Source organism: Homo sapiens, chromosome X (assembly GCF_000001405.40).
Source record: "Homo sapiens chromosome X, GRCh38.p14 Primary Assembly".
Classification (NCBI taxonomy): Eukaryota; Metazoa; Chordata; class Mammalia; order Primates; family Hominidae; genus Homo; species Homo sapiens.
In genome coordinates, this window is record NC_000023.11 from 3789541 (window position 1) to 3931438 (window position 141898).

At 47.4% G+C, this 141898-nt stretch overlaps 2 long non-coding RNA genes, 3 other non-coding genes and 3 pseudogenes across 11 annotated transcripts in view, besides 9 other annotated features; all 8 read right to left on the reverse strand.

Moving 5' to 3' along the window:
- Positions 22164-22233: a silencer, noted in NCBI's record as "silent region_20643". NCBI's record gives its function as "represses an Ori minimal core promoter by ATAC-STARR-seq in GM12878 lymphoblastoid cells {active_cell/tissue: GM12878}" and the evidence as "EXISTENCE:reporter gene assay evidence [ECO:0000049][PMID:35858748]".
- Positions 25019-25188: a silencer, noted in NCBI's record as "silent region_20644". NCBI's record gives its function as "represses an Ori minimal core promoter by ATAC-STARR-seq in GM12878 lymphoblastoid cells {active_cell/tissue: GM12878}" and the evidence as "EXISTENCE:reporter gene assay evidence [ECO:0000049][PMID:35858748]".
- Positions 25369-25418: an enhancer, noted in NCBI's record as "active region_29377". NCBI's record gives its function as "activates an Ori minimal core promoter by ATAC-STARR-seq in GM12878 lymphoblastoid cells {active_cell/tissue: GM12878}" and the evidence as "EXISTENCE:reporter gene assay evidence [ECO:0000049][PMID:35858748]".
- Positions 25619-25698: a silencer, noted in NCBI's record as "silent region_20645". NCBI's record gives its function as "represses an Ori minimal core promoter by ATAC-STARR-seq in GM12878 lymphoblastoid cells {active_cell/tissue: GM12878}" and the evidence as "EXISTENCE:reporter gene assay evidence [ECO:0000049][PMID:35858748]".
- Positions 26059-26538: a silencer, noted in NCBI's record as "silent region_20646". NCBI's record gives its function as "represses an Ori minimal core promoter by ATAC-STARR-seq in GM12878 lymphoblastoid cells {active_cell/tissue: GM12878}" and the evidence as "EXISTENCE:reporter gene assay evidence [ECO:0000049][PMID:35858748]".
- Positions 26829-26968: a silencer, noted in NCBI's record as "silent region_20647". NCBI's record gives its function as "represses an Ori minimal core promoter by ATAC-STARR-seq in GM12878 lymphoblastoid cells {active_cell/tissue: GM12878}" and the evidence as "EXISTENCE:reporter gene assay evidence [ECO:0000049][PMID:35858748]".
- LOC389906 (zinc finger protein 839 pseudogene) lies at positions 27995-54354 on the reverse strand (annotated as a pseudogene). The gene is made up of 5 exons (NR_034031.1): positions 53801-54354; positions 38966-39852; positions 29117-29163; positions 28902-28960; positions 27995-28238 (listed from the first exon to the last, which is right to left on the reverse strand). The product of NR_034031.1 is annotated as a zinc finger protein 839 pseudogene (transcript).
- LOC124900487 (uncharacterized) lies at positions 31132-37131 on the reverse strand. Of its 2 annotated transcripts, XR_007068383.1 has the most exons (3): positions 35548-36936; positions 32834-33040; positions 31132-32745 (listed from the first exon to the last, which is right to left on the reverse strand). It is a non-coding gene; the product is annotated as an uncharacterized LOC124900487 (long non-coding RNA). The 2 variants fall into 2 exon arrangements; XR_007068384.1 differs by having other exon boundaries at positions 31132-33040; positions 35548-37131.
- Positions 40018-40857: an enhancer, noted in NCBI's record as "H3K4me1 hESC enhancer chrX:3747599-3748438 (GRCh37/hg19 assembly coordinates)". NCBI's record gives its function as "activates a minimal SCP1, AML or CMV promoter by ChIP-STARR-seq in primed H9 embryonic stem cells {active_cell/tissue: H9 hESC(primed)}" and the evidence as "EXISTENCE:reporter gene assay evidence [ECO:0000049][PMID:30033119]".
- On the reverse strand, positions 48837-48910 carry TRI-GAT1-1 (tRNA-Ile (anticodon GAT) 1-1). Its single transcript has one exon. It is a non-coding gene; the product is annotated as a tRNA-Ile (tRNA).
- Positions 53712-53951: a silencer, noted in NCBI's record as "silent region_20648". NCBI's record gives its function as "represses an Ori minimal core promoter by ATAC-STARR-seq in GM12878 lymphoblastoid cells {active_cell/tissue: GM12878}" and the evidence as "EXISTENCE:reporter gene assay evidence [ECO:0000049][PMID:35858748]".
- Positions 53914-54414: an enhancer, noted in NCBI's record as "H3K27ac hESC enhancer chrX:3761495-3761995 (GRCh37/hg19 assembly coordinates)". NCBI's record gives its function as "activates a minimal SCP1, AML or CMV promoter by ChIP-STARR-seq in primed H9 embryonic stem cells {active_cell/tissue: H9 hESC(primed)}" and the evidence as "EXISTENCE:reporter gene assay evidence [ECO:0000049][PMID:30033119]".
- On the reverse strand, positions 61452-92811 carry FAM239A (family with sequence similarity 239 member A; annotated as a pseudogene). 2 transcript variants are annotated; one of them, NR_146580.1, is made up of 7 exons: positions 92225-92811; positions 77382-78266; positions 75474-75602; positions 73962-74105; positions 71250-71456; positions 65152-65387; positions 61452-64249 (listed from the first exon to the last, which is right to left on the reverse strand). The product of NR_146580.1 is annotated as a family with sequence similarity 239 member A, transcript variant 1 (transcript). The 2 variants fall into 2 exon arrangements; NR_146581.1 differs by lacking the exons at positions 71250-71456; positions 73962-74105; positions 75474-75602 and having other exon boundaries at positions 77410-78266.
- Positions 87261-87334, reverse strand: TRI-GAT1-2 (tRNA-Ile (anticodon GAT) 1-2). The gene has a single exon. It is a non-coding gene; the product is annotated as a tRNA-Ile (tRNA).
- A 2923-nt stretch (positions 92812-95734) lies between the features above and the next one.
- On the reverse strand, positions 95735-131202 carry FAM239B (family with sequence similarity 239 member B; annotated as a pseudogene). 2 transcript variants are annotated; one of them, NR_146578.1, is made up of 6 exons: positions 130654-131202; positions 115808-116692; positions 113901-114029; positions 112388-112531; positions 109676-109882; positions 99877-103811 (listed from the first exon to the last, which is right to left on the reverse strand). The product of NR_146578.1 is annotated as a family with sequence similarity 239 member B, transcript variant 1 (transcript). The 2 variants fall into 2 exon arrangements; NR_146579.1 differs by lacking the exons at positions 109676-109882; positions 112388-112531; positions 113901-114029 and adding an exon at positions 95735-97375 and having other exon boundaries at positions 103576-103811.
- TRI-GAT1-3 (tRNA-Ile (anticodon GAT) 1-3) lies at positions 125690-125763 on the reverse strand. Its single transcript has one exon. It is a non-coding gene; the product is annotated as a tRNA-Ile (tRNA).
- Positions 131203-139831: 8629 nt separating the features above from the next.
- Positions 139832-141898, reverse strand: part of FAM239C (family with sequence similarity 239 member C) — an 8501-nt gene continuing 6434 nt past the window's right edge. The window contains exon 2 of the long non-coding RNA XR_001755780.2: positions 139832-141898. This exon is cut by the window's right edge and continues 344 nt beyond it. This is a non-coding gene — a long non-coding RNA (family with sequence similarity 239 member C).

Consider the following 141898-nt stretch of genomic DNA (forward strand, 5'->3'; position numbering starts at 1 on the left):
CCCAGTAAATAGAAAACACCTAAAACTGGTGGTCAGCAGCTTCCCAATATGATCTCAGGAGGTGAGTGAGTGGGCTCAAGCACGCACACTAAGAGGCAAAATGGCGGAGTTTAACTGGTCTACAACCTTCTAGGAACACTTCACTTGTAAGGGAAGAACACCTCAAGTGAGCATGCGTACAACACCAGTAAACACACTGCGCATGCTGCCCTCCCGAGTGCTGGCAGGCCACTGTGCATGCAGACAGCCCACCCCAAAGGAAGACTCAGCGGAGAAGGGACACAAGACTCCAGTCTAAAAGTCAACGCATAAAACCCCAAGTCTAAAGGTCAAACCATGCACTTGACTCTGAAGTTGCCCACTTGACCCTCTTCCAAGTATACTTTCCTTTCTTTCGATCGTGTTATAAAGCTTTCTGATAAACTTTCACTCCTGCTCTCAAACTTGCCTCAATCTCTCCTTCTGCCTTATGCCCTTCAGTCAAATTCTTTCTCCTGAGGAGGCAGGAATTGAGGTTGCTGCAGCCCGGTATGGCTTCACCCGCGGTAACACCACCACTCCAGTGCTTCCCAGGTGCCTGCTCTCCGCAACTCTCTGGATGGCTGGGAAGCGGGGCACCCAGGAAAGCAAGCAGTTCCAAGAGGAGGAAGGGTCCCTGCTGGGCGGGTGTACACAGGTGGGCTCCTGGCGCCCACCTGCTGCCTGAGTCTCAGCCTCAGAGGAGCTCAGAGGATAGATGAGATGCACCCACTGCTGGGAACTGGGAGAAACGCAATCCCAAAGACAGGAGCAGTAGACGGGATCCCATTTCCTTCAGGGTTTGACCTGGATACCACAAAGCGCTCCAAAAAATGTCACGGCGAATAAAGGGTGTCCATAGTAAACTGCTGATGAAGCCACAAGGAAACCACTGCCCATCCTGGGCCTTCTTCCTGGCTCCAGGTCCCAGCAGGATGTCAGCCACCAGCCATGGAGGGATGGGTGTAGTATCTCTGAGACTGTGTGGTTTTAGTTTTCTGTTTCAATTGTTGCAAGATGCATGTAACCTACAATTTACCATTTTAGCCACTTTGTGCAATTTGATGGCATTTAGTGCATTCGCAACAGTGAATTCGTGTTTGGTGCACAACAGTGTTGTGCCATGATCATGCCAATCAACGATCAAACACTTTTTTTTTTTTTTTTTTTTTTGAGACAGGGTCTCACTCTGTCACCCAGGCTGGAGTGCAGTGGCACCATCTCGGCTCACTGCAACCTCCGCCTCCCAGGTTCAAGTGATTCTTGTGCCTCAGCCTCCCAAGTAGCTGGGATTACAGGTGCCCGCCACCACATTCGGCTAATTTTTGTATTTTTAGTAGAGATGGGGTTTCACCATGTTGACCAGGCTGGTTTTGAACTCCTGGCCTCAAGTGATCCGCCCACCTCAGCCTCCCAAAGTGCTGGGATTAAAGGCGTGAGTCACCATGCCTAATCAAACACTTTTATTACTTACAAAGAAATTTCACCCAATAGTTATCAGCCCCTCACCCTGCAATCCTCTCCCCACCTGAAGCTTCCAGCAAATACCACTCTGCTATCTGTCTCTCTGCCTATTCTGGGCCTTTCATATAAATAGAATCATACAATATGAGACCTTTGTGTCTGTCTTTTTAAACTTAGCATCATGTTTCCAAGTTCATTCATGTTGCAGCATGTGTGAGAGCTCCAGTCTTTTTTATTGTTCAATCATAGTCTGTCGTATGTGTGAGCTACATTTATGTAACTGCATTCGTGCTCCAGTGAATGTTTAAGTTGTTTCTACTTTTTGGCTCTTGTGCACGAAGCTGCTCTTCATTTATTTATTTGTTCATTTGTTTTGAGACAGGGTCTTGCTCTGTCACCCAGGCTGGAGTGTAGTGGCATGATCTCGGCTCACTGCAATCGCTGCCTCCCTGGCTCAAGCAATTCTTTCATCTCAGCCTCCCGAGTAGCTGTGACTACAGGCGTGCACCAGCCTCGGCTAATTTTTGTATATTTTGTACAGACTGGGTTTCACCATGTTGACCAGGCTAGTCTCAAATTCCTAGGCTCAAGTGATCCGCTCACCTTGGCCTCCCAAATTGCTGGGATTACAGGCGTGAGTCACACTGCCCGACCCATGGTGCTGCTATGAATATGGTGTGTACATATCTGTTGGAGTCTCAATTATTTTTTAAATTCTTTTCATTTTTAGCGATGGGGGTCTCGGTGTGTTGATCGGCAGGCTGGTCTCGAGCTCCTGGTCTGAAGTGACCCTCCCATCTTGGCCTCCCAAAGTGTTAGGATTACAGGCGTGAGCCATTATGCCCAGCCCCCCGCCCCCTTTTTTTTTTTTTTTTTTTTTTTGAGATGGAATCTCACTCTGTCGCCCAGGCTGGAGTGCAGTGGCACGGTCTCACCTCACTATAACCTTTGCCTCCCAGATTCAAGCGATTCTCATGCCTCAGCCTCCTGAGTAACTGGGATTACAGGTTTAGATTTAGTAGAGACAGGATTTCACCATGTTGGCCAGGCTGGTCTTGAACACTCTTGACCTCAGGTGATCTGCACGTCTCTGCCTCCCAAAGTGCTGGGATTACAGATGTGAGCCACTGTGTCTGGCCTCCGATTCTTTTCTGTATTTACCCAGGAGTGGAATTGCTGGTCATGCGGTTGAGACTGTTTCATGTTGGCTGTGCATCAGCTTTCAACCTCCATCCCATCCTGGAATAGAGGTACTGGTGGTTTCATAATTATATCTGACCTGTATCAGACCCACTTTTGTTTTTTTGGCTGATTGGTACTCTTTTTTATATGTCTTTCGTCACATTTTCTTGACACATATCTGGGAATGCTTGACTGTGTGGGGTTGGTTGTGTGGAGTGCTCAAAGTGAGAAGAAAGAAGGAAGGAAGGAACGGAAGATGGGAGGGAGGAAAGATAAAAGGAAGCAAGAGAAAGGAAGAGGGGAAGGAGAAGGAGGAGAAGAGGAAGAGGAAGATGAGGGAGAAGGAGATGAAGGAGGAGGAGGAAAAGGAGGAGGAGGAGGAGAAAAAGAAAAAATTGGAGGGAGAAGGAGGAGAAAGAGAAGGAACAATAGGAGGAGAAGGAGGAGGAGGAATAGAAAGAGGAGGAGAAAAAGAAAGAAAAGTTGGAGGGAGGAGGTGAAAGAGGAGAGAGGAAGAAGGAGCTGGAGGAGGAGGGGAGGAGGAGGAAGGAAGGGTATTCCCACCCTGAGAACTCTTTTACATTATCCACACAGATTTCTGTGCAGTTATATGATTAATTCAAGGCTCTAATATAATGTAGCAAAAAAAAATCAACAAAATAGAAGGTACTCCTGGACACACTTAAGTTTCACAGGTTGGTGTGGGTTCGTGTCTTCTCAGCAGCATGTGAAGGTGTTAGATGGTTTTTTAAAAAGGAGGAAGAGGAGGAGAATGAGGACGAGGAGGAAGAGAGTGGGGAGGTCTTGCAGCCCAAGAGATGTCTGACATGACCTGGAAGTTACCGCTGCGCCTGCACCATGGGAAGACTGTTCTGGGTCATCGTTTACCCATTGTTTAGACTTTGATGGCTGTCTATGGAGGTGTCTCCAAGTTCGGGTAGGGGGGCCTGGCTCTCAGGTCAGGAGGACTCTGGACTAAGTCTTGAATGTTTCCAGGTGCACCCCATACAAAGGGTCTGTCTCAGGACTCCTACAGCTGAGGGAATTTACAAATTCTTCTTCCCATCTTGGTCTGCTCTGTCTATCCCCCTCACCTGGATGTGTTCCTATACCCATACCCGGTGGCTGTGGTCCAATTTTATTCTAAAAGTTTTCACTAGGAACACATGCTCCAACCCTCATCCAAGGCTAGAATCTTCCCAGCAGTTTCCCAGGGCACCTGCTCTGAGATTTTACCTCTTGGGGAGAGAAAGGATGAGATTCTAGAGTGTGTGTTTTATTTATTTAATTTTTTTTCTAAAGTGAATTGGAAAACAAAAGAATGAACCTCCTCAAACTTCAGTATGGCATGGAGTTGGACTATGACAAGAGAAGCCAGTGGAAGTATAGAGACATCTTGGACTTAAGAAATGCTGTGTACCTATGGTTTGACAGAGAGTAGTGGATTCCCTGACATTAGCCTGTGTGACCTGAAATAAAGCTGCAGGTGTCCCATGGCTGAGTAGGATGCGGGACGTCTTAGTGGGGGCCACTGAAGGAAATTCTTAGGTGACAGAGAGTCAGATAGTGGCAGATCAGAAGATTTGGATAGAACCAGGAAACAGACACGTTAAAAAAAATTGCAGTAAGAATATCTAACATGAGATTTATCCTCTCAAGTTTTTAAGTATGCAATACAGTATTATTATTACTTGTTAACTCTTTAAAACATTTGAATAGTTTTTGGGGAACAGGTGGTGTTTGGTTACACGTATAAGTTCTTTAGTGGTGATTTCTGAGATTTTGGTGCACCGTCATCTGAGCAGTATACACTGTACCCAGTGTGTCCCCTTTGATCCCCCACCCCCCTCCCACCCTTCCCCCTGAGTCCCAGAGTCCATTATGCCATTCCTATGCCTTTGCATCCTCATAGCTTAGCTTCTGCTTATAAGTGAGAGCATACGATGTTTGGTTTTCCATCCCTGAATGACTTCACTTAGAATAATGGTCTCCAATTCCATCCAGCTTGCTGCAATTGCCATTATTTCATTCCTTTTTATGGCTGAGTAGTACAGAATACAGTATTATTAACTACAGGCGCAGTGTTGTAGACAGCAGATCAGAACTTATTCGTCTTGTATAACTGAAGCTTTATACCCACAGAACAACTCCCTACTGCCCCTCCTCGGAGCACCTGGCAACCACCATTCATCCTCTGCTTCTATGAGTTTCATGAGTTTATACTCTGCATATAAGTGAGACATGGCAGTATTTGTCTTTCTGTGCCTGGCAGATTCTGCTTAGCATAATGTCCTCCAGGTTCATCTGTGTTGTTGCCAATGATTGGTTGCCTTTCTTTCTTAAAGCTGAATAGGATTCCACTGTATATATGCATGACATTTTCTTTACGCATTCATCCATCCACGGACACTTAGATGGTTTCCATGCCCAGGCTATAGTGAATGATGCTGCAGTGAACATGGGGGTGCAGATGTCTATTTGAGATCTTGATTTTATTTCATTTGGACAAATACGAGTAGGCTTGCTGGGTCACAGTAGATTTATTTTTAATTTTTTGAGGAACAGAAAATGGGCATTTTTTAAAACCACATCTGGAAGAGGGGAGGAGCCACAGAGTTCATTTCCAACACCTTCCTGTATGTTCTTTTCCGGTAGTTGTGCATAGTGTATCATACATAAGTTAGCTGCTTTGCAAACAGTGTGTAGTTCAATCTTCCCTTACCTTTGGAAACAACCTGGTCTCAAAAAGCTTATCTGTGTTGTCTCTGAAATAACCTTTGGGTGCAGTCTGTACAGTTAAACCATGTGAATTCAGTAACTTGCAGCTAATGCTTTTGCTATCCTTATAAAATGAGGAGACAGACGCTTGATCCTGACCTAGCTCTTGATATGGTTTGGCTCTGTGTTCTCACCCAAATCTCCTGTTGAATTGTAATTCCGAATGGTGGGAGGTGATTGGATCATGGGGGCGGATTTCCTCCTTGATGTTCTTGTAGTGAGTGAGTTCTCACAAGATCTGGTTGTTTAAAAATGTGTGACACTTCCCCCTTTGTGCACTCTCGCTCTCTCCTGCTGGGCATGTGAAGATTGTGCCTGCTTCCCCTTCGCCTTCCACCATGATTGTAAGTTTTCTGAGGCCTCCCCACCCATGCCTCCTGTACAGCCTGTGAAGCTGTGAGCCAATTAAACCTCTTTTCTCCATAAATTACTCAGTTTCACGTATGTCTTCATAGCAGTGTGAGAATGGACGTATACAGCTCTATTGAGTCCAAGAGTCCCAACTTCAGGCATTCCTGTCTGGGGACAAACACTCACCATATTAGTCTGCTAGGTCCCACAGTCCTCAGAAATTTATTTTCTCACAGTTCTGCAGGCCGGAAGTCCAAGAACAGGATGCTGTTAAGATTGGGGTCTAGTGAGGACTCTTTTCCTGGCTGGCAGATGGCCACCTTCTCACTGTATCCTCACATGGCCTTTCCTTTGTCCTAAAGCAGAAAGGCGGTGGTGGAGATGGAAAGAGAGAGAAAGAGAGAGAATGAGGGAACTGTGGTTGTCCAGGGTTGGCAGAAGAAGGAATGGGGAATTGTTTAGTGGGTACAGAGTTTCAGTTATGCAAGACATATAAGCTCTGATCTACTGTACAGAATCATGCCTATAGTTAACAATACTCTATTATGTACTTAAGTATTTAAGAGGGTAAATCTCATATTAAGGGTTCTTATCACAATGAGAGAGAGAGAGAGAGATCTGTCTTCATCTTCTTATGAGGACACAAGTCCTATAGGATGAGGGCCCCACTCTTATGAGCTCATTGAGTCTTTATTATCTGCTGATAGACTCTATCTCCAAATACAGCCACATTAGGGTTAGGGTTTCCCCATATGAATTTTGAAGGGACATGGTTCAGTCTGTAACACCTACTCCAGCCTGGAGCAATGTGCTCTCTTTCCTTTGGCTGATGGTCTTGATGGAGTAGGAAGAACTTCATCGTCATCCTATACAGCACCTGCAGATGCTGGGACTTCTCTAGTGGGATGCAGCTTGTTTCCAAAGTAAGTAAGTGGAAGTCGGGGCACAGTGGCTCATGCCCATAACCTTAGCTCTCTGGGAGGCTGAGGGCAGAGGATTCCTTGAGCCCAGGAGTTTGAGACCAGTTTGGACAACATAGTGAGACCCTGTCTTTACCAAAAATTTGAAATTAGCCAGGTATGGTGGTGCATGCCTGTGGTCCCAGCTACTTGGGAGGCTGGGAGGTGGGAGGATTACTTGTGACTGGGTGTTTGAGGCTGCAGTGAGTTATGATCATGCCACTGCACTCCAGCCTGGGCAACAGACGGAGACCCTGCCCCCAATCCCGCCCCCACCAAAAAAAAGTAAGTGAAAACTGGCTGGGCACGGTGGCTCATGCCTGTAATCCCAGCACTTTGGGAGGCCGAGGCGGGCGGATCACGAGGTCAGGAGATCGAGACCATCCTGGCTAACACGGTGAAACCCCGTCTCTACTAAAAATCCAAAAAAATTAGCCGGGCGTGGTGATGGGCGCCTGTAGTCCCAGCTACTCGGGAAGCTGAGGCAGGTGAATGGCCTGAACCCGGGAGGCGGAGCTTGCAGTGAGCTGAGATAGCACCACTGCACTCCAGCCTGGGCAACAGAGCTAGACTTCGTCTTAAAAAAAAAAAAAAAAAAAAAGTAAGTGAAAACTTCAGGAATGTGCTGGGACAGGTTTGAAAACTCATGGTTTTCTCCCCTGGTCACCCAGCACTGGAAGCTCTATATGCTTGAGGTACTTTCAGGTGTTTCTGACCACATGATAAGTAGAATTATCTTTTCACACCATTGATTGTTACTTCTAGCTGGGATATAATTGGTGTGCCACTTACCTGCACTTTTTTCATGATGAGGCCAATGTTATTATCTTATAAATAAGTATGGATCTTAATTGACAAACTTTCTGCTAATTCTATATTACCCTTCCCTTCTACGTCCATCAGGTTTCTATGTTGTCTTCTAGGAAACCCACGAAAGATTGTAAAGTCAATAAGATTTAAACATCTTTCAAATTCCCAATGGCCAGACAGAAATATTTGTTTGCAAAAATTTCCCCAAAGAGGTGCACAGATAAATCTTTTAAGATGAAGCCATGCGAAAATATAAAGGAAGGGCTGGGCGCGGTGGCTCAGGCCTGTCATCCCAGCACTTTGAGAGGCCAAGGTGGGCGCATCACTTGAGGTCAGGAGCTTGAGACCAGCCTGGCCAACATGGTGAAACCCCATCTCTACTAAAAATACAAAAATTAGCCGGGTGTGGTGGCACATGCCTGTAATCCCATCTACTTGGGAGGCTGAAGCAGGAGAATTGCTTGAACCCAGGAGGCGGCGGTTGCAGTGAGCTGAGATTGCACCACTGCACTCCAGACTGGGAAACAGAGTGAGACTCTGTCTCAAAAAAGAAAAAAATATAAAGGAAGACTGGTATCTGTTTGTCTGTTGAGTGTTGGACAATGTGGGGATGGGGAGGACAGGATTGTCTCTGCTCTTAACTTTCTTTTTAAATTAAACTTTTTTTGGAGATGAGGTCTTGCTCTGTTGCCCAGGCTGGAGTGCAGTTGTGCAATCGTGGTTCACTGCAGCCTTGGCTGCCTGGGCTGAAGCGATCCTCCCAGCTTAGCCTCCTGAGTTCCTGGGACCACAGGTGTGCTCCACCATACCCACTTAGTTTTTTATTTTTTGTAAGGTTGGGGTCGTGCTGTGTTGCCCCACTTGTCTTGAGCCCCTGGGCTCTAGTGATCCTTTTACCTTGGCCTCCCAAAATGCTGGGATTACATGCATGAGCCACTGTGCCTGGCCCTGGCTCTTAACTTTTGGGGTAACTGAAGTGATGCCCACCGTAGGTTTTGAGACTTAGGAGAAGACTAATTTTTTCTCTATGGAGAGGAAATTTATAGAACATAAAACTCAACATTTTGTTATTTTTATTATTTATTTATTTTTGAGACAGAGTCTCACTCTGTTGCCCAGACTGGAGTGCAGTGGTGCAATCTCAGCTCACTGCAACCTCTGCCTCCTGGGTTCAAGCAATTCTCCTGCCTCAGCTTCCCAAGTACCTGGAATTACAGGCGCCCACCACCATGTCCGGCTAGTTTTTGTATTTTCAGTAGAGACGGGGTTTCACCACGTTGGTCAAGCTGGTCTCGAACTCCTGACCTCAGGTGATCCACCCACCTTGGACTCCCAAGGTGCTGGGATTACAGGCGAGAGCCGCTGCACCTGGCAAAATTCACCATTTTAAAGTGTACAGCTCAGTGAGATTTAGTATGTTCACAACCACGTCTCTATCTAGTTCCAGAACATTTTCATATTTCCAAAACGGGACCCTGTACCCACTAGCAGTCACTTCCCATTCCGCCTCCCCAGCCTCTAATGGCCATGTATTTTCCGTCTCTGTGGATTTGCCTATTTTGGACACTTTATATAAATGGCATCATATAGCACGTGGTCTTTTGTGTCTGACTCGTTTCGCTGAGTGTGCTGTTATTCAGGTGCACCCACACTGTAACCTGTTTCCGAGCCGCATTCCTCTCTAGGGTTGCATCATGTTCCCTTGTGTGGATGGACCACGTTGTGTTTTTCTTCATCCACTGATGGTCATTTGGGTTGATTCCACTTGAGATGTTTTTTAACCTACGACTCAGGACACCTGGACTAGATTATTCATGATTTCTTCCAGATCTGCGATCTTAGATTTAAATAAATAGCAGTGTGCCATTTGGGTCACAGATGTTAGTTCTGTGTGAAACAGATCTATAGATAGGAAGAAGAAGTTTAACGAAGAGAAGATACAGACGGGCTGTGAAAAGTACCTGGGAAGAAATTGAAACTGCAACAGGGAAATGATGATAAAGTTTTTGGTGTGCAATGGATTATAAAAGGCGCTATACAACGGAGAGAATGTGTCCTTATTGTGTTCAGAGGATGAGAAGGTACGCAGGTGTGAGTCTGGCCTTGAATCTTCAACCCACTACTTCATCATTATTTTATTAAAACAAAACTTCGATGCATTTCAAATCATTGTCTTTTCCACATTAGGTAAAATTACATGCTATTTTTCATTTGAAGTATTTTTGGTTTTTGGTGGAGTAATGCTCTTATGGGTCTTTCTAATTTTATTTATTTATTTATTTGTTTATTTATTTATTTATTTATTTATGACAGGGTCTCTCTGTGTCACCCAGGCTGGAGTGCAGTGGCACGGTCTCAAGTAGCTGGGATGAAAAGCACACACCACCATGTCCAGCTAATTTTTTATTTTTATTTTTACTTTTTGAGATAGAGTCTCACTCTGTTGCCCAGGCTGGAGTACAGTGCTGCAATCTTGGCTCACTGCAACCTCCACTTCTCGGGGTCAAGAGATTCTCCTCGTTCAGCCACCTGAGTAGCTGGGATTATAGGCATGTACCACCAAGTTAGGCTAATTTTTGTATTTTTCATAGAGACAGGGTTTTACCATGTTAGCCAGGTTGGTCTCGAACTCCTGGCTTCAAGTGATCTGCCCACCTCGGCCTCCCAGAGTGCTGGAATTACAGGCATGAGCCACTGTGCCTGGCCAATTTTTTAAAAATTTAAGTTAAATTAAAATTATTTAATTTTTAATTTTTTACATGTTTATTTTAGACTCAGGGCTACATGTGCAGGTTTCTGACCTGGGTATATTGCATGATGCTGAGGTTTGGGCTCCTAATGGACCTGTCACCCAGGTAGTGAGCCTAGTACCTGGTAAGTACCTTTCCATCCGCTGTCCCCCTTCCTTCCTCTCCCGTCTAGCAGTCCCCAGAGTCTATTGTTCCCATCTTTATGTCCATGGGTACTCAATGTTTAGCTCCCACTTGTAAATGAGAAGATGTGCTATTTGACTTTCTGTTCCTGCCTTAATTTCCTTAGGATGATGGCCTCCAGCTCCATCCATGTTACTGCAAAGGACATGATTTTGTTCTTTTTATGGCTGTGTAGTATTCCTTGGTGTAGAGGTACCATATTTTCTTTATCCAGTCTGCCATGGATGGGCACCTGGATTGATTCCATGTCTTTGCTATTGTGAATAGTGCTGTGATGAACATATGTGTCCGTGTGTGTTTTTGGTAGAATGATTTATTTTCCTTTGGGTAGAAACTATTTTTTTAACAACTTTATTGAGATATAGCTTACATATGATATCATTTACCCACTTAATGCATGCAATTCAGTGTTTCGTAGTATATTCAGAGTTGTGCAACCATCACCACTATCAGTTTTAGAGCATTTGATTTTTTTTTTTTTTTTTTTTTTTTTTTGAGACAGAGTCTCGCTCTGTTGCCAGGCTGGACCGCAGTGGCGTGATATCAGCTCACTGCAGTCTCTGCCTCCAGGGTTCCAGCGATTCTCCTGCCTCAGTCTCCTGGGTAGCTGAGATTAAGGCACGCGTCACCACACCCAGCTAATTTTTGTATTTTTAGTAGAGACAGTATTTCACCATGTTGCCCAGGCTGGTCTCGAACTCCCGATCTCAGGTGATCACCTGCCTAGGCCTCCCGAAGTGCTGGGATTACAGGCGTGAGCCACCGCTCCCAGCCGAGCATTTGATTTCTTTGGTAAGACACTTTGTACCCTTTAGCTATAACCACCTTAACACCCCCTGCCCCCATCCCTAAGCAACCACAAATCTACTTTCCATCTTTATAGACTTCCTTGTTTTGAATTATCCTTTACATGGGATCATACAGAACACAGCGTTTTATGACTGGCTTCCATCACTTAGCAAATTGCCTTCAAGGTTCACTCATGTGGTGGCCTGTGTCAGAGCTTCAGTCCTTTTTAGGGCTGAAGAATATTCCATGATATGGATGGACCACATTTAGTTTACACATTCATTTGCTGACAGGCCATTTGAGGTTGTTACCACCTTTAGGCTACCATGAATAATGCTGCTGTGAATGTGTGTTTGAGAGTTTACGTGAGCAGACGTGAGCACATGTTTTCATTTCTCTTGGAGATATACTTCGGAGTGGAAACCCACCATGTTTTAGCTGTGAAATATTAGACTTGTCTTAATGTCTCCAAACTTTTGTTTCCACATTTATAAAATACAGTAGTACTTTCCTGGTAGGATTTGGGTGGCAATTATATGATTGTAGTTTGCAAAGAAGTTAAGAAGTGGATGGCACATCATGAGTGCTTCAACAATCACAGCTATGGCTATTATTTGTAAAAATAAATTTGCAGAAAGAGAAAGCCTGTATAGTGAAGGGGCTAGATAAATGTTTGAAAGCACAGAAGAGTTTACCATGGATTCACATTCCTTTGTTGAGGGTTGAATCATATGCCCAACTAACATATGTTGAAAGCTGAACCCCCAGTACCTGTGAATGGGGCCTTATTTGGAAATCCGGTCTTCACAGATGTACTGAAGGATGTGTGTGAAGTAAGTGATGCAGATGTAGGTTAAGGATCTCAAGATGAGCTCATCCTGGATTAGGGTGGGCCCTGAGTCCCCTGACAAGTATCCTTTTAAGAGACAGAAGAGGAGACAGGCACAGAGAAGGAGGCCACATAAGAAGGCAGGGACTGGAGTGATGTGGCAGCAAGCCCAGGGACACCGGGAGCCCCCAGGAGCTGGAGAGGCAGGAAGGATCCTCCACCTGAGGATCCTAACCCCTTTAAATTCACAGAACCTGTGAATGGGATCTGATTTGGAAATAGAGTCTTTACAGATACTATTCGTTAAGGATTCCAAAAGGAGCTTATCCTGGGTTAGGGAGAGTCCTGCATCCAATGACAGGTGTCCTTCTAACAGATGAAAGAGGAGACACAGACACAGAGGAGAAGGCCACGTACAGATGGAGGCAGAGACTGGAGCGATGCGGTCATAAGCCCAGGGATGCCTGGAGTCCCCAGGAGCTGGGAGAGGCAGGAAGGAACCTCCCCTGGAGCCTCCCCTAGAGCCTCCCCCAGAGCCTCCCCCAGAGCCTCCCCTAGAGCCTCCCCCAGAGCCTCCCCTAGAGTTTCCCCCAGAGCCTCCCCTAGAGCCTCCCCTAGAGCCTCCCCCAGAGCCTCCCCTAGAGCTTCCCCCAGACCCTCCCCTAGAGCTTCCCCCAAAGCCTCCCCTAGAGCCTCCCCTAGAGCCTCCCCCAGAGCCTCCCCCAGAGACTCCTGTACAGCCTCCCCTAGAGCCTCCCCCAGAGCCTCCCCTAGAGCCTCCCCTAGAGCCTTCGGAGGGAGCGCAGCCCCGACATTCCTTGATTTCAGACTCCTGGCCTCCAGGACCAGGAGACAATCAATTCCGGTTGTTTTAAGCTACTCAGGTTGTGGTACTGTATTACGGCAGCCTCAGGAAAGTCACTTGGGGTAAACACATTTGACACCCAAGAAGTGCTTCCTGCTGGGCGCAGTGGCTCACACCCATAATTCCAGCACTTTGGGAAGCTGAAGTGGGAGGATTTCTTTAGCCCAGGAGTTTGAGACCATCCTGGGCAACAGAGCGAGACCCCGTCTCTACAAAAAATAAAAAAATTAGCTGGGGCTGGGCGCAGTGGCTTACGCCTGTAATCCCAGCACTTTGGGAGACCGAAGTGGGCAGATCACCTGAGGTCAGGAGTTCGAGACCAGCCTGGACAACATGGTGAAACCCCATCTCTACTAAAAATACTAAAAGTAGCCGGGTGTGGTGGTACACGCCTGTAATCCCAGCTACTCAGAAGGCTGAAGTGGGAGAATCGCTTCAACCCAGGAGGTGAAGGTTGCAGTGAGCCGAGATCGCGCCACTGCACTCCACATTCCAGCCTGAGCGACAGAAGGAGACTCTGTCTCAAGTAAATAAATAAATAAGAAAAATTATCTGGGGCTGGGTGCAGTGTCTCACACCTGTAATCCCAGCACTTTGGGAGGCCGAGGTGGATGGATCACTTGAGGCCAGCCTGGCCTGGAGTTCGAGACCAGCCTGGCCAATATGGCGAAACCCCGTCTCTACTAATAATACAAAAACTAGTTGGGTGTGGTAGTGCACACCTGTAATCCGAGCTACTTGGGAGACTGAGGCAGGAGAATCTCTTGAGCCCCGGAGGCGGAGGTTGCAATGAGCCAAGATTGCACCACTGCGCTCTAGCCTGGGCGACAAGAGCAAAACTCTGTCTTAAAAAAAATAATAAAAAAAAAAAGATAAAAGGTCTGGCCCAGATAGAATTCATGGAGTGTTTCCTTCCTTCCTCCTTTACAAAAAGAACATCAAAACAGTAGCAAGATGACACCAATGTTTCCTATCCTCTGGGGTACCCCATTGGAGCTCTGACTTAGTTCATTTGGACTGCTATGACAAAATACCATACAGTGAATGGCTTTTAACCCATTTCCCGTTTAGAAAAAAAAAAAAAAAGGTACAGCTTGCTGCCTGCACTCATTTAATTTTACATAAACACGCTCGCTCTTTGAGGCTGAAGAAAATCTAATTGATTTTCAATGTGAAAATAAAATGCAAAAATTGTTCTTAGAGTTATTTCTAAACAGAACTTGTGTCTAATCCTAATGTAAAATCATATACATTTCTGTTGCATTGGGATTAGAGACAAGAGTATTCTCGGGGCAAATGGGAAAGGGGTTAAACAAAAGACATTTACTGCTCACAGCTCTGGAGTCCAGGATCAAGGTGTGGCAGATTCATTGTCTGGTGAGGGCTTCCTGGTTCATAGACTTGGCACCTTCTCGCCGTGTCCTCACATGGTGGAAAGGGTGAGAGAGCTCTCTGAGGTCCCTTTTATAAGGGCACTAGTGCCATTCATGAGGCTCCTGACTTCATCACGTTCCAAAGGCCTCACCTCCTAACACCATCACCTGGGGGGTTCAATTTTGATTTGGGGGTAACATAAATCCTGTCTGTAGCAAGCTCTATCAATGCAAGTCATTGTTAGACTACAGATTTCATCAAAATCACTTTGCCCCAATGTTGTACAACTAAGGGAATATTCTTCTTCTCAAAAAAGCATTTTTTTTTTTGGTCTCCCTAAAATGGTAACTACTGGTCTGAAAATACTCTTGGTCGACTCATGGATCATGAGTTTTTGGGAAGTGGGCAAGCTACAAAATACAAATCACTAAGTACCAGAAGCAAAGCCTGAACTTTATCATTTTTAGCTGCCTTTTCACATGGGAGACTGTTGTACATCATTTGCAGGCATGAGTTTTGCATGAAACTGTGAACCCAACTGCCTACTTAAAAGTAAGATTTGTTAAAGGATACAAAGTTACAGGTAGAGAGTGGGAATAAGTTCTAGTGTTCTATAGCACTGTAGGATGACTCTAGGCAACAATAATATACAGTTTCAAGTAGCCGAGAGGATATTAAATGTTGCCAACACAAAGAAATGGTACAGGTGTGAGATGATGAATATGCCAATTATCCTGCTGTGACCACTATACATTATATATATTGAAATATCACTGTGTATCCCAGGAATATGGACAGTTATTATATGTCAATGGAAACAACAAAATTCTTAAAAAAGGATTTGGCAGGATGGATTTTTATTTATTTATTTATTGAGATGGAGTCTCACTCTGTCACCAAGGCTGGAGTGCAGTGGCACCATCTCGGCTCACTGCAACCTCCACCTCCCAGGTTCAAGCAATTCTCCTGCCTCAGCCTCCCAAGTAGCTGGGATTACAGGCACGTGCCACCACATCTGGATGATTTTTGTATTTTTAGTAGAGATGAGGTTTCACCATGTTGGCCAGACTGGTCTCAAACCCCTGACCTCAGATGATCCACCCACCTCGGCCTCCCAAAGTGCCGGGATTACAGGTGTGAGCCACCATGCCCGGCCTCTTTTTATATTTTTGAAAATTGACAAAAATTGCATATATTTATGATGTGCAATATGATGTTTTGAAATACGTGCACATTGCAGAGTGGCTAAATTGAACTAATTAACATATGTATCACCTTATATATTTATCTTTTATGTGTGTGATGAGAATATTTAAAATCTGCTGTCAGTGATTTTCAAGTATGCAATACATTGTTGTGAACTATAGTCCCCATGTTATACGATGGATCCCTTGAACTTATTCCTCCTAACTCAAATTTTATTTGTCTTTGAAATAAAAGTGTTGGTTGGGTGTGGTGGCTCATGCCTGTAATCCCAACACTTTGGGAGGCTGAGGCAGGCGGATCACCTGAGGTCAGGGGTTCGAGACCAGCCAACATGGTGAAACCCCATCTCTACTAAAAATACAAAAATTAGCCAGGCGCGATGGCATGTGCCTTAATCCCAGCTACTTGAGAGGCTTAGGCAGGAGAATCGCTTGGACCTGGGAGGTGGAGGTTACAGTGAGCCAAGATCACGCCACTGCACTCCAGCCTGGACGACAGAGTGAGACTCCATCTCAAAAAAAAAAAAAAAAAAAAAAAAAGAAAGAAAAAAAACAGTGTCTCCCGTGTTAAACATGGATCAAGTTTCCTTGGCTTTTTTCCTAACGTAATTCTAATTGTCTTTTTTCTGCAAAAAGCAGAGAAAGAAAATGAGGCTGAATGCGGTAGCTCATGCCTGTAATCCCAGGACTTTGAGAAGCTGATGCAGGAGGAGCGCTTGAGCCCAGGAGTTTGATACCAGCCTAGGCAACACAGCGAGACTCCGTGTCTACAAAAAATAAAAAATTAGCCGAGTGTGTTTGCACACACCTATAGTCTCAGATACTTGGGAGGCTGAGGTGAGGCAATTGCTTGAGCCCAGGAGTTTGAGACCAGACTGGGTAACACATTGAAACCCCATGTCTACAGAAAATTTTAAAAAATAGCTGCATGTGGTGGCACATGCCTGTAGTCTCAGCTACTCAGGAGGCTGAGGAGTTCAGGACCAGCCTGGGCAACATTGTGAGACCCCCATCTCTACAAAATATTAAAAATTAGCTGAGCGTGGTGGCACGCACCTGTAGCCCCAGCTATTAGAGAGGCTGAGGCAGGTGAATTGCTTGAGCTCAGGAGTTTGAGGCTGCAGTGAGCTGCGATTGCACCACTGCACCCCAACCTGGATGACAGAGCCAGAACCTGTCTCTGTGTCTGTCTCTCCCTTTTTTTTTTCTTACACCAACTTCGGTACATTCTCAAACCTTTTAATCGTTCACCCTTGAAGTACTGGTTTGTCATGTTCTGAAGCTCCCTGTAATGGGATGGGTTTCTGATCACCCTTGGGCTGTATTGGGCTGGCATCATTTAAATATCCGGGCATTTAGATTGGTTCCTGATAGGGAAACTTCATGTTTATTTCACATGTAGGCTAATTGTTTGGTCTGCCTGCGAGTCCTGAGGAATTATTAAGGAAAACCACACCTGTTTCTGCTTTCTCATCCTGAGGAATTATTAAGGAAAACCACACCTGTTTCTGTTTTCTCATCCTGAGGAATTATTAAGGAAAACCACACCTGTTTCTGCTTTCTCATCCTGAGGCATTATTAAGGAAAACCACACCTGTTTCTGCTTTCTCACTCGCAGTGAGAGAGTTCCTGGGAGAGATGCAGTACCCGGAGGGTTCATTATCAGCCCCAGCCGCTGATGCGCTATCAGCCTGCGGAGGAGGGAGCCCTGGGGCTTCACTAACCACGGGCTGGAGCTGCCACGCACCAGCTCCAGTGAGATCGGGGTTTTCGTTTTCATCCAACACTTTCAACCCAGTTTCTGATGAAAGGGCTTCTTCCAGTCACCAGAGAAAGTGAGTTTGTATGTTTTTCCTCCAGAGCATTGCTGCGTGGTTCACAAATAGGGCTGCTTATGACAAAATATTAACTTTGGCAGTTTTGGAGAAAAAGGACAAATAATGCATTCCTGGGAGAGGTGTGCAGCACATGGGCTGCGATGGGTCACAGGGACAGGTGCCTGGAAACCAGGGGTCAAAGATGAGCCTCTGAAACGGCTCTCTTTCTAGTCTGCATGCCCTTCACTGCTCTTCCTTTATAAAGATAACAAGTCTCTATATGTCGTTTTAGAAATTGTGGCAAACACTGTGTGTCGTTTTAGAAATTGTGGCAAACGCTGTGTGTCGTTTTAGAAATTGTGGCAAATGCTGTGTGTCGTTTTAGAAATTGTGGCAAACACTGTGTATCGTTTTAGAAATTGTGGCTCACGCCTGTAATCTCAACACTTTGGGAGGCTAAGGTGGGAAGATTGAGCCCAGGAGTTCAAGACCTGCCTGGCCCACATAGAAAGACACCATCTCAAAAAAAAATTGTGTGGCAAAGTATACATAAGACAAAACTGACCATTTTAGCTATTTTCAAGTGTACAGTTGAGTGGCATTAAGTGCACTCATATTGTGCATCTGTCACCACCATCCACCTCTGGAAATTCATCTTCCCACCTGAAACTCTGTCCCCTAGTAACCACCATTCTACTTTCTGACTCCATGAATTTGCCTACTCTAGAGGTACTGATATACGTGAAATCATACAATATATGTCCTTTAGAGTGTATTTCTTTTTTTAAAAAAATGTCAACTTTTATTATAGATTCAGGGGGCACATGTGTGGGTTTGTTACATGGATATAATGCGTGATGCTGAGGTCTGGTGTATGAACGATTCTGAAGCAGGTTGTTCATCTAGGGTGATACCTGAGGTTTGTTGTCTCCGGCTGAGGAAATCAAGGATGTGGACATACAAGAAGTGAGGTTAAGGGCGGAGGTTTAATAGGTGAAGGAACAAGAAGAGCTCTCTCCTGCAGAGAGGAGGTTCCGAGTGGGTTTTCTGGTCTGCAGCAAAATGCAATGGGTTTTATAGATGAGCTTGATGAGGTGGTGTCTGATTTACATAGGGTGCAAGAGATTGGTTGGACCAGGTGTGTCATTTGCATAGGGCACAAAAAAACTGGTTAGGGCTAGGCATGCCATTTGCATAGGGCACCAAAACCTGGCCACCTTCACCCTAATCTTTTATTATGCAGATGGATTCTCTACCTGGTTGGCACTATGTTGCCTGTTCCTTTAAGGTACACGGTGACAAAAGGGAAGATGGAGCCTCCATGTTGAACGTGCCTGGCTCCAAGGTAGCCCTTTTCTATTGGCACAGCTGCCGGTATTCACCTGTGCAAGCTTCCAGCTTGCTTATCTATGTCTGCAGCATGATTTTTCAGGCTGCTCTTTGTTAGAAATGATTTTGGAGCTGCTTTTTGTTAAAAGAGAAATTCCGCCGAGGACTCTTTTACCCTCACTATCTGCCTGAGTAATTTCTTTCTAGCTCCTGTATGAATCCCATCATTCAGGTAGTGAGCATAGTACCCAGGAGGCACTTTCCCAGCCCTGTCGCCTTCCCCTCCTCTCCCGTCTAGTAGTCCCCAGTGTCTGTGGTTCCCATCTTTATGTCCATGAGTACCCAATGTTTACTTCCCACTTTATAAGTGAGAATATGCCCCATATTTGGTTCCTGAATTAATTTGCTTAGAATAATGGCCTCCAGCTGCATCTTTGTTGCTACGAAGGACATGATTTTATTCTTTCTTATGGCTGTGTAGTAGTCCATGGTGTATATGTACCACATTTTCCTTATCCACTCCACATGGATGGGCACCGGGGTTGATTCCGTGTCTTTGCTATTGTGAATAGAGCTGCAATGAACATGTGCGTGCAGGTGTCTTTATGTTAGAAGAATGTATTTGTCCTTGGGTATATAAACAGTAATGGGATTGCTGGGTCGAATGCTAGTTCTGAGTTCCTTGAGAACTCTCCAAACTGCTTTTCACTGCAGCGGAGTTAATTTACATCTGTCAGGCCTCTGAGCCCAAGCTAAGCCATCATATCCCCCGTGACCTGCACTTATACATCCAGATGGCCTGAAGTAACTGAAGAATCACAAAAGAAGTGAAAATGTTCCTGCCTTAACTGATGACATTACCTTGTGAAATTCCTTCTCCTGTCTCATCCTGGCTCAAAAGATCCCCCACTGAGCACCTTGTGACCCCCACCCCTGCCAGCCAGAGAACAACCCCCTTTGACTGTAATTTTCCACTACCTACCCAAATCCTATAAAACGGCCCCACCCCTGTCTCCCTTTGCTGACTCTTTTCAGACTCAGCCTGCCTGCACCCAGGTGATTAAAAAGCTTTACTGCTCACACAAAGCCTGTTTGGTGGTCTCTTCACATGGACGTGTGTGAAAACATTCCCATCAGGAGTGTATTTCTGTGTTTAGCATCCATGCTTTGAGTTTGCCAGAAGATGTTGGATTTGATTGTACCCTGGGAGTAGTGGCGCATGTGTCTCATTCTTCCACTTTCAAGTTGTTCATTGGAGCTGGAGTTTTACACTAGGCAGTGATGACTGAGGACCCCCAGATGAATCTTGGAATTTGATCTCAGAATGTGGCAGAGGCTACATCCCCATGACCCAGCAGGAAGAACATGCCTCCTGCATCCCACGGCTGAGGAGAAAGTGGCTTTTACAGATAGTTACAGGCACCAATGGTTCTACTTCCCTGAAAAGCTGTGTATTTTTTCCATGTGGTTCTGAAGTATAGTTGCTGGAGGATTTGCGTAGACCGAAATGTAGGCTTGGTGCAAACATAATTGCAGTTTTTGCCATTAAAAGTAATGGCCAGACTGGGCGCAGTGGCTCATGCCTGTAATCTCAGAGATTTGGGAAGCCAAGGTGGGCGGATCACTTGGGGTCAGGAGTTCGAGACCAGCCTGGTCAACATGGTGAAACCTCATCTGTACTAAAAATACAAAAAATAGCTGGGCACGGTGGTGCGTGCCTGTGGTGCCAGCTACTTGGGGGGCCGAGGCATGAGAATCGCTTGAGCCCAGGAGGCAGAGGCTGCAGTGAGCCGAAATTATGGCACTGCACTCCAGCCTGGGCAACAGAGCGGGACTCCATTTTACACACACACACACACACACACACACAAAACCGCAATCACTTTTGCACCAACCTAGTATAATTGGGGAATTCCTGGTTACTTTTTTATTCCACGAAAAAGCCTGTTCCCACTGGGGCAATGTGCCAGAGGAAGGGCAGGTTAGAACTGTAAAGCTTCAAGAAGACCCCCTATATCCTGTGAGTGTCCTTGGTATTCATTCTGCAGGCCATTATCAGTCTTGAGGGGGCTGCTACAACATTCTATGGAATGAGAGAGCATTGCTGTGTCAGGAAGTACATACTATTTTTTTCTGCCTCTTTCTCTACCTTAAAAGGATATGCTCAGAATGAGTTGAAATATGGCCATTTTTTCCCCTGAAATCGAGAGCCAGTTGTTGACTTGGAATCATTCAATGTCTCCATTTGTTTTGGGTTAGATTGTTTGAATGGAGGATTCTACTACCAAACACTCATAAGATGGCTTTGAGCAGAAACAAGGCTGATCAGCCGGTATGTACACAATTCTTGGCTTTACAATATTTCTTGGGACATTCTTGGGCTTAAAATATGGCCACACCTCTGCAGTGGTAGGTCAAACAGCCTCTGTCCCAGACCTAAGCTCTCTGGATGCCACACCCCAGACTGGGACTCCCAATCTCATGGTTCACGCTGGCAATGCCTGACCCAGGACATTATCTTGCCATTGAGACCAGGGTCCTTCTCCTTGGACAGTTCCTGTAACTGTTATTGAGTATTTTGAACAGCATTGAATATTTTGTTGAATACTGAATATTTATTGAATATATTGAATATCTTGAATAACAGTCCAAGCAGAAATAAGTATCGGGACACTTTGTTCTCGTTGACAGTCTCAGGTTTCAGTTCTGGCCATATGAGTCTTGGGTGGTTCATTATTGTGAAGACTCCACAAAGTAAGATGGGTGTATGGTGAAGAATAATCAAAGGTAAATAAAGGCACCATCTCGAAGTGGACTTGCCATGTTGCATGGAAGCATGAATGTGTTGAGTCTTTTGTTGTTGAAAATGGTTCTAGGCTGGGCACAGTGGCTCACGCCTATAATCCCAGCACTCTGGGAGGCTGAATGTGTTGAGTCTTCTGTTGTTGAAAATGGTTCTAGGCTGGGCACAGGGGCTCACGCCTATGATCCCAGCACTTTGGGAGGCCGAATGTGTTGACTCTTTTGTTGTTGAAAATGGTTCTAGGCTGGGCACAGTGGCTCACGCCTATAATCCCAGCACTTTGGGAGGCCAAGGTGGGTGGATCACCTAAGGTCAGGAGTTCGAGACCAGCCTGGCCAACATGGCAAAACTGCATCTCTACTAAAAATACAAAAATTAGCTGGGCATTGTGGTGGGCGCCTGTAATCCCAGCTACTGAGGACGCTGAGGCAGGGAGAATGGCTTGAACCTGGGAGGCGGAGGTTGGGCAGCAGAGCCTCGGGAGGGGAGGAGGGGAGGCGAGAGGGGGAGGGGAGAGGGGAGGAGAGTTCTAGCATCCCCAAGTCTGCCCTTGAGAATGTGGTTTGAGAAGGGAGGTGGATTCTTTCAGTGGTGTTCACAGAGCAATTGAAACTTTAGATTTCTCAGAGTGAGCTAGTTTACTAAAGCCTACATATCTGAAAACATAAACACTTCTTCATTAAGGGTGCCCTTTAAGCCAGAAACAAACTCAACCACCAACCACCAAACCCACAAATGAGACAAAACCAAACCAAACCAAAAATCCAACAAATAAACAAACAAAAAACTTTCCCTGAGACAAACCACAGAACTTTATTTTGGGAAAAGAAAACATTTTTTTGTTGGTCAAACTATCAGCTCCTATGAAATACTCTTAGAGATGTTTATCCTGAGCTAGTTTTTTTTGTGGGGAGGTGCTGTTTACATGCTATGTTAAAAATAACACGCAAAAATTCACGAGACATTGATGATGATGATGGTTATACAAATAACGAGAATAATGATATTGGCATACATCATGTGAGTGGAAAAAAAAAGTTGATGGTGGTGATGACAATACGATCGAAACTGCTTTTGCTCCGTGGAAAGCCCTTTGAGATGGGGACCTGGCTGTGCAGTTTGCGGTGTATTTGCCTAAAACGCCATCTGGCTGCTACGTAGAGGAAGAACACTGTTTGCTTTTCTGGCCTTTGTTTTCATAATTCTTCAATTTCTCTTTATGCTCCTAAAAATTCTACATAATCCCATTTCGAACATTGCATTCATTCTCTTTTTTTTTCTCTTAGAAAACAATAAGGGTTTTCATTAAGAAGTAAGTCATAAGACTGCAAGAGAACAAATAAAACTCTTAAGAGGTCTCCCTCCCTCCCTCTCTCTCTGCAGGCTGGGGGTGGAGGATTCAAACGAAATTTTGCTTGAGAAAGTAGCCTGCTCGCTTCAGAAAATTGAATATTTTATTCAAAAAAGGTTAATTTTGCAGAACCAATTTGGCACACCTTTACATCATTCACACTACCTTCCCTGCCCCGTTATTTAGAGAACTCTAAGAAACATAATCTATACATGCACACAAAGTTGGGAACAGTAGATACTAGGGAATACTAGAGGGTGGAGAGATGGAGGGGCCAGGGCTGAAACACTACCTGTGGGGTGCTATGCTCAGTACCTGGGTGATGGGATCATCTGCATTCCAAACCTCAGTGTCACATGATATACCCATGAAACAAACCTGTACCTGTACCACTCAAATCTAAAATAAAAGGTAAAATTATATATAAAAAAGGAATATGATCCACAGAATGTATCAGACAAAAGGTGTTTGTTATGGTGGCTAATACACTTGGGGTTCAGAAAGTCAGTGGTGGCCACACACGGTGGCTCATGCCTGTAATACTAGTGCTTTGGGAGGCTGAGGCGGGAGGATCATGTGAAGCCAGGAGATCGAGACCTCTCTGCTACAAAAAGTAAACAAACAAAAATTGGCTGGGTGTGGTTATGCATGCTTGTGGTCCCAGCTACTTGGGAGACTGAGGTAGGAGGATCACCTGAGCCCAGGAGGTCAAGGCTACAGTGAGCTATGATTGCACCACCACACTCCAGCCCAGGCAACAGAGCAAGACCATGTCTCTTAAAATTTTTTTTTTAAAGAAAAAAAGAAAGTTGGTGGGGACGTGAATTCTAGAACTTTCTCTCCTCAAATATTTAGAACAGGTTGACATGGTACACAACGTTCTTAAAAGAGCTTAGCAAGAGGACGGAGGCTCAGCATTTGAAGGAAGCTGAGTGAGACAGATTAACTAATAAACAAGTCAAGTCACCAGTTAAGAATTGGTCCAGGCATAGTTGCTCATGCCTATAGTACCAGCACTTTGGGAGGCCAAGGCAGGAGGATCACGGGAGCTCAGGAGTTTAAGACCAGCCTGAGCACCATAGGAAGTCTTCATTTCTACAAATAATTAGCCCGGAATGGTGGCACAAACCTGTGGCCCCACCTACTCGGGGGGCTGAGGCGGGAGGATCGCTTGAGCCTGGGAAGTGCAGTGGCGTGATCATAGCTCACTGCAGCCTCCACTTCCCAGGCTGAAGCGATCCTCCCTGTGTCCTCACATGGTCATCCCTCTGTGTGTGGCTGTATCCTTTTATTTTCTTGAAGACAGGGTCTCGCTCTGGCCCAGCAAAGAGTGCAGTGGTGCGATCATAGCTCACTGCATCCTGGACCTCCTGGGCTCAAGCGATCCTCCTACCTCAGCCTCCTGAGTGGCTGGGACCACAGGCGTACACCACTACACCTAGCTAATATATATATGTTTTCTAGATACAGAGTCTCCTTATGTTGCCCAGGCTGGTCTCAAATTCCTGGCCTCAAGCAATCCTCCCGTCTCAGTCTCCCAAGTAGTCGGGTCTACCAGCACGCACCACCATGCCCAGGTAATTTTAAAACTTTTTGCGGCTGGGTGCGGTGGCTCATGCCTGTAATCCCAGAACTTTGGGAGGCCGAGGCAGGCAGATCACTGAGGTCAGGAGTTAAAGACCAGCCTGGCCAACATGGTGAAACCCCGTCTCTGCTATATATACAAAAATTAACCAGGCGTGGTAGAGGGCGCCTGTAGTCCCAGGTACTCGGGAGGCTGAGGCAGGAGAATCGCTTGAACCCGGGAGGCAGAGGTTGCAGTGAGCCGAGATTGTGCCACTGCACTCCAGCCTGGGTGATAGAGGGAGACTCCGTCTCAAAAAAAAAAAAAAAGAAAAAAAAAATCAAAAACTTTGTAGAGACAGTCTTGCTATGTTGCCCAGGCTGGTCTCGAACTCTTGGCCTCAATGTATCCTCTCGCCTGGGCCTCCCAAAGTGCTGGGATTACAGCACTTGGCTCCAGCTTGACCTTTGTTGGTAGAACTACTCAGAAAATATGACCGATTTAGAAATTGGGTGGTGCCAAGTAAACCCCACCCAAACCTATCCCCGCACCAGTTCTCATCTACCTTTTTCGCGTGTTGGGGAACTAGCAAGGCAGGGGCTGCCGCTCGCGGGGGCTTGGCCTCCCTCACGCAGCTCAGCCTCTGAGCGCAAGGCACAGGGCTCTCGCGCTACGGCCGCCACCCGCCCCGAGGCCCCGGTCCCCTCCCCTCACCGCCGCACCAGGACAGCGCGGCCAAGAGCCGGGCCTTTCGGGGGCTGGTGCGGACGTGGCCAGAGATGCCCGAGGAGAAGCAAGAGACCATGGGTATGCGGCGGTCACGGGCCTCTCCGGCCCGGGAGACGGACGTTATGGCTGGCAGCGTCTCGATACCAAATGTTTCCAGACCATATGCTTGCCGCTTCCCGCACTTGGAAAGACCAATCGTTAGGCCCGAGGATGCAAGACCCACCCACTTTGCGATGGAGGCAGCCAATCCAGTTGCTCGTTACTTCCAGTGTCGCAGGCGCCCTTACGAAAGATCCTGTCCAATCGCTACCGGGAACGTCCTCCTAGTCCCGCCTCAGGGCCATCGCAGAGGCTGTCAATGCCGTCTGACCCCTTTACCCCATTGGCGTACTTCCTTCCGACACCATGACATGCACAGCACCAGGCCGGGGCGGGTCAATGGCGGTGGCGGAAACGGCGGGCCACTGCGCGGGAACGGGTTACGCGGCTGACGTCCGCCGCAGCAGCCGCTGGGTCCTGGAGGCAGAAGCCTCCCTGAGAAGCGCACAATAGGCAGGGCGCGGTGGCTCACGCCTGTAATCCCAGCACTTTGGGAGGCTCAGGCGGGCGGATCACAAGGTCAGGAGATCGAGACCATCCTGGCTAACACGGTGAAACCCCGTCTCTACTAAAACTACAAAAAATTAGCCGGGCATGGTGGCGGGCGCCTATGGTCCCAGCTACTCGGGAGGTTGAGGCAGGAGAATGGCATGAACCCGGGAGGCAGAGCTTGCAGTGAGCCGAGATCGCGCCACTGCACTCCAGCCTGGGCGACAGAGCAAGACTCCGTCTCCAAAAAAAAAGAGAGAAGCGCACAATGGACCAAGGGCTCTTGCCGGAGAGGCGCCGCCGCCGAACCCGCAGCCAGACGCCCCTCAGTAGCGCCCGCAGCGGGTGCCGCGGCTCTCGCCTAAACCATGGGCGCACCCGAGGGGCGGGCTCGCCTCCCGTCGGCCCTCACAGCTCGGCTGGGCTCGGAGTCCGCTCCGCCGTCGCCTTCCCGCTGGGGCCGGGAAACGCAGCCGCGGAGCCGCACAGCCCTTGCAGCCGGATGAGAGGCCCCGCTGGCCTCAGGACGGTGGTCGGGGCGGCGGGCGGGGGCATTCGTGCAGCCTTGTGGCCTGCAGGCGCTCCCCGTCGGCAAAGCTGCGCCGCAGGCCTCGGGGCGGGCCTAGGGGCCAATAGGGGGCTCCGGGGTGGGCCTGGAGGCCTGAGGCCACCGGGGGTCCCCGGGCAGGTGATGGGGGCTTGCGGAGCGGGGGCGCCGACCTCTGACCCACGAGAGGGGCGCCTTCGCGGTGCTGGTCGTAGTTATTCTCAGCGTCCCTATTATCCGATTTGAAATGAGAGCAGGCGGCTCTCGGGCTCCGAGCCGGAGGGGGCGGGCGAACTGGGAGCAATGTGTACATTCCACGCCTAGAACCCTGCCGCTGGGCAAATGGAGGCCCGTGTCCCTGCGGTCGCTGCCTGGGAGGGCGCACGAGGTCCCCCAGGCGAGGTGACCCACAGGAGGTTTTGTGACATTGGGCGGCCCAGTCCTGGGGGTGGTGTGTGCTAGTGGTGGAGGGCGGCCTCCTAGAGGAGCCGTCAGCCTTCCAGGGAAGGCACCTGGCCGGTCGGGGAGACTCCCCGGGGCTGCGGGGGAAGCTCCACCTCCTCGAGCGCCCCCCGGGGAGACCCAGGACGCAGGGGTAGCCCTGCGCGGAGTTCTTGGTGGCTCCAGGTGACGCTGTCATAGGACAAAGGGCCCCGGGTGCCGACCTCCTGTGGAGGGCCCTGCCCCGCTGCGGCTGAGGAGGTCGGCACCCGGGGCCCTTTGTCCTATGACAGCGTCACCTGGAGCCACCAAGAACTGGAAGAGGCAGGAAGGAACACCCCCTAGAGCCTCCAGGGGGAGTCCAGCCCTGCCCACAACTTGATCTCAGATTCCTGGTTTCCAATACTGGAAAGAATAAACTTCTGTTACTTTCAGCCACCCAAATTGTGGTTATTTGCTTCAGCATCCATAGGAATTTAAAAACTAAGAGGTATGAATTTTATGTTGCTGCCAAAAGGCTTTTTCTAGGACAAGTAGATATTTAACCTAGATAGTTGTAGCCTTTTCTCGTCTTCATTGGGATCAGAACTCAGTTGATGGCCTCTGTCCTCCTATCTCAATGTTGATTTTACTTTCTCTTTAATCCTGTTCTAAAGCAGTGACCCTTTTAATATTGCTTAAGTAAATATCAATGTTTTTCTGGTCAGTGTGAGACCAGAAACCTTTTTACTTTGGGTCTGAGAAGGAGAAGTATTTTCCCTCCTTCTCCTCTTTTTAGAGATGGGGTCTCTCCGCTGCCCAGGCTACAGTGCAGTGGCATAATCCTAGCTCACTGCATCCTCAAACTCCTGGGCTCAAGTGATCTTCCGGCCTCAGCTTGCTGAAAAGCTGAAACCACAGGTGTGTGCCACTATGCCCTACATATATATATTTTAACTTATTTGTAGAAATGAGGTTTCACTATGTTGCCCAGGCTCGTCTCAGACCTCTGATCTCAAGTGTTCCTCCTCTTTGGCCTCCCAAAGCACTGGGATTACAGGTGTGAGCCACCATGCTTTGGCATGGTGGGGTATGCAGTAGGAGAGCAGGGGTGGTGGTAGTGTCTCCATATGTACTCTCACTAAAACTGGTGTGGGCAGATACTGGATGCCTACTTATTTAGGGGCATCTAAATTCCTGTGCTAAATTAGAAAACAGAGGCAGCTCTTGAAAGGAGTGATGGCGTGAAGGAGAGATGCTTGGACCAACCAGCACACAGCCCTTATAAATAATTGATACCCTTGGTTTTAATGCCACGTCCTCTTCAACAGTTGTTGGTTGAAATGACACGTGATTCCAGGTAAGCTTTTCCAGATAAATTGCCCTGGAACTTCAGACTTTGTCAGGTGAATCGATGTGGAATTTCAGAATGGGCTGGAATGTCTGAGATGGGCATGTCCGATATTCAGCTCAGTGTGGGGAAACTGGTGGCCAGGGCTGGTTGCAAGCTGAGTTGTAGGGGTGACAGTTCACCTGAGAAACAAAAAAACATGCAAGTCCTGGTTCATGAGGAGTGATTTCACAAATAGTGACCATGGAAGTCAATGTTGAAAAACAAATAGATTCAGGGCATAAGGGTGCAGGTTTGTTACGTGGATATATTGCCTAGCGGTGGGGATTGGCCTTCTAACCCCCAAACAGTGAACATAATACCAGATAGGTAATTTTTCCACCCTCATCCCCTCCCACCTTCCCCCTTTTTAAGGTGTCCTGTGTCTGTTAATGTCATTCTATAGGTCCATGTGTACCCATTTTTTTTAACTCCCACTTATAAGCGAGGACATGTGGTATTTGATTTTCTGTTTGAGTTATTTCACTTAGGATATTGACCCGCAGCTCCATTTATGTTGCTGCAAAAGATATAGTTTCATTCTTTTTTATAGATGCATAGTATTCCTTGGTGTGTGTATACCACATTTTCTTCATCCAATGAACATTCAGGTTCATTCCATGATTTTGCTATTGTGAATTGTGCTGTAATAAAAATATAAGTGTAGGTGTCTATTCTGATAATTTCTTTCCTTTGGGTAGATAACCATTACTGGAGTTGCTGGGTCAAAGGGTAGATCTATTTTTAGTTCTCTGAGAAATCTACATACTGTTTTCTATAGAGATTGTACAATTTTACATTCTCACCAACAGCGTATAAGCAAGCGTTCCCTTCTTTGCATTCTCGCCAAGAGGTCAACGTTTTTCTACAAGACAAAAATGTAGATTGGTAGATGATAGATAGATCAATGACAGGTAGATGGAATACATAGATGATAGATAATAATAGGTAGGTAGATGATAAATGGAATAGATAGATGGAATAAATGGATAGATAGAATATAGTAATAAAATGCATCTACCTGAAAATAGAGAAGAAAAAGATTGTGGGACTTTCCACTCTATAACCCTGGAGCAAAGAAAATAGCATTAATGAAAAAGCAAAGAATGGGAAAGTAAAATTTTTTAGTCAGAACCACCCTTCCAGCAGAAAAGAATAGTGCAAGCAAAATATTAAGCATTTCATATGCATTTGTGTAGGCTATGGGAACTATTACAAAAAGGTGGATGTCGCATGTTTCAATGCTTTTTTTTTTTCTTTTTTTTGAGACAGAGTCTCACTCTGTCGCCCAGGCTGGAGTGCAGTGAAGTGATCTTGGCTCACTGCAACCTCCGCTTTCTGGGTTCAATCTCCCAAATAGCTGGGATTATAGTCTCCTGCCGCCATGCCCGGCTAATTTTTTTTTTCTTTTTAATAGAGATGGGGTTTCACCATGTTGTCCAGGCTGGTCTTGAACTCCTAACCTCAAGTGATCACCTGCCTCAACCTCCCAAAGTGCAGAGATTATAGGCGTGAGCCACCGTGCCCGGACTCAATACATTTTTAATATACACAGAGCTTTGCCACATTTTGGAGGGTTGCCTAGTGTTGGAATTTCTGGATTTTTATTTTTTATATTTGTGTTTCTCCCTTTTAGTTTGATGTAATGCAACTCAGTAGATTTTCTTATTGAAATAAAATCTCAGGCTCTCTCCATTGCATAGGCTGAAGCAGGTATGACGTAGGACACTGGCTGGATTCAGACCCTTGAGGGAGGCCGGGCGCGGTGGCTCATGCCTGTAATCCCAGCACTTTAGGAGGCTGAGGCAGGCAGATCACTTGAGGTCAGGAGTTTGAGACCAGCCTGGCCAACATGGTGAAACCCCGTCTCTACCAAAAAAACGAAAAACAAAAATTAACCGACCGTGGTGGTGCGTGCCTGTAGTCCCAGCTACTTGGAAGGCTGAGGTAGGAGAATTGCTTGAATCCAATAGGTGGTGGTTGCAGTGAGCCAAAATTGTACCAGCGCACTCCAGCCTGGGCGACAGAGTGAGACTGTCTCAAAAAACAAAAACAAAACAAAAGCAGACCCTTGAAGGGTGAGCATTTTGCCGTGTTTCATTTGGCAGCTGGCTGTTCTGCTTCCTCCTAACATCTCAAAGGACACTGGATGGCCTGAGCTCCCGGGTACCCTGGGCTGCCCAGTTAGCATTCCCTGGGTGGTGAGAAAAATGCAAATTGTCTCTGCCCTGGAGCTTAAAGACTTCTCTCTGTAGGACCTCAGGAGGTCTTTTATCAAACTCTGTATTTGCAAGGCGGGAGGATTGCTTGAGCCCAGAAGTTCGAGACTAGCCTGGGCAACCTAGTGGGACTCTGTTTCTACAAAAATCAGTCTGGCAGGGTGGCACACACCTGTAGTCCCAGCTACTAGGGAGGCTGAGGAGGTAGGATCACTTGAGTCCAGGAGTTTGAGGTTGCTGTGAGCTGTGATTGCACCAGATTGCTACATGGGGATGAGAGGAAATAAGAGGGTGAACAGATCTCCTGCTACCGCACATGCCACTTTTGAATTCCCAGCTGGTGTTTGAAGGCTGTGCAAGGTGTTGGATTGCAGGATGATGGAGACCCAGATCATTGTGAATCCATGACTGTGTGGCCGTTTGCATCGACTCAGCCTTACTGCAGATACTAACCTTCATTACCCTCTCCAGCTATGCATTGGTTTTCTGCATACCACTTGGAATTTATGTTGGCTCTGAGTCATCCGACTCTCACATGAGAAAGAACCAAATAATGATGTGTTCTTTTAAAAGAATGTGTCTGCATATGGCTTCTTATCTGCCAAGTGCTGCACCTTAGGCATTTATATTGAGAGTTTCAAGATCGTGCCACTGCACTCCAGCCTGGGTGACAGAGTGATACCTTGTCCCAAAAAAACAAAAACAAAAACAAGATAGGAGCAGACATTTCCAAACAGCTAAAATGTCCTCAAAGGGAGTTATTGATGTATTAGTCTGTTCTCAATGCTGCTAATAAACACATACCTAATACTGGTAATTTATAAAGGAAAGAGGTTTAATGGATCCACAGTTCCACATGGCTGGGGAGGCCTCACAATCATGGCAGAAGGCAAAAGAGGAGCAAAGTCACGTCTTACATGGTGGTAGGCAGAAGAATATGTGCAGGGGGAACTGCCCTTTATAGAACCATCTTCTGAGACTCATTCACTTATCACAAGAACAGCATGGGAAAAACCCACCCCCATAATTCAGTTAGCTCCCACCAGTTCCCTTCCACCACATGTGAGGATTATTACAATTCAAGGTGAGATCTGGGTGGAGACACAGAGCCAAACCATATCAATTGATAATTAGCAGATTAAAGGGAAAAAGGCAAATCTGTTGACTAAGACAGCCTTCACATTTCCCTCAGCTTGACTGTTACACAGTTTTCCTCCCGACCTCCTTGTCTATTTTTTAGTTTTAATTTTTTTGATACATAATTGATGCACATATGTTGGGGGTACATGTGATTACTAAATACACTCACAATTTGTAAAGATCACATCATTGTGATCAAGATATTCATCACCCTACATATTTGCCTTTTCGTTAAGCTAGAAACATTTAAATTCTTATCTTTAGCTATTTTGAAATGTACAATAGATTACTGTAAACTACAGTCACCCTGCTGATTTATTGAACAGTAGGTCTTATTTCTTTTATCAAACTCTGTATTTGCAAGGCGGGAGGATTGCTTGAGCCCAGGAGTTTGAGACCAGCCTGGGCAATCTACTGAGACCCTGTCTCTACAAAAAATACAAAAATCGGCCTGGCATGGTGGCACGCACCTGTAGTCCCAGCTACTGGGGAGGCTGAGGTGGTAGGATCACTTGAGCTCAGGAGTTCCAGGTTACTATGAGCTACGATCGTATCACTGTACTCCAGTCTGGGCAACAGAGCAGAATTCTGTCTCCAAAAAAACAAAAACCCCTACTTATTTGTACCCATTAATCAAACTATTTTTATCTCCCTTCCCAGCCTCTGGTAGCTACCAATCTACTCTCTATCTTCATGAGATCCAGGTTTTAAGCTCCCACATGTGAGTGAGAACATGCAGTATTTTTCTTCTGTGCCTGGCTTATTTCACTTAACATAATGACCTCCAGTTCCATCCATCAGGCCTCCTTTTTTCACGGAGGATTTATTTTAGGAAACTTGCAATTGTGAGTTCTTTCTCTACCTCTTTGAGAGGCAAATCTTCTCCCAAATTTTCTTCTAGCCTCCTCCTAGTTTTGCAACCCAGGAATGCCTTTCTCAAGACTTCAGAGCCATCCCTTTAAAATGCAATTATTGAAGGAGATGATACATCTGTGTCTCAGTTTTTGTAGAAGGGCAGATTCCCAGTTTTGAAAAATTCCAATGAGCCAACGCAGATAGCTTTACGGCATTTCCTAACCTCTTCCTGATGTCTCCAGTTCCTTCTCAGCATCTCACCCCGGCACTTAAAAACTCCCCAGCCTTTTGTTTCAATGAAGTTAAGCTCCTCTCTTCCGTATTGCAGTAGTCCTGACTGAGTCCTTCCTTGAAGGTTTAACTTGTCTGGTGCAATTTTTTCTTTGACAATGTCCAGATCAAATGATCCCATAAAAACATCGAGTGTGATTTTAGCCTGAGAAGGGGGAGGGTGAGAAGATAGATTGGGAGGCAGCTGTGTAGGCAGGGGACTTGGCCACTCCCTAAACCTCTCCCAGTCTCACCTGTAAATGGAGTGCATAGGCAGCAGTGCTTCTCCCCCAAGGCTGGGGCGATGGAATCAGTTAGACTATTGAGGGCATCTGGAAGGGCATCTGTGTCAGGGTTAGTCCTCAGGGTATGGTGGCCAATGGGTTTCTTTTGGTTGACTGTTGACAATGCGTTTGTTGAATGGCAGCCTGCACTAGGTGACGCTGAAGCCACAGAAGACACTGCAGTGGGAAAACCAGCATGAGCCGCTGCCCCCAAGGAACCTCGAAGCCCAGGCAGAGGACCAGCCATCCCAGCCCGCAGGTAAAGTGTGTCACCTGTCAGGTGGGCTTGGGGTGAGTGGGTGGGGGAAGTGTGTGTGCAAAGGGGGTGTGAGTGTGTATGTGTGTGAGCACATGAGTGATGGCTAGTGTGACTGCATGTCAGGGAGTGTGAACAAGCGTGCGAGGGTTGTGTGCAAGTGCGTATGCATATGAGAATATGTGTCTGTGGATGAGTGCATTTGAAAGTCTGTGTGTGTGTGGTCATGAGGGTAAGTTAGTGACTGAATGCGCAGGATGTGAGTGTGCATGGAACACTCAGTGTGTGTGTGGCAAGTGTGTAGGCGTGTGAGGACAGGCAGAAGTGTGTCAGTGTTGTGATGGGAGTGTGAATGAGTGTGCAAAAAGGTGAGTGAATGCATGGAAGTGTGTGTCAACTATGAAGGCATGTAGTGTGTCAGTGTGTGCAGTGCAAGCATGTGTGGGAATGAGTGCTTGTTGGTGTGTCCATATCCAACGGGTATGTGTGAAAGCATGTAAAAGTGTGTGTAGTGTGATGGTGTGTGGATGTATCAGTGTGTATAAATGAGAGCATGTAAATGTGTATGTATGAGTGTTGAGTGTGCATATGTGAGGCTGTGCGTGTGAGTGTAACCATGAGGGTGTGAACGTGCTTAAGTGTATGTGCGTGTGACAGTGCAAGTGTAGGTGTGTGATGCATGTGTGGGTTTGCCAGTGTATGAGTGTACATGGTGTGGATCTGAATGTGCACAGTGTAAAGGGCATGAGTGCAAGTGTGTGTGAGTGTATGTGAATGAGTGGTAGTGTGCATGCATGTGTGAGTGCACGCTCAGAAGCATGGATGGGTGCAAGCCTCCCCTACTAACTCCTCCTCCTTCCTGAGATCAAAAAAGTATGTGTTTTCTGTGTTTCAAAAATGTTTTAAAATTATGTACTGTATTTAATAGCTCTTATGACTACAGTGTTTTTCTCTCTGCTTAAAGTGCAGCAGGGGCTGGGCGCAGTGGCTCACACCTGTAATCCCAGCACTTTGGGAGGCCAAGGCAAGTGGATCAGTTGAGATCAGGAGTTCAAGACCAGCCTGGACAACATGGTGAAACCCCATCTCTACTAAAAATACAAAAATTAGCCGGGCATGGTAGCGGGTGCCTGTGATCCCAGCTACTGGGGAGGCTGAGGTGGGAGAATCGCTTGAACTCGGGAGGCCGAGGTTGCAGTGAACCGAGATTGCACCACTGCACTCCAGCCTGGGCGACAGAGCGAGACTCTATGCAAAAAACCCCAAAAAATCCAATGTAGCTAAAAGCAGTTTGATGATAACAGTGACACTGAAATGAGAATTGTGTCAGAAAAACCACAAACAATAATGAAATGGCTCCTATATAACCCATCCCCAAAAACCCACGTAAAGAAGAAAACAGGGCTGGGTGTAGTGGTTCATGCCTATAATTCCAGCACTTTGGGAGGCCCAGAAGGGAGGATTGCTTGAGCCTGGGAAATCGAGGCCACAGTGAGCTGTATTTGCACCACTGTACTTCAGCCTGAGAGTCAGAGTGAAACCTTGTCTCAAAAACAGAAAGACGAAAAGGGTACCTGAGGTATTAACTCTGATCATCAGTGAGTGGAAAGATTCTGGTATTCTGGTGCTTTCCATTTTCTTTTAGCTTATCTTCATTTTTGAGTTTTCTGGAAGAGCATTTATTGCTTTTTTTCTTTTTGAGACGGAGTCTCCCTCTGTCGCCCAGGCTGGAGTGCAGTGGTATGATCTTGGCTCACTGCAACCTCCACTTCCTGGGTTCAAGCGATTTTCCTGCCTCAGCCTCCTGAGTAGCTGGGACTACAGGTACATGCCACCACGCCCGGCTAATTTTTTGTATTTTTTTTAGTAGAGACAGGGTTTCACCTTGTTAGCCAGGAGGATGGTCTTGATCTCCTGACCTTGTGATCCACCTGCCTTGGCCTCCCAAAGTGCTGCGATTACAGGCGTGAGCCACCGCGCCCGGTCGCATTTATTGCTTTAAGAAAAAAAAATTTCACTTGATGGGAAGAAGCTAAAATGAGGCTGACTAGGAAAATATCATTACTAAAAACATTCTCCTTCATTCATGGACTTTTTTTTTGAGACAGAGTCTCGTTCTGTCGCATATGCTGGAGTGCAGTGGTACAATCTCAGCTCACTGCAACCTTCGCCTCCCAGGTTCAAATGAATTCTTGTGTCTCAGCCTCCTGAATAACTGGAATTAGAGGCATGTACCACCATGCCCGGCTAATTTTTGTATTAGGGTTTTGTCATGTTGGCCAGGCTGGTCTTGAACCCCTGACCTCAAGTGATACATCTGCCTCAGCCTCCCAGAGTGCTGGGATTACAAGTGTAAGCCACTGCGCCTGGCCCTTGTTTTGGCTAACTCTGAGGGAAACTCTTTCTGCCATGGGAGATTGTACCTTACCATTGTTTATTTCCAGGGTCTCCTGAGAACACAGACCAGAATTACTGAGGTAATCTTGGCACATTTTCTTAACCATTTTATGTGACTTTCAAATTCCTTATATGTAGCTGGGAAAAAAGGCTTTGCTAGATGATCTTTTTCAACCTTTGTGAAGATAAAGATTAAGAAAAAAGTTTAAACCTGAGGCAAGGAAAATACAGAAGAAAACCTAAACAAAGTTTCGGTTCTCAGCCCCTGAGCAGCCACTCAGTGGTGGGCGTTTCCTTCACTCCCCAGTGAGCACCTACTGTGTGTTCCGTATGGCGCAGGGCAGGGAGGAGCAGGCCAAGAAACAAACAAGCCTTGGGGTCGGGGCCACAGAGGGCACGGTGAGCTCTCAGGACAGGGCGGGAAGGGAAGGCAGAAAGGTCCTGGGCACAGGCTGGGCTGTCAGCTCCAGAGGGGTGCACTGACCCTGCATCCATGGTAAGTGTGGGGCACAGGCAGTCTGGGCTGCAGCCTCAGAGTGGAGCAGAGCCCGGGGTGTAAGAGGCCGGCTGGGGCAAGTGGGCACCAGGAGAGCCCAGGCTGGCCATTATATGTGGCTGCATTTCCATTTCCAAAAATGTATGATTTTTTCAGTTAACGGAGAAAAAGCACTGACAAAATTCAACACGCTTTCATGATTAAAAACATTCAGCAAACTAAGAATAGAGAAAACTACCTCAACATAATAAAATTCATATATGAAAAAGCCACAACACACTCAATGGTGAAAACTGAAAGCTTTTCCTCTAAAATTAGGAACAAGACAAGGATGTCTGCATTCATTACTTCTATGCAACACAGTGCTAGAAGTTCTAACCGGCACACTTAGGCAAGAAAAGGAAATAAAAGGCATCAAAATTGAAAAGAAAGAAGTAAAATTATCTCTATTTGCAGATAGGATCTTATAAGTAGAAATGCCTAAAGAGCGTGTGTGCACACACACACGTTAGAACTAATAAATGAGGCCAGGCATGGTGGCTTGTGCCTATAATCCCAGCACTTTGGGAGTCAGACGTGTGCAGATCACTTGAGGTCAGGAGTTCGAGACCAGCCTCACCAACATGGCAAAACCTGGCAAAACCCCATCTCTACAAAAAAATACAAAAATTAGCCAGGCATGGTGGTGGGCACCTGTGGTCCCAGCTACTTGGGAGGCTGAGGCACGAGAATCACTTGAACCCTGGAGGCAGAGGTTGCAGTGAGCCAAGATTGTGCCACTGCACTCCAGCCTGGGCGACAGAGCAAGAGAGCGAGACTGTGTCTGTTTTTTCTTTTTTAAAAAAGAATTAAAAAAAAAAAAACTAATAAATGAAATCAGCAATGTAGTAGCATACAAGGTAAATACACAGGCCAGGTGCGGTGGCTCACACCTGTAATTCCAGCACTTTGGGAGGCCAAGGTGAATGGATCACTTGAGGTCAAGAGTTCAAGACCAGCCTGGCCAACGTGGTGAAACCCCGTTTCTGCTAAAAATATAAAAAATTACTGGTGGTACGTGACTGTAGTCCCAGCTACTCGGGAGGTTGAGGCAGGAGAATCTCTTGAACCTGGGAGGTGGAGGCTGTAGTGAACTCAGACTGCGCCACTGTACTCCAGCCTGGGCCACAGAGTGAGACTGAAAAAAAAAAAAAAAGTCAATACACAAAAATCAGCTGCATTTCTAAATACTAACAAACAATGAACAGTCTGAAAAGGAACTAAAGAAAATGAAAATTCCACTTAAAATCTAGCAATCCTACTTCTGGATATATACCCCAAAAAATTGAAAGGAGGGTCTCAAGGAGGTAATTGAACACCCGTGTTCACAGCAGCATTATTCATAATAGCTAAAAGGTGGAAGCAACCCAAGTGTCCATTGACAGATGAATGAATGAGCAAAATGTGGTAGGCACAGTGAAATTTTACTCCGCCTTAAAGGACATTCAGACACTTTCTACAACATGAACCTTGAGAATACTGTGCTAGGTGAAATAAGCCAGTCACAGAAAGACAAATATTCTGTGATTCCACTTCTGTGAAGAAAGCAGCGTAGTCAAAATCATAGAGACAGAAAGTAGAATAGTGGCTGCCAGGGTTGGGGAAAAAGGGAATGGAGAGTTGGTGTTTATGGGGACAGTTTTAGTCCCCACCCCCGCCCCGCTTACCCCAACTTGAAGCTCAGAGTTTTAGTTGTACAAGATGAAAAGAGTTCTGGAGATGTGTGGGGGTGATGGCCGTACAACATCGTGAATGTATTTAGTGCCCCTGAACCACACACCTACATATGGCTAAGATGGTAAATGTTATGCTATGTATATTTTACTACAATAAAATATGTTGGAAAAAAAATTTTGATGTGATAATGCAAACTTACAGCGACTCACACCTGCTTTATCGGGAGTTTCAGAAGGGGCAGGAGGGAGAGGACACGCTGAGCAGCCAGAGGCTATTGACACACCAGAAGCATCCCCAGGGACTGCCTTTCTCAACATCACCCTCTGTAATGGCAGCGTCAGCCAAGAGCGCACTGCCATTGGTTTTACTGACCAAACCTAAAGAAACGGCTGCGTTCCCATCAGATTTGCTCACTAAATCATGCCGACACACAGACATGCATCTTCCAGCCTGTTCGGCAGCAGTGCAGACAACATGAGGGGTCTCAGATCCTCCACAAGAATGATTCTGGTTCTGCCTGAGCCTTCGCCTGAGCCCCCATCAGACATTGTAAAGGTCAACTTAAGGATGATGGGCAGGCAGAGGCAGGAATAAGGACTGATATGGTTGAATCTCTCATTGCTCTAGCACCATCCGCTTGGTGCTGCTCTCATGATAGCTGGTTGTTTAAAAGTGTGTGGCACCTGCCGGGCGCGGTGGCTCACGCCTGTCATCCCAGCACTTTGGAAGGCTGAGGTGGGTGGATCATGAGGTCAGGAGATCGAGACCATCCTGGCTAACACGATGAAACCCCGTCTCTACTAAAAATAGAAAAAATTGCCAGGCGTGGTGGCGGGCGCCTGTAGTCCCAGCTACTCGGGAGGCTGAGGCAGGAGAATGGCGTGAAACCAGGAGGCGGAGCTTGCAGTGAGCCGAGATCGCGCCACTGTACTCCAGCCTGGGCGACAGAGCGAGACTCCGTCTCCAAAAAAGAAAAGGAAAAAAAAAGTGTGCAGCACCTACCCCGGCCCCTTGTCCCTGCTGTGGCCACGTGACATGCCTGCTCCCACTCTGCCTTCACCGTGACTGATTCTGAAGCATCCCCAGAAGCTGAGCAGATGCCAGCACCATGCTTCCCGTACAGCCTGTGGAACTGTGAGCCAACTAAACCTCTTTTCTTTATAAAATACCTGGTCTCAAGTATTTCTTTATAACAGTGTGAGAATGGCCGAAAACGACACCCAGATGCAAACATTACCTGCAGGCCACCGCGTGCTGACTCTCTCACCAAGCAGGAGCGGGCCCCTCCCTCACGCGGAGCCGCTGGCACGGACAGCCCCGGGAAGGTCAGGCTGAGCGTCCTTTCCTCTGTGCACCCCCGGAGGGTGCTCCCATTGGCTTTCTCAGATAGCACCATCTCAGGGTCCAGCTGGCCATGGCCTGGATTAAGTTTAAAATGCTGGGCCAGTCCCCACTTCCCTATATATGACTTTTTACAAGTCTGACACTTGAAGCTTTTGGGCCTCAGGGAGCAGCTTGATAAGTCAAAGAGCGCCTGCCTCTCCCTCTGATCTTCTTCCACACTGACTTCTGAATCATCATCAGAATCTGGCAGATGACCGTCGGCCAAATCATCCCTTTTTATGAACTCAGCTTTAGCTTTATACTTGGCAGGTCGAGATACCTGTCTCAACGTGTCTTCACTTTTAACGATGGTTTTAGTTTCTCAGTATGTTTTGTATGCAAGTTGGAAATAAATAAACGTCCTGAACTGGATGAAACATGTTACAGTCGGCAAACTGGAGGCCGACGAAGGGGTCAACATGGTGCCCTGTCCATTTGGAGCCTTGGGGGCTGGGACTCTCTTTGCAGGGACCACCTAGAGGGCTGGCAGTGGTCTCTGTACAAACCCCTGAGCAGGAGGCTGATGTAGGAAACATGACTGTGGCTCGGTTCTCACGAGGGGCTGTACCCTGAGCAGCTGGGGGCTGGTGACGTGGAGTCCCACCAGGCGGGAATTCCCCCGGGGCGGCTGGCTCTGTCTTGCAGATTGGGGCTGGACTGTGGCCAGTAGGGACGTTGGCCATTCCTGACCTTTTGTTTCTCCAGACGTTACCTTGACACAAATGGCTTCTAGTTGCTTTCCTACAGAAAGACAAGAAAGGGAAAAGAAGCATTGTGCTTATCAACATGTCTGCAATTTTGCTGTCATAGTAAATCCACTACTGACATTTTTTCTAAATTACGTCTTACATATACAATTTATGTAACGTGTTTGTATTAACTGTTTTTCAGACCTTTCTGACCAGAAACCACAGTGATACAAGCCGGGCGCAGTGGCTCACACCTGTAATCCCAGCACTTCGGGAGGCCAAGGTGGGCAGATCACTTGAGGTCAGGAGTTCAAGACCAGCCAGGCCAACATGGTGAAACCCCTTCTCTACTAAGGATACAAAAATTAGCAGGGTGTAGTGGTGCACACCTGTAATCCCAGTTACTTTGGAGGCTGAGGCATGAGAATCGCTTGAACCTGGGAGGACGAGGTTGCAGTGAGCCAAGATCGCGCCACTGCACTCCAGCCTGGATGACAGAGCGAGACTCCATCTCAAAAAACAAACAAAATGGCCGGGCACGGTGGCTCACGCCTGTAATCCCAGCACTGTGGGAGGCTGAATCACTTGAGGCCAGGAGTTCCAGACCAGCTTGGTCAACATGGTGAAACCCCATCTATACTAAAAATACAAAAGTTAGCCGGGTGTGGTGGCACATTCCTGTACTCCCAGCTACTTGGGAGGCTGAGGCAGGAGAATTGTTTGAGCCTGGGAGGCGGAGAGGCTGCAGTGAGCCGAGATCCTGCCACTGCACTCCAGCCTGGGTAACAGAGCTAGACTCAGTCTCAAAAACAAACAAAAAACAAAAACAGACCACAGTGACACATTTTACATTATGACCTAGTATGCACGTATATAAATATTTGCATACATAAATGAAAAGCTGATGGAACTACTTAGCATTCCTATGTAAATGCCTGCTGATTGTATCTATTCTTCATTTCTACATCACCTTTTTTTTTTTTTTTTTTTTTGGAGACGGTCTCACTCTGTTGGCCAGGCTGGAGTGCAGTGGCGCGATCTTAGCTCACGGCAACCTCCGCCTCCCAGGTTCGAGTGATTCTCCTGCTTCTGCCTCCTGTATAGCTGGGATTACAGGCACACGCCACCATGCCTGGCTAATTTTTGTATTTTCTGTAGAGACGGGGTTTCACCATGTTGGACAGGCTGGTGTCAAACTCCTGAACTCAAGTGACCCGCCCGCCTCGACCTCCCAAAGTGCTGGGATTACAGGTGTGAGCTACCGCACTGACCCTAATCTACATCACTTTAAAAAAAATACTAGTCATAATCCACTAAGTTGATTTCATGATGAATTAAGAGATAATAAGAGCCTTCTCAACAGTTTCACCCATGTGTTTTTGCTTGGAGTTTTTAGTACTCTAAAATCAGATGTAATTCATAATGTGGGACCATGTTTTTAAAAAAGTTTCTAATGAAATTCTAGAAGCCACAAAAAAGCCATAAAGGACAATGTTACCCAGGATCCTCCTGCCCAACCTGCATGCCCGTTTCTTCACCCTGTCCTGAATGTGCTGTTCAGCATTCTTATGCTTTTTAAATATTTACATGGCATATGCAGATATTTCTAAAAATATACAGTTCAGTTCTGAAATGCTTTAAAACTTTATAGAAATGATATCATCTCCTGCAACTTGATAGGGCTTTTTTCAGGTTTCTTTACTCCATTTTGCTTTGTGAATTTTACCCTCATTGACATGTGTAGCTCTCAGGGGTTGATTTTCTCTGCAGTATGAGTTTACCAATCTCCTATTGATGGATGGGTACTTTCCAACCTTCTGCTCTAAGGTCTGCTCTGAATCTCCACGGATGTATGTGTGTACATGTGTGAGTTTCTCCAGGGGCATGTATCTAGGAGTAGGGCTGAATATCTTTTTCTTTTTTTTTTTTTGAGAGAAGGTCTTGCTCTGTTGTCCAGGCTGGAGTGCAATGGCATGAACTCAGCTCACTGCAACCTGCGCTTCCCAGGTACAAGTGATTCTCCTGCCTCAGCCTCCCGGGTAGCTGGGATTACAGACACGTGCTACTACGCCTGGTTAATTTTTGTATTTTTAGTAGAGATAGGGTTTCACCATGTTGTCCAGGCTGGTCTCAAACTCCTGACCTCAAGTGATCTGCCCCACTCAGCCTCTCGAAGTGCTGGAATTACAGGCGTGAGCCACCGTGCCCGGCCGGGCTGAATATCCTCAACAACTTTTTACAAATATATCTAACAAAATTTCAAATACATGTGCTTTTTGACCCAGTAATTCTACTTCCTGGATTCCAAAATTAAAAAAACTTAGATGGCCATAAAGATGTTATGTTCTATGAGGTTCAAGGCAGCACTGTCTGTAATAGCAAAACACCTACCAAAGGGGAGAGCTACCTTCGACAACATCCCACAAATATTTATTGAGTACTGACCATGTGCATGAGACACTGCTACAGGTGTCAGAGAAACAGTTCTCATACAGCTTAGGGGAGAAGGTCAGGAAGCAAAAGAAACAAGGCTCCTGCCCTCACAGAGCAGAAATAATGAGCATTTTCCTCCAGGGAGAAAAAGAGGCAAACCTCGTCATCCAGAGCATGATTTCACAACCAACATTTCAGAACATAATCCTTTGACATGGGTGGCTGGAGGATGCCCAGCAGCATCTCTGCCTCTACCCACTAGATGCTAGTAGTGATCCCAAGTCCTGACAAGATATTGCCAAGTGCCCCTTGTGGGGCAAAACTGTCCTCGGTTGAGAACCACTTATTTGGGACCACCAACTGGCCCTCTTTGGACTCAACCTTCTGGTGTGACCCTCAAACAGTAGAAAGTCAATAAAAATGTCAAACAAGACAGAATAAAGACCCTCACTGAGATCAGGCTGGAGTGTGTCTCTCGTCTGGCTCTTGTTATACACTAGTACAAATAACAGAGGTCAAGTGTACCGAGGTGGCACCACAACCCTGGGAGTCCCCATTCCTGGGCTACGTGCAAATCAAATGACAACTAGATTGGCTGTGCATATCCTTCAAGAACGATGTCTGTTTCATTTTACTACCAATCACATAGAATCTCTCTCTAAGGGCCAAACACAAATCACACCTGCAGTAGCAGTGCTTTGGGATGCTGAGGTGGGAGGATTGCTTGAGGCCAGGAGTTCAGGGCCAGCCTGGGCAACAGAGCAAGACCCTGTCCCTACAAAACGTTAAAAAAAAACACAAAAACCCAAAACAAAGAGTCTCACTGTTGCCTAGGCTGGACTGCAGTGGTGCATTCTTGGCTCCCTGAAACCTCTGCCTCCCGAGTTCAAGCGATTTTCCTGACTTGGCCTCGCTAGTAGCTAGGATTGCAGGCATGCGCCACCGTGACTGGCTAATTTTTGTATTTTTAGTAGAGACGGGGTTTCATCACATTGGCCAGACTGGCCTCAAACTCCTGATCTCAGGTGATCCACCCGCCGCCGCCTCCCAAAGTGCTGGGATTCCAGGGGTGAGCCACCGAGCCCCGCCTACAAAACATTTTAAAATTAGGCTTGATGGTACATGCCTGTAGCCCCAGATACTCGGGAGGCTGAGGGGGAAGGATCGTTTGAGTCTGGGAGTTTGAGGCTGTAGTGAGCCGTGATCAGTCCAGCCTGGGTGAGAATGCAACACCTTGTCTCAACAAAACCCCAAAACAACAACAAAATACATATACACACAGACACACAACCTAAACCCTATTGTTTTAGGATAACCACAGCAGCAAAGCCGGCCTAATAATGTATTCATCCTCTATCCTGACTGGCTTACCCCGTGGGTATTACGCCTCATGCTTTCTTGTGTGTTTTTATTTTGTTTGGTGAACATTTACTAAATATTTCTGGATGGAATACATACACACTAGCCAACTCCTAGCCTCACCCTTGAGATGGTGGGCAGTTTCCCTGCCATGCCTCAGTCCCCGCAGACCTGCTGAATCGATCTCCTGGGTCGGAGACCCGATCTGCCCTTTCAAAAGCTCCGCTGACGATTTCGAAGGCAGACAAGTTTCCCTAAGGAATGCAGACAGGTGAGGCAGACGGGAAAAATGTCATCATGGTACAACAGGTGCAATAAAGAGGCAGAACAGACCAGAAGCAGTGATCTCTGAGGGGCGTTTTGAAGGCTGGGAATTTTTGCCAGGTAGGGCATTCTGAGTACAAAGAAAAATGTGTACATGCATGGATGCATGAAAAGGGGTTGGCATGTTGGATGGAACTGGACATTTCTGGGGGGTGGGAAGAGGGAAGATGCGGAGAGACAGGGGCCTCCATCTGACCCAAGTGTGTCCACTGGTCTGTGCTTCTGATCCACACCATCCCCCACAGCGAACCACTGGGCAGTCTGCTGTGGTTGTTGAAATGCACCCCGCCACCTGCTCCAGAACCTGCCTCTCCTCTTCTGCATTTTCAACTCAGACTCACCCTTTCAAATCTAGTTCAGATACCACTTCTTCAACAAAGCTGCTTGTGATTTCCTCGGCCAGAAACAATCTCCCTTTCTCTAACTACATTTAGTTCTTCATCACTAGCTTTCAGGCCTTGATTAGCAGGTATCTGGGTCATGTTTTATCTCCTGTTAGTTCATCAGCTACTGAGGGGCAAAGTACACATCCGGTTTGACTTCGTGGCTTCCACGACACAGCTGGGGCTGAAAAAGTATTAGCAGAATGTGCTACAAAGGTACATTATTGGAGGTAGAATTTATACGTCTCCATCAGATTAGCTACAGAATAAGTCCCATCATGCTGCCTGATCTTGACTAAGTTTGCTTTTACTTTATGAAAAGTATGTCATTTTTTACTCCATTCCAAACCCAAAAAGCTGTGGCCACATACAGCAGGGTGTGCTGGGGAGAACAAGGGCTCTGGAGAGCAGCCACACCTGAGGGATCTTGGACAAAGCCACTCAACCTCCCTGCAAAATGCTGGTACAAAAACACTACTGCGAGCTAAGCAACCCAGAACACTGCCCGGCACAGAGCAGAGGCTCAGCAGATGGCTGTCCCGGGATGGCGTCTTGCAGCCTTCGGACCCAGACCACAGTCCAAAAAGGTCGAGTTGCCCAAGGTCACACCTCTAGATAGTGTGGCATTTGGGCAGAATCATACTTGCCTTCCTAAACCTTAGCAAGACAACTCTCCACTCTTGATGATGAACTGGATACAACAACCCCAGGCAGCTAAAATCACGAGTGAAGTCGAAAAAACTCAGGAGTGAAGATCGCTGATTCTATTCTCTAACGCATCTCTTCTAGTGGAAAAAGCCCTCTTCTTTTGGCAATTTTGGGTTAAGACTAATTTTATTTACAGCGCCAGCAATGAAATGAGATGGAATTTTACAGACGCCGTGTAGGACCCCTGGAAGGACAATGAGAGTACCCACCCCAAAAGCATAGTATCTGTATGCAAAAACAGTGACAGAGACAGAGAGAGAGAGAGAAAGAAAATGCTGAGAAGCAGCAATGAAGAGAAGAAAATGCTGGGCCGTGGCACTTGCTGTGCCTGAGACCTGAAAAGCTCAGTTGGTTCCTTTTAATTCATTCAGGTCTCAGGGGCAGCGTCTGGCCTACGGGCCCACCCACTCTAAAGCGGCCCCCTGTCCCTCCCAGAACCTGCCTGATGTTCGTTCTTCGAGTGTGTTGAAGGCCGCACCTCCTGCACTTAGGTGGGAGTGCGGGCAACCCCGTCTCTGAGTGCCCCACAGAGGCTGAACGAGTGGTCAAAGGCGTGTCAGACGAGCTAGGCAGCACAGGGGAGCCCCGGGCAGGGCTGTGGAGGCAGAGAGGGCACGACGGCGTCCCAGGCAGAGGGCCCAGCGTGAGCATCGGCTCCTCAAGTGAGGCTCCTGGGGTGAAAACGCCAGGGTGGTGGCAGGTGGGGGCCGAACGCCGTCCCTAAGGGGCTCAGCTTCGGGACACCCTGAGTCTTGACTGGGGCCGGATACTGGCCACCCCGGCCAAGCAGCTAACCCCGCCGCGGGGCCTCGGCCCCCTCCGGGCCTCAGTTTCCCCACGTCGCTCCCGGAGCCTCACCTGGGGCGGCAGCAGGCGTGGCGGGCACGGGGGCTCGGCGCCAGGGTCCCGCTGGAGGGCGGCCTGATGGGCCGCGGCGGCAGCAGCTGCGCCTTCGTCACCCGCTTCAGGACCTGCCGCAGCTGCTCGGGGCCCAGCGGGGCCACACGTGCAACGCTGCCCTGGCCCGGAGAAGCCTGGCCGCCGCATCCGCCGCGGCGGCTGAAGCGGGGACTCCAACCTGGGTCGCTGGGCGACGACGTGCCTCACCTGGGAAAGCGGCGGGCTACGAGTGCCCCGCAGGCCAAGACACCTCGGAAGGCGACGCTGCCCGGCCGGGACAGCCGCCGCGGCCCCTAGGGCCGATCAGCACAGCGGACCCACCTTATTTTCTCATTGCCTGTCACGGATGTGTTTAACACTCAGATGTCACCTCCTCCGGGAGCTGTCCCCGATCTCCCAGGCGGAGGTCTTTGAGGTTCCAAAGCCCCTGACCCAAAAGTTATCACATTCTTTGAGGTTCCAAAGCCCCTGGCCCACAAGTTATCACGTTATCCACGTGTTCTGACGTCATCGTGCACCCCAATCAGCGGAGGATCCTGCCTGGATACGCGGAGTCCTAGGTCCACCAGCAAACGTTTAGGTTTATAAATCTGAGAGGGGACCCAAAGTTTGAATTTTTAACAAGAGCGCTTCCCAAACCCCAAACTGTTCCCATGTCACCCTACCGTCTCTCCCCTCACCCACCCAGGCTGCGTGTACCTTGAAGGGAGAGACGATATGTTACTCATTCGGTGCCCATTACAGGCCCTGCCCAGAACGCACGCTCAAGGCGTGAAAGATGGATGGATGCATAGAAACCAATAAATGAACGGGTGAACAAATCCACGAACCCACCCTCTCCACATGTCCGTCCCATCCATCCAGCCCCAGTGCCCCGTCTTCCTCAGCCCGATCGCCTCTCTTACAGGGTCGAGGCTCTGTGCACCCTCCCCACCGAGTCTTGTAGCTGCAGGTGTGTACACACGTCCCAGTCCCAGTCCCAGTCCCAGTCCCTCTCCCCAGGGAGCGTAGGAGGTCCACTGGCCAACAAACACTTATTAAGCGCCTGGTGGGTGAGTCGCCATTCCCTCCCTGTGGGGTACCACGGGTCTAGCTGGCGAGAAGGAGGAAACCAGCATTTGCAGTACAGTATGATGAGCACCATGAAGCCAGGAAAGGTAAGGCTGGGGGGGGGGGGGGGCGCCAGGCTGGTGTCAGAGAAGGTTCTGGAACATCACCATCATCCTCATCAATACTTCGCATTCACGATGCTCCCTGCTATTTTTTAATGGTGAATTTCATATGATGGGTATCTTACCACATTTTTTTTTGTTTGTTTGTTTTTAGACAGGGTCTCACTCTGTTGCCCAGGCTGGAGTGCAGTGGCGCCATCTCAGCTCGCTACAACCTCGACTTCCCGGGCTCAGGTGATCCTTCCACCTCAGCCTCTGGAGTAGCTCGGACTACAGGCATGCGCTACCATGCCCAGCTAATTTTCGTTTCTTTTTTTTTTTTTTTTTTTTAATAGAGAGAGGATCTCACCATGTTGCCCGGGCTGGTCTCCAACTCCTGGGCTCAGATGATCCACTTGCCTAGGCCTCCCAAAGTGCTGGAATTACAGGCGTGAACCACTGCGCCTGGCCCAAGTCAATCTTTCCTAGTTCCTTCCCAAGAAGGGATTTATGACAACTGAGTTCTTTTGAGATCTTATGGGAAGCTCTGCTTTTCAGCAGACAAGAAATTTCAGGAATTCAAATGCCTTCTGCTCAAAATAATTTTCACGCCACCGTGGCACATTCTAAACCCCTTCAAGTTCAGGAAACTTGAGGGCAGCAGCCTCCACCGACTCCTCCGTGCTCTGTCCCTGCATCTAACCCGGCACGACTACTGCAAGATGTGACATCCAACTTGTTGCGTACAGGTTTCTATTGCAGGTGTCAGCCGACCCAGGCTCTCCTAACGTTGCTTATAGTAGCAGCAGCGCCACCAGCCGGCGTTTATTGAGAACTTTCACTACACCCTGGGCACTTACCAAGGTTTTAAGCCAGTAGTCTGTAGATTTTGAGCAGCTACTGATTTAGGTCAGAGTTAGTAGATGTTTCCACTGGAGAGTTTTCAAAAGCAGGTGGAGCCCCTGCTGGATCGTGACAGAAAATGGCACTGACCCTACACAACTGGCTTCGTTCAACGGAGCACACCTGACCACCCCAGAAACTTGAACCACCAGCGAGAAACTCATCCACTTGCTCTGGCTGCAAAATGCAGAACCAAGAGGAAGAAATGTGAAGCCTAAGATGTCTCTGAAAAGAAACGGGGGGTGGGGGGGAAGAGCAAGAGAAGGTTTCCAGAGGCTTCCACAACCAGAACGCCTCTCTAAAAACATGGCAGGCATCTACTGGCTGGTCACTTTCTCCACGTGGCTTGGGATTTGTGTCTCACTTACCGCTTTGCTCCCCGCCTAGAACGGTGCTGGGCATGCAGTAGCCCTACACACCATCTGTGGAATGCATTCATTGCAGACCTGGATTTTCAACCCTAAGACTTCCCCGCAAGGCGGCCAAGGGAACACGAGGCGGTGACATCTGGGAGCACCCGTCTTCACTGGGTGATTCCTCCAGGGGAGCCACAGCCTCAGGAAGCGCGGGGGCGGCAGGGGTGGGGGCTGAGGGCCGGAGATGTGGATCGCTTTGGATATCCTGAGTGGCCTGCAGGTGGCGGAGGGTGCAGGGACTCGGGTGCGGAGCCACCGCCCCAGCGCATGCCTGGTACCTCCCGCTCTCCCCAGCAGGCTGCCCTCGACAACCTCTGGGCGGGGAGACCAAGAGATCCTGCAGTTCGCTCCTACCCGCACGCCGCTCACAGTACCCGAAAGGCGCATTTTTCACAAACTGTTGTAGAAAGAGTTCATGGCGGGGTGGCGGCGGGAAAAAAAAAAAAAAAGCTAACGCCGTGGCCGGTGCGGGAGTCGAGCCCGCGACCTTGGTGTTATCAGCACCACGCTCTTACCAACTGAGCTAACCGGCCGCCTGACGGCACAGTGCCCCTGGAGCGTATAAAAGGGCTCCACGTTCGCGCCCGTCCACGAGCGATTCCTCGCCAAGCCCGCGCGCCTCTGGCTGCCTTCCGCTTTGCCCCAGCCGCGGGGACTCCGGGGAGGAGCCACCGCCCCAGCGCTGGCCGGGTTTCTCCCGCTCCTCCCTGCCAGGCTGTCCTCGACAACCTCTGGGCCGAGTCCAAGAGATCCCGCAAGTCGCTCCTGCCCGCATGGGGCTTACAGAACCTGAAAGGCGCATTTTGAAAAAGAGTTGCAGAAACAGTTCATGGGGAGAAAACAAAGAAACAAACCAACAAAAAACTGGGACTAGGGCCGGTGCGGGGATCAAGCCTGCGACCATGGCGGTATCAGCACCACGCGCTCACCAACTGAGATAACCGACCGCCCGACCATCTAGTGCTGCCCGAGCGTCTGAAAGGGCTCCGTGTTCGCGCCGGCCCGCGACTGATTTTCTTGCAGAGCCCGCGCCACTGGCTGCCTCCCCGCTTGGCCCCAGCTGCGACTTCTGACCGCCTCACTGTCATCCCCATTGGGTGGATGCAGAAACTGAGACCTAGGAGACTTCAAGGAGAAGGGAGACGGCTTCCTACAGGGAACCGCAGGCTTCCACAGGGAAAATGCAAATTGCACATGGGAGGCTTGGCTCTGCAGTGAGGTTTTCAAACATTCCCATTCAATGCTGGTTTTAACTCTGAGAATCCTGAGGCCTGGCAACTTCGTGTATCAAGAGCCTTTCAGCATGGTTAAATCTAGCTCAGAAAACCCAGAAAACCAAAGGCCAAAAGAACCACCGAATTCCCTATTGCCCAAAAAATAACGGCTGCAGGGGTCTCGACTTCCTTCTTGTCCATTTTTATTTCCTTTCACTGTACACATGTATTTCTATATATATACACGGAATCCTTGCGCCAGGAGTGGTGGCTCTTGCCTTTAATCCCAGCACTCCGGGATGAATAAATAAATGAATGGAATGGAAAGCCTTGCTTGAAAAAGTGTATTCTGTCTTCCTTTTTGCATTTAATAGTCTGTCATTAAGTATATCCCGAAATAATTGCAAATGTCATTTTCAATGATTCATTCAAAAAAAAGAAAAGAAAAAAAATGAGACGGGGAAAGACAGAAATAGAGAAACAGAAAATGATATTGTTTGGCCATGTCCCCACTGAAATCTCAACTTGAATTTTATCTCCCAGAATTCCCTCGTGGTGTGAGAGGGACCCAGGGGAAGTACCTGAATCATGGTGGCCGGTCTTTCCTGTGCTATTCTGGTGATAGTGAATAAGTCTCATGAGATCTAATGGGTTTATCAGGGTTTCTGCTTTTGCTTCCTCCTCATTTTCTCTTGCTGCCACCATGGAAGAAGTGCCTTTCGCCCTCCGCCATAATTACGAGACTTCCTCAGCCTGTGGAACTGTCAGTCAAATTAAAGCTCCTTTTCTTCCCAGTCTTGGGTATGTCTGTATCAGTGGCATAAAAACAGACTAATATAGTAAATTGGTACCGGGAGTGGGGTATTGCTGAAAAGATACCCAACAATGTCACAGCGACTTTGGAATTGGGTAATAGGCAGAGGTTGGAACAGTTTGGAGGGCTTAGAATAAGGCAGGAAAATGTGGGAATGTTTGCAACTTCCTAGAGACTTGTTGAATGGCTTTAGCCAAAACGCTGATAGCGATTATGACAATAAGGTCCAGGCTGAGGTGGTCTCAGATAGACATGAGCAACTTCTTGGGAACTGGAGCAAAGGTGACTCTTATTATGTTTTAGCAAAGAGACTGGTGGCATTTTGCCTCTGCCCGAGAGATTTGTGGAACTTTGAACTTGAGAGAGATGACTTAGAATATCTAGCGGAAGAAATTTCTAAGCAGCAAATCATTCAAAATGTGACTTGGGTGCTGTTGAAAGCATTCTGTTTTAAAAGGGATACAGAGCATAAAAGTTTGAAAATCTGCAGCCTGATGATCCAGTAGAAAAGAAAAATCCATTTTTGGGGGGAGAAATTCAAGCCAGCTGCAGAAATTTGCATAAGTAGGAAGGAGTCTAATGTCTCCAGGCCATGTCACAGACCTTCACAGCAGCCCCTCCCATCACAGGCCCAGGAGAAAAAAGTGGTTTTGTGGGCTGGGCCCAGGGTCTCTGTGCTGTGTGCAGCCTAGGGACTTGGTACCCTGGGTTCCAGCTGCTCCATCTGTGACTGAAAGGAGCCAACGTAGAGCTCAGGCTGTGGCTTCAGAGGATGGAAGCCCCAAGCCTGGGCAGCTTCCATGTGGTGTTGAGCCTGCAGATGCACAGAAGTCAAGAATTGAGGTTTGAGCACCTCCGCCTAGATTTCAGAAGATGTATGGAAATGCCTGGATGTCCAGGCAAAAGTCTGTGGCAGGGGTGAGGCCCTCATGGAGAACCTCTGCTAGGGCAGTGCAGAAGGGAAATGTGGGGTTGGAGCCCCCACACAGAGTCCCTACTGGGGCACTGCCTAGTAGAGCTGTGAGAAGAGAGCTACTGTCGTCCAAACCCCAGAAAGGTAGATCCACCAACAGCATGCACCATAGGCCTGGAAACACAACAGACACTCAACGTCAGCCTGTGAAAGCAGCAGGGAGGGATGTTGTACCCTGCAAAGCCACAGGCACAGAGCTGCCCAAGACCATAGGAATCCACCTCTTGCACCTGATGTGAGACCTGTAGTCAAAGGAGATCATTTTGGAGCTTTAAGATCTGACTGCCCCACTGGATTTTGGACTTGCACGGGCCCTATAACCCCTTTGTTTTGGCCTATTTCTCCCATTTGGAATGGCTGTATTTACCCAATACCTGTATCCCCATTGTATCTAAGAAGTAACTAGCTTGCTTTTGATTTTACAGGCTCATAGGTGGAAGGGACTTGCCTTGTCTGACTGTGGACATTTGGGTTAATGCTGAAATGAGTTAAGACTTTGGGGGGACTGTTGGGAAGGTACAGTTAGTTTTGAAATGTGAGGACATGAGATTTGGAGGGGCCGGGGTGGAATTATACGGTTTGACTGTGTCCCCACTGAAATGTCAACTTGAATTGTATCTCCCAGAATACCCACGTGTTGTGGGAGGGACTCAGGGGGAGGTAACTGCAATCATAGGGGCGGGTCTTTCCCGTGCTATTCTCATGATAGTGAATAAGTCTCACGAGATCTGATGGGTTTTCAGGGGTTTCTGCTGTTGCTTCCTCCTCATTCTCTCTTGCTGCCGTCATGTAAGAAGTACCTTTTGCCCTCTGCCATGATTATGGGACTTACCCAGCCATGTGGAACTGTAAGTCAAATTAAACCTCCTGGCCAGGCATGGTGGCTTACACCTGTAATCTCAACACTTTGGGAGGGTGAGGTGGGTGGATCACCTGAGGTCAGGAGTTCCAGACCAGCCTGGCCAACATGGTGAAGCCCCGTCTCTACTAACAGTACAAAAATTAGCCAGGAGTTGGGGCACGCACCTGTAATCCCAGCTACTCAGGAGGCTGAGGCAGGAGAATTACTTCAACCCGGGAGGCAGAGGTTGCAGTGAGCCTAGATCGCGCCACTGCACTTCAGCCTGGGCGACAGGAGCAAGACTCCGTCTCAGAAAAAAAAGAAATTCAACCTCCTTTTCTTCTAAGTCTAGGGTATGTCTTTATCAGCAGCGTAAAAACGACTAATACAGAGAGTAATGCATAAAGACACAGAAAGAGGGAGAGAGACAAAAAGAGAAAGAGAGAGAGAGAGAGAGAGAATGTAATAGGAGAAAGGGAGGGACAGGAGAAAAAGAGAGGGCCCTCTTCCCACTATCCTTCCAAAATCAGGGTTTCCTCATGACCCCTTCCTCAAGGCCTAGGTGCCAAAAAGGTCACTGAAGGAAGCACAGTCCCCTCTTCCTCAGCAGGCCTGAAGGCTCCTGGGCTATGGCTGCTGGTCTTCCTAAGCCAGAAGCTATAACCCTGAGCCATTGGGCTTCCCAGCCTAGCTTCCTCCTGTCCAAAATGAGAGGACAAACAGGAGTTAGAGAGCCTGAGAAGACCTGTCCCAGCAACACACCCCGCTAAGAAGGCACAGGCTGACCACTGACAACTGTTTAAATCCAGCGCCCACGTTCGGCTGGGATATTCTGACCCACTCAGGGCTGCCCCATAAACCAGCGCGTGGTCCGGATCCAAGCGCACCGAGAACTCGAAACCTCTCTGTCAAGCTGCCCATTGGGAGTTAAGTTCAAAGAGGACAAAGGAAACGAGATAAAGCGTCCAATACAAGAATTACCCATTTCAGACGCACAAGACGAAGAGCACAGGCGGTGTCAGGACATGTTAGGATCCGTCCCCAACTCCGCCGTCTTCATCCCCACAAAGCCACGGAACACCTGTACCCCGGAGCCCAGCTGCTCCTGCAGCCCCTGGAGAAATCTGTACATTCCCCGCCGAGGACCCTGCCGCTGGGCACACTGGGAGGCTGGCCTGAGGGACCCCGCGCCCGTGTCCCTGGGGCCGCTGCCTGGGAGAGCGCACGAGTTACCCCAGGCGAGGTGATCCACAGGAAGTTTGGTGACGTCGGATGGCCCAGGCCCCAGAGTGCTGTGTGTGCTGGGGGTGGAGGGTGGTCCCCGACAGGAGCCGTCGGCGTTCCAGGGAAGGCACCCGGTCGGTCGGGGGACTCGCCGGGGCTGGGGGGTGCGCTCTACTTCTCCGAGCGCCCCCCAGGGAGACCCAGGGCGCAGGGGCAGCCCCGCGCTGGGATCCCGAGCCGCAGCGGCGGGGCAGGGCCCTCCCCAGGAGGCGGGCACCCGGGGCCCTTTGTCCTACGACAGCGTCCCGGCCGCGCCGCGCGCCCCTGTGGGCCGAGTCCCCGCGCGCACTCACTCACCCACGGTGACCAGCGTGTCGAAGTCTTGAAGGCGGTTGGCAGGCGGCTCCGGCGACCGCGCCTCGGAGCTGGGGCAGAGCTCGGGCGCCCAGTCCGGGGTCTCCTCTGCCACGGCCGCCTGGGCCAGCCCGGGCGCCTTCATGGGGACGCACTCAGGTCCGGGGCGCCGGGCCGGGCCGGAGCGCTCGGGGAGCCGGGCTTCCGCGGATGCAGCCTCGGAGGGCGGCGCGGCGGCATCAACGGAGGCTCCCCATGCGCGCCATGCGGCTTGTGGAGGCCATCCTGCCCACCCGGCCCGGAGCCCGCAAGACGCCAATGCGCCTTCCGGTGCGCGCGCGGCCGGGCGCGGCTGACGGAGCGGCGGGGACAATGGCTGGCCGTCGCTCACGGCACAAGCAGCAACGGCCCCAGGTAGCAGCAGCCGCCGGCCTCGTGGGGCGGGCACGGAGCGCCGGGAGGCGGCGGGGAAGGCGGGGGCCGCGGCCCGGGCTTGTAGAGCCAGGCGGGGGCCCTGCGCATTCCCAGTCTCGCGCCCGCGGCCTCCTGCAGCTCGGTAGCAGCGTGCGCGTTGAAGAGGCGGGCGGAAGCCGCCTGGGCGAGGCCTAGGGGCTGGGGGCGTCGCCTTCGCACGCGCTCCGCCCCTGCCGCGACCCAGCCCAGGAGCCAGAGACCTGGGCGTGCCCCGCCACCGTGGGCAGGCGCGGCCCTGGGGAGGTGCTCACGCCCCCTCCGCGCCCGAGGCGCCCCTCGGGTGGCACCCAGGACGACCTCTCACCCCGACCTACCGCCCCGACCCTCTTAGGCGCAGAGGCGCACAGGTCCAGACCCGGCTACTCAGGAGGGAGGAAACATTTTACAACCTGTTCTCTCTTGTCTTTGAAGCCTGCTAGCTAAAAGCTTCATCTGCATAGTAAAACTTTGGTCTCCACCACCTCTTATCACAACCCAGACATTCCCTTCTGTGATCTCAGGTCTTCAGATAAACTCAACCAGCTGTCAACCAGAAAATGTTTAAATTCACCCACAGCCTGGAACCCCCTTTCCTCCACCCCCTCGCCCCCACCCACCACTTCTACTTGTCTCTTTTCTGGACCAAACCAATGTATTTCTCAAATGTATTTGATTGCTGTCTCATGCCTTCCTAAAATGTATAAAACCAAACTGCACCCCAACCACCTTGGGCACATGTTCTCAGGACCTCCTGAGGGCTGTGTAATGGGCCATGGTCAGTCGTATTTGGCTCAGAATAAATTTCTTCAAATATTTTACAGAGTTTGACTCTTTTTGTTGACACCTTTTCTTAGACAGCTACTACAAGATGTTCTTCAGAAAATGGACGGCGCAAACTGAGAACAAGTAAGAGGTGGATTCAGAAAGTTAGGAGATCCGGTGGAGGAGAGAAGTGTAGTTGGTGGCCAGGGTGACAGCCATTCACCAGGTTCCATAGACAAACAGTTCATGTTGGAGATGGGGTTCAAGAGATGCTAGACGGAGCCGTCCAGGAAGAAAGAGCAGGAATGAATGGACAAAAAGTATGGGAGTTAGAAAAACTGATGAATTTAGGGGCACATGGTAGGCCTTTTGGAGCACTGGGATAAAATAGTTTCAGGCACTAAGTAAATTTTATATAAAAAGAAGGCAGCCCAGTGCAGTGGCTCATGCCTGTAATCTCAGCAACTCCAGAGGCTGAGTTGGGAGGATCACTTGAGCTCAGGAGTTTGAGGCTGCAGTGAGCTATAATTGCACCACTGCACTCCAGCCTTCTAGCTTGGGTGACAGACCCTGTCTCCAAAAAATAAAAAGGCAATTACTAACTCCAGGAAAAAGGAAAGAAAGAAAACATAATCATTGTAGTCACTGGTTCATCTTTGAATATCATTGCAATGGTCATTATAATGGAAACACTGATGATTTCTTAAACCAAATATTGTGACCTAAATGTTTACAAGAATGTGGTAGGAGGGAAAGGACATTTGTGATTGGATGGAAAGGCAGGCAGGAGAGTGTCACAGTCTGAGGGGTTCTTCTTTCCTGCTGCCCCCCAAAAACCCAGTGCACTGAGAACAGCAGATGTTGCAGCAAAGAGGGAGGTTAATAATTGCAGGGACAGCTAATTGAGAAGAATAGGAGAGGTTTCTCAAATCTGTCTCCCTAAAAAGTTGGAAACTATGGTTTTTCATGGTACTTTTGTGGGCAGAAGCCTGGGGAACTGCAACAACTGATAGACTATGGATGAAATCTCAGGGGTGTCTAAAACTGTCTTTCTGCAGGTGAGTTAGTTCCCAGGAGAGGGTATCTCAGGACCAGGTGGCATCTCTTGGTCTGCCAAAATGCTAAATCTGAAAAATATTTCAAAGACCATTGTTTAGGTTTTACAATAGTAATGTTATCTACAAGAGTAGTTTGGGAAGTTATACATCTTGTGATCCCTGGTTACATGACTCTGGTGCAGTGAACAACTTACATGAAAACACACTAAGTGATGGCAGGTCATTGATTAACTATGCCTATTCTTTAGCAAAGTTCAAGCCCCTACAGTAATTCTAACCTTGTTTTCTGAATGTGGCTTTAATCTGCAGTCAAGGAGTGGGGTCAGTTTCCTTGCCTCAGAGTTTAACTCTCTCTCTCTCTCACTCTCTCTGTGTGTGTATAAATATATATACACAATTATTTACTATTTATTTATTTATTTATTATTTTTTGAGACACAATATTGCTCTGTTGTCCAGGTTGGAGTGCAGTGGTGTGATCTTGGCTCACTGCAGCCTCAACTTCCTGGGCTCAAGCGATCCTCTCACCTCAGCCTCCTGAGTAGCTGGGACTACAGGTGCACACCACCATGCCTGGCTAATTTTTGTAAATTTTTTTTTGAGAAGGGGTTTCACTATGTTCCTGAGGCTGTTCTCCAACTCCTGGGCTCAAGCAATCCTCCTGCCTCGGTCTCCCAAGGTGCTGGGTGGCACCACACCTGGCTTCAAATTTTAACTATAAACTAACTTCCTCACGCAGTTATCTTGGCTGCCACACTAGAATAAGCAAAAACAAAACAATTTAGCCTGTGAGGTCTGATGGAAGATGGAGTCAGTCACGTTAGATTTCTCATATTTGTTTTTCTTTTCCTTTTTTTTTTGATGGAGTTTTGCTGTTGTTGCCCAGGCTGGAGTGCAATGGCGTGATCTCAGCTCACTGCAACCTCTGCCTCCTGGGTTCAAGTGAGTCTCCTGCCTCAGCCTCCCGAGTAGCTGGGATTACAGGCACCCGCCACCATGCCTGGCTAATTTTTTTTTTTTTTAATAGAGACGGAGTTGCACCATGTTGGCTGGCTGGTTTTGAACTCCTGACCTCAAGCGATCTGCCTACCTCAGCCTCACAAAGTGCTAGGATTACAGGCATGAGCCACCGCACCCAGCCAAGATTTCTCACATTTCTTATAATTCTGCAATCTCAGTTTCAAGACCAAATCCCCAATAACCATAAGGCGTAAAATTGACAAATCTTGAAACTGTAGTGTAAGAATATTACATAGCACCATGATTGTAAATATGAAAACAAACATTTAAAAGATTGAAATTGAATAGAGGCTGGGAATGGGACATTTTGATACAAGGAGGTTTTTTTTTAAGTACTAACTCTTTCATATTTCCTTTACAATAATCTGCTTAAACTTTAAGAACATTTGGAAAAGAAGGTGTCACAGATGTTCCCTTCCAGTCAGACACGTCTTCACTTCTTTGGTTTTACTCCTCTTCTCTGGAGAGATCATGGCAGAGCTTGGCACCGTATATATACTCATGGGGCACTGATGGCAGTGGACATTTGAGTGAGGCAGTCTTTGTTTTTTACTTTTGGAGGGTGATTGTGAAGATGAAATGAAATAACCCACATGGCAATGCCCACAATTCACAAGGCACATAAACAGGGTGTCAGGAAATACTAGCTCAGCAGAGATTCTACATTCATCTTTTCCCTGAGAATGATAATGAGGGATGTTTAGTACTGAAATCAGAAAGAATCAAAACACAGGTATATCTACATATTCTTAGATACAGCAGAAATGTGTTAGTTTTTCTCTGTCCTGGAACAGAAGCAGATGCAGAGATGCAAGTGTTAAAAACTGCATGGTAGAATAAATACTCCATACACTTGGAGTGGCCACATTTAGCAAATAAAAATTGTAATAAATTTAAATTTCAGATAACACATTTTAAAATGTTTTAAATTTTAATTATATTTATTCTACTTTTTTATTTTTATTTTTTGAGACAGGGTCTCACTCTGTGGCCCAGGCTGGAGTACAGTGGTGTGATTACGGCTCACTGCAGCCTCTACCTCTTCGGGCTCAGGCGATCCCCACACCTCAGCCTCCTGAGTAGTTGGACTACAGGTGTGCACCATTTCGCTCAGCTAATTTTTGTATTTTTGTAGAGACAGGGTTTCACCATGTTGCCTAGGCTGGTCTTGTACTCCTGGGATCAACAATCCCCCCACCTCAGCCTCCCAAAGTCCTAGGATTCCAGGTGTGAGCCACTGCACTTGGCCAAGTAACAGATTTTTGAGTATCAGTATGCCCCATGTCACACTGGGGGCATATGGATACTAAAAAATTATTCAGTATTTATCTGAAATTCACATTTAATTGGTGTTGTGTCTTTTATCTGGAAACCTTATAGATGGCTGAATTTGCAGCTGTCATGTCACTGTTTGTGGCTTAATGAAGGAATTCATTTGCCATTTACAAAAATTCAGTACCCAGAAGGAGAAAGGGGATGCTGTTTGGAAGAACATGATGTCACTGCCAATGCTGAATTAACTTGGTGGTCTGGAATACACAATCTGTGAGCATCAGTCTCTGTTTTTGTTTTTGTTTTTGTTTTTGTATTTGTTTTTGTTTTTGTTTTTGAGATGGAGTCTTGCTCAGTCATCCAGGCTGGAGTGCAGTGGCACGATATCTGTTCCCTGCAACCTCTGCCTCCTGGGTTCAAGTGATTCTCCTGTCTCAGTCTCCCAAGTAGCTTGGACTACAGGTGCGCACCACCATGCCCAGATAAATTTTGTATGTTTAGTAGAGATGGGGTTTCACCATGTTGGCCAGGCTGAGCCTTCAGAGGGAGTGTGGCTCGGACCGCACCTTGATTTCAGACTTCTGGTCTCTAGAAATGTGAGAATGCACATTTATTGAGACTCATTCAGTGTCTCAATTTATGGAACTTTGTTAAAACAGACCTAGGAAAATAATACTCCCAATCAGAAGGACAGAACAAACAAGTGGAATTGTCAACACAACACAAAATTGGAGGTATGTACCTTTTTTAGCAGTAATTGTATATTAACTTGCTCTTCCAAAGTGGTGGTTTGGAGAATGGATAAACCCAAGTGTCAAGGATGAAAATAATGATCAATTGAACTCCATATGGAATATAAACCAATTTCACCCTCTCAATATAATATGGGTAATTATTTACTCTTCATGTTGATTTAATATTTGCTTTTATAGAATGAAAAAATATAGGTACACTCACAACTAGGGGCCCTAATCAATGATCATTTATCATGAGCATTTGATTTTCAACACATTATGAATTACATGGTGGTATAGTCAATGCAGCTCACAATAGTGGCTTTGAATCTGCATTGCCCCTGGCCATATGACCTTCAACATATATTTTGAGGTTGGGGGAACAGGAGGAATATTTTTTACGAATTTTGTGTTTGATCCAATATGGTTGTTTTTGAAAGGGCTGTGTGACCCTCTGTGGAAATAAAATTGATTTATAGCTGAACTGGACAAGCTCTATCTATCTCTTGCAACTACTAGAGGTCTGGTCTTTGACCCACGGTCAGTGGGTTTTATGAGATGTTGCTTAAAGTCTCATACTGGGCTTGGTAATTGTAGAATAGAGTGGTTCTTTGCTTTGCATGGTGGGATAAGATTTCTTTTTTAAAATTTTTAATTTTAATTTTTAATCTTTGTAGATACATAGTAGGTGTATGTATTTATGGGGTACATGAGTTGTTTTTGTTTTTTATGAAACAGAGTCTGGCTCCGTCACCGAGGCTGGAGTGCAGTAATGTGGTCTTGGCTCACTACAACCACTGACTCCTGGGTTCAAGCAATTCTCCTGCCTCAGCCCCCTGAGTAGCTGGGACTACAGGTGTGCACCACCATGTAAAGCAAATTCTTGTATTTTTAGTAGAAATGGGGTTTCACCATGTTGGGCAGGCTGGTCTCGAACTCCTGGCCTCAAGTGATCCGCTGGCCTTGGCCTCCCAAAGTGCTAGAATTACATGCATGAGCCACCGTGCCCAGCCTTACATGAGATGTTTCGATACAGGCATACAATGTGAAAGAAGCACATCATGGGGAATGGGATATCCATCCCCTGAAGCATTTATCCTTTCAGCTACAAACAATCCAATGACATTCTTTAAGTTCTTTTAAAATGTACAATTAAGAAATCCCTTGGTCGGGCTCAGTGGCTCACGTCTGTAATCCCAGCACTTTGGGAGGCCAAGGCTAGCAGATCACCTGAGGTCAGGAGTTCAAGACCATCCTGGCCTACATGATGAAACCTCGTCTCTACTAAAAATACAAAAAAATTAGTCAGGTGTTGTTGCACGCACTTGTTGTCCCAGCTACTCAGGAGGCTGAGGCAGCAGAATTGCTTGAACCCAGGAGGCAGAGGTTGCAGTGAGCTGAGATCATGCCATGCCACTATAGCCTGGGAAACTTCATCTCAAAAAAAAAAAAAAAAAAGCAAGAAATCCCTTGAGGGTCAATTTCTTTACTGATGGCTTGCAACTGGCCTAACCACTTGTGAAGTCAGTATGGCTTCACTATATTTAGGTGGTTCAATTCATGCATCAATACGAACCCTGGGATCTTGCACAAGGGTCTCTCTGTATCCCAATGCTGGCCTGCGCACACACTTTTTCTCTCTCTTGCTGTGCTGTGTCCTTCAGTGTTAAATAAAAGCTGTACCACTTCACACCCACTAGGATGGCTACGATTCACAAAATCCAGAAAATAGCAGGTGTCAGCCAGGATGTAGAGAAATGGGAATCTTTGTGCATTGTTGGTGAAAATGCTCAATGGTGCAGCCCCTGTGCAAAACAGTGTGGTGGTTTCTCCAATAATTAAACACAGAGTTAGCATAGGATCCAGCAATTCCACTTCTGGGTATATACTCAAAAGAATTGAAAGCAGGGTCTCAAAGAGATACTTGTAAACCTATGTCCGTAACACTGTTTTTCACTGTAGCCAAGAGGTGGAAGCAACCCAAGTGTCTATCAGCAGAGGAATGGATAAACGAAGTGTGGTCCATCCATACAATGAGACATTGTTCAGCCCTAACGAAGGAAATTCTGACACGTGCTGCAACGTAGATCAACCTTGAGGACATTATGCTAAGTAAAATAAGCCAGGCTCAAAAAGACTAATACTCTATGAGTCCATTCATGTGAAGTCTCTAGAGTCATCCAATGCATAGAGACAATGGTGGGCACTGGGCACTGGGGGAAGGGAACATGAGGAGTTAGTGTTTAATGGGGACAGAATCTCACTGAGGATATTAAAAAAGTTCTGGAGATAGGTGGTGGTGATGGTTGCATAACAGTGTGAATCCACTTAATGCCACTGAACCGTGCACTTAAAAATGGTTAAAATGGTGAGTTTTATATTATGTATATTTGACCAAAATAACAGATAGGTAGATACATAGATGATAGATACATCATACATGATAGATAGTTCATAGCTGGGTGATGATGATACACAAATACATAGATAAATGATAGGTGAGACAGATAGATGATAGGTGATAGATGATAGATGACAGATGGCTAGATGATAGGTAGATACATAGATGGTAGATAGATGATAGACAGAAAAATAGACAGATGATAGGTAGATGATAAGTAGATGATAAGTAGATAGATAGATAATAGGTAGATTATACACAGATGATAGATAGATGGGTAGATAGATGCTACATAGGTAGATAGATAGCCTCCAAGACAATGGGAGAATAAATGTCTGTTGTTTAAGCCCTGCAGTCTATGGTGTTCTGTTATAGCAGCTTGAAATGGACTAAGACACCTCATAAGAAGAGATGAGGACACAGACACACACAGAGAGACGACTGTATGAGGACAAAGGGAGAACACAGAGTCTACAAGCCAAGGAGAGAGGCCTCAGGAGGAACCAGCCCTGCCCACACCTTGATCTCAGACTTCCGACCTCCAGGATTGTAAGGAAATAAATTTCTGTTGTTTAAGCCCCTCAGTCTACAGTCCTTTGTTATGGCAGCTCTAGCAAAGGCATATACCTTCTCCATCCCCTCTCCTCTGATAAATACCAATATCTCAAGAGAACTTGGAGGCAGCTGTTGAAGAGAGCTGAGCCACAATGTTGAAAGTTATTGGGTCCCTGATTCAGGACTTGAAAGAGCATCACCAGCCAACCAGAAACACACACTTTGGGCTTAACACCAGGTATTTGTTAGAAAAAAAAATACGGGCTGGGTGCGGTGGCTCACGCCTGTAATCCCAGCACTTTGGGAGGCTGAGGCGGGCGGATCATGAGGTCAGGAGATTGAGACCATCCTGGCTAACATGGTGAAACCTCGTCTCTACTAAAAATACAAAAAAATTAGCTGGGCATGGTGGCGGGCGCCTGTAGTCCCAGCTACTCGGGAGGCTGAGGCAGGAGAATGGCGTGAACCTGGGAGGCGGAGCTTGCAGTGAGCTGAGATCACCCCACTGCACTCCAGCCTGGGCGACAGAGTGAGACTCTGTCTCAAAAAAAAAAACCAAAAAAAAAAAAAAAAACACTGAGATTTGGTGTTCATTCATCAGCTTAAGCAGCTTATCATGGCCCTAACTAACAAAGCATGTTTTACATAACAGGTACTTTGCCCACAGTCAAGTGTATCAAGATCAAATGATGATGTGCTACACCTTTGCTGTAGATTTCTTATCAATACACTCTTTCCTTGTGTCCTCTGAGAGTCTACTTCACTGCAGGGCTGCTGCTACCAGCTGCTGTGGTCATAGCCTTGGTGTTCTTGTCTAATTAATGAGGGTTCCCATTAAACTAGACTCCAGCTGTTTTGACTTCCAGAATTGCTTTAGGAGAGTCTCTGTGGTCATTAATAAGGTGAGACCTTTTGGTTCCCAATACAAAGAGAGAAGATAATTTATTTTCTACAGCATTTTTTCCCATAAAGCTCTATATTCCGTTACATTTTAAAGGGCATTTCAACAAATGATGTATGAAATGGAGAACAAAATCTGTATGGTTCTGCAGTAAAGGGCATGCAAAACTAGAGAACGGCTCTGAAATGATGTGGAAAAACAGCAATCTACTTTTCTTTAAAAAAATTAAAGGCTTATGCTTCACATAAATTCATGTCGATTTTCCAGGCATTATTTGGTTATAACGTCTGAGGCATTGCATGGATTTACTGGTACCTAAAGTGTGGATTTATTCTTAAGAAGCATGCAGCTCTACAATCTTGTACAGTGAAACGTTGGGCACTCACAAAGTTATGCAAGACAGGTTATGATGTGGGCTTAAGAAAGGTGTTGAGAGCTAGGAGTAGAGATATAGAAGAAAAAAAGTGTAATATTTTCAAGAAAGAGTAATTAGTTTGTAAGTGGAGGCTACTTTCATTGTTTTTTTTTTTTTAATTTTGATGTTTTAGTGTTATGTTTTTTGAGACAGAGTCCAGCTCTGTTGCCCAGGATGGAGTGCAGTGGTGTGAGCATAGCTCACTGCTGTCTTGAACTTCCAGGCTCAAGTGATCCTCCCACCTCAGTTTCCTGAATAGCTAGGACCACAGGCATGCACCATCATGCCTGGCTAATTTTTAAATATTTTGTAGAAACTGGGTCTCCCTTTGTTATCCAGGCTGGTCTCCAACTCCTGGGCTCAAGTGATCCTCCTCCCTTGGCTTCCCAAAGTGTTGAGATTACGGGCATGAGCCACTGTGCCAGGCCAACATTGTTTTTAATATATGACTTGTAAGGCAAGTTGGGGGGCATTAATTCCTTATTAAGATGTACTGAGTTGAATAAAAGCCCCTCCAACCATCAACCCCCCAAAATATATGTCCAAGTACTAAGCTCCAGAATTTGTGAATGCAAACTAATTTGGATAAAGAGTATTTGCATGTAATTAAGGAAAGATTCTTGAGATTAGATCACTATAAATTACCCAGGTGGCCTTTAAATCCAATGACCAGTGTCCTTCTAAGAGACAGAAGAGGAGACACAGACACAGAGGAAAAGGTCACGTGGAGATGGAGGCAGAGAATGTAGTGATGTGGCCACAAGCCCAGGGACACCTGGAGCCACCAGGAGCTGGAAGAGGCAGGAAGGATCCTCTCCTAGAACCTCCAGGGGGAGCGCACCCCTGCCCACACCTTGATCTCAGATTCCTGGTCTCCAATACTGGAAAAGAGTAAACATCTGTTACTTTACACCATCCAAGTTTTTGTTATTTGCTACGGCATCCATAGGAATTAAAAACCTATAGGTATGAATTTTATGTTGCTGTCAAAAGGCTTCTTCTAGGATAAGTAGATATTTCACCTAGATAGTTGTAGCTTTTTCTCCTCTTCATTGGGATCGGAACTCAGTTGGTGTCCTCCATCCTCCTATCTCAATATTGATTTTACTTACTCTTTAATCCTAACAATGAGCCTTTTTATATTGCTTAATTAAATATCAATGTCTTTCTGGTCAACATGAGACCAAAAACCTTTTTACCTTGGGCCTGAGAAAGAGCAGTATTTCTCCTCCTCCTCTTCCTCTTCTTCCTCCTCCTTCCTTCTTCTCCCTCTTTTTAGAGATGGGGTCTCTCTCTGTTGCCCAGGCTAGAGTGCAGTGGCATAATCCTAGCTCACTGCAGCCTCAAACTCCTGGGCTCAAGTGATCTTCCAGCCTCAGCCTGCTGAGTAACTGGGACCACACATGTGCACCACTATGCCCTATTTTTTTGTTTTTTTAACTTATTTATAGAAATGAGGTCTCACTATGTTGCCCAGGCTGGTCTCATACTTCTGGCCTCAAGTGTTCCTCCTCTTTGGCCTCCCAAAGCACTGGGATTACAGGTGTGAGCCACCATGCTTTGGCATGGTGGGGTATGCAGTAGGAGAGCAGGGGTGGTGGTAGTGTCTCCATATGTACTCTCACTAAAACTGGTGTGGGCAGATACTGGATGCCTACTTATTTAGGGGCATCTAAATTCCTGTGCTAAATTAGAAAATAGAGGCAGCTCTTGAAAGGAGTGATGGCATGAAGGAGAGATGCTTGGACCAACCACCACACAACCCTTATAAATAATTGATAACCTTGGTTTTGATGCCACGTCCTCTTCAACAGTTGTTGGTTGAAATGACACATGATTCCAGGTGAGCTTTTCCAGATAAATTGCCCTGGAACTTCAGACTTTGTCGGGTGAATCGATGTGGAATTTCAGAATGGGCTGGAATGTCTAAGATGGGCATGTCCAATATTCAGCTCAGTGTGGGGAAACTGGTGGTGGCCAGGGCTGGTTGCAAGCTGAGTTGTAGGGGTGACAGTTCACCTGAGAAACAAAAAAACATGCAAGTCCTGGTTCATGAGGAGTGATTTCACAAATAGTGACCATGGAAGTCAATGTTGAAAAAACAAATAGATTCAGAGCATAAGGGTGCAGGTTTGTTACATGGATATGTTGCCTAGTGGTGGGGATTGGCCTTCTGTCCCCTAAACAGTGAACATAATACCAGATAGGTAATTTTTCAACCCTCATCCTCTCCCACCTTCCCCCTTTTAAAGGTGTCCAGTGCCTGTTATTCCATTCTATAGGTCCATGTGTACCCATTTTTAGCTCCCACTTATAAGTGAAAACATGTGGTATTTGATTTTCTGTTTCTGAGTTATCTCACTTAGGATATTGACCTGCAGCTCCATTTATGTTGCTGCAAAAGATACAGTTTCATTCTTTTTTATAGATGCATAGTATTCCTTGGTGTGTGTATACCACATTTTCTTCATCCAATGAACATTCAGGTTCATTCCACGATTTTGCTATTGTGAATTGAGGTGCAATAAAAATGTAAGCATAGGCATCTTTTTTGATAATTTCTTTTCCTTTGCATAGATAATCATTAGTGGAGTTGCTGGGTCAAAGGGCAGATCTATTTTTAGTTCTTTGGGAAATCTACATACTGTTTCCTATAGAGGTTGTACAATTTACTTCTCACCAACAGTGTATAAGCATTCCCTTGTCTCTGTACTCTTGCCAACATGCGTCTGTTGTTTTTGGAAGTCAGTGTTTTTCTACAAGACCTTCATATTGGCTATAAATAAAAGTGATACCTTGGAAGAGAGTCTATTTCTGGACAGCCAGAGAGGGAAATGGGAATGATCAGGAAACATACCGGGATTATAAGAGAGCTTCATTATTTTGGTCTGGCTTGAGTCCGTAAATGGAGTAGCCTCTTAGCGGAACAAAATTTCCTCCAATTATAATGGTAGTTGCCAGAGGCAACAACAGTGAAAGAGCCATTTAAAAAGTCAAAACCAGAGGAATCATTTGACTAGAACCTTCAATGGCTTTGAGTCACTATGCCAGACAGCTCAATTATCTTATCTCTGCCGTGAAAAGCTGTCTTTTTCTTGTACTTACATCTCTTGAGCAGAATCTCACATAAAACATGCCCTAATTACATGGTCCCTATTAGATACTACACCAGGGAGTGCTTGGCTTTGATGGTGCCCAGATTGTCTGAAGTCTGCAGAAATCCACTGCAGGCAGAGGCATTTGGGTGGACCATGTTCCCAAGATTATCACTTTGTAAAATATGGCTCTTGGGAGGGCAAATTTGCATGTAGGGTATTCTGAGGAACAAGTGTCGTACTGCCATCCTAAGGGTCCCTTATGGCAATGCCTGAGTTATGTGTAATTACAACAGCCATGGGTCTAGAGCTTAAGCCTCCTGCTTCCATGGAACCAATGCATTCAAAGGTTGAAGGCACCTTTGAGATTTTCTAGGCTGGCTACCAAGTCCTATGTAGGAGAAAGATGAAGTCTAACAAAGCCAGGTGATTTTCAGCCACACAATGTGTACCTTGATCTAGGGTCAGGTTATTCAGCCTCCTACTACACCAAATTTTAGAATACAATTTTTATTAGGTGGGATTTAATTAATGTCACTGATGTATAAAAGTAAAAAGAACATGTTACAGATGTAAGATATATAGATTATATATTTATCTGTATACATAAGAGAAATAGATGGACGGATGGATAGATAGACAGATGGATAACTAGAAGATAGAAAATTACACACATACATTCATAAATACATATATACATAGATGGATAGATAGATGATTGACAGAGAGAACAATATAGGTAAATGTAGATAGACGATAGATGATAGAAAGATAGACAATAGGTAGATAGATGTTAGATGGAATAGATGACAGATTAATGATAGGTAGATAGAATAGATAGATAATGAATAGATGATAGAAAGATAGACAGATAGACAATAATAGGTAGGTAGATAGATGATAGATGGAATAGATAGATAGATGGTGGATAGATATATGGAATAGACGATAGATTATAGATGGAATGAACGGATAGATAGAATATAGTAATAGAATGCATCTACCTGAAAATACAAGAGAGAAGAAAAAGAGATTGGGAGTTTTTCCACTCTATAACTTTGGGGCAAAGAAAATAGCATTAATGAAAAAGCAAAGAACGGGAAAATAAAAAGTTTTTATCCAGAACCACCCTTCCAGCAAAAGAAAATGTAGGGCAAGCAAAATATTAAGCATTTCATACTCACTTGTGTAGGCCATGGGAACTATTATGAAAAGGTGGATGTTGCATGTTTCAGTATATTTTTTGTTTTGTTTTGTTTTTGAGATGGACTCTCGCTGTGTTGCCCAGGCTGGAGTGCAATGGCGAGGTCTCAGCTCACTGCAACCTCCGCCTCCTGGGTTCAAGCAATTCTCCTGTCTCAGCCTCCCGAGTAGCTGAGATTACAGGTGCATGCCGCCATGCCTGGCTAATTTTTTGTACTTCAGTAAAGATGGGGTTTCACTGTTTTGCCCAGGCTAGTCTTGAACCCCTGAGCTCAGGCAATCCACCTGCGTTGGCCTCCCAAAGTGCTGAGATTACAGGTGTGAGCCACCACGCCCGACCTCAGTACACTTTTAATATACACAGAGCTTTGCCACATTTTGGAGGGTTACCTACTATTGCAATTTCTGGATTTTTATTTCATTTTTTATGTTTGTGTCTCTCCATTTTAGTTTAATGTAATGCAATTCAATAGATTTTCTCATTAAAATAAAATCTCAGCCTCTCTCCATTGCATAGGATGAAGCAGGCATGATGTAGGGCAAGCTCACTGGCTGGATTCAGACCCTTGAAGGAGGCCGGGCGCGGTGGCTCATGCCTGTAATCCCAGCACTTTGGGAGGCTGAGGTGGGCAGATCACTTGAGGTCAGGCATTTGAGACCAGCCTGGCCAACATGGTGAAACTCTGTCTCTACCAAAAAACCCCCAAAAATGAAAATACAAAAATTAACTGAGTGTGGTGGTGCGTGCCTGTAGTCCCAGCTACTTGGGAGGTTGAGGTGGGAGAATCCCTTGAACCTGGGAGGTGGAGGTTACAGTGAGCCGGGATCATGCCACTGCACTCCAGACTGTGTGACAGAGACCCTGTCTCAAAAAAAAAACAACACAAAACCCAAAACAGACCCTTGAGAAGTGAGCATTTTGCAGTATTCCATTTGGGAGCTGGCTATTCTGCTTCCTCCTGACATCCCAAAGGACACAGGATGGCCTGAGCTCCCAGGTACCCTGGGTTTCCCAGTAAGAATTCCAGGAGTGTTGAGAGAAATGCAAATTGTCTCTGCAGAGCAGCAGACCCCAGAGCTTAAAGGCTTCTCTCCGTTCACAGATTGCCGCATGGAGATGAGAGGAAATAGAGGGTGAACAGATCTCCTGCTACTGCACATGCTACTTTTGATTTCCCAGCTGGTGTTTGAAGGCTGTGCAAGGTGTTGGTTTGCAGGATGATGGAGACCCAGATCATTGTGAATCCATGACCGTGTGGCCGTTTGCATCGACTCAGCCTTACTGCAGATACTAACCTTCATTCCCCTCTCCAGCTATGCACTGGTTTTCTGCATACCACTTGGAATTTATGTTGGCTCTGAGTCATCTGACTCTCACATGAGAAAGAACCAAATAATGACCTGTTATTTTAAAAGAAAGTATCTGCATATGGCTTCTTGTCTGCCGAATGTTGCACATTAGGCCTTTTTTATTGAGTTTCAAATAAACCCCTGAATTAATTCTGCAGGCAAAGGCATTGATGTTAGCACCATTTGATCGCTTGAATGCACGTCATAACAGCATTTTAACGTGCTTACAGCAAGGGGGATGAGACCATATCGAGGATGCACTTTGTCGTTATTAAGGTTAAAAACACCAAGATAGCTGGGTGCGGTGGCTCAGGCCTGTAATCCCAGCACTTTGGGAGGCCGAGGTTGAAGGAAGAGAAAGACCCTCTCATATTATTTTATATTGTTTTATACTCAGTACCTGTTTTAAGCAAAAACAGCAAGGAAGTAAAACCAAAGACAGGCAGCTCGGTGCCAGGCCTGAAACCAGGCCTGGGCCTGCCTGGCCTACACCCAGTAGTTAAAAATCAACTCATGACTTAGAAACCGGTGTTATTCATAGATTCCAGACATTGTATAGAAGAACACTGTGAAACTCCCTGCCCTGTTCTGTTTCTCTCTGACCACCGGTGCATACAGCCCCTGTCACGTACCCCCTGCTTGCTCAAATCAATCACGACCCTTTCATGTGAAATCTTTAATGTTGTGAACCCTTAAAAGGGACAGAAATTGTGCACTCGGGGAGCTCGGATTTTAAGGCAGTAGCTTGCCGATGCTCCCAGCTGAATAAAGCCCTTCCTTCTACAACTCGGGGTCTGAGAGGTTTTGTCTGCGGCTCATCCTGCTACAAGGTGGGTGGATCACTTGAGTCCAGGAGTTTGAGACTAGCCTGGCCAACATGGCGAAACCCTGTCTCTACAAAAAATACAAAAATTAGCCAGGTGTTGTGTTGTGTACCTGTAGTCCCATACTCAAGAGGCTAAGGTGGGTGGATCTCTGGAGCCTGGGAAGTCAAGGCTGCAGTGAGTGGAGATCATGCCACTGCACTCCAGCCTGGGTGACTGAGCGAGACTCTGTCTCAAAAAAAAAAATAAAAAAAAAAAAAGAAGAAGAAAAGACATGTACAATAGATTATTGTAAACTACAGTCACTTGCTGATCTATTGAACACTATGTCTTTTTTCTCTTATCGAAGTGTATATTTGCAAAGTGGGAGGATTTCTTGAGCTCAGGAGCTCGAGACCTGCCTGGGCAACCTAGTGAGACCCTGTCTCTACAAAAAAAAACACAAAAGCCAGCCTGGCATGGTGGCATGCACCTGTAGTCCTAGCTACTGGGGAGGCTGAGGTAGGAGGATTGCTTGAGCCCAGGAGTTCAAGGTTACCGTGAGCTATGATCGCACCACTGTACTTCAGTCTGGCAACAGAGCAGAATCCTGTCTCCAAAAAAACAAAACAAAAAACCAAAAAAACCTAAGATATTTGCATCCATTAATCAAACTATTTTTATCTCCCTTCTCTGCTCCCTTCCCAGCCTCTGGTAGCCACCAATCTACTCTCTATCTCCATGAGATCCAGGTTTTAAGCTCCCACATGTGAGTGAGAACATGCAGTATTTTTCTTCTGTGCCTGGCTTATTTCACTTAACATAATGACCTCCAGTTCCATCCATCAGGCCTCCTTTTTTCACGGAGGATTTATTTTAGGAAACTTGCAATTGTGAGTTCTTTCTCTATCTCTTTGAGATGCAAATCTTCTCCCAAATTTTCTTCTAGCCTCTTCCTAGTTTTGCAACCCAGGAATGCCTTTCTCAAGACTTCAGAGCCATCCCTTTAAAATGCAATTATTGAAGGAGATGATACATCTGTGTCTCAGTTTTTGTAGAAGGGCAGATTCCTAGTTTTGAAAAATTCCAATGAGCCAACGCAGATAGCTTTACAGCATTTCCTAACCTCTTCCTGATGTCTCCAGTTCCTTCTCAGCATCTCACCCCGGCACTTAAAAACTCTCCAGCCTTTTGTTTCAACAAAGTTAAGCTCCTTCTCTCTTCCGTATTGCAGTAGTCCTGACTGAGTCCTTCCTTGAAGGTTTAACTTGTCTGGTGCAATTTTTTCTTTGACAATGTCCAGATCAAATGATCCCATAAAAACATCGAGTGTGATTTTAGCCTGAGAAGGGGGAGGGTGAGAAGATAGATTGGGAGGCAGCTGTGTAGGCAGGGGACTTGGCCACTCCCTAAACCTCTCCCAGTCTCACCTGTAAATGGAGTGCATAGGCAGCAGTGCTTCTCCCCCAAGGCTGGGGCGATGGAATCAGTTAGACTACTGAGGGCATCTGGAAGGGCATCTGTGTCAGGGTTAGTCCTCAGGGTATGGTGGCCAATGGGTTTCTTTTGGTTGACTGTTGACAATGCGTTTGTTGAATGGCAGCCTGCACTAGGTGACGCTGAAGCCACAGAAGACACTGCAGTGGGAAAACCAGCATGAGCCGCTGCCCCCAAGGAACCTCGAAGCCCAGGCAGAGGACCAGCCATCCCAGCCTGCAGGTAAAGTGTGTCACCTGTCAGGTGGGCTTGGGGTGAGTGGGTGGGGGAAGTGTGTGTGCAAAGGGGGTGTGAGTGTGTATGCGTGTGAGCATGAGTGATGGCTAGTGTGACTGCATGTCAGGGAGTGTGAACAAGCGTGCGAGGGTGTGTGTGCAAGTGCGTATGCATATGAGAATATGTGTCTGTGGATGAGTGCATTTGAAAGTCTGTGTGTGTGTGTGTGTGGTCATGAGGGTAAGTTAGTGACTGCGCAGGATGTGTGAGTGTGCATGGAACACTCAGTGTGTGTGGCAAGTGTGTAGGCGTGTGAGGACAGGCAGAAGTGTGTCAGTGTGATGGGAGTGTGAATGAGTGTGCAAAAAGGTGAGTGAATGTGCATGGAAGTGTGTGTCAACTATGAAGGCATGTAGTGTGTCAGTGTGTGCAGTGCAAGCATGTGTGGGAATGAGTGCTTGTGGGTGTGTCCATATCCAACGGGTATGTGTGAAAGCATGTAAAAGTGTGTGTAGTGTGATGGTGTGTGGATGTATCAGTGTGTATAAATGAGAGCATGTAAATGTGTATGTATGAGTGTTGAGTGAGTGTGCATATGTGAGGCTGTGTGTGTGAGTGTAACCATGAGGGTGTGAACGTGCTTAAGTGTGCATGTGACAGTGCAAGTGTAGGGGTGTGATGCATGTGTGGGTTTGCCAGTGTATGAGTGTACATGGTGTGGATCTGAATGTGCACAGTGTAAAGGGCATGAGTGCAAGTGTGTGTGAGTGTATGTGAATGAGTGGTAGTGTGCATGCATGTGTGAGTGCACGCTCAGAAGCATGGATGGGTGCAAGCCTCCCCTACTAACTCCTCCTCCTTCCTGAGATCAAAAAAGTATGTGTTTTCTGTGTTTCAAAAATGTTTTAAAATTATGTACTGTATTTAATAGCTCTTATGACTACAGTGTTTTTCTCTCTGCTTAAAGCGCAGCAGGGGCTGGGCGCAGTGGCTCACACCTGTAATCCCAGCACTTTGGGAGGCCAAGGCAAGTGGATCAGTTGAGATCAGGAGTTCAAGACCAGCCTGGACAACATGGTGAAACCCCATGTCTACTAAAAATACAAAAATTAGCCGGGCATGGTAGCGGGTGCCTGTGATCCCAGCTACTGGGGAGGCTGAGGTGGGAGAATCACTTGAACTCGGGAGGCCGAGGTTGCAGTGAACCGAGATTGCACCACTGCACTCCAGCCTGGGCGACAGAGCGAGACTCTATGCAAAAAACCCCAAAAAATCCAATGTAGCTAAAAGCAGTTTGATGGTAACAGTGACACTGAAATGAGAATTGTGTCAGAAAAACCACAAACAATAATGAAATGGCTCCTATATAACCCATCCCCAAAAACCCACGTAAAGAAGAAAACAGGGCTGGGTGTAGTGGTTCATGCCTATAATTCCAGCACTTTGGGAGGCCCAGAAGGGAGGATTGCTTGAGCCTGGGAAATCGAGGCCACAGTGAGCTGTATTTGCACCACTGTACTTCAGCCTGAGAGTCAGAGTGAAACCTTGTCTCAAAAACAGAAAGACGAAAAGGGTACCTGAGGTATTAACTCTGATCATCAGTGAGTGGAAAGATTCTGGTATTCTGGTGCTTTCCATTTTCTTTTAGCTTATCTTCATTTTTGAGTTTTCTGGAAGAGCATTTATTGCTTTTTTTCTTTTTGAGACGGAGTCTCCCTCTGTCGCCCAGGCTGGAGTGCAGTGGTATGATCTTGGCTCACTGCAACCTCCACTTCCTGGGTTCAAGCGATTTTCCTGCCTCAGCCTCCTGAGTAGCTGGGACTACAGGTACATGCCACCACGCCCGGCTAATTTTTTGTATTTTTTTTAGTAGAGACAGGGTTTCACCTTGTTAGCCAGGAGGATGGTCTTGATCTCCTGACCTTGTGATCCACCTGCCTTGGCCTCCCAAAGTGCTGCGATTACAGGCGTGAGCCACCGCGCCCGGTCGCATTTATTGCTTTAAGAAAAAAAAATTTCACTTGATGGGAAGAAGCTAAAATGAGGCTGACTAGGAAAATATCATTACTAAAAACATTCTCCTTCATTCATGGACTTTTTTTTTGAGACAGTCTCGTTCTGTCGCATATGCTGGAGTGCAGTGGTACAATCTCAGCTCACTGCAACCTTCGCCTCCCAGGTTCAAATGAATTCTTGTGTCTCAGCCTCCTGAATAACTGGAATTAGAGGCATGTACCACCATGCCCGGCTAATTTTTGTATTAGGGTTTTGTCATGTTGGCCAGGCTGGTCTTGAACCCCTGACCTCAAGTGATACATCTGCCTCAGCCTCCCAGAGTGCTGGGATTACAAGTGTAAGCCACTGCGCCTGGCCCTTGTTTTGGCTAACTCTGAGGGAAACTCTTTCTGCCATGGGAGATTGTACCTTACCATTGTTTATTTCCAGGGTCTCCTGAGAACACAGACCAGAATTACTGAGGTAATCTTGGCACATTTTCTTAACCATTTTATGCGACTTTCAAATTCCTTATATGTAGCTGGGAAAAAAGGCTTTGCTAGATGATCTTTTTCAACCTTTGTGAAGATAAAGATTAAGAAAAAAGTTTAAACCTGAGGCAAGGAAAACACAGAAGAAAACCTAAACAAAGTTTCGGTTCTCAGCCCCTGAGCAGCCACTCAGTGGTGGGCGTTTCCTTCACTCCCCAGTGAGCACCTACTGTGTGTTCCGTATGGCGCAGGGCAGGGAGGAGCAGGCCAAGAAACAAACAAGCCTTGGGGTCGGGGCCACAGAGGGCACGGTGAGCTCTCAGGACACGGCGGGAAGGGAAGGCAGAAAGGTCCTGGGCACAGGCTGGGCTGTCAGCTCCAGAGGGGCGCACTGACCCTGCATCCATGGTAAGTGTGGGGCACAGGCAGTCTGGGCTGCAGCCTCAGAGTGGAGCAGAGCCCGGGGTGTAAGAGGCCGGCTGGGGCAAGTGGGCACCAGGAGAGCCCAGGCTGGCCATTATTTGTGGCTGCATTTCCATTTCCAAAAATGTATGATTTTTTCAGTTAATGGAGAAAAAGCACTGACAAAATTCAACACGCTTTCATGATTAAAAACATTCAGCAAACTAAGAATAGAGAAAACTACCTCAACATAATAAAAGTCATATATGAAAAAGCCACATCACACTCAATGGTGAAAACTGAAAGCTTTTCCTCTAAAATTAGGAACAAGACAAGGATGTCTGCATTCATTACTTCTATGCAACACAGTGCTAGAAGTTCTAACCGGCACACTTAGGCAAGAAAAGGAAATAAAAGGCATCAAAATTGAAAAGAAAGAAGTAAAATTATCTCTATTTGCAGATAGGATCTTATAAGTAGAAATGCCTAAAGGGCGTGTGTGCACACACACACGTTAGAACTAATAAATGAGGCCAGGCATGGTGGCTTGTGCCTATAATCCCAGCACTTTGGGAGTCAGACGTGTGCAGATCACTTGAGGTCAGGAGTTCGAGACCAGCCTCACCAACATGGCAAAACCTGGCAAAACCCCATCTCTACAAAAAAATACAAAAATTAGCCAGGCATGGTGGTGGGCACCTGTGGTCCCAGCTACTTGGGAGGCTGAGGCACAAGAATCACTTGAACCCTGGAGGCAGAGGTTGCAGTGAGCCAAGATTGTGCCACTGCACTCCAGCCTGGGCGACAGAGCAAGAGAGCGAGACTCTGTCTCTTTTTTCTTTTTTAAAAAAGAATTAAAAAAAAAACCTAATAAATGAAATCAGCAATGTAGTAGCATACAAGGTAAATACACAGGCCAGGTGCGGTGGCTCACACCTGTAATCCCAGCACTTTGGGAGGCCAAGGTGAATGGATCACTTGAGGTCAAGAGTTCAAGACCAGCCTGGCCAACGTGGTGAAACCCCGTTTCTGCTAAAAATATAAAAAAATTACTGGTGGTACGTGACTGTAGTCCCAGCTACTCGGGAGGTTGAGGCAGGAGAATCACTTGAACCTGGGAGGTGGAGGTTGTAGTGAACTCAGACTGCTCCACTGTACTCCAGCCTGGGCGACAGAGTGAGACTGGAAAAAAAAAAAAAAAAGTCAATAGACAAAAATCAGCTGCATTTCTAAATACTAACAAACAATGAACAGTCTGAAAAGGAACTAAAGAAAATGAAAATTCCACTTAAAATCTAGCAATCCTACTTCTGGATATATACCCCAAAAAATTGAAAGGAGGGCCTCAAGGAGGTAATTGAACACCCGTGTTCACAGCAGCATTATTCATAATAGCTAAAAGGTGGAAGCAACCCAAGTGTCCATTGACAGATGAATGAATGAGCAAAATGTGGTATGCACAGTGAAATTTTACTCCGCCTTAAAGGACACTGAGACACTTTCTACAACATGAACCTTGAGAATACTGTGCTAGGTGAAATAAGCCAGTCACAGAAAGACAAATATTCTGTGATTCCACTTCTGTGAAGAAAGCAGCGTAGTCAAAATCATAGAGACAGAAAGTGGAATAGTGGCTGCCAGGGTTGGGGAAAAAGGGAATGGAGAGTTGGTGTTTATGGGGACAGTTTTAGTCCCCCCACTGCCCCGCTTACCCCAACTTGAAGCTCAGAGTTTTAGTTGTACAAGATGAAAAGAGTTCTGGAGATGTGTGGGGGTGATGGCCGTACAACATCGTGAATGTATTTAGTGCCCCTGAACCACACACCTACATATGGCTAAGATGGTAAATGTTATGCTATGTATATTTTACTACAATAAAATATGTTGGAAAAAAAATTTTGATGTGATAATGCAAACTTACAGCGACTCACACCTGCTTTATCGGGAGTTTCAGAAGGGGCAGGAGGGAGAGGACACGCTAAGCAGCCAGAGGCTATTGACACACCGGAAGCATCCCCAGGGACTGCCTTTCTCAACATCACCCTCTGTAATGGCAGCGTCAGCCAAGAGTGCACTGCCATTGGTTTTACTGACCAAACCTAAAGAAACGGCTGCGTTCCCATCAGATTTGCTCACTAAATCATGCCGACACACAGACATGCATCTTCCAGCCTGTTCGGCAGCAGTGCAGACAACATGAGGGGTCTCAGATCTTCCACAAGAATGATTCTGGTTCTGCCTGAGCCTTCGCCTGAGTCCCCATCAGGCATTGTAAAGGTCAACTTAAGGATGATGGGCAGGCAGAGGCAGGAATAAGGACTGATATGGTTGAATCTCTCATTGCTTTAGCACCATCCGCTTGGTGCTGCTCTCATGATAGCTGGTTGTTTAAAAGTGTGTGGCACCTGCCGGGCGCGGTGGCTCACGCCTGTCATCCCAGCACTTTGGAAGGTTGAGGTGGGTGGATCATGAGGTCAGGAGATCGAGACCATCCTGGCTAACACGATGAAACCCCGTCTCTACTAAAAATAGAAAAAATTGCCAGGCGCGGTGGCGGGCGCCTGTAGTCCCAGCTACTCGGGAGGCTGAGGCAGGAGAATGGCGTGAAACCAGGAGGCGGAGCTTGCAGTGAGCCGAGATCGCGCCACTGTACTCCAGCCTAGGCTACAGAGCGAGACTCCGTCTCCAAAAAAAAAAAAGGAAAAAAAAAAGTGTGCAGCACCTACCCCGGCCCCTTGTCCCTGCTGTGGCCACGTGACATGCCTGCTCCCACTCTGCCTTCACCGTGACTGATTCTGAAGCATCCCCAGAAGCTGAGCAGATGCCAGCACCATGCTTCCCGTACAGCCTGTGGAACTGTGAGCCAACTAAACCTCTTTTCTTTATAAAATACCTGGTCTCAAGTATTTCTTTATAACAGTGTGAGAATGGCCGAAAACGACACCCAGATGCAAACATTACCCAGGCCACCGCGTGCTGACTCTCTCACCAAGCAGGAGCGGGCCCCTCCCTCACGCGGAGCCGCTGGCACGGACAGCCTCGGGAAGGTCAGGCTGAGCGTCCTTTCCTCTGTGCACCCCCGGAGGGTGCTCCCATTGGCTTTCTCAGATAGCACCATCTCAGGGTCCAGCTGGCCATGGCCTGGATTAAGTTTAAAATGCTGGGCCAGTCCCCACTTCCCTATATATGACTTTTTACAAGTCTGACACTTGAAGCTTTTGGGCCTCAGGGAGCAGCTTGATAAGTCAAAGAGCGCCTGCCTCTCCCTCTGATCTTCTTCCACACTGACTTCTGAATCATCATCAGAATCTGGCAGATGACCGTCGGCCAAATCATCCCTTTTTATGAACTCAGCTTTAGCTGTATACTTGGCAGGTCGAGATACCTGTCTCAACGTGTCTTCACTTTTAACGATGGTTTTAGTTTCTCAGTATGTTTTGTATGCAAGTTGGAAATAAATAAACGTCCTGAACTGGATGAAACATGTTACAGTCGGCGAACTGGAGGCCAACGAAGGGGTCAACATGGTGCCCTGTCCATTTGGAGCCTTGGGAGCTGGGACTTTCTTTGCAGGGACCACCTAGAGGGCTGGCAGTGGTCTCTGTACAAACCCCTGAGCAGGAGGCTGATGTAGGAAACATGACTGTGGCTCGGTTCTCACGAGGGGCTGTACCCTGAGCAGCTGGGGGCTGGTGACGTGGAGTCCCACCAGGCGGGAATTCCCCCGGGGCGGCTGGCTCTGTCTTGCAGATTGGGGCTAGACTGTGGCCAGTAGGGACGTTGGCCGTTCCTGACCTTTTGTTTCTCCAGACGTTACCTTGACACAAATGGCTTCTAGTTGCTTTCCTACAGAAAGACAAGAAAGGGAAAAGAAGCATTGTGCTTATCAACATGTCTGCAATTCTGCTCTCATAGTAAATCCACTACTGACATTTTTTCTAAATTACGTCTTACATATACAATTTATGTAACGTGTTTGTATTAACTGTTTTTCAGACCTTTCTGACCAGAAACCACAGTGATACAGGCCGGGCGCAGTGGCTCACACCTGTAATCCCAGCACTTCGGGAGGCCAAGGTGGGCAGATCACTTGAGGTCAGGAGTTCAAGACCAGCCAGGCCAACATGGTGAAACCCCTTCTCTACTAAGGATACAAAAATTAGCAGGGTGTGGTGGTGCACACCTGTAATCCCAGCTACTTTGGAGGCTGAGGCATGAGAATCGCTTGAACCTGGGAGGACGAGGTTGCAGTGAGCCAAGATCGCGCCACTGCACTCCAGCCTGGGTGACAGAGCGAGACTCCATCTCAAAAAACAAACAAAATGGCCGGGCACGGTGGCTCACGCCTGTAATCCCAGCACTGTGGGAGGCTGAATCACTTGAGGCCAGGAGTTCCAGACCAGCTTGGTCAACATGGTGAAACCCCATCTATACTAAAAATACAAAAGTTAGCCGGGTGTGGTGGCACATTCCTGTACTCCCAGCTACTTGGGAGGCTGAGGCAGGAGAATTGTTTGAGCCTGGGAGGCGGAGAGGCTGCAGTGAGCCGAGATCCTGCCACTGCACTCCAGCCTGGGTGACAGAGCTAGACTCAGTCTCAAAAACAAACAAAAAACAAAAACAGACCACAGTGACACATTTTACATTATGACCTAGTATGCACGTATATAAATATTTGCATACATAAATGAAAAGCTGATGGAACTACTTAGCATTCCTATGTAAATGCCTGCTGATTGTATCTATTCTTCATTTCTACATCACCTTTTTTTTTTTTTTTTTTTTTGGAGACGGTCTCACTCTGTTGCCCAGGCTGGAGTGCAGTGGCGCGATCTTAGCTCATGGCAACCTCCGCCTCCCAGGTTCGAGTGATTCTCCTGCTTCTGCCTCCTGTATAGCTGGGATTACAGGCACACGCCACCATGCCTGGCTAATTTTTGTATTTTCTGTAGAGACGGGGTTTCACCATGTTGGACAGGCTGGTGTCAAACTCCTGAACTCAAGTGACCCGCCCGCCTCGACCTCCCAAAGTGCTGGGATTACAGGTGTGAGCTACCGCACTGACCCTAATCTACATCACTTTAAAAAAAATACTAGTCATAATCCACTAAGTTGATTTCATGATGAATTAAGAGATAATAAGAGCCTTCTTAACAGTTTCACCCATGTGTTTTTGCTTGGAGTTTTTAGTACTCTAAAATCAGATGTAATTCATAATGTGGGACCATGTTTTTAAAAAAGTTTCTAATGAAATTCTAGAAGCCACAAAAAAGCCATAAAGGACAATGTTACCCAGGATCCTCCTGCCCAACCTGCATGCCCGTTTCTTCACCCTGTCCTGAATGTGCTGTTCAGCATTCTTATGCTTTTTAAATATTTACATGGCATATGCAGATATTTCTAAAAATATACAGTTCAGTTCTGAAATGCTTTAAAACTTTATAGAAATGATATCATCTCCTGCAACTTGATAGGGCTTTTTTCAGGTTTCTTTACTCCATTTTGCTTTGTGAATTTTACCCTCATTGACATGTGTAGCTCTCAGGGGTTGATTTTCTCTGCAGTATGAGTTTACCAATCTCCTATTGATGGATGGGTACTTTCCAACCTTCTGCTCTAAGGTCTGCTCTGAATCTCCACGGATGTATGTGTGTACATGTGTGAGTTTCTCCAGGGGCATGTATCTAGGAGTAGGGCTGAATATCTTTTTCTTTTTTTTTTTTTTTTTTGAGAGAAGGTCTTGCTCTGTTGTCCAGGCTGGAGTGCAATGGCATGATCTCAGCTCACTGCAACCTGCGCTTCCCAGGTACAAGTGATTCTCCTGCCTCAGCCTCCCGGGTAGCTGGGATTACAGACACGTGCTACTACGCCTGGTTAATTTTTGTATTTTTAGTAGAGATAGGGTTTCACCATGTTGTCCAGGCTGGTCTCAAACTCCTGACCTCAAGTGATCTGCCCCACTCAGCCTCTCGAAGTGCTGGAATTACAGGCGTGAGCCACCGTGCCCGGCCGGGCTGAATATCCTCAACAACTTTTTACAAATATATCTAACAAAATTTCAAATACATGTGCTTTTTGACCCAGTAATTCTACTTCCTGGATTCCAAAATTAAAAAAACTTAGATGGCCATAAAGATGTTATGTTCTATGAGGTTCAAGGCAGCACTGTCTGTAATAGCAAAACACCTACCAAAGGGGAGAGCTACCTTCGACAACATCCCACAAATATTTATTGAGTACTGACCATGTGCATGAGACACTGCTACAGGTGTCAGAGAAACAGTTCTCATACAGCTTAGGGGAGAAGGTCAGGAAGCAAAAGAAACAAGGCTCCTGCCCTCACAGAGCAGAAATAATGAGCATTTTCCTCCAGGGAGAAAAAGAGGCAAACCTCGTCATCCAGAGCATGATTTCACAACCAACATTTCAGAACATAATCCTTTGACATGGGTGGCTGGAGGATGCCCAGCAGCATCTCTGCCTCTACCCACTAGATGCTAGTAGTGATCCCGAGTCCTGACAAGATATTGCCAAGTGCCCCTTGTGGGGCAAAACTGTCCTCGGTTGAGAACCACTTATTTGGGACCACCAACTGGCCCTCTTTGGACTCAACCTTCTGGTGTGACCCTCAAACAGTAGAAAGTCAATAAAAATGTCAAACAGGACAGAATAAAGACCCTCACTGAGATCAGGCTGGAGTGTGTCTCTCGTCTGGCTCTTGTTATACACTAGTACAAATAACAGAGGTCAAGTGTACCGAGGTGGCACCACAACCCTGGGAGTCCCCATTCCTGGGCTACGTGCAAATCAAATGACAACTAGATTGGCTGTGCATATCCTTCAAGAACGATGTCTGTTTCATTTTACTACCAATCACACAGAATCTCTCTCTAAGGGCCAAACACAAATCACACCTGCAGTAGCAGTGCTTTGGGATGCTGAGGTGGGAGGATTGCTTGAGGCCAGGAGTTCAGGGCCAGCCTGGGCAACAGAGCAAGACCCTGTCCCTACAAAATGTTAAAAAAAAACACAAAAACCCAAAACAAAGAGTCTCACTGTTGCCTAGGCTGGACTGCAGTGGTGCATTCTTGGCTCCCTGAAACCTCTGCCTCCCGAGTTCAAGCGATTTTCCTGACTTGGCCTCGCTAGTAGCTAGGATTGCAGGCATGCGCCACCGTGACTGGCTAATTTTTGTATTTTTAGTAGAGACGGGGTTTCATCACATTGGCCAGACTGGCCTCAAACTCCTGATCTCAGGTGATCCACCCGCCGCCGCCTCCCAAAGTGCTGGGATTCCAGGGGTGAGCCACCGAGCCCCGCCTACAAAACATTTTAAAATTAGGCTTGATGGTACATGCCTGTAGCCCCAGATACTCGGGAGGCTGAGGGGGAAGGATCGTTTGAGTCTGGGAGTTTGAGGCTGTAGTGAGCCGTGATCAGTCCAGCCTGGGTGAGAATGCAACACCTTGTCTCAACAAAACCCCAAAACAACAACAAAATACATATACACACAGACACACAACCTAAACCCTATTGTTTTAGGATAACCACAGCAGCAAAGCCGGCCTAATAATGTATTCATCCTCTATCCTGACTGGCTTACCCCGTGGGTATTACGCCTCATGCTTTCTTGTGTGTTTTTATTTTGTTTGGTGAACATTTACTAAATATTTCTGGATGGAATACATACACACTAGCCAACTCCTAGCCTCACCCTTGAGATGGTGGGCAGTTTCCCTGCCATGCCTCAGTCCCCGCAGACCTGCTGAATCGATCTCCTGGGTCGGAGACCCGATCTGCCCTTTCAAAAGCTCCGCTGACGATTTCGAAGGCAGACAAGTTTCCCTAAGGAATGCAGACAGGTGAGGCAGACGGGAAAAATGTCATCATGGTACAACAGGTGCAATAAAGAGGCAGAACAGACCAGAAGCAGTGATCTCTGAGGGGCGTTTTGAAGGCTGGGAATTTTTGCCAGGTAGGGCATTCTGAGTACAAAGAAAAATGTGTACATGCATGGATGCATGAAAAGGGGTTGGCATGTTGGATGGAACTGGACATTTCTGGGGGGTGGGAAGAGGGAAGATGCGGAGAGACAGGGGCCTCCATCTGACCCAAGTGTGTCCACTGGTCTGTGCTTCTGATCCACACCATCCCCCACAGCGAACCACTGGGCAGTCTGCTGTGGTTGTTGAAATGCACCCCGCCACCTGCTCCAGAACCTGCCTCTCCTCTTCTGCATTTTCAACTCAGACTCACCCTTTCAAATCTAGTTCAGACACCACTTCTTCAACAAAGCTGCTTGTGATTTCCTCGGCCAGAAACAATCTCCCTTTCTCTAACTACATTTAGTTCTTCATCACTAGCTTTCAGGCCTTGATTAGCAGGTATCTGGGTCATGTTTTATCTCCTGTTAGTTCATCAGCTACTGAGGGGCAAAGTACACATCCGGTTTGACTTCGTGGCTTCCACGACACAGCTGGGGCTGAAAAAGTATTCGCAGAATGTGCTACAAAGGTACATTATTGGAGGTAGAATTTATACGTCTCCATCAGATTAGCTACAGAATAAGTCCCATCATGCTGCCTGATCTTGACTAAGTTTGCTTTTACTTTATGAAAAGTATGTCATTTTTTGACTCCATTCCAAACCCAAAAAGCTGTGGCCACATACAGCAGGGTGTGCTGGGGAGAACAAGGGCTCTGGAGAGCAGCCACACCTGAGGGATCTTGGACAAAGCCACTCAACCTCCCTGCAAAATGCTGGTACAAAAACACTACTGCGAGCTAAGCAACCCAGAACACTGCCCGGCACAGAGCAGAGGCTCAGCAGATGGCTGTCCCGGGATGGCGTCTTGCAGCCTTCGGACCCAGACCACAGTCCAAAAAGGTCGAGTTGCCCAAGGTCACACCTCTAGATAGTGTGGCATTTGGGCAGAATCATACTTGCCTTCCTAAACCTTAGCAAGACAACTCTCCACTCTTGATGATGAACTGGATACAACAACCCCAGGCAGCTAAAATCACGAGTGAAGTCGAAAAAACTCAGGAGTGAAGATCGCTGATTCTATTCTCTAACGCATCTCTTCTAGTGGAAAAAGCCCTCTTCTTTTGGCAATTTTGGGTTAAGACTAATTTTATTTACAGCGCCAGCAATGAAATGAGATGGAATTTTACAGACGCCGTGTAGGACCCCTGGAAGGACAATGAGAGTACCCACCCCAAAAGCATAGTATCTGTATGCAAAAACAGTGACAGAGACAGAGAGAGAGAGAGAAAGAAAATGCTGAGAAGCAGCAATGAAGAGAAGAAAATGCTGGGCCGTGGCACTTGCTGTGCCTGAGACCTGAAAAGCTCAGTTGGTTCCTTTTAATTCATTCAGGTCTCAGGGGCAGCGTCTGGCCTACGGGCCCACCCACTCTAAAGCGGCCCCCTGTCCCTCCCAGAACCTGCCTGATGTTCGTTCTTCGAGTGTGTTGAAGGCCGCACCTCCTGCACTTAGGTGGGAGTGCGGGCAACCCCGTCTCTGAGTGCCCCACAGAGGCTGAACGAGTGGTCAAAGGCGTGTCAGACGAGCTAGGCAGCACAGGGGAGCCCCGGGCAGGGCTGTGGAGGCAGAGAGGGCACGACGGCGTCCCAGGCAGAGGGCCCAGCGTGAGCATCGGCTCCTCAAGTGAGGCTCCTGGGGTGAAAACGCCAGGGTGGTGGCAGGTGGGGGCCGAACGCCGTCCCTAAGGGGCTCAGCTTCGGGACACCCTGAGTCTTGACTGGGGCCGGATACTGGCCACCCCGGCCAAGCAGCTAACCCCGCCGCGGGGCCTCGGCCCCCTCCGGGCCTCAGTTTCCCCACGTCGCTCCCGGAGCCTCACCTGGGGCGGCAGCAGGCGTGGCGGGCACGGGGGCTCGGCGCCAGGGTCCCGCTGGAGGGCGGCCTGATGGGCCGCGGCGGCAGCAGCTGCGCCTTCGTCACCCGCTTCAGGACCTGCCGCAGCTGCTCGGGGCCCAGCGGGGCCACACGTGCAACGCTGCCCTGGCCCGGAGAAGCCTGGCCGCCGCATCCGCCGCGGCGGCTGAAGCGGGGACTCCAACCTGGGTCGCTGGGCGACGACGTGCCTCACCTGGGAAAGCGGCGGGCTACGAGTGCCCCGCAGGCCAAGACACCTCGGAAGGCGACGCTGCCCGGCCGGGACAGCCGCCGCGGCCCCTAGGGCCGATCAGCACAGCGGACCCACCTTATTTTCTCATTGCCTGTCACGGATGTGTTTAACACTCAGATGTCACCTCCTCCGGGAGCTGTCCCCGATCTCCCAGGCGGAGGTCTTTGAGGTTCCAAAGCCCCTGACCCAAAAGTTATCACATTCTTTGAGGTTCCAAAGCCCCTGGCCCACAAGTTATCACGTTATCCACGTGTTCTGACGTCATCGTGCACCCCAATCAGCGGAGGATCCTGCCTGGATACGCGGAGTCCTAGGTCCACCAGCAAACGTTTAGGTTTATAAATCTGAGAGGGGACCCAAAGTTTGAATTTTTAACAAGAGCGCTTCCCAACCCCCAAACTGTTCCCATGTCACCCTACCGTCTCTCCCCTCACCCACCCAGGCTGCGTGTACCTTGAAGGGAGAGACGATATGTTACTCATTCGGTGCCCATTACAGGCCCTGCCCAGAACGCACGCTCAAGGCGTGAAAGATGGATGGATGCATAGAAACCAATAAATGAACGGGTGAACAAATCCACGAACCCACCCTCTCCACATGTCCGTCCCATCCATCCAGCCCCAGTGCCCCGTCTTCCTCAGCCCGATCGCCTCTCTTACAGGGTCGAGGCTCTGTGCACCCTCCCCACCGAGTCTTGTAGCTGCAGGTGTGTACACACGTCCCAGTCCCAGTCCCAGTCCCAGTCCCTCTCCCCAGGGAGCGTAGGAGGTCCACTGGCCAACAAACACTTATTAAGCGCCTGGTGGGTGAGTCGCCATTCCCTCCCTGTGGGGTACCACGGGTCTAGCTGGCGAGAAGGAGGAAACCAGCATTTGCAGTACAGTATGATGAGCACCATGAAGCCAGGAAAGGTAAGGCTGGGGGGGGGGGGGGGGGCGCCAGGCTGGTGTCAGAGAAGGTTCTGGAACATCACCATCATCCTCATCAATACTTCGCATTCACGATGCTCCCTGCTATTTTTTAATGGTGAATTTCATATGATGGGTATCTTACCACATTTTTTTTTGTTTGTTTGTTTTTAGACAGGGTCTCACTCTGTTGCCCAGGCTGGAGTGCAGTGGCGCCATCTCAGCTCGCTACAACCTCGACTTCCCGGGCTCAGGTGATCCTTCCACCTCAGCCTCTGGAGTAGCTCGGACTACAGGCATGCGCTACCATGCCCAGCTAATTTTCGTTTCTTTTTTTTTTTTTTTTTTTTAATAGAGAGAGGATCTCACCATGGTGCCCGGGCTGGTCTCCAACTCCTGGGCTCAGATGATCCACTTGCCTAGGCCTCCCAAAGTGCTGGAATTACAGGCGTGAACCACTGCGCCTGGCCCAAGTCAATCTTTCCTAGTTCCTTCCCAAGAAGGGATTTATGACAACTGAGTTCTTTTGAGATCTTTTGGGAAGCTCTGCTTTTCAGCAGACAAGAAATTTCAGGAATTCAAATGCCTTCTGCTCAAAATAATTTTCACGCCACCGTGGCACATTCTAAACCCCTTCAAGTTCAGGAAACTTGAGGGCAGCAGCCTCCACCGACTCCTCCGTGCTCTGTCCCTGCATCTAACCCGGCACGACTACTGCAAGATGTGACATCCAACTTGTTGCGTACAGGTTTCTATTGCAGGTGTCAGCCGACCCAGGCTCTCCTAACGTTGCTTATAGTAGCAGCAGCGCCACCAGCCGGCGTTTATTGAGAACTTTCACTACACCCTGGGCACTTACCAAGGTTTTAAGCCAGTAGTCTGTAGATTTTGAGCAGCTACTGATTTAGGTCAGAGTTAGTAGATGTTTCCACTGGAGAGTTTTCAAAAGCAGGTGGAGCCCCTGCTGGATCGTGACAGAAAATGGCACTGACCCTACACAACTGGCTTCGTTCAACGGAGCACACCTGACCACCCCAGAAACTTGAACCACCAGCGAGAAACTCATCCACTTGCTCTGGCTGCAAAATGCAGAACCAAGAGGAAGAAATGTGAAGCCTAAGATGTCTCTGAAAAGAAACGGGGGGTGGGGGGGAAGAGCAAGAGAAGGTTTCCAGAGGCTTCCACAACCAGAACGCCTCTCTAAAAACATGGCAGGCATCTACTGGCTGGTCACTTTCTCCACGTGGCTTGGGATTTGTGTCTCACTTACCGCTTTGCTCCCCGCCTAGAACGGTGCTGGGCATGCAGTAGCCCTACACACCATCTGTGGAATGCATTCATTGCAGACCTGGATTTTCAACCCTAAGACTTCCCCGCAAGGCGGCCAAGGGAACACGAGGCGGTGACATCTGGGAGCACCCGTCTTCACTGGGCGATTCCTCCAGGGGAGCCACAGCCTCAGGAAGCGCGGGGGCGGCAGGGGTGGGGGCTGAGGGCCGGAGATGTGGATCGCTTTGGATATCCTGAGTGGCCTGCAGGTGGCGGAGGGTGCAGGGACTCGGGTGCGGAGCCACCGCCCCAGCGCATGCCTGGTACCTCCCGCTCTCCCCAGCAGGCTGCCCTCGACAACCTCTGGGCGGGGAGACCAAGAGATCCTGCAGTTCGCTCCTACCCGCACGCCGCTCACAGTACCCGAAAGGCGCATTTTTCACAAACTGTTGTAGAAAGAGTTCATGGCGGGGTGGCGGCGGGGAAAAAAAAAAAAAAAAGCTAACGCCGTGGCCGGTGCGGGAGTCGAGCCCGCGACCTTGGTGTTATCAGCACCACGCTCTTACCAACTGAGCTAACCGGCCGCCCGACGGCACAGTGCCCCTGGAGCGTATAAAAGGGCTCCACGTTCGCGCCCGTCCACGAGCGATTCCTCGCCAAGCCCGCGCGCCTCTGGCTGCCTTCCGCTTTGCCCCAGCCGCGGGGACTCCGGGGAGGAGCCACCGCCCCAGCGCTGGCCGGGTTTCTCCCGCTCCTCCCTGCCAGGCTGTCCTCGACAACCTCTGGGCCGAGTCCAAGAGATCCCGCAAGTCGCTCCTGCCCGCATGGGGCTTACAGAACCTGAAAGGCGCATTTTGAAAAAGAGTTGCAGAAACAGTTCATGGGGAGAAAACAAAGAAACAAACCAACAAAAAACTGGGACTAGGGCCGGTGCGGGGATCAAGCCCGCGACCATGGCGGTATCAGCACCACGCGCTCACCAACTGAGATAACCGACCGCCCGACCATCTAGTGCTGCCCGAGCGTCTGAAAGGGCTCCGTGTTCGCGCCGGCCCGCGACTGATTTCCTTGCAGAGCCCGCGCCACTGGCTGCCTCCCCGCTTGGCCCCAGCTGCGACTTCTGACCGCCTCACTGTCATCCCCATTGGGTGGATGCAGAAACTGAGACCTAGGAGACTTCAAGGAGAAGGGAGGCGGCTTCCTACAGGGAACCGCAGGCTTCCACAGGGAAAATGCAAATTGCACATGGGAGGCTTGGCTCTGCAGTGAGGTTTTCAAACATTCCCATTCAATGCTGGTTTTAACTCTGAGAATCCTGAGGCCTGGCAACTTCGTGTATCAAGAGCCTTTCAGCATGGTTAAATCTAGCTCAGAAAACCCAGAAAACCAAAGGCCAAAAGAACCACCGAATTCCCTATTGCCCAAAAAATAACGGCTGCAGGGGTCTCGACTTCCTTCTTGTCCATTTTTATTTCCTTTCACTGTACACATGTATTTCTATATATATACACGGAATCCTTGCGCCAGGAGTGGTGGCTCTTGCCTTTAATCCCAGCACTCCGGGATGAATAAATAAATGAATGGAATGGAAAGCCTTGCTTGAAAAAGTGTATTCTGTCTTCCTTTTTGCATTTAATAGTCTGTCATTAAGTATATCCCGAAATAATTGCAAATGTCATTTTCAATGATTCATTCAAAAAAAAGAAAAGAAAAAAAATGAGACGGGGAAAGACAGAAATAGAGAAACACAAAATGATATTGTTTGGCCATGTCCCCACTGAAATCTCAACTTGAATTTTATCTCCCAGAATTCCCTCGTGGTGTGAGAGGGACCCAGGGGAAGTACCTGAATCATGGTGGCCGGTCTTTCCTGTGCTATTCTGGTGATAGTGAATAAGTCTCATGAGATCTAATGGGTTTATCAGGGTTTCTGCTTTTGCTTCCTCCTCATTTTCTCTTGCTGCCACCATGGAAGAAGTGCTTTTCGCCCTCCGCCATAATTACGAGACTTCCTCAGCCTGTGGAACTGTCAGTCAAATTAAAGCTCCTTTTCTTCCCAGTCTTGGGTATGTCTGTATCAGTGGCATAAAAACAGACTAATATAGTAAATTGGTACCGGGAGTGGGGTATTGCTGAAAAGATACCCAACAATGTCACAGCGACTTTGGAATTGGGTAATAGGCAGAGGTTGGAACAGTTTGGAGGGCTTAGAATAAGGCAGGAAAATGTGGGAATGTTTGCAACTTCCTAGAGACTTGTTGAATGGCTTTAGCCAAAACGCTGATAGCGATTATGACAATAAGGTCCAGGCTGAGGTGGTCTCAGATAGACATGAGCAACTTCTTGGGAACTGGAGCAAAGGTGACTCTTATTATGTTTTAGCAAAGAGACTGGTGGCATTTTGCCTCTGCCCGAGAGATTTGTGGAACTTTGAACTTGAGAGAGATGACTTAGAATATCTAGCAGAAGAAATTTCTAAGCAGCAAATCATTCAAAATGTGACTTGGGTGCTGTTGAAAGCATTCTGTTTTAAAAGGGATACAGAGCATAAAAGTTTGAAAATCTGCAGCCTGATGATCCAGTAGAAAAGAAAAATCCATTTTTGGGGGGAGAAATTCAAGCCAGCTGCAGAAATTTGCATAAGTAGGAAGGAGTCTAATGTCTCCAGGCCATGTCACAGACCTTCACAGCAGCCCCTCCCATCACAGGCCCAGGAGAAAAAAGTGGTTTTGTGGGCTGGGCCCAGGGTCTCTGTGCTGTGTGCAGCCTAGGGACTTGGTACCCTGGGTTCCAGCTGCTCCATCTGTGACTGAAAGGAGCCAACGTAGAGCTCAGGCTGTGGCTTCAGAGGATGGAAGCCCCAAGCCTGGGCAGCTTCCATGTGGTGTTGAGCCTGCAGATGCACAGAAGTCAAGAATTGAGGTTTGAGCACCTCCGCCTAGATTTCAGAAGATGTATGGAAATGCCTGGATGTCCAGGCAAAAGTCTGTGGCAGGGGTGAGGCCCTCATGGAGAACCTCTGCTAGGGCAGTGCAGAAGGGAAATGTGGGGTTGGAGCCCCCACACAGAGTCCCTACTGGGGCACTGCCTAGTAGAGCTGTGAGAAGAGAGCTACTGTCGTCCAAACCCCAGAAAGGTAGATCCACCAACAGCATGCACCATAGGCCTGGAAACACAACAGACACTCAACGTCAGCCTGTGAAAGCAGCAGGGAGGGATGTTGTACCCTGCAAAGCCACAGGCACAGAGCTGCCCAAGACCATAGGAATCCACCTCTTGCACCTGATGTGAGACCTGTAGTCAAAGGAGATCATTTTGGAGCTTTAAGATCTGACTGCCCCACTGGATTTTGGACTTGCACGGGCCCTATAACCCCTTTGTTTTGGCCTATTTCTCCCATTTGGAATGGCTGTATTTACCCAATACCTGTATCCCCATTGTATCTAAGAAGTAACTAGCTTGCTTTTGATTTTACAGGCTCATAGGTGGAAGGGACTTGCCTTGTCTGACTGTGGACATTTGGGTTAATGCTGAAATGAGTTAAGACTTTGGGGGGACTGTTGGGAAGGTACAGTTAGTTTTGAAATGTGAGGACATGAGATTTGGAGGGGCCGGGGTGGAATTATACGGTTTGACTGTGTCCCCACTGAAATGTCAACTTGAATTGTATCTCCCAGAATACCCACGTGTTGTGGGAGGGACTCAGGGGGAGGTAACTGCAATCATAGGGGCGGGTCTTTCCCGTGCTATTCTCATGATAGTGAATAAGTCTCACGAGATCTGATGGGTTTTCAGGGGTTTCTGCTGTTGCTTCCTCCTCATTCTCTCTTGCTGCCGTCATGTAAGAAGTACCTTTTGCCCTCTGCCATGATTATGGGACTTACCCAGCCATGTGGAACTGTAAGTCAAATTAAACCTCCTGGCCAGGCATGGTGGCTTACACCTGTAATCTCAACACTTTGGGAGGGTGAGGTGGGTGGATCACCTGAGGTCAGGAGTTCCAGACCAGCCTGGCCAACATGGTGAAGCCCCGTCTCTACTAACAGTACAAAAATTAGCCAGGAGTTGGGGCACGCACCTGTAATCCCAGCTACTCAGGAGGCTGAGGCAGGAGAATTACTTCAACCCGGGAGGCAGAGGTTGCAGTGAGCCTAGATCGCGCCACTGCACTTCAGCCTGGGCGACAGGAGCAAGACTCCGTCTCAGAAAAAAAAGAAATTCAACCTCCTTTTCTTCTAAGTCTAGGGTATGTCTTTATCAGCAGCGTAAAAACGACTAATACAGAGAGTAATGCATAAAGACACAGAAAGAGGGAGAGAGACAAAAAGAGAAAGAGAGAGAGAGAGAGAGAGAATGTAATAGGAGAAAGGGAGGGACAGGAGAAAAAGAGAGGGCCCTCTTCCCACTATCCTTCCAAAATCAGGGTTTCCTCATGACCCCTTCCTCAAGGCCTAGGTGCCAAAAAGGTCACTGAAGGAAGCACAGTCCCCTCTTCCTCAGCAGGCCTGAAGGCTCCTGGGCTATGGCTGCTGGTCTTCCTAAGCCAGAAGCTATAACCCTGAGCCATTGGGCTTCCCAGCCTAGCTTCCTCCTGTCCAAAATGAGAGGACAAACAGGAGTTAGAGAGCCTGAGAAGACCTGTCCCAGCAACACACCCCCCTAAGAAGGCACAGGCTGACCACTGACAACTGTTTAAATCCAGCGCCCACGTTCGGCTGGGATATTCTGACCCACTCAGGGCTGCCCCATAAACCAGCGCGTGGTCCGGATCCAAGCGCACCGAGAACTCGAAACCTCTCTGTCAAGCTGCCCATTGGGAGTTAAGTTCAAAGAGGACAAAGGAAACGAGATAAAGCGTCCAATACAAGAATTACCCATTTCAGACGCACAAGACGAAGAGCACAGGCGGTGTCAGGACATGTTAGGATCCGTCCCCAACTCCGCCGTCTTCATCCCCACAAAGCCACGGAACACCTGTACCCCGGAGCCCAGCTGCTCCTGCAGCCCCTGGAGAAATCTGTACATTCCCCGCCGAGGACCCTGCCGCTGGGCACACTGGGAGGCTGGCCTGAGGGACCCCGCGCCCGTGTCCCTGGGGCCGCTGCCTGGGAGAGCGCACGATTTACCCCAGGCGAGGTGACCCACAGGAAGTTTGGTGACGTCGGATGGCCCAGGCCCCAGAGTGCTGTGTGTGCTGGGGGTGGAGGGTGGTCCCCGACAGGAGCCGTCGGCGTTCCAGGGAAGGCACCCGGTCGGTCGGGGGACTCGCCGGGGCTGGGGGGTGCGCTCTACTTCTCCGAGCGCCCCCCAGGGAGACCCAGGGCGCAGGGGCAGCCCCGCGCTGGGATCCCGAGCCGCAGCGGCGGGGCAGGGCCCTCCCCAGGAGGCGGGCACCCGGGGCCCTTTGTCCTACGACAGCGTCCCGGCCGCGCCGCGCGCCCCTGTGGGCCGAGTCCCCGCGCGCACTCACTCACCCACGGTGACCAGCGTGTCGAAGTCTTGAAGGCGGTTGGCAGGCGGCTCCGGCGACCGCGACTCGGGGCTGGGGCAGAGCTCGGGCGCCCAGTCCGGGGTCTCCTCTGCCACGGCCGCCTGGGCCAGCCCGGGCGCCTTCATGGGGACGCACTCAGGTCCGGGGCGCCGGGCCGGGCCGGAGCGCTCGGGGAGCCGGGCTTCCGCGGATGCAGCCTCGGAGGGCGGCGCGGCGGCATCAACGGAGGCTCCCCATGCGCGCCATGCGGCTTGTGGAGGCCATCCTGCCCACCCGGCCCGGAGCCCGCAAGACGCCAATGCGCCTTCCGGTGCGCGCGCGGCCGGGCGCGGCTGACGGAGCGGCGGGGACAATGGCTGGCCGTCGCTCACGGCACAAGCAGCAACGGCCCCAGGTAGCAGCAGCCGCCGGCCTCGTGGGGCGGGCACGGAGCGCCGGGAGGCGGCGGGGAAGGCGGGGGCCGCGGCCCGGGCTTGTAGAGCCAGGCGGGGGCCCTGCGCATTCCCAGTCTCGCGCCCGCGGCCTCCTGCAGCTCGGTAGCAGCGTGCGCGTTGAAGAGGCGGGCGGAAGCCGCCTGGGCGAGGCCTAGGGGCTGGGGGCGTCGCCTTCGCACGCGCTCCGCCCCTGCCGCGACCCAGCCCAGGAGCCAGAGACCTGGGCGTGCCCCGCCACCGTGGGCAGGCGCGGCCCTGGGGAGGTGCTCACGCCCCCTCCGCGCCCGAGGCGCCCCTCGGGTGGCACCCAGGACGACCTCTCACCGCGACCTACCGCCCCGACCCTCTTAGGCGCAGAGGCGCACAGGTCCAGACCCGGCTACTCAGGAGGGAGGAAACATTTTACAACCTGTTCTCTCTTGTCTTTGAAGCCTGCTAGCTAAAAGCTTCATCTGCATAGTAAAACTTTGGTCTCCACCACCTCTTATCACAACCCAGACATTCCTTTCTGTGATCCCAGGTCTTCAGATAAACTCAACCAGCTGTCAACCAGAAAATGTTTAAATTCACCCACAGCCTGGAACCCCCTTTCCTCCACCCCCTCGCCCCCACCCACCACTTCTACTTGTCTCTTTTCTGGACCAAACCAATGTATTTCTCAAATGTATTTGATTGCTGTCTCATGCCTTCCTAAAATGTATAAAACCAAACTGCACCCCAACCACCTTGGGCACATGTTCTCAGGACCTCCTGAGGGCTGTGTAATGGGCCATGGTCAGTCGTATTTGGCTCAGAATAAATTTCTTCAAATATTTTACAGAGTTTGACTCTTTTTGTTGACACCTTTTCTTAGACAGCTACTACAAGATGTTCTTCAGAAAATGGACGGCGCAAACTGAGAACAAGTAAGAGGTGGATTCAGAAAGTTAGGAGATCCGGTGGAGGAGAGAAGTGTAGTTGGTGGCCAGGGTGACAGCCATTCACCAGGTTCCATAGACAAACAGTTCATGTTGGAGATGGGGTTCAAGAGATGCTAGACGGAGCCGTCCAGGAAGAAAGAGCAGGAATGAATGGACAAAAAGTATGGGAGTTAGAAAAACTGATGAATTTAGGGGCACATGGTAGGCCTTTTGGAGCACTGGGATAAAATAGTTTCAGGCACTAAGTAAATTTTATATAAAAAGAAGGCAGCCCAGTGCAGTGGCTCATGCCTGTAATCTCAGCAACTCCAGAGGCTGAGTTGGGAGGATCACTTGAGCTCAGGAGTTTGAGGCTGCAGTGAGCTATAATTGCACCACTGCACTCCAGCCTTCTAGCTTGGGTGACAGACCCTGTCTCCAAAAAATAAAAAGGCAATTACTAACTCCAGGAAAAAGGAAAGAAAGAAAACATAATCATTGTAGTCACTGGTTCATCTTTGAATATCATTGCAATGGTCATTATAATGGAAACACTGATGATTTCTTAAACCAAATATTGTGACCTAAATGTTTACAAGAATGTGGTAGGAGGGAAAGGACATTTGTGATTGGATGGAAAGGCAGGCAGGAGAGTGTCACAGTCTGAGGGGTTCTTCTTTCCTGCTGCCCCCCAAAAACCCAGTGCACTGAGAACAGCAGATGTTGCAGCAAAGAGGGAGGTTAATAATTGCAGGGACAGCTAATTGAGAAGAATAGGAGAGGTTTCTCAAATCTGTCTCCCTAAAAAGTTGGAAACTATGGTTTTTCATGGTACTTTTGTGGGCAGAAGCCTGGGGAACTGCAACAACTGATAGACTATGGATGAAATCTCAGGGGTGTCTAAAACTGTCTTTCTGCAGGTGAGTTAGTTCCCAGGAGAGGGTATCTCAGGACCAGGTGGCATCTCTTGGTCTGCCAAAATGCTAAATCTGAAAAATATTTCAAAGACCATTGTTTAGGTTTTACAATAGTAATGTTATCTACAAGAGTAGTTTGGGAAGTTATACATCTTGTGATCCCTGGTTACATGACTCTGGTGCAGTGAACAACTTACATGAAAACACACTAAGTGATGGCAGGTCATTGATTAACTATGCCTATTCTTTAGCAAAGTTCAAGCCCCTACAGTAATTCTAACCTTGTTTTCTGAATGTGGCTTTAATCTGCAGTCAAGGAGTGGGGTCAGTTTCCTTGCCTCAGAGTTTAACTCTCTCTCTCTCTCACTCTCTCTGTGTGTGTATAAATATATATACACAATTATTTACTATTTATTTATTTATTTATTATTTTTTGAGACACAATATTGCTCTGTTGTCCAGGTTGGAGTGCAGTGGTGTGATCTTGGCTCACTGCAGCCTCAACTTCCTGGGCTCAAGCGATCCTCTCACCTCAGCCTCCTGAGTAGCTGGGACTACAGGTGCACACCACCATGCCTGGCTAATTTTTGTAAATTTTTTTTTGAGAAGGGGTTTCACTATGTTCCTGAGGCTGTTCTCCAACTCCTGGGCTCAAGCAATCCTCCTGCCTCGGTCTCCCAAGGTGCTGGGTGGCACCACACCTGGCTTCAAATTTTAACTATAAACTAACTTCCTCACGCAGTTATCTTGGCTGCCACACTAGAATAAGCAAAAACAAAACAATTTAGCCTGTGAGGTCTGATGGAAGATGGAGTCAGTCACGTTAGATTTCTCATATTTGTTTTTCTTTTCCTTTTTTTTTTGATGGAGTTTTGCTGTTGTTGCCCAGGCTGGAGTGCAATGGCGTGATCTCAGCTCACTGCAACCTCTGCCTCCTGGGTTCAAGTGAGTCTCCTGCCTCAGCCTCCCGAGTAGCTGGGATTACAGGCACCCGCCACCATGCCTGGCTAATTTTTTTTTTTTTTTAATAGAGACGGAGTTGCACCATGTTGGCTGGCTGGTTTTGAACTCCTGACCTCAAGCGATCTGCCTACCTCAGCCTCACAAAGTGCTAGGATTACAGGCATGAGCCACCGCACCCAGCCAAGATTTCTCACATTTCTTATAATTCTGCAATCTCAGTTTCAAGACCAAATCCCCAATAACCATAAGGCGTAAAATTGACAAATCTTGAAACTGTAGTGTAAGAATATTACATAGCACCATGATTGTAAATATGAAAACAAACATTTAAAAGATTGAAATTGAATAGAGGCTGGGAATGGGACATTTTGATACAAGGAGGTTTTTTTTTAAGTACTAACTCTTTCATATTTCCTTTACAATAATCTGCTTAAACTTTAAGAACATTTGGAAAAGAAGGTGTCACAGATGTTCCCTTCCAGTCAGACACGTCTTCACTTCTTTGGTTTTACTCCTCTTCTCTGGAGAGATCATGGCAGAGCTTGGCACCGTATATATACTCATGGGGCACTGATGGCAGTGGACATTTGAGTGAGGCAGTCTTTGTTTTTTACTTTTGGAGGGTGATTGTGAAGATGAAATGAAATAACCCACATGGCAATGCCCACAATTCACAAGGCACATAAACAGGGTGTCAGGAAATACTAGCTCAGCAGAGATTCTACATTCATCTTTTCCCTGAGAATGATAATGAGGGATGTTTAGTACTGAAATCAGAAAGAATCAAAACACAGGTATATCTACATATTCTTAGATACAGCAGAAATGTGTTAGTTTTTCTCTGTCCTGGAACAGAAGCAGATGCAGAGATGCAAGTGTTAAAAACTGCATGGTAGAATAAATACTCCATACACTTGGAGTGGCCACATTTAGCAAATAAAAATTGTAATAAATTTAAATTTCAGATAACACATTTTAAAATGTTTTAAATTTTAATTATATTTATTCTACTTTTTTATTTTTATTTTTTGAGACAGGGTCTCACTCTGTGGCCCAGGCTGGAGTACAGTGGTGTGATTACGGCTCACTGCAGCCTCTACCTCTTCGGGCTCAGGCGATCCCCACACCTCAGCCTCCTGAGTAGTTGGACTACAGGTGTGCACCATTTCGCTCAGCTAATTTTTGTATTTTTGTAGAGACAGGGTTTCACCATGTTGCCTAGGCTGGTCTTGTACTCCTGGGATCAACAATCCCCCCACCTCAGCCTCCCAAAGTCCTAGGATTCCAGGTGTGAGCCACTGCACTTGGCCAAGTAACAGATTTTTGAGTATCAGTATGCCCCATGTCACACTGGGGGCATATGGATACTAAAAAATTATTCAGTATTTATCTGAAATTCACATTTAATTGGTGTTGTGTCTTTTATCTGGAAACCTTATAGATGGCTGAATTTGCAGCTGTCATGTCACTGTTTGTGGCTTAATGAAGGAATTCATTTGCCATTTACAAAAATTCAGTACCCAGAAGGAGAAAGGGGATGCTGTTTGGAAGAACATGATGTCACTGCCAATGCTGAATTAACTTGGTGGTCTGGAATACACAATCTGTGAGCATCAGTCTCTGTTTTTGTTTTTGTTTTTGTTTTTGTATTTGTTTTTGTTTTTGTTTTTGAGATGGAGTCTTGCTCAGTCATCCAGGCTGGAGTGCAGTGGCATGATATCTGTTCCCTGCAACCTCTGCCTCCTGGGTTCAAGTGATTCTCCTGTCTCAGTCTCCCAAGTAGCTTGGACTACAGGTGCGCACCACCATGCCCAGATAAATTTTGTATGTTTAGTAGAGATGGGGTTTCACCATGTTGGCCAGGCTGAGCCTTCAGAGGGAGTGTGGCTCGGACCGCACCTTGATTTCAGACTTCTGGTCTCTAGAAATGTGAGAATGCACATTTATTGAGACTCATTCAGTGTCTCAATTTATGGAACTTTGTTAAAACAGACCTAGGAAAATAATACTCCCAATCAGAAGGACAGAACAAACAAGTGGAATTGTCAACACAACACAAAATTGGAGGTATGTACCTTTTTTAGCAGTAATTGTATATTAACTTGCTCTTCCAAAGTGGTGGTTTGGAGAATGGATAAACCCAAGTGTCAAGGATGAAAATAATGATCAATTGAACTCCATATGGAATATAAACCAATTTCACCCTCTCAATATAATATGGGTAATTATTTACTCTTCATGTTGATTTAATATTTGCTTTTATAGAATGAAAAAATATAGGTACACTCACAACTAGGGGCCCTAATCAATGATCATTTATCATGAGCATTTGATTTTCAACACATTATGAATTACATGGTGGTATAGTCAATGCAGCTCACAATAGTGGCTTTGAATCTGCATTGCCCCTGGCCATATGACCTTCAACATATATTTTGAGGTTGGGGGAACAGGAGGAATATTTTTTACGAATTTTGTGTTTGATCCAATATGGTTGTTTTTGAAAGGGCTGTGTGACCCTCTGTGGAAATAAAATTGATTTATAGCTGAACTGGACAAGCTCTATCTATCTCTTGCAACTACTAGAGGTCTGGTCTTTGACCCACGGTCAGTGGGTTTTATGAGATGTTGCTTAAAGTCTCATACTGGGCTTGGTAATTGTAGAATAGAGTGGTTCTTTGCTTTGCATGGTGGGATAAGATTTCTTTTTTAAAATTTTTAATTTTAATTTTTAATCTTTGTAGATACATAGTAGGTGTATGTATTTATGGGGTACATGAGTTGTTTTTGTTTTTTATGAAACAGAGTCTGGCTCCGTCACCGAGGCTGGAGTGCAGTAATGTGGTCTTGGCTCACTACAACCACTGACTCCTGGGTTCAAGCAATTCTCCTGCCTCAGCCCCCTGAGTAGCTGGGACTACAGGTGTGCACCACCATGTAAAGCAAATTCTTGTATTTTTAGTAGAAATGGGGTTTCACCATGTTGGGCAGGCTGGTCTCGAACTCCTGGCCTCAAGTGATCCGCTGGCCTTGGCCTCCCAAAGTGCTAGAATTACATGCATGAGCCACCGTGCCCAGCCTTACATGAGATGTTTCGATACAGGCATACAATGTGAAAGAAGCACATCATGGGGAATGGGATATCCATCCCCTGAAGCATTTATCCTTTCAGCTACAAACAATCCAATGACATTCTTTAAGTTCTTTTAAAATGTACAATTAAGAAATCCCTTGGTCGGGCTCAGTGGCTCACGTCTGTAATCCCAGCACTTTGGGAGGCCAAGGCTAGCAGATCACCTGAGGTCAGGAGTTCAAGACCATCCTGGCCTACATGATGAAACCTCGTCTCTACTAAAAATACAAAAAAATTAGTCAGGTGTTGTTGCACGCACTTGTTGTCCCAGCTACTCAGGAGGCTGAGGCAGCAGAATTGCTTGAACCCAGGAGGCAGAGGTTGCAGTGAGCTGAGATCATGCCATGCCACTATAGCCTGGGAAACTTCATCTCAAAAAAAAAAAAAAAAAAGCAAGAAATCCCTTGAGGGTCAATTTCTTTACTGATGGCTTGCAACTGGCCTAACCACTTGTGAAGTCAGTATGGCTTCACTATATTTAGGTGGTTCAATTCATGCATCAATACGAACCCTGGGATCTTGCACAAGGGTCTCTCTGTATCCCAATGCTGGCCTGCGCACACACTTTTTCTCTCTCTTGCTGTGCTGTGTCCTTCAGTGTTAAATAAAAGCTGTACCACTTCACACCCACTAGGATGGCTACGATTCACAAAATCCAGAAAATAGCAGGTGTCAGCCAGGATGTAGAGAAATGGGAATCTTTGTGCATTGTTGGTGAAAATGCTCAATGGTGCAGCCCCTGTGCAAAACAGTGTGGTGGTTTCTCCAATAATTAAACACAGAGTTAGCATAGGATCCAGCAATTCCACTTCTGGGTATATACTCAAAAGAATTGAAAGCAGGGTCTCAAAGAGATACTTGTAAACCTATGTCCGTAACACTGTTTTTCACTGTAGCCAAGAGGTGGAAGCAACCCAAGTGTCTATCAGCAGAGGAATGGATAAACGAAGTGTGGTCCATCCATACAATGAGACATTGTTCAGCCCTAACGAAGGAAATTCTGACACGTGCTGCAACGTAGATCAACCTTGAGGACATTATGCTAAGTAAAATAAGCCAGGCTCAAAAAGACTAATACTCTATGAGTCCATTCATGTGAAGTCTCTAGAGTCATCCAATGCATAGAGACAATGGTGGGCACTGGGCACTGGGGGAAGGGAACATGAGGAGTTAGTGTTTAATGGGGACAGAATCTCACTGAGGATATTAAAAAAGTTCTGGAGATAGGTGGTGGTGATGGTTGCATAACAGTGTGAATCCACTTAATGCCACTGAACCGTGCACTTAAAAATGGTTAAAATGGTGAGTTTTATATTATGTATATTTGACCAAAATAACAGATAGGTAGATACATAGATGATAGATACATCATACATGATAGATAGTTCATAGCTGGGTGATGATGATACACAAATACATAGATAAATGATAGGTGAGACAGATAGATGATAGGTGATAGATGATAGATGACAGATGGCTAGATGATAGGTAGATACATAGATGGTAGATAGATGATAGACAGAAAAATAGACAGATGATAGGTAGATGATAAGTAGATGATAAGTAGATAGATAGATAATAGGTAGATTATACACAGATGATAGATAGATGGGTAGATAGATGCTACATAGGTAGATAGATAGCCTCCAAGACAATGGGAGAATAAATGTCTGTTGTTTAAGCCCTGCAGTCTATGGTGTTCTGTTATAGCAGCTTGAAATGGACTAAGACACCTCATAAGAAGAGATGAGGACACAGACACACACAGAGAGACGACTGTATGAGGACAAAGGGAGAACACAGAGTCTACAAGCCAAGGAGAGAGGCCTCAGGAGGAACCAGCCCTGCCCACACCTTGATCTCAGACTTCCGACCTCCAGGATTGTAAGGAAATAAATTTCTGTTGTTTAAGCCCCTCAGTCTACAGTCCTTTGTTATGGCAGCTCTAGCAAAGGCATATACCTTCTCCATCCCCTCTCCTCTGATAAATACCAATATCTCAAGAGAACTTGGAGGCAGCTGTTGAAGAGAGCTGAGCCACAATGTTGAAAGTTATTGGGTCCCTGATTCAGGACTTGAAAGAGCATCACCAGCCAACCAGAAACACACACTTTGGGCTTAACACCAGGTATTTGTTAGAAAAAAAAATACGGGCTGGGTGCGGTGGCTCACGCCTGTAATCCCAGCACTTTGGGAGGCTGAGGCGGGCGGATCATGAGGTCAGGAGATTGAGACCATCCTGGCTAACATGGTGAAACCTCGTCTCTACTAAAAATACAAAAAAATTAGCTGGGCATGGTGGCGGGCGCCTGTAGTCCCAGCTACTCGGGAGGCTGAGGCAGGAGAATGGCGTGAACCTGGGAGGCGGAGCTTGCAGTGAGCTGAGATCACCCCACTGCACTCCAGCCTGGGCGACAGAGTGAGACTCTGTCTCAAAAAAAAAAACCAAAAAAAAAAAAAAAAACACTGAGATTTGGTGTTCATTCATCAGCTTAAGCAGCTTATCATGGCCCTAACTAACAAAGCATGTTTTACATAACAGGTACTTTGCCCACAGTCAAGTGTATCAAGATCAAATGATGATGTGCTACACCTTTGCTGTAGATTTCTTATCAATACACTCTTTCCTTGTGTCCTCTGAGAGTCTACTTCACTGCAGGGCTGCTGCTACCAGCTGCTGTGGTCATAGCCTTGGTGTTCTTGTCTAATTAATGAGGGTTCCCATTAAACTAGACTCCAGCTGTTTTGACTTCCAGAATTGCTTTAGGAGAGTCTCTGTGGTCATTAATAAGGTGAGACCTTTTGGTTCCCAATACAAAGAGAGAAGATAATTTATTTTCTACAGCATTTTTTCCCATAAAGCTCTATATTCCGTTACATTTTAAAGGGCATTTCAACAAATGATGTATGAAATGGAGAACAAAATCTGTATGGTTCTGCAGTAAAGGGCATGCAAAACTAGAGAACGGCTCTGAAATGATGTGGAAAAACAGCAATCTACTTTTCTTTAAAAAAATTAAAGGCTTATGCTTCACATAAATTCATGTCGATTTTCCAGGCATTATTTGGTTATAACGTCTGAGGCATTGCATGGATTTACTGGTACCTAAAGTGTGGATTTATTCTTAAGAAGCATGCAGCTCTACAATCTTGTACAGTGAAACGTTGGGCACTCACAAAGTTATGCAAGACAGGTTATGATGTGGGCTTAAGAAAGGTGTTGAGAGCTAGGAGTAGAGATATAGAAGAAAAAAAGTGTAATATTTTCAAGAAAGAGTAATTAGTTTGTAAGTGGAGGCTACTTTCAGTGTTTTTTTTTTTTAATTTTGATGTTTTAGTGTTATGTTTTTTGAGACAGAGTCCAGCTCTGTTGCCCAGGATGGAGTGCAGTGGTGTGAGCATAGCTCACTGCTGTCTTGAACTTCCAGGCTCAAGTGATCCTCCCACCTCAGTTTCCTGAATAGCTAGGACCACAGGCATGCACCATCATGCCTGGCTAATTTTTAAATATTTTGTAGAAACTGGGTCTCCCTTTGTTATCCAGGCTGGTCTCCAACTCCTGGGCTCAAGTGATCCTCCTCCCTTGGCTTCCCAAAGTGTTGAGATTACAGGCATGAGCCACTGTGCCAGGCCAACATTGTTTTTAATATATGACTTGTAAGGCAAGTTGGGGGGCATTAATTCCTTATTAAGATGTACTGAGTTGAATAAAAGCCCCTCCAACCATCAACCCCCCAAAATATATGTCCAAGTACTAAGCTCCAGAATTTGTGAATGCAAACTAATTTGGATAAAGAGTATTTGCATGTAATTAAGGAAAGATTCTTGAGATTAGATCACTATAAATTACCCAGGTGGCCTTTAAATCCAATGACCAGTGTCCTTCTAAGAGACAGAAGAGGAGACACAGACACAGAGGAAAAGGTCACGTGGAGATGGAGGCAGAGAATGTAGTGATGTGGCCACAAGCCCAGGGACACCTGGAGCCACCAGGAGCTGGAAGAGGCAGGAAGGATCCTCTCCTAGAACCTCCAGGGGGAGCGCACCCCTGCCCACACCTTGATCTCAGATTCCTGGTCTCCAATACTGGAAAAGAGTAAACATCTGTTACTTTACACCATCCAAGTTTTTGTTATTTGCTACGGCATCCATAGGAATTAAAAACCTATAGGTATGAATTTTATGTTGCTGTCAAAAGGCTTCTTCTAGGATAAGTAGATATTTCACCTAGATAGTTGTAGCTTTTTCTCCTCTTCATTGGGATCGGAACTCAGTTGGTGTCCTCCATCCTCCTATCTCAATATTGATTTTACTTACTCTTTAATCCTAACAATGAGCCTTTTTATATTGCTTAATTAAATATCAATGTCTTTCTGGTCAACATGAGACCAAAAACCTTTTTACCTTGGGCCTGAGAAAGAGCAGTATTTCTCCTCCTCCTCTTCCTCTTCTTCCTCCTCCTTCCTTCTTCTCCCTCTTTTTAGAGATGGGGTCTCTCTCTGTTGCCCAGGCTAGAGTGCAGTGGCATAATCCTAGCTCACTGCAGCCTCAAACTCCTGGGCTCAAGTGATCTTCCAGCCTCAGCCTGCTGAGTAACTGGGACCACACATGTGCACCACTGTGCCCTATTTTTTTGTTTTTTTAACTTATTTATAGAAATGAGGTCTCACTATGTTGCCCAGGCTGGTCTCATACTTCTGGCCTCAAGTGTTCCTCCTCTTTGGCCTCCCAAAGCACTGGGATTACAGGTGTGAGCCACCATGCTTTGGCATGGTGGGGTATGCAGTAGGAGAGCAGGGGTGGTGGCAGTGTCTCCATATGTACTCTCACTAAAACTGGTGTGGGCAGATACTGGATGCCTACTTATTTAGGGGCATCTAAATTCCTGTGCTAAATTAGAAAATAGAGGCAGCTCTTGAAAGGAGTGATGGCATGAAGGAGAGATGCTTGGACCAACCACCACACAACCCTTATAAATAATTGATAACCTTGGTTTTGATGCCACGTCCTCTTCGACAGTTGTTGGTTGAAATGACACATGATTCCAGGTGAGCTTTTCCAGATAAATTGCCCTGGAACTTCAGACTTTGTCGGGTGAATCGATGTGGAATTTCAGAATGGGCTGGAATGTCTAAGATGGGCATGTCCAATATTCAGCTCAGTGTGGGGAAACTGGTGGTGGCCAGGGCTGGTTGCAAGCTGAGTTGTAGGGGTGACAGTTCACCTGAGAAACAAAAAAACATGCAAGTCCTGGTTCATGAGGAGTGATTTCACAAATAGTGACCATGGAAGTCAATGTTGAAAAAACAAATAGATTCAGGGCATAAGGGTGCAGGTTTGTTACATGGATATGTTGCCTAGTGGTGGGGATTGGCCTTCTGTCCCCTAAACAGTGAACATAATACCAGATAGGTAATTTTTCAACCCTCATCCTCTCCCACCTTCCCCCTTTTAAAGGTGTCCAGTGCCTGTTATTCCATTCTATAGGTCCATGTGTACCCATTTTTAGCTCCCACTTATAAGTGAAAACATGTGGTATTTGATTTTCTGTTTCTGAGTTATCTCACTTAGGATATTGACCTGCAGCTCCATTTATGTTGCTGCAAAAGATACAGTTTCATTCTTTTTTATAGATGCATAGTATTCCTTGGTGTGTGTATACCACATTTTCTTCATCCAATGAACATTCAGGTTCATTCCACGATTTTGCTATTGTGAATTGAGGTGCAATAAAAATGTAAGCATAGGCATCTTTTTTGATAATTTCTTTTCCTTTGCATAGATAATCATTAGTGGAGTTGCTGGGTCAAAGGGCAGATCTATTTTTAGTTCTTTGGGAAATCTACATACTGTTTCCTATAGAGGTTGTACAATTTACTTCTCACCAACAGTGTATAAGCATTCCCTTGTCTCTGTACTCTTGCCAACATGCGTCTGTTGTTTTTGGAAGTCAGTGTTTTTCTACAAGACCTTCATATTGGCTATAAATAAAAGTGATACCTTGGAAGAGAGTCTATTTCTGGACAGCCAGAGAGGGAAATGGGAATGATCAGGAAACATACCGGGATTATAAGAGAGCTTCATTATTTTGGTCTGGCTTGAGTCCGTAAATGGAGTAGCCTCTTAGCGGAACAAAATTTCCTCCAATTATAATGGTAGTTGCCAGAGGCAACAACAGTGAAAGAGCCATTTAAAAAGTCAAAACCAGAGGAATCATTTGACTAGAACCTTCAATGGCTTTGAGTCACTATGCCAGACAGCTCAATTATCTTATCTCTGCCGTGAAAAGCTGTCTTTTTCTTGTACTTACATCTCTTGAGCAGAATCTCACATAAAACATGCCCTAATTACATGGTCCCTATTAGATACTACACCAGGGAGTGCTTGGCTTTGATGGTGCCCAGATTGTCTGAAGTCTGCAGAAATCCACTGCAGGCAGAGGCATTTGGGTGGACCATGTTCCCAAGATTATCACTTTGTAAAATATGGCTCTTGGGAGGGCAAATTTGCATGTAGGGTATTCTGAGGAACAAGTGTCGTACTGCCATCCTAAGGGTCCCTTATGGCAATGCCTGAGTTATGTGTAATTACAACAGCCATGGGTCTAGAGCTTAAGCCTCCTGCTTCCATGGAACCAATGCATTCAAAGGTTGAAGGCACCTTTGAGATTTTCTAGGCTGGCTACCAAGTCCTATGTAGGAGAAAGATGAAGTCTAACAAAGCCAGGTGATTTTCAGCCACACAATGTGTACCTTGATCTAGGGTCAGGTTATTCAGCCTCCTACTACACCAAATTTTAGAATACAATTTTTATTAGGTGGGATTTAATTAATGTCACTGATGTATAAAAGTAAAAAGAACATGTTACAGATGTAAGATATATAGATTATATATTTATCTGTATACATAAGAGAAATAGATGGACGGATGGATAGATAGACAGATGGATAACTAGAAGATAGAAAATTACACACATACATTCATAAATACATATATACATAGATGGATAGATAGATGATTGACAGAGAGAACAATATAGGTAAATGTAGATAGACGATAGATGATAGAAAGATAGACAATAGGTAGATAGATGTTAGATGGAATAGATGACAGATTAATGATAGGTAGATAGAATAGATAGATAATGAATAGATGATAGAAAGATAGACAGATAGACAATAATAGGTAGGTAGATAGATGATAGATGGAATAGATAGATAGATGGTGGATAGATATATGGAATAGACGATAGATTATAGATGGAATGAACGGATAGATAGAATATAGTAATAGAATGCATCTACCTGAAAATACAAGAGAGAAGAAAAAGAGATTGGGAGTTTTTCCACTCTATAACTTTGGGGCAAAGAAAATAGCATTAATGAAAAAGCAAAGAACGGGAAAATAAAAAGTTTTTATCCAGAACCACCCTTCCAGCAAAAGAAAATGTAGGGCAAGCAAAATATTAAGCATTTCATACTCACTTGTGTAGGCCACGGGAACTATTATGAAAAGGTGGATGTTGCATGTTTCAGTATATTTTTTGTTTTGTTTTGTTTTTGAGATGGACTCTCGCTGTGTTGCCCAGGCTGGAGTGCAATGGCGAGGTCTCAGCTCACTGCAACCTCCGCCTCCTGGGTTCAAGCAATTCTCCTGTCTCAGCCTCCCGAGTAGCTGAGATTACAGGTGCATGCCGCCATGCCTGGCTAATTTTTTGTACTTCAGTAAAGATGGGGTTTCACTGTTTTGCCCAGGCTAGTCTTGAACCCCTGAGCTCAGGCAATCCACCTGCGTTGGCCTCCCAAAGTGCTGAGATTACAGGTGTGAGCCACCACGCCCGACCTCAGTACACTTTTAATATACACAGAGCTTTGCCACATTTTGGAGGGTTACCTACTATTGCAATTTCTGGATTTTTATTTCATTTTTTATGTTTGTGTCTCTCCATTTTAGTTTAATGTAATGCAATTCAATAGATTTTCTCATTAAAATAAAATCTCAGCCTCTCTCCATTGCATAGGATGAAGCAGGCATGATGTAGGGCAAGCTCACTGGCTGGATTCAGACCCTTGAAGGAGGCCGGGCGCGGTGGCTCATGCCTGTAATCCCAGCACTTTGGGAGGCTGAGGTGGGCAGATCACTTGAGGTCAGGCATTTGAGACCAGCCTGGCCAACATGGTGAAACTCTGTCTCTACCAAAAAACCCCCAAAAATGAAAATACAAAAATTAACTGAGTGTGGTGGTGCGTGCCTGTAGTCCCAGCTACTTGGGAGGTTGAGGTGGGAGAATCCCTTGAACCTGGGAGGTGGAGGTTACAGTGAGCCGGGATCATGCCACTGCACTCCAGACTGTGTGACAGAGACCCTGTCTCAAAAAAAAAACAACACAAAACCCAAAACAGACCCTTGAGAAGTGAGCATTTTGCAGTATTCCATTTGGGAGCTGGCTATTCTGCTTCCTCCTGACATCCCAAAGGACACAGGATGGCCTGAGCTCCCAGGTACCCTGGGTTTCCCAGTAAGAATTCCAGGAGTGTTGAGAGAAATGCAAATTGTCTCTGCAGAGCAGCAGACCCCAGAGCTTAAAGGCTTCTCTCCGTTCACAGATTGCCGCATGGAGATGAGAGGAAATAGAGGGTGAACAGATCTCCTGCTACTGCACATGCTACTTTTGATTTCCCAGCTGGTGTTTGAAGGCTGTGCAAGGTGTTGGTTTGCAGGATGATGGAGACCCAGATCATTGTGAATCCATGACCGTGTGGCCGTTTGCATCGACTCAGCCTTACTGCAGATACTAACCTTCATTCCCCTCTCCAGCTATGCACTGGTTTTCTGCATACCACTTGGAATTTATGTTGGCTCTGAGTCATCTGACTCTCACATGAGAAAGAACCAAATAATGACCTGTTATTTTAAAAGAAAGTATCTGCATATGGCTTCTTGTCTGCCGAATGTTGCACATTAGGCCTTTTTTATTGAGTTTCAAATAAACCCCTGAATTAATTCTGCAGGCAAAGGCATTGATGTTAGCACCATTTGATCGCTTGAATGCACGTCATAACAGCATTTTAACGTGCTTACAGCAAGGGGGATGAGACCATATCGAGGATGCACTTTGTCGTTATTAAGGTTAAAAACACCAAGATAGCTGGGTGCGGTGGCTCAGGCCTGTAATCCCAGCACTTTGGGAGGCCGAGGTTGAAGGAAGAGAAAGACCCTCTCATATTATTTTATATTGTTTTATACTCAGTACCTGTTTTAAGCAAAAACAGCAAGGAAGTAAAACCAAAGACAGGCAGCTCGGTGCCAGGCCTGAAACCAGGCCTGGGCCTGCCTGGCCTACACCCAGTAGTTAAAAATCAACTCATGACTTAGAAACCGGTGTTATTCATAGATTCCAGACATTGTATAGAAGAACACTGTGAAACTCCCTGCCCTGTTCTGTTTCTCTCTGACCACCGGTGCATACAGCCCCTGTCACGTACCCCCTGCTTGCTCAAATCAATCACGACCCTTTCATGTGAAATCTTTAATGTTGTGAACCCTTAAAAGGGACAGAAATTGTGCACTCGGGGAGCTCGGATTTTAAGGCAGTAGCTTGCCGATGCTCCCAGCTGAATAAAGCCCTTCCTTCTACAACTCGGGGTCTGAGAGGTTTTGTCTGCGGCTCATCCTGCTACAAGGTGGGTGGATCACTTGAGTCCAGGAGTTTGAGACTAGCCTGGCCAACATGGCGAAACCCTGTCTCTACAAAAAATACAAAAATTAGCCAGGTGTTGTGTTGTGTACCTGTAGTCCCATACTCAAGAGGCTAAGGTGGGTGGATCTCTGGAGCCTGGGAAGTCAAGGCTGCAGTGAGTGGAGATCATGCCACTGCACTCCAGCCTGGGTGACTGAGCGAGACTCTGTCTCAAAAAAAAAAAATAAAAAAAAAAAAAGAAGAAGAAAAGACATGTACAATAGATTATTGTAAACTACAGTCACTTGCTGATCTATTGAACACTATGTCTTTTTTCTCTTATCGAAGTGTATATTTGCAAAGTGGGAGGATTTCTTGAGCTCAGGAGCTCGAGACCTGCCTGGGCAACCTAGTGAGACCCTGTCTCTACAAAAAAAAAACACAAAAGCCAGCCTGGCATGGTGGCATGCACCTGTAGTCCTAGCTACTGGGGAGGCTGAGGTAGGAGGATTGCTTGAGCCCAGGAGTTCAAGGTTACCGTGAGCTATGATCGCACCACTGTACTTCAGTCTGGCAACAGAGCAGAATCCTGTCTCCAAAAAAACAAAACAAAAAACCAAAAAAACCTAAGATATTTGCATCCATTAATCAAACTATTTTTATCTCCCTTCTCTGCTCCCTTCCCAGCCTCTGGTAGCCACCAATCTACTCTCTATCTCCATGAGATCCAGGTTTTAAGCTCCCACATGTGAGTGAGAACATGCAGTATTTTTCTTCTGTGCCTGGCTTATTTCACTTAACATAATGACCTCCAGTTCCATCCATCAGGCCTCCTTTTTTCACGGAGGATTTATTTTAGGAAACTTGCAATTGTGAGTTCTTTCTCTATCTCTTTGAGATGCAAATCTTCTCCCAAATTTTCTTCTAGCCTCTTCCTAGTTTTGCAACCCAGGAATGCCTTTCTCAAGACTTCAGAGCCATCCCTTTAAAATGCAATTATTGAAGGAGATGATACATCTGTGTCTCAGTTTTTGTAGAAGGGCAGATTCCTAGTTTTGAAAAATTCCAATGAGCCAACGCAGATAGCTTTACAGCATTTCCTAACCTCTTCCTGATGTCTCCAGTTCCTTCTCAGCATCTCACCCCGGCACTTAAAAACTCTCCAGCCTTTTGTTTCAACAAAGTTAAGCTCCTTCTCTCTTCCGTGTTGCAGTAGTCCTGACTGAGTCCTTCCTTGAAGGTTTAACTTGTCTGGTGCAATTTTTTCTTTGACAATGTCCAGATCAAATGATCCCATAAAAACATCGAGTGTGATTTTAGCCTGAGAAGGGGGAGGGTGAGAAGATAGATTGGGAGGCAGCTGTGTAGGCAGGGGACTTGGCCACTCCCTAAACCTCTCCCAGTCTCACCTGTAAATGGAGTGCATAGGCAGCAGTGCTTCTCCCCCAAGGCTGGGGCGATGGAATCAGTTAGACTACTGAGGGCATCTGGAAGGGCATCTGTGTCAGGGTTAGTCCTCAGGGTATGGTGGCCAATGGGTTTCTTTTGGTTGACTGTTGACAATGCGTTTGTTGAATGGCAGCCTGCACTAGGTGACGCTGAAGCCACAGAAGACACTGCAGTGGGAAAACCAGCATGAGCCGCTGCCCCCAAGGAACCTCGAAGCCCAGGCAGAGGACCAGCCATCCCAGCCTGCAGGTAAAGTGTGTCACCTGTCAGGTGGGCTTGGGGTGAGTGGGTGGGGGAAGTGTGTGTGCAAAGGGGGTGTGAGTGTGTATGCGTGTGAGCATGAGTGATGGCTAGTGTGACTGCATGTCAGGGAGTGTGAACAAGCGTGCGAGGGTGTGTGTGCAAGTGCGTATGCATATGAGAATATGTGTCTGTGGATGAGTGCATTTGAAAGTCTGTGTGTGTGTGTGTGTGGTCATGAGGGTAAGTTAGTGACTGCGCAGGATGTGTGAGTGTGCATGGAACACTCAGTGTGTGTGGCAAGTGTGTAGGCGTGTGAGGACAGGCAGAAGTGTGTCAGTGTGATGGGAGTGTGAATGAGTGTGCAAAAAGGTGAGTGAATGTGCATGGAAGTGTGTGTCAACTATGAAGGCATGTAGTGTGTCAGTGTGTGCAGTGCAAGCATGTGTGGGAATGAGTGCTTGTGGGTGTGTCCATATCCAACGGGTATGTGTGAAAGCATGTAAAAGTGTGTGTAGTGTGATGGTGTGTGGATGTATCAGTGTGTATAAATGAGAGCATGTAAATGTGTATGTATGAGTGTTGAGTGAGTGTGCATATGTGAGGCTGTGTGTGTGAGTGTAACCATGAGGGTGTGAACGTGCTTAAGTGTGCATGTGACAGTGCAAGTGTAGGGGTGTGATGCATGTGTGGGTTTGCCAGTGTATGAGTGTACATGGTGTGGATCTGAATGTGCACAGTGTAAAGGGCATGAGTGCAAGTGTGTGTGAGTGTATGTGAATGAGTGGTAGTGTGCATGCATGTGTGAGTGCACGCTCAGAAGCATGGATGGGTGCAAGCCTCCCCTACTAACTCCTCCTCCTTCCTGAGATCAAAAAAGTATGTGTTTTCTGTGTTTCAAAAATGTTTTAAAATTATGTACTGTATTTAATAGCTCTTATGACTACAGTGTTTTTCTCTCTGCTTAAAGCGCAGCAGGGGCTGGGCGCAGTGGCTCACACCTGTAATCCCAGCACTTTGGGAGGCCAAGGCAAGTGGATCAGTTGAGATCAGGAGTTCAAGACCAGCCTGGACAACATGGTGAAACCCCATGTCTACTAAAAATACAAAAATTAGCCGGGCATGGTAGCGGGTGCCTGTGATCCCAGCTACTGGGGAGGCTGAGGTGGGAGAATCACTTGAACTCGGGAGGCCGAGGTTGCAGTGAACCGAGATTGCACCACTGCACTCCAGCCTGGGCGACAGAGCGAGACTCTATGCAAAAAACCCCAAAAAATCCAATGTAGCTAAAAGCAGTTTGATGATAACAGTGACACTGAAATGAGAATTGTGTCAGAAAAACCACAAACAATAATGAAATGGCTCCTATATAACCCATCCCCAAAAACCCACGTAAAGAAGAAAACAGGGCTGGGTGTAGTGGTTCATGCCTATAATTCCAGCACTTTGGGAGGCCCAGAAGGGAGGATTGCTTGAGCCTGGGAAATCGAGGCCACAGTGAGCTGTATTTGCACCACTGTACTTCAGCCTGAGAGTCAGAGTGAAACCTTGTCTCAAAAACAGAAAGACGAAAAGGGTACCTGAGGTATTAACTCTGATCATCAGTGAGTGGAAAGATTCTGGTATTCTGGTGCTTTCCATTTTCTTTTAGCTTATCTTCATTTTTGAGTTTTCTGGAAGAGCATTTATTGCTTTTTTTCTTTTTGAGACGGAGTCTCCCTCTGTCGCCCAGGCTGGAGTGCAGTGGTATGATCTTGGCTCACTGCAACCTCCACTTCCTGGGTTCAAGCGATTTTCCTGCCTCAGCCTCCTGAGTAGCTGGGACTACAGGTACATGCCACCACGCCCGGCTAATTTTTTGTATTTTTTTTAGTAGAGACAGGGTTTCACCTTGTTAGCCAGGAGGATGGTCTTGATCTCCTGACCTTGTGATCCACCTGCCTTGGCCTCCCAAAGTGCTGCGATTACAGGCGTGAGCCACCGCGCCCGGTCGCATTTATTGCTTTAAGAAAAAAAAATTTCACTTGATGGGAAGAAGCTAAAATGAGGCTGACTAGGAAAATATCATTACTAAAAACATTCTCCTTCATTCATGGACTTTTTTTTTGAGACAGTCTCGTTCTGTCGCATATGCTGGAGTGCAGTGGTACAATCTCAGCTCACTGCAACCTTCGCCTCCCAGGTTCAAATGAATTCTTGTGTCTCAGCCTCCTGAATAACTGGAATTAGAGGCATGTACCACCATGCCCGGCTAATTTTTGTATTAGGGTTTTGTCATGTTGGCCAGGCTGGTCTTGAACCCCTGACCTCAAGTGATACATCTGCCTCAGCCTCCCAGAGTGCTGGGATTACAAGTGTAAGCCACTGCGCCTGGCCCTTGTTTTGGCTAACTCTGAGGGAAACTCTTTCTGCCATGGGAGATTGTACCTTACCATTGTTTATTTCCAGGGTCTCCTGAGAACACAGACCAGAATTACTGAGGTAATCTTGGCACATTTTCTTAACCATTTTATGCGACTTTCAAATTCCTTATATGTAGCTGGGAAAAAAGGCTTTGCTAGATGATCTTTTTCAACCTTTGTGAAGATAAAGATTAAGAAAAAAGTTTAAACCTGAGGCAAGGAAAACACAGAAGAAAACCTAAACAAAGTTTCGGTTCTCAGCCCCTGAGCAGCCACTCAGTGGTGGGCGTTTCCTTCACTCCCCAGTGAGCACCTACTGTGTGTTCCGTATGGCGCAGGGCAGGGAGGAGCAGGCCAAGAAACAAACAAGCCTTGGGGTCGGGGCCACAGAGGGCACGGTGAGCTCTCAGGACACGGCGGGAAGGGAAGGCAGAAAGGTCCTGGGCACAGGCTGGGCTGTCAGCTCCAGAGGGGCGCACTGACCCTGCATCCATGGTAAGTGTGGGGCACAGGCAGTCTGGGCTGCAGCCTCAGAGCGGAGCAGAGCCCGGGGTGTAAGAGGCCGGCTGGGGCAAGTGGGCACCAGGAGAGCCCAGGCTGGCCATTATTTGTGGCTGCATTTCCATTTCCAAAAATGTATGATTTTTTTCAGTTAATGGAGAAAAAGCACTGACAAAATTCAACACGCTTTCATGATTAAAAACATTCAGCAAACTAAGAATAGAGAAAACTACCTCAACATAATAAAAGTCATATATGAAAAAGCCACATCACACTCAATGGTGAAAACTGAAAGCTTTTCCTCTAAAATTAGGAACAAGACAAGGATGTCTGCATTCATTACTTCTATGCAACACAGTGCTAGAAGTTCTAACCGGCACACTTAGGCAAGAAAAGGAAATAAAAGGCATCAAAATTGAAAAGAAAGAAGTAAAATTATCTCTATTTGCAGATAGGATCTTATAAGTAGAAATGCCTAAAGGGCGTGTGTGCACACACACACGTTAGAACTAATAAATGAGGCCAGGCATGGTGGCTTGTGCCTATAATCCCAGCACTTTGGGAGTCAGACGTGTGCAGATCACTTGAGGTCAGGAGTTCGAGACCAGCCTCACCAACATGGCAAAACCTGGCAAAACCCCATCTCTACAAAAAAATACAAAAATTAGCCAGGCATGGTGGTGGGCACCTGTGGTCCCAGCTACTTGGGAGGCTGAGGCACAAGAATCACTTGAACCCTGGAGGCAGAGGTTGCAGTGAGCCAAGATTGTGCCACTGCACTCCAGCCTGGGCGACAGAGCAAGAGAGCGAGACTCTGTCTCTTTTTTCTTTTTTAAAAAAGAATTAAAAAAAAAACCTAATAAATGAAATCAGCAATGTAGTAGCATACAAGGTAAATACACAGGCCAGGTGCGGTGGCTCACACCTGTAATCCCAGCACTTTGGGAGGCCAAGGTGAATGGATCACTTGAGGTCAAGAGTTCAAGACCAGCCTGGCCAACGTGGTGAAACCCCGTTTCTGCTAAAAATATAAAAAAATTACTGGTGGTACGTGACTGTAGTCCCAGCTACTCGGGAGGTTGAGGCAGGAGAATCACTTGAACCTGGGAGGTGGAGGTTGTAGTGAACTCAGACTGCTCCACTGTACTCCAGCCTGGGCGACAGAGTGAGACTGGAAAAAAAAAAAAAAAAGTCAATAGACAAAAATCAGCTGCATTTCTAAATACTAACAAACAATGAACAGTCTGAAAAGGAACTAAAGAAAATGAAAATTCCACTTAAAATCTAGCAATCCTACTTCTGGATATATACCCCAAAAAATTGAAAGGAGGGCCTCAAGGAGGTAATTGAACACCCGTGTTCACAGCAGCATTATTCATAATAGCTAAAAGGTGGAAGCAACCCAAGTGTCCATTGACAGATGAATGAATGAGCAAAATGTGGTATGCACAGTGAAATTTTACTCCGCCTTAAAGGACACTGAGACACTTTCTACAACATGAACCTTGAGAATACTGTGCTAGGTGAAATAAGCCAGTCACAGAAAGACAAATATTCTGTGATTCCACTTCTGTGAAGAAAGCAGCGTAGTCAAAATCATAGAGACAGAAAGTGGAATAGTGGCTGCCAGGGTTGGGGAAAAAGGGAATGGAGAGTTGGTGTTTATGGGGACAGTTTTAGTCCCCCCACTGCCCCGCTTACCCCAACTTGAAGCTCAGAGTTTTAGTTGTACAAGATGAAAAGAGTTCTGGAGATGTGTGGGGGTGATGGCCGTACAACATCGTGAATGTATTTAGTGCCCCTGAACCACACACCTACATATGGCTAAGATGGTAAATGTTATGCTATGTATATTTTACTACAATAAAATATGTTGGAAAAAAAATTTTGATGTGATAATGCAAACTTACAGCGACTCACACCTGCTTTATCGGGAGTTTCAGAAGGGGCAGGAGGGAGAGGACACGCTAAGCAGCCAGAGGCTATTGACACACCGGAAGCATCCCCAGGGACTGCCTTTCTCAACATCACCCTCTGTAATGGCAGCGTCAGCCAAGAGTGCACTGCCATTGGTTTTACTGACCAAACCTAAAGAAACGGCTGCGTTCCCATCAGATTTGCTCACTAAATCATGCCGACACACAGACATGCATCTTCCAGCCTGTTCGGCAGCAGTGCAGACAACATGAGGGGTCTCAGATCTTCCACAAGAATGATTCTGGTTCTGCCTGAGCCTTCGCCTGAGTCCCCATCAGGCATTGTAAAGGTCAACTTAAGGATGATGGGCAGGCAGAGGCAGGAATAAGGACTGATATGGTTGAATCTCTCATTGCTTTAGCACCATCCGCTTGGTGCTGCTCTCATGATAGCTGGTTGTTTAAAAGTGTGTGGCACCTGCCGGGCGCGGTGGCTCACGCCTGTCATCCCAGCACTTTGGAAGGTTGAGGTGGGTGGATCATGAGGTCAGGAGATCGAGACCATCCTGGCTAACACGATGAAACCCCGTCTCTACTAAAAATAGAAAAAATTGCCAGGCGCGGTGGCGGGCGCCTGTAGTCCCAGCTACTCGGGAGGCTGAGGCAGGAGAATGGCGTGAAACCAGGAGGCGGAGCTTGCAGTGAGCCGAGATCGCGCCACTGTACTCCAGCCTAGGCTACAGAGCGAGACTCCGTCTCCAAAAAAAAAAAGGAAAAAAAAAAGTGTGCAGCACCTACCCCGGCCCCTTGTCCCTGCTGTGGCCACGTGACATGCCTGCTCCCACTCTGCCTTCACCGTGACTGATTCTGAAGCATCCCCAGAAGCTGAGCAGATGCCAGCACCATGCTTCCCGTACAGCCTGTGGAACTGTGAGCCAACTAAACCTCTTTTCTTTATAAAATACCTGGTCTCAAGTATTTCTTTATAACAGTGTGAGAATGGCCGAAAACGACACCCAGATGCAAACATTACCCAGGCCACCGCGTGCTGACTCTCTCACCAAGCAGGAGCGGGCCCCTCCCTCACGCGGAGCCGCTGGCACGGACAGCCCCGGGAAGGTCAGGCTGAGCGTCCTTTCCTCTGTGCACCCACGGAGGGTGCTCCCATTGGCTTTCTCAGATAGCACCATCTCAGGGTCCAGCTGGCCATGGCCTGGATTAAGTTTAAAATGCTGGGCCAGTCCCCACTTCCCTATATATGACTTTTTACAAGTCTGACACTTGAAGCTTTTGGGCCTCAGGGAGCAGCTTGATAAGTCAAAGAGCGCCTGCCTCTCCCTCTGATGTTCTTCCACACTGAGTTCTGAATCATCATCAGAATCTGGCAGATGACCGTCGGCCAAATCATCCCTTTTTATGAACTCAGCTTTAGCTGTATACTTGGCAGGTCGAGATACCTGTCTCAACGTGTCTTCACTTTTAACGATGGTTTTAGTTTCTCAGTATGTTTTGTATGCAAGTTGGAAATAAATAAACGTCCTGAACTGGATGAAACATGTTACAGTCGGCGAACTGGAGGCCAACGAAGGGGTCAACATGGTGCCCTGTCCATTTGGAGCCTTGGGAGCTGGGACTCTCTTTGCAGGGACCACCTAGAGGGCTGGCAGTGGTCTCTGTACAAACCCCTGAGCAGGAGGCTGATGTAGGAAACATGACTGTGGCTCGGTTCTCACGAGGGGCTGTACCCTGAGCAGCTGGGGGCTGGTGACGTGGAGTCCCACCAGGCGGGAATTCCCCCGGGGCGGCTGGCTCTGTCTTGCAGATTGGGGCTGGACTGTGGCCAGTAGGGACGTTGGCCGTTCCTGACCTTTTGTTTCTCCAGACGTTACCTTGACACAAATGGCTTCTAGTTGCTTTCCTACAGAAAGACAAGAAAGGGAAAAGAAGCATTGTGCTTATCAACATGTCTGCAATTCTGCTCTCATAGTAAATCCACTACTGACATTTTTTCTAAATTACGTCTTACATATACAATTTATGTAACGTGTTTGTATTAACTGTTTTTCAGACCTTTCTGACCAGAAACCACAGTGATACAGGCCGGGCGCAGTGGCTCACACCTGTAATCCCAGCACTTCGGGAGGCCAAGGTGGGCAGATCACTTGAGGTCAGGAGTTCAAGACCAGCCAGGCCAACATGGTGAAACCCCTTCTCTACTAAGGATACAAAAATTAGCAGGGTGTGGTGGTGCACACCTGTAATCCCAGCTACTTTGGAGGCTGAGGCATGAGAATCGCTTGAACCTGGGAGGACGAGGTTGCAGTGAGCCAAGATCGCGCCACTGCACTCCAGCCTGGGTGACAGAGCGAGACTCCATCTCAAAAAACAAACAAAATGGCCGGGCACGGTGGCTCACGCCTGTAATCCCAGCACTGTGGGAGGCTGAATCACTTGAGGCCAGGAGTTCCAGACCAGCTTGGTCAACATGGTGAAACCCCATCTATACTAAAAATACAAAAGTTAGCCGGGTGTGGTGGCACATTCCTGTACTCCCAGCTACTTGGGAGGCTGAGGCAGGAGAATTGTTTGAGCCTGGGAGGCGGAGAGGCTGCAGTGAGCCGAGATCCTGCCACTGCACTCCAGCCTGGGTGACAGAGCTAGACTCAGTCTCAAAAACAAACAAAAAACAAAAACAGACCACAGTGACACATTTTACATTATGACCTAGTATGCACGTATATAAATATTTGCATACATAAATGAAAAGCTGATGGAACTACTTAGCATTCCTATGTAAATGCCTGCTGATTGTATCTATTCTTCATTTCTACATCACCTTTTTTTTTTTTTTTTTTTTTTTTTTTGGAGACGGTCTCACTCTGTTGCCCAGGCTGGAGTGCAGTGGCGCGATCTTAGCTCATGGCAACCTCCGCCTCCCAGGTTCGAGTGATTCTCCTGCTTCTGCCTCCTGTATAGCTGGGATTACAGGCACACGCCACCATGCCTGGCTAATTTTTGTATTTTCTGTAGAGACGGGGTTTCACCATGTTGGACAGGCTGGTGTCAAACTCCTGAACTCAAGTGACCCGCCCGCCTCGACCTCCCAAAGTGCTGGGATTACAGGTGTGAGCTACCGCACTGACCCTAATCTACATCACTTTAAAAAAAATACTAGTCATAATCCACTAAGTTGATTTCATGATGAATTAAGAGATAATAAGAGCCTTCTCAACAGTTTCACCCATGTGTTTTTGCTTGGAGTTTTTAGTACTCTAAAATCAGATGTAATTCATAATGTGGGACCATGTTTTTAAAAAAGTTTCTAATGAAATTCTAGAAGCCACAAAAAAGCCATAAAGGACAATGTTACCCAGGATCCTCCTGCCCAACCTGCATGCCCGTTTCTTCACCCTGTCCTGAATGTGCTGTTCAGCATTCTTATGCTTTTTAAATATTTACATGGCATATGCAGATATTTCTAAAAACATACAGTTCAGTTCTGAAATGCTTTAAAACTTTATAGAAATGATATCATCTCCTGCAACTTGATAGGGCTTTTTTCAGGTTTCTTTACTCCATTTTGCTTTGTGAATTTTACCCTCATTGACATGTGTAGCTCTCAGGGGTTGATTTTCTCTGCAGTATGAGTTTACCAATCTCCTATTGATGGATGGGTACTTTCCAACCTTCTGCTCTAAGGTCTGCTCTGAATCTCCACGGATGTATGTGTGTACATGTGTGAGTTTCTCCAGGGGCATGTATCTAGGAGTAGGGCTGAATATCTTTTTCTTTTTTTTTTTTTTTTTTGAGAGAAGGTCTTGCTCTGTTGTCCAGGCTGGAGTGCAATGGCATGATCTCAGCTCACTGCAACCTGCGCTTCCCAGGTACAAGTGATTCTCCTGCCTCAGCCTCCCGGGTAGCTGGGATTACAGACACGTGCTACTACGCCTGGTTAATTTTTGTATTTTTAGTAGAGATAGGGTTTCACCATGTTGTCCAGGCTGGTCTCAAACTCCTGACCTCAAGTGATCTGCCCCACTCAGCCTCTCGAAGTGCTGGAATTACAGGCGTGAGCCACCGTGCCCGGCCGGGCTGAATATCCTCAACAACTTTTTACAAATATATCTAACAAAATTTCAAATACATGTGCTTTTTGACCCAGTAATTCTACTTCCTGGATTCCAAAATTAAAAAAACTTAGATGGCCATAAAGATGTTATGTTCTATGAGGTTCAAGGCAGCACTGTCTGTAATAGCAAAACACCTACCAAAGGGGAGAGCTACCTTCGACAACATCCCACAAATATTTATTGAGTACTGACCATGTGCATGAGACACTGCTACAGGTGTCAGAGAAACAGTTCTCATACAGCTTAGGGGAGAAGGTCAGGAAGCAAAAGAAACAAGGCTCCTGCCCTCACAGAGCAGAAATAATGAGCATTTTCCTCCAGGGAGAAAAAGAGGCAAACCTCGTCATCCAGAGCATGATTTCACAACCAACATTTCAGAACATAATCCTTTGACATGGGTGGCTGGAGGATGCCCAGCAGCATCTCTGCCTCTACCCACTAGATGCTAGTAGTGATCCCGAGTCCTGACAAGATATTGCCAAGTGCCCCTTGTGGGGCAAAACTGTCCTCGGTTGAGAACCACTTATTTGGGACCACCAACTGGCCCTCTTTGGACTCAACCTTCTGGTGTGACCCTCAAACAGTAGAAAGTCAATAAAAATGTCAAACAGGACAGAATAAAGACCCTCACTGAGATCAGGCTGGAGTGTGTCTCTCGTCTGGCTCTTGTTATACACTAGTACAAATAACAGAGGTCAAGTGTACCGAGGTGGCACCACAACCCTGGGAGTCCCCATTCCTGGGCTACGTGCAAATCAAATGACAACTAGATTGGCTGTGCATATCCTTCAAGAACGATGTCTGTTTCATTTTACTACCAATCACACAGAATCTCTCTCTAAGGGCCAAACACAAATCACACCTGCAGTAGCAGTGCTTTGGGATGCTGAGGTGGGAGGATTGCTTGAGGCCAGGAGTTCAGGGCCAGCCTGGGCAACAGAGCAAGACCCTGTCCCTACAAAATGTTAAAAAAAAACACAAAAACCCAAAACAAAGAGTCTCACTGTTGCCTAGGCTGGACTGCAGTGGTGCATTCTTGGCTCCCTGAAACCTCTGCCTCCCGAGTTCAAGCGATTTTCCTGACTTGGCCTCGCTAGTAGCTAGGATTGCAGGCATGCGCCACCGTGACTGGCTAATTTTTGTATTTTTAGTAGAGACGGGGTTTCATCACATTGGCCAGACTGGCCTCAAACTCCTGATCTCAGGTGATCCACCCGCCGCCGCCTCCCAAAGTGCTGGGATTCCAGGGGTGAGCCACCGAGCCCCGCCTACAAAACATTTTAAAATTAGGCTTGATGGTACATGCCTGTAGCCCCAGATACTCGGGAGGCTGAGGGGGAAGGATCGTTTGAGTCTGGGAGTTTGAGGCTGTAGTGAGCCGTGATCAGTCCAGCCTGGGTGAGAATGCAACACCTTGTCTCAACAAAACCCCAAAACAACAACAAAATACATATACACACAGACACACAACCTAAACCCTATTGTTTTAGGATAACCACAGCAGCAAAGCCGGCCTAATAATGTATTCATCCTCTATCCTGACTGGCTTACCCCGTGGGTATTACGCCTCATGCTTTCTTGTGTGTTTTTATTTTGTTTGGTGAACATTTACTAAATATTTCTGGATGGAATACATACACACTAGCCAACTCCTAGCCTCACCCTTGAGATGGTGGGCAGTTTCCCTGCCATGCCTCAGTCCCCGCAGACCTGCTGAATCGATCTCCTGGGTCGGAGACCCGATCTGCCCTTTCAAAAGCTCCGCTGACGATTTCGAAGGCAGACAAGTTTCCCTAAGGAATGCAGACAGGTGAGGCAGACGGGAAAAATGTCATCATGGTACAACAGGTGCAATAAAGAGGCAGAACAGACCAGAAGCAGTGATCTCTGAGGGGCGTTTTGAAGGCTGGGAATTTTTGCCAGGTAGGGCATTCTGAGTACAAAGAAAAATGTGTACATGCATGGATGCATGAAAAGGGGTTGGCATGTTGGATGGAACTGGACATTTCTGGGGGGTGGGAAGAGGGAAGATGCGGAGAGACAGGGGCCTCCATCTGACCCAAGTGTGTCCACTGGTCTGTGCTTCTGATCCACACCATCCCCCACAGCGAACCACTGGGCAGTCTGCTGTGGTTGTTGAAATGCACCCCGCCACCTGCTCCAGAACCTGCCTCTCCTCTTCTGCATTTTCAACTCAGACTCACCCTTTCAAATCTAGTTCAGATACCACTTCTTCAACAAAGCTGCTTGTGATTTCCTCGGCCAGAAACAATCTCCCTTTCTCTAACTACATTTAGTTCTTCATCACTAGCTTTCAGGCCTTGATTAGCAGGTATCTGGGTCATGTTTTATCTCCTGTTAGTTCATCAGCTACTGAGGGGCAAAGTACACATCCGGTTTGACTTCGTGGCTTCCACGACACAGCTGGGGCTGAAAAAGTATTAGCAGAATGTGCTACAAAGGTACATTATTGGAGGTAGAATTTATACGTCTCCATCAGATTAGCTACAGAATAAGTCCCATCATGCTGCCTGATCTTGACTAAGTTTGCTTTTACTTTATGAAAAGTATGTCATTTTTTACTCCATTCCAAACCCAAAAAGCTGTGGCCACATACAGCAGGGTGTGCTGGGGAGAACAAGGGCTCTGGAGAGCAGCCACACCTGAGGGATCTTGGACAAAGCCACTCAACCTCCCTGCAAAATGCTGGTACAAAAACACTACTGCGAGCTAAGCAACCCAGAACACTGCCCGGCACAGAGCAGAGGCTCAGCAGATGGCTGTCCCGGGATGGCGTCTTGCAGCCTTCGGACCCAGACCACAGTCCAAAAAGGTCGAGTTGCCCAAGGTCACACCTCTAGATAGTGTGGCATTTGGGCAGAATCATACTTGCCTTCCTAAACCTTAGCAAGACAACTCTCCACTCTTGATGATGAACTGGATACAACAACCCCAGGCAGCTAAAATCACGAGTGAAGTCGAAAAAACTCAGGAGTGAAGATCGCTGATTCTATTCTCTAACGCATCTCTTCTAGTGGAAAAAGCCCTCTTCTTTTGGCAATTTTGGGTTAAGACTAATTTTATTTACAGCGCCAGCAATGAAATGAGATGGAATTTTACAGACGCCGTGTAGGACCCCTGGAAGGACAATGAGAGTACCCACCCCAAAAGCATAGTATCTGTATGCAAAAACAGTGACAGAGACAGAGAGAGAGAGAGAAAGAAAATGCTGAGAAGCAGCAATGAAGAGAAGAAAATGCTGGGCCGTGGCACTTGCTGTGCCTGAGACCTGAAAAGCTCAGTTGGTTCCTTTTAATTCATTCAGGTCTCAGGGGCAGCGTCTGGCCTACGGGCCCACCCACTCTAAAGCGGCCCCCTGTCCCTCCCAGAACCTGCCTGATGTTCGTTCTTCGAGTGTGTTGAAGGCCGCACCTCCTGCACTTAGGTGGGAGTGCGGGCAACCCCGTCTCTGAGTGCCCCACAGAGGCTGAACGAGTGGTCAAAGGCGTGTCAGACGAGCTAGGCAGCACAGGGGAGCCCCGGGCAGGGCTGTGGAGGCAGAGAGGGCACGACGGCGTCCCAGGCAGAGGGCCCAGCGTGAGCATCGGCTCCTCAAGTGAGGCTCCTGGGGTGAAAACGCCAGGGTGGTGGCAGGTGGGGGCCGAACGCCGTCCCTAAGGGGCTCAGCTTCGGGACACCCTGAGTCTTGACTGGGGCCGGATACTGGCCACCCCGGCCAAGCAGCTAACCCCGCCGCGGGGCCTCGGCCCCCTCCGGGCCTCAGTTTCCCCACGTCGCTCCCGGAGCCTCACCTGGGGCGGCAGCAGGCGTGGCGGGCACGGGGGCTCGGCGCCAGGGTCCCGCTGGAGGGCGGCCTGATGGGCCGCGGCGGCAGCAGCTGCGCCTTCGTCACCCGCTTCAGGACCTGCCGCAGCTGCTCGGGGCCCAGCGGGGCCACACGTGCAACGCTGCCCTGGCCCGGAGAAGCCTGGCCGCCGCATCCGCCGCGGCGGCTGAAGCGGGGACTCCAACCTGGGTCGCTGGGCGACGACGTGCCTCACCTGGGAAAGCGGCGGGCTACGAGTGCCCCGCAGGCCAAGACACCTCGGAAGGCGACGCTGCCCGGCCGGGACAGCCGCCGCGGCCCCTAGGGCCGATCAGCACAGCGGACCCACCTTATTTTCTCATTGCCTGTCACGGATGTGTTTAACACTCAGATGTCACCTCCTCCGGGAGCTGTCCCCGATCTCCCAGGCGGAGGTCTTTGAGGTTCCAAAGCCCCTGACCCAAAAGTTATCACATTCTTTGAGGTTCCAAAGCCCCTGGCCCACAAGTTATCACGTTATCCACGTGTTCTGACGTCATCGTGCACCCCAATCAGCGGAGGATCCTGCCTGGATACGCGGAGTCCTAGGTCCACCAGCAAACGTTTAGGTTTATAAATCTGAGAGGGGACCCAAAGTTTGAATTTTTAACAAGAGCGCTTCCCAACCCCCAAACTGTTCCCATGTCACCCTACCGTCTCTCCCCTCACCCACCCAGGCTGCGTGTACCTTGAAGGGAGAGACGATATGTTACTCATTCGGTGCCCATTACAGGCCCTGCCCAGAACGCACGCTCAAGGCGTGAAAGATGGATGGATGCATAGAAACCAATAAATGAACGGGTGAACAAATCCACGAACCCACCCTCTCCACATGTCCGTCCCATCCATCCAGCCCCAGTGCCCCGTCTTCCTCAGCCCGATCGCCTCTCTTACAGGGTCGAGGCTCTGTGCACCCTCCCCACCGAGTCTTGTAGCTGCAGGTGTGTACACACGTCCCAGTCCCAGTCCCAGTCCCAGTCCCTCTCCCCAGGGAGCGTAGGAGGTCCACTGGCCAACAAACACTTATTAAGCGCCTGGTAGGTGAGTCGCCATTCCCTCCCTGTGGGGTACCACGGGTCTAGCTGGCGAGAAGGAGGAAACCAGCATTTGCAGTACAGTATGATGAGCACCATGAAGCCAGGAAAGGTAAGGCTGGGGGGGGGGGGGGGCGCCAGGCTGGTGTCAGAGAAGGTTCTGGAACATCACCATCATCCTCATCAATACTTCGCATTCACGATGCTCCCTGCTATTTTTTAATGGTGAATTTCATATGATGGGTATCTTACCACATTTTTTTTTGTTTGTTTGTTTTTAGACAGGGTCTCACTCTGTTGCCCAGGCTGGAGTGCAGTGGCGCCATCTCAGCTCGCTACAACCTCGACTTCCCGGGCTCAGGTGATCCTTCCACCTCAGCCTCTGGAGTAGCTCGGACTACAGGCATGCGCTACCATGCCCAGCTAATTTTCGTTTCTTTTTTTTTTTTTTTTTTTTAATAGAGAGAGGATCTCACCATGTTGCCCGGGCTGGTCTCCAACTCCTGGGCTCAGATGATCCACTTGCCTAGGCCTCCCAAAGTGCTGGAATTACAGGCGTGAACCACTGCGCCTGGCCCAAGTCAATCTTTCCTAGTTCCTTCCCAAGAAGGGATTTATGACAACTGAGTTCTTTTGAGATCTTTTGGGAAGCTCTGCTTTTCAGCAGACAAGAAATTTCAGGAATTCAAATGCCTTCTGCTCAAAATAATTTTCACGCCACCGTGGCACATTCTAAACCCCTTCAAGTTCAGGAAACTTGAGGGCAGCAGCCTCCACCGACTCCTCCGTGCTCTGTCCCTGCATCTAACCCGGCACGACTACTGCAAGATGTGACATCCAACTTGTTGCGTACAGGTTTCTATTGCAGGTGTCAGCCGACCCAGGCTCTCCTAACGTTGCTTATAGTAGCAGCAGCGCCACCAGCCGGCGTTTATTGAGAACTTTCACTACACCCTGGGCACTTACCAAGGTTTTAAGCCAGTAGTCTGTAGATTTTGAGCAGCTACTGATTTAGGTCAGAGTTAGTAGATGTTTCCACTGGAGAGTTTTCAAAAGCAGGTGGAGCCCCTGCTGGATCGTGACAGAAAATGGCACTGACCCTACACAACTGGCTTCGTTCAACGGAGCACACCTGACCACCCCAGAAACTTGAACCACCAGCGAGAAACTCATCCACTTGCTCTGGCTGCAAAATGCAGAACCAAGAGGAAGAAATGTGAAGCCTAAGATGTCTCTGAAAAGAAACGGGGGGTGGGGGGGAAGAGCAAGAGAAGGTTTCCAGAGGCTTCCACAACCAGAACGCCTCTCTAAAAACATGGCAGGCATCTACTGGCTGGTCACTTTCTCCACGTGGCTTGGGATTTGTGTCTCACTTACCGTTTTGCTCCCCGCCTAGAACGGTGCTGGGCATGCAGTAGCCCTACACACCATCTGTGGAATGCATTCATTGCAGACCTGGATTTTCAACCCTAAGACTTCCCCGCAAGGCGGCCAAGGGAACACGAGGCGGTGACATCTGGGAGCACCCGTCTTCACTGGGCGATTCCTCCAGGGGAGCCACAGCCTCAGGAAGCGCGGGGGCGGCAGGGGTGGGGGCTGAGGGCCGGAGATGTGGATCGCTTTGGATATCCTGAGTGGCCTGCAGGTGGCGGAGGGTGCAGGGACTCGGGTGCGGAGCCACCGCCCCAGCGCATGCCTGGTACCTCCCGCTCTCCCCAGCAGGCTGCCCTCGACAACCTCTGGGCGGGGAGACCAAGAGATCCTGCAGTTCGCTCCTACCCGCACGCCGCTCACAGTACCCGAAAGGCGCATTTTTCACAAACTGTTGTAGAAAGAGTTCATGGCGGGGTGGCGGCGGGGAAAAAAAAAAAAAAAAGCTAACGCCGTGGCCGGTGCGGGAGTCGAGCCCGCGACCTTGGTGTTATCAGCACCACGCTCTTACCAACTGAGCTAACCGGCCGCCCGACGGCACAGTGCCCCTGGAGCGTATAAAAGGGCTCCACGTTCGCGCCCGTCCACGAGCGATTCCTCGCCAAGCCCGCGCGCCTCTGGCTGCCTTCCGCTTTGCCCCAGCCGCGGGGACTCCGGGGAGGAGCCACCGCCCCAGCGCTGGCCGGGTTTCTCCCGCTCCTCCCTGCCAGGCTGTCCTCGACAACCTCTGGGCCGAGTCCAAGAGATCCCGCAAGTCGCTCCTGCCCGCATGGGGCTTACAGAACCTGAAAGGCGCATTTTGAAAAAGAGTTGCAGAAACAGTTCATGGGGAGAAAACAAAGAAACAAACCAACAAAAAACTGGGACTAGGGCCGGTGCGGGGATCAAGCCCGCGACCATGGCGGTATCAGCACCACGCGCTCACCAACTGAGATAACCGACCGCCCGACCATCTAGTGCTGCCCGAGCGTCTGAAAGGGCTCCGTGTTCGCGCCGGCCCGCGACTGATTTCCTTGCAGAGCCCGCGCCACTGGCTGCCTCCCCGCTTGGCCCCAGCTGCGACTTCTGACCGCCTCACTGTCATCCCCATTGGGTGGATGCAGAAACTGAGACCTAGGAGACTTCAAGGAGAAGGGAGGCGGCTTCCTACAGGGAACCGCAGGCTTCCACAGGGAAAATGCAAATTGCACATGGGAGGCTTGGCTCTGCAGTGAGGTTTTCAAACATTCCCATTCAATGCTGGTTTTAACTCTGAGAATCCTGAGGCCTGGCAACTTCGTGTATCAAGAGCCTTTCAGCATGGTTAAATCTAGCTCAGAAAACCCAGAAAACCAAAGGCCAAAAGAACCACCGAATTCCCTATTGCCCAAAAAATAACGGCTGCAGGGGTCTCGACTTCCTTCTTGTCCATTTTTATTTCCTTTCACTGTACACATGTATTTCTATATATATACACGGAATCCTTGCGCCAGGAGTGGTGGCTCTTGCCTTTAATCCCAGCACTCCGGGATGAATAAATAAATGAATGGAATGGAAAGCCTTGCTTGAAAAAGTGTATTCTGTCTTCCTTTTTGCATTTAATAGTCTGTCATTAAGTATATCCCGAAATAATTGCAAATGTCATTTTCAATGATTCATTCAAAAAAAAGAAAAGAAAAAAAATGAGACGGGGAAAGACAGAAATAGAGAAACAGAAAATGATATTGTTTGGCCATGTCCCCACTGAAATCTCAACTTGAATTTTATCTCCCAGAATTCCCTCGTGGTGTGAGAGGGACCCAGGGGAAGTACCTGAATCATGGTGGCCGGTCTTTCCTGTGCTATTCTGGTGATAGTGAATAAGTCTCATGAGATCTAATGGGTTTATCAGGGTTTCTGCTTTTGCTTCCTCCTCATTTTCTCTTGCTGCCACCATGGAAGAAGTGCCTTTCGCCCTCCGCCATAATTACGAGACTTCCTCAGCCTGTGGAACTGTCAGTCAAATTAAAGCTCCTTTTCTTCCCAGTCTTGGGTATGTCTGTATCAGTGGCATAAAAACAGACTAATATAGTAAATTGGTACCGGGAGTGGGGTATTGCTGAAAAGATACCCAACAATGTCACAGCGACTTTGGAATTGGGTAATAGGCAGAGGTTGGAACAGTTTGGAGGGCTTAGAATAAGGCAGGAAAATGTGGGAATGTTTGCAACTTCCTAGAGACTTGTTGAATGGCTTTAGCCAAAACGCTGATAGCGATTATGACAATAAGGTCCAGGCTGAGGTGGTCTCAGATAGACATGAGCAACTTCTTGGGAACTGGAGCAAAGGTGACTCTTATTATGTTTTAGCAAAGAGACTGGTGGCATTTTGCCTCTGCCCGAGAGATTTGTGGAACTTTGAACTTGAGAGAGATGACTTAGAATATCTAGCGGAAGAAATTTCTAAGCAGCAAATCATTCAAAATGTGACTTGGGTGCTGTTGAAAGCATTCTGTTTTAAAAGGGATACAGAGCATAAAAGTTTGAAAATCTGCAGCCTGATGATCCAGTAGAAAAGAAAAATCCATTTTTGGGGGGAGAAATTCAAGCCAGCTGCAGAAATTTGCATAAGTAGGAAGGAGTCTAATGTCTCCAGGCCATGTCACAGACCTTCACAGCAGCCCCTCCCATCACAGGCCCAGGAGAAAAAAGTGGTTTTGTGGGCTGGGCCCAGGGTCTCTGTGCTGTGTGCAGCCTAGGGACTTGGTACCCTGGGTTCCAGCTGCTCCATCTGTGACTGAAAGGAGCCAACGTAGAGCTCAGGCTGTGGCTTCAGAGGATGGAAGCCCCAAGCCTGGGCAGCTTCCATGTGGTGTTGAGCCTGCAGATGCACAGAAGTCAAGAATTGAGGTTTGAGCACCTCCGCCTAGATTTCAGAAGATGTATGGAAATGCCTGGATGTCCAGGCAAAAGTCTGTGGCAGGGGTGAGGCCCTCATGGAGAACCTCTGCTAGGGCAGTGCAGAAGGGAAATGTGGGGTTGGAGCCCCCACACAGAGTCCCTACTGGGGCACTGCCTAGTAGAGCTGTGAGAAGAGAGCTACTGTCGTCCAAACCCCAGAAAGGTAGATCCACCAACAGCATGCACCATAGGCCTGGAAACACAACAGACACTCAACGTCAGCCTGTGAAAGCAGCAGGGAGGGATGTTGTACCCTGCAAAGCCACAGGCACAGAGCTGCCCAAGACCATAGGAATCCACCTCTTGCACCTGATGTGAGACCTGTAGTCAAAGGAGATCATTTTGGAGCTTTAAGATCTGACTGCCCCACTGGATTTTGGACTTGCACGGGCCCTATAACCCCTTTGTTTTGGCCTATTTCTCCCATTTGGAATGGCTGTATTTACCCAATACCTGTATCCCCATTGTATCTAAGAAGTAACTAGCTTGCTTTTGATTTTACAGGCTCATAGGTGGAAGGGACTTGCCTTGTCTGACTGTGGACATTTGGGTTAATGCTGAAATGAGTTAAGACTTTGGGGGGACTGTTGGGAAGGTACAGTTAGTTTTGAAATGTGAGGACATGAGATTTGGAGGGGCCGGGGTGGAATTATACGGTTTGACTGTGTCCCCACTGAAATGTCAACTTGAATTGTATCTCCCAGAATACCCACGTGTTGTGGGAGGGACTCAGGGGGAGGTAACTGCAATCATAGGGGCGGGTCTTTCCCGTGCTATTCTCATGATAGTGAATAAGTCTCACGAGATCTGATGGGTTTTCAGGGGTTTCTGCTGTTGCTTCCTCCTCATTCTCTCTTGCTGCCGTCATGTAAGAAGTACCTTTTGCCCTCTGCCATGATTATGGGACTTACCCAGCCATGTGGAACTGTAAGTCAAATTAAACCTCCTGGCCAGGCATGGTGGCTTACACCTGTAATCTCAACACTTTGGGAGGGTGAGGTGGGTGGATCACCTGAGGTCAGGAGTTCCAGACCAGCCTGGCCAACATGGTGAAGCCCCGTCTCTACTAACAGTACAAAAATTAGCCAGGAGTTGGGGCACGCACCTGTAATCCCAGCTACTCAGGAGGCTGAGGCAGGAGAATTACTTCAACCCGGGAGGCAGAGGTTGCAGTGAGCCTAGATCGCGCCACTGCACTTCAGCCTGGGCGACAGGAGCAAGACTCCGTCTCAGAAAAAAAAGAAATTCAACCTCCTTTTCTTCTAAGTCTAGGGTATGTCTTTATCAGCAGCGTAAAAACGACTAATACAGAGAGTAATGCATAAAGACACAGAAAGAGGGAGAGAGACAAAAAGAGAAAGAGAGAGAGAGAGAGAGAGAATGTAATAGGAGAAAGGGAGGGACAGGAGAAAAAGAGAGGGCCCTCTTCCCACTATCCTTCCAAAATCAGGGTTTCCTCATGACCCCTTCCTCAAGGCCTAGGTGCCAAAAAGGTCACTGAAGGAAGCACAGTCCCCTCTTCCTCAGCAGGCCTGAAGGCTCCTGGGCTATGGCTGCTGGTCTTCCTAAGCCAGAAGCTATAACCCTGAGCCATTGGGCTTCCCAGCCTAGCTTCCTCCTGTCCAAAATGAGAGGACAAACAGGAGTTAGAGAGCCTGAGAAGACCTGTCCCAGCAACACACCCCCCTAAGAAGGCACAGGCTGACCACTGACAACTGTTTAAATCCAGCGCCCACGTTCGGCTGGGATATTCTGACCCACTCAGGGCTGCCCCATAAACCAGCGCGTGGTCCGGATCCAAGCGCACCGAGAACTCGAAACCTCTCTGTCAAGCTGCCCATTGGGAGTTAAGTTCAAAGAGGACAAAGGAAACGAGATAAAGCGTCCAATACAAGAATTACCCATTTCAGACGCACAAGACGAAGAGCACAGGCGGTGTCAGGACATGTTAGGATCCGTCCCCAACTCCGCCGTCTTCATCCCCACAAAGCCACGGAACACCTGTACCCCGGAGCCCAGCTGCTCCTGCAGCCCCTGGAGAAATCTGTACATTCCCCGCCGAGGACCCTGCCGCTGGGCACACTGGGAGGCTGGCCTGAGGGACCCCGCGCCCGTGTCCCTGGGGCCGCTGCCTGGGAGAGCGCACGATTTACCCCAGGCGAGGTGACCCACAGGAAGTTTGGTGACGTCGGATGGCCCAGGCCCCAGAGTGCTGTGTGTGCTGGGGGTGGAGGGTGGTCCCCGACAGGAGCCGTCGGCGTTCCAGGGAAGGCACCCGGTCGGTCGGGGGACTCGCCGGGGCTGGGGGGTGCGCTCTACTTCTCCGAGCGCCCCCCAGGGAGACCCAGGGCGCAGGGGCAGCCCCGCGCTGGGATCCCGAGCCGCAGCGGCGGGGCAGGGCCCTCCCCAGGAGGCGGGCACCCGGGGCCCTTTGTCCTACGACAGCGTCCCGGCCGCGCCGCGCGCCCCTGTGGGCCGAGTCCCCGCGCGCACTCACTCACCCACGGTGACCAGCGTGTCGAAGTCTTGAAGGCGGTTGGCAGGCGGCTCCGGCGACCGCGACTCGGGGCTGGGGCAGAGCTCGGGCGCCCAGTCCGGGGTCTCCTCTGCCACGGCCGCCTGGGCCAGCCCGGGCGCCTTCATGGGGACGCACTCAGGTCCGGGGCGCCGGGCCGGGCCGGAGCGCTCGGGGAGCCGGGCTTCCGCGGATGCAGCCTCGGAGGGCGGCGCGGCGGCATCAACGGAGGCTCCCCATGCGCGCCATGCGGCTTGTGGAGGCCATCCTGCCCACCCGGCCCGGAGCCCGCAAGACGCCAATGCGCCTTCCGGTGCGCGCGCGGCCGGGCGCGGCTGACGGAGCGGCGGGGACAATGGCTGGCCGTCGCTCACGGCACAAGCAGCAACGGCCCCAGGTAGCAGCAGCCGCCGGCCTCGTGGGGCGGGCACGGAGCGCCGGGAGGCGGCGGGGAAGGCGGGGGCCGCGGCCCGGGCTTGTAGAGCCAGGCGGGGGCCCTGCGCATTCCCAGTCTCGCGCCCGCGGCCTCCTGCAGCTCGGTAGCAGCGTGCGCGTTGAAGAGGCGGGCGGAAGCCGCCTGGGCGAGGCCTAGGGGCTGGGGGCGTCGCCTTCGCACGCGCTCCGCCCCTGCCGCGACCCAGCCCAGGAGCCAGAGACCTGGGCGTGCCCCGCCACCGTGGGCAGGCGCGGCCCTGGGGAGGTGCTCACGCCCCCTCCGCGCCCGAGGCGCCCCTCGGGTGGCACCCAGGACGACCTCTCACCGCGACCTACCGCCCCGACCCTCTTAGGCGCAGAGGCGCACAGGTCCAGACCCGGCTACTCAGGAGGGAGGAAACATTTTACAACCTGTTCTCTCTTGTCTTTGAAGCCTGCTAGCTAAAAGCTTCATCTGCATAGTAAAACTTTGGTCTCCACCACCTCTTATCACAACCCAGACATTCCCTTCTGTGATCTCAGGTCTTCAGATAAACTCAACCAGCTGTCAACCAGAAAATGTTTAAATTCACCCACAGCCTGGAACCCCCTTTCCTCCACCCCCTCGCCCCCACCCACCACTTCTACTTGTCTCTTTTCTGGACCAAACCAATGTATTTCTCAAATGTATTTGATTGCTGTCTCATGCCTTCCTAAAATGTATAAAACCAAACTGCACCCCAACCACCTTGGGCACATGTTCTCAGGACCTCCTGAGGGCTGTGTAATGGGCCATGGTCAGTCGTATTTGGCTCAGAATAAATTTCTTCAAATATTTTACAGAGTTTGACTCTTTTTGTTGACACCTTTTCTTAGACAGCTACTACAAGATGTTCTTCAGAAAATGGACGGCGCAAACTGAGAACAAGTAAGAGGTGGATTCAGAAAGTTAGGAGATCCGGTGGAGGAGAGAAGTGTAGTTGGTGGCCAGGGTGACAGCCATTCACCAGGTTCCATAGACAAACAGTTCATGTTGGAGATGGGGTTCAAGAGATGCTAGACGGAGCCGTCCAGGAAGAAAGAGCAGGAATGAATGGACAAAAAGTATGGGAGTTAGAAAAACTGATGAATTTAGGGGCACATGGTAGGCCTTTTGGAGCACTGGGATAAAATAGTTTCAGGCACTAAGTAAATTTTATATAAAAAGAAGGCAGCCCAGTGCAGTGGCTCATGCCTGTAATCTCAGCAACTCCAGAGGCTGAGTTGGGAGGATCACTTGAGCTCAGGAGTTTGAGGCTGCAGTGAGCTATAATTGCACCACTGCACTCCAGCCTTCTAGCTTGGGTGACAGACCCTGTCTCCAAAAAATAAAAAGGCAATTACTAACTCCAGGAAAAAGGAAAGAAAGAAAACATAATCATTGTAGTCACTGGTTCATCTTTGAATATCATTGCAATGGTCATTATAATGGAAACACTGATGATTTCTTAAACCAAATATTGTGACCTAAATGTTTACAAGAATGTGGTAGGAGGGAAAGGACATTTGTGATTGGATGGAAAGGCAGGCAGGAGAGTGTCACAGTCTGAGGGGTTCTTCTTTCCTGCTGCCCCCCAAAAACCCAGTGCACTGAGAACAGCAGATGTTGCAGCAAAGAGGGAGGTTAATAATTGCAGGGACAGCTAATTGAGAAGAATAGGAGAGGTTTCTCAAATCTGTCTCCCTAAAAAGTTGGAAACTATGGTTTTTCATGGTACTTTTGTGGGCAGAAGCCTGGGGAACTGCAACAACTGATAGACTATGGATGAAATCTCAGGGGTGTCTAAAACTGTCTTTCTGCAGGTGAGTTAGTTCCCAGGAGAGGGTATCTCAGGACCAGGTGGCATCTCTTGGTCTGCCAAAATGCTAAATCTGAAAAATATTTCAAAGACCATTGTTTAGGTTTTACAATAGTAATGTTATCTACAAGAGTAGTTTGGGAAGTTATACATCTTGTGATCCCTGGTTACATGACTCTGGTGCAGTGAACAACTTACATGAAAACACACTAAGTGATGGCAGGTCATTGATTAACTATGCCTATTCTTTAGCAAAGTTCAAGCCCCTACAGTAATTCTAACCTTGTTTTCTGAATGTGGCTTTAATCTGCAGTCAAGGAGTGGGGTCAGTTTCCTTGCCTCAGAGTTTAACTCTCTCTCTCTCTCACTCTCTCTGTGTGTGTATAAATATATATACACAATTATTTACTATTTATTTATTTATTTATTATTTTTTGAGACACAATATTGCTCTGTTGTCCAGGTTGGAGTGCAGTGGTGTGATCTTGGCTCACTGCAGCCTCAACTTCCTGGGCTCAAGCGATCCTCTCACCTCAGCCTCCTGAGTAGCTGGGACTACAGGTGCACACCACCATGCCTGGCTAATTTTTGTAAATTTTTTTTTGAGAAGGGGTTTCACTATGTTCCTGAGGCTGTTCTCCAACTCCTGGGCTCAAGCAATCCTCCTGCCTCGGTCTCCCAAGGTGCTGGGTGGCACCACACCTGGCTTCAAATTTTAACTATAAACTAACTTCCTCACGCAGTTATCTTGGCTGCCACACTAGAATAAGCAAAAACAAAACAATTTAGCCTGTGAGGTCTGATGGAAGATGGAGTCAGTCACGTTAGATTTCTCATATTTGTTTTTCTTTTCCTTTTTTTTTTGATGGAGTTTTGCTGTTGTTGCCCAGGCTGGAGTGCAATGGCGTGATCTCAGCTCACTGCAACCTCTGCCTCCTGGGTTCAAGTGAGTCTCCTGCCTCAGCCTCCCGAGTAGCTGGGATTACAGGCACCCGCCACCATGCCTGGCTAATTTTTTTTTTTTTTAATAGAGACGGAGTTGCACCATGTTGGCTGGCTGGTTTTGAACTCCTGACCTCAAGCGATCTGCCTACCTCAGCCTCACAAAGTGCTAGGATTACAGGCATGAGCCACCGCACCCAGCCAAGATTTCTCACATTTCTTATAATTCTGCAATCTCAGTTTCAAGACCAAATCCCCAATAACCATAAGGCGTAAAATTGACAAATCTTGAAACTGTAGTGTAAGAATATTACATAGCACCATGATTGTAAATATGAAAACAAACATTTAAAAGATTGAAATTGAATAGAGGCTGGGAATGGGACATTTTGATACAAGGAGGTTTTTTTTTAAGTACTAACTCTTTCATATTTCCTTTACAATAATCTGCTTAAACTTTAAGAACATTTGGAAAAGAAGGTGTCACAGATGTTCCCTTCCAGTCAGACACGTCTTCACTTCTTTGGTTTTACTCCTCTTCTCTGGAGAGATCATGGCAGAGCTTGGCACCGTATATATACTCATGGGGCACTGATGGCAGTGGACATTTGAGTGAGGCAGTCTTTGTTTTTTACTTTTGGAGGGTGATTGTGAAGATGAAATGAAATAACCCACATGGCAATGCCCACAATTCACAAGGCACATAAACAGGGTGTCAGGAAATACTAGCTCAGCAGAGATTCTACATTCATCTTTTCCCTGAGAATGATAATGAGGGATGTTTAGTACTGAAATCAGAAAGAATCAAAACACAGGTATATCTACATATTCTTAGATACAGCAGAAATGTGTTAGTTTTTCTCTGTCCTGGAACAGAAGCAGATGCAGAGATGCAAGTGTTAAAAACTGCATGGTAGAATAAATACTCCATACACTTGGAGTGGCCACATTTAGCAAATAAAAATTGTAATAAATTTAAATTTCAGATAACACATTTTAAAATGTTTTAAATTTTAATTATATTTATTCTACTTTTTTATTTTTATTTTTTGAGACAGGGTCTCACTCTGTGGCCCAGGCTGGAGTACAGTGGTGTGATTACGGCTCACTGCAGCCTCTACCTCTTCGGGCTCAGGCGATCCCCACACCTCAGCCTCCTGAGTAGTTGGACTACAGGTGTGCACCATTTCGCTCAGCTAATTTTTGTATTTTTGTAGAGACAGGGTTTCACCATGTTGCCTAGGCTGGTCTTGTACTCCTGGGATCAACAATCCCCCCACCTCAGCCTCCCAAAGTCCTAGGATTCCAGGTGTGAGCCACTGCACTTGGCCAAGTAACAGATTTTTGAGTATCAGTATGCCCCATGTCACACTGGGGGCATATGGATACTAAAAAATTATTCAGTATTTATCTGAAATTCACATTTAATTGGTGTTGTGTCTTTTATCTGGAAACCTTATAGATGGCTGAATTTGCAGCTGTCATGTCACTGTTTGTGGCTTAATGAAGGAATTCATTTGCCATTTACAAAAATTCAGTACCCAGAAGGAGAAAGGGGATGCTGTTTGGAAGAACATGATGTCACTGCCAATGCTGAATTAACTTGGTGGTCTGGAATACACAATCTGTGAGCATCAGTCTCTGTTTTTGTTTTTGTTTTTGTTTTTGTATTTGTTTTTGTTTTTGTTTTTGAGATGGAGTCTTGCTCAGTCATCCAGGCTGGAGTGCAGTGGCACAATATCTGTTCCCTGCAACCTCTGCCTCCTGGGTTCAAGTGATTCTCCTGTCTCAGTCTCCCAAGTAGCTTGGACTACAGGTGCGCACCACCATGCCCAGATAAATTTTGTATGTTTAGTAGAGATGGGGTTTCACCATGTTGGCCAGGCTGAGCCTTCAGAGGGAGTGTGGCTCGGACCGCACCTTGATTTCAGACTTCTGGTCTCTAGAAATGTGAGAATGCACATTTATTGAGACTCATTCAGTGTCTCAATTTATGGAACTTTGTTAAAACAGACCTAGGAAAATAATACTCCCAATCAGAAGGACAGAACAAACAAGTGGAATTGTCAACACAACACAAAATTGGAGGTATGTACCTTTTTTAGCAGTAATTGTATATTAACTTGCTCTTCCAAAGTGGTGGTTTGGAGAATGGATAAACCCAAGTGTCAAGGATGAAAATAATGATCAATTGAACTCCATATGGAATATAAACCAATTTCACCCTCTCAATATAATATGGGTAATTATTTACTCTTCATGTTGATTTAATATTTGCTTTTATAGAATGAAAAAATATAGGTACACTCACAACTAGGGGCCCTAATCAATGATCATTTATCATGAGCATTTGATTTTCAACACATTATGAATTACATGGTGGTATAGTCAATGCAGCTCACAATAGTGGCTTTGAATCTGCATTGCCCCTGGCCATATGACCTTCAACATATATTTTGAGGTTGGGGGAACAGGAGGAATATTTTTTACGAATTTTGTGTTTGATCCAATATGGTTGTTTTTGAAAGGGCTGTGTGACCCTCTGTGGAAATAAAATTGATTTATAGCTGAACTGGACAAGCTCTATCTATCTCTTGCAACTACTAGAGGTCTGGTCTTTGACCCACGGTCAGTGGGTTTTATGAGATGTTGCTTAAAGTCTCATACTGGGCTTGGTAATTGTAGAATAGAGTGGTTCTTTGCTTTGCATGGTGGGATAAGATTTCTTTTTTAAAATTTTTAATTTTAATTTTTAATCTTTGTAGATACATAGTAGGTGTATGTATTTATGGGGTACATGAGTTGTTTTTGTTTTTTATGAAACAGAGTCTGGCTCCGTCACCGAGGCTGGAGTGCAGTAATGTGGTCTTGGCTCACTACAACCACTGACTCCTGGGTTCAAGCAATTCTCCTGCCTCAGCCCCCTGAGTAGCTGGGACTACAGGTGTGCACCACCATGTAAAGCTAATTCTTGTATTTTTAGTAGAAATGGGGTTTCACCATGTTGGGCAGGCTGGTCTCGAACTCCTGGCCTCAAGTGATCCGCTGGCCTTGGCCTCCCAAAGTGCTAGAATTACATGCATGAGCCACCGTGCCCAGCCTTACATGAGATGTTTCGATACAGGCATGCAATGTGAAAGAAGCACATCATGGGGAATGGGATATCCATCCCCTGAAGCACTTATCCTTTCAGCTACAAACAATCCAATGACATTCTTTAAGTTCTTTTAAAATGTACAATTAAGAAATCCCTTGGTCGGGCTCAGTGGCTCACGTCTGTAATCCCAGCACTTTGGGAGGCCAAGGCTAGCAGATCACCTGAGGTCAGGAGTTCAAGACCATCCTGGCCAACATGATGAAACCTCGTCTCTACTAAAAATACAAAAAAATTAGTCAGGTGTTGTTGCACGCACTTGTTGTCCCAGCTACTCAGGAGGCTGAGGCAGCAGAATTGCTTGAACCCAGGAGGCAGAGGTTGCAGTGAGCTGAGATCATGCCATGCCACTATAGCCTGGGAAACTTCATCTCAAAAAAAAAAAAAAAAAAGAAAGAAATCCCTTGAGGGTCAATTTCTTTACTGATGGCTTGCAACTGGCCTAACCACTTGTGAAGTCAGTATGGCTTCACTATATTTAGGTGGTTCAATTCATGCATCAATACGAACCCTGGGATCTTGCACAAGGGTCTCTCTGTATCCCAATGCTGGCCTGCGCACACACTTTTTCTCTCTCTTGCTGTGCTGTGTCCTTCAGTGTTAAATAAAAGCTGTACCACTTCACACCCACTAGGATGGCTACGATTCACAAAATCCAGAAAATAGCAGGTGTCAGCCAGGATGTAGAGAAATGGGAATCTTTGTGCATTGTTGGTGAAAATGCTCAATGGTGCAGCCCCTGTGCAAAACAGTGTGGTGGTTTCTCCAATAATTAAACACAGAGTTAGCATAGGATCCAGCAATTCCACTTCTGGGTATATACTCAAAAGAATTGAAAGCAGGGTCTCAAAGAGATACTTGTAAACCTATGTCCGTAACACTGTTTTTCACTGTAGCCAAGAGGTGGAAGCAACCCAAGTGTCTATCAGCAGAGGAATGGATAAACGAAGTGTGGTCCATCCATACAATGAGACATTGTTCAGCCCTAACAAAGAAGGAAATTCTGACACGTGCTGCAACGTAGATCAACCTTGAGGACATTATGCTAAGTAAAATAAGCCAGGCTCAAAAAGACTAATACTCTATGAGTCCATTCATGTGAAGTCTCTAGAGTCATCCAATGCATAGAGACAATGGTGGGCACTGGGCACTGGGGGAAGGGAACATGAGGAGTTAGTGTTTAATGGGGACAGAATCTCACTGAGGATATTAAAAAAGTTCTGGAGATAGGTGGTGGTGATGGTTGCATAACAGTGTGAATCCACTTAATGCCACTGAACCGTGCACTTAAAAATGGTTAAAATGGTGAGTTTTATATTATGTATATTTGACCAAAATAACAGATAGGTAGATACATAGATGATAGATACATCATACATGATAGATAGTTCATAGCTGGGTGATGATGATACACAAATACATAGATAAATGATAGGTGAGACAGATAGATGATAGGTGATAGATGATAGATGACAGATGGCTAGATGATAGGTAGATACATAGATGGTAGATAGATGATAGATAGAAAAATAGACAGATGATAGGTAGATGATAAGTAGATGATAAGTAGATAGATAGATAATAGGTAGATTATACACAGATGATAGATAGATGGGTAGATAGATGCTACATAGGTAGATAGATAGCCTCCAAGACAATGGGAGAATAAATGTCTGTTGTTTAAGCCCTGCAGTCTATGGTGTTCTGTTATAGCAGCTTGAAATGGACTAAGACACCTCATAAGAAGAGATGAGGACACAGACACACACAGAGAGACGACTGTATGAGGACAAAGGGAGAACACAGAGTCTACAAGCCAAGGAGAGAGGCCTCAGGAGGAACCAGCCCTGCCCACACCTTGATCTCAGACTTCCGACCTCCAGGATTGTAAGGAAATAAATTTCTGTTGTTTAAGCCCCTCAGTCTACAGTCCTTTGTTATGGCAGCTCTAGCAAAGGCATATACCTTCTCCATCCCCTCTCCTCTGATAAATACCAATATCTCAAGAGAACTTGGAGGCAGCTGTTGAAGAGAGCTGAGCCACAATGTTGAAAGTTATTGGGTCCCTGATTCAGGACTTGAAAGAGCATCACCAGCCAACCAGAAACACACACTTTGGGCTTAACACCAGGTATTTGTTAGAAAAAAAAATACGGGCTGGGTGCGGTGGCTCACGCCTGTAATCCCAGCACTTTGGGAGGCTGAGGCGGGCGGATCATGAGGTCAGGAGATTGAGACCATCCTGGCTAACATGGTGAAACCTCGTCTCTACTAAAAATACAAAAAAATTAGCTGGGCATGGTGGCGGGCGCCTGTAGTCCCAGCTACTCGGGAGGCTGAGGCAGGAGAATGGCGTGAACCTGGGAGGCGGAGCTTGCAGTGAGCTGAGATCACCCCACTGCACTCCAGCCTGGGCGACAGAGTGAGACTCTGTCTCAAAAAAAAAAACCAAAAAAAAAAAAAAAAACACTGAGATTTGGTGTTCATTCATCAGCTTAAGCAGCTTATCATGGCCCTAACTAACAAAGCATGTTTTACATAACAGGTACTTTGCCCACAGTCAAGTGTATCAAGATCAAATGATGATGTGCTACACCTTTGCTGTAGATTTCTTATCAATACACTCTTTCCTTGTGTCCTCTGAGAGTCTACTTCACTGCAGGGCTGCTGCTACCAGCTGCTGTGGTCATAGCCTTGGTGTTCTTGTCTAATTAATGAGGGTTCCCATTAAACTAGACTCCAGCTGTTTTGACTTCCAGAATTGCTTTAGGAGAGTCTCTGTGGTCATTAATAAGGTGAGACCTTTTGGTTCCCAATACAAAGAGAGAAGATAATTTATTTTCTACAGCATTTTTTCCCATAAAGCTCTATATTCCGTTACATTTTAAAGGGCATTTCAACAAATGATGTATGAAATGGAGAACAAAATCTGTATGGTTCTGCAGTAAAGGGCATGCAAAACTAGAGAACGGCTCTGAAATGATGTGGAAAAACAGCAATCTACTTTTCTTTAAAAAAATTAAAGGCTTATGCTTCACATAAATTCATGTCGATTTTCCAGGCATTATTTGGTTATAACGTCTGAGGCATTGCATGGATTTACTGGTACCTAAAGTGTGGATTTATTCTTAAGAAGCATGCAGCTCTACAATCTTGTACAGTGAAACGTTGGGCACTCACAAAGTTATGCAAGACAGGTTATGATGTGGGCTTAAGAAAGGTGTTGAGAGCTAGGAGTAGAGATATAGAAGAAAAAAAGTGTAATATTTTCAAGAAAGAGTAATTAGTTTGTAAGTGGAGGCTACTTTCAGTGTTTTTTTTTTTTAATTTTGATGTTTTAGTGTTATGTTTTTTGAGACAGAGTCCAGCTCTGTTGCCCAGGATGGAGTGCAGTGGTGTGAGCATAGCTCACTGCTGTCTTGAACTTCCAGGCTCAAGTGATCCTCCCACCTCAGTTTCCTGAATAGCTAGGACCACAGGCATGCACCATCATGCCTGGCTAATTTTTAAATATTTTGTAGAAACTGGGTCTCCCTTTGTTATCCAGGCTGGTCTCCAACTCCTGGGCTCAAGTGATCCTCCTCCCTTGGCTTCCCAAAGTGTTGAGATTACAGGCATGAGCCACTGTGCCAGGCCAACATTGTTTTTAATATATGACTTGTAAGGCAAGTTGGGGGGCATTAATTCCTTATTAAGATGTACTGAGTTGAATAAAAGCCCCTCCAACCATCAACCCCCCAAAATATATGTCCAAGTACTAAGCTCCAGAATTTGTGAATGCAAACTAATTTGGATAAAGAGTATTTGCATGTAATTAAGGAAAGATTCTTGAGATTAGATCACTATAAATTACCCAGGTGGCCTTTAAATCCAATGACCAGTGTCCTTCTAAGAGACAGAAGAGGAGACACAGACACAGAGGAAAAGGTCACGTGGAGATGGAGGCAGAGAATGTAGTGATGTGGCCACAAGCCCAGGGACACCTGGAGCCACCAGGAGCTGGAAGAGGCAGGAAGGATCCTCTCCTAGAACCTCCAGGGGGAGCGCACCCCTGCCCACACCTTGATCTCAGATTCCTGGTCTCCAATACTGGAAAAGAGTAAACATCTGTTACTTTACGCCATCCAAGTTTTTGTTATTTGCTACGGCATCCATAGGAATTAAAAACCTATAGGTATGAATTTTATGTTGCTGTCAAAAGGCTTCTTCTAGGATAAGTAGATATTTCACCTAGATAGTTGTAGCTTTTTCTCCTCTTCATTGGGATCGGAACTCAGTTGGTGTCCTCCATCCTCCTATCTCAATATTGATTTTACTTACTCTTTAATCCTAACAATGAGCCTTTTTATATTGCTTAATTAAATATCAATGTCTTTCTGGTCAACATGAGACCAAAAACCTTTTTACCTTGGGCCTGAGAAAGAGCAGTATTTCTCCTCCTCCTCTTCCTCTTCTTCCTCCTCCTTCCTTCTTCTCCCTCTTTTTAGAGATGGGGTCTCTCTCTGTTGCCCAGGCTAGAGTGCAGTGGCATAATCCTAGCTCACTGCAGCCTCAAACTCCTGGGCTCAAGTGATCTTCCAGCCTCAGCCTGCTGAGTAACTGGGACCACACATGTGCACCACTATGCCCTATTTTTTTGTTTTTTTAACTTATTTATAGAAATGAGGTCTCACTATGTTGCCCAGGCTGGTCTCATACTTCTGGCCTCAAGTGTTCCTCCTCTTTGGCCTCCCAAAGCACTGGGATTACAGGTGTGAGCCACCATGCTTTGGCATGGTGGGGTATGCAGTAGGAGAGCAGGGGTGGTGGTAGTGTCTCCATATGTACTCTCACTAAAACTGGTGTGGGCAGATACTGGATGCCTACTTATTTAGGGGCATCTA